Below are 144179 nucleotides of genomic sequence, written 5' to 3' on the forward strand. Positions count from 1 at the left end.
TAGGACAAGAAAGTACTCAACCTCTCATCCGCATACAGTGGCTTTGAACGCCTGCATTGCCAAACTGATCTCATTAGAGATGATGTCCTTCCGTTTGGTTGAAAGCGAAGCTTTCTGAGAGCTCATGGCCTATGCTGTCCCACGCTATGACCTACCCTCTCCTCACTTCTTTTCTCGAAAAGCCATCCCATCCCTCCACCGGCATGTGAAAAACCGCATTGTCCATGCACTAAAACAATCAGTGAGTGGAAATGTGCACCTCAGAACAGATGCATGGGCCAATAGTCATGGCCAGGGCTGTTATGTGTCCATCACTGCGCACTGGGTTAATGTGGGGGATGCAGGCTTCACAGGGGACAGCGGCGGTGGAAAAGTGCTGCCTAGCCCACGGTATAGGAAACAGTTGGCTTTAGGCGTTCGACCCTCCTCCTCCTTCAGAAGTGAAAGCTCGTCAACAGAGCACAGTCGTATGAGCACTCCATCCACATATGTCAGTGTTGCACATGCAGTGTCCCAGTATCGAACAGCTAGTGGTAAATGGCAGCAGGCTGTTAAAAAATGATGTCTTTGGGCGACAGCAGACACACCGCGGAGGTACTGGCTGACTTCTTGCATCGACAAACTGAGTCATGGCTGGGCAGTCTAAAGTCTTGAGCCAGGCAAGGTAGTCAGTGATAATGGGTGGACTTTTGTGGCAGCCATAGCCCTTGCGAAACTCACACACATACCTTGCCTGGCTCACACCTTGAACCTGGTGGTGCAGTGCTTCCTAAATAATTATCCGGAGTTAACAGCCCTGCTCCATAAGGTGCGAAGACTGTGCTCGCACATCCGTCGCTCGCCCATACACTCCAGTTATATGCAGAAGCTGCAGCGATCACTCCACCTCCCCAAGCACTGCCTAATCATAGACGTTGCTACAAGATGGAACTCCACCATGCACATGGTTGAGAGGCTGTGCAAACAGAGACAGGCTGTAATGCATTTGTGAGAGGATACACGGGCAGGCAGTTTGAGGGCAGGCATGGAGTTGTCGGGTGTGCAGTGGTCAAAGCTGAAAGACCTCTGAAACGCGTTTTGAGGAATGCACATGGCTGGTAAGCGCAGACGATGCCATCATAAGCATGAGCACACCACTTATGCGTCTGCTCATGCAAACTTTGATGCACATTAAGGAGCAGGCGTCTGCAGCTGAGGAGCAACAGGAGGAGGAGGGAAGCCTTGATAACAGTCAGCCATTGTCTGGTCAGGGAACTGTCGTGGATGAGGTGGAGGAAGAAGAGGAAGATGAGGAGGAGGATGAGGGGGATGATTATTTTGGGGACGAGGATGCTTCTCAGAGGGCAAGAGAAAATATGGGCATGCAAAGGTCAGGTACAGGGTTTGTGCGTCACTGGAGGGATGTGGATTTGCCAGAAAGTGCTCCTCCACCCACCACTGGCAGTGCATTATTGACACCTGGAACATTGGCCCACATGTGTAATTATGCCTTGCGGATCCTAAAAAGGGACCCCCACATTGCCAAAATGATGGGGATGACGACTACTGGTTGGCCAGCATACTCGATCCATGCTATAAAGGCAAATTACACAACATCATGCCACAGGAGAACCTAGAACTAACATTGGCTAACAAACAAGCAACTCTGGTAAACCGTTTGTTTGAGGTATTCCCAGCACACAGCAGCGGACCTGGTTCTCCCATGAGCCATAGTGGGCCAAATGGAAGAGGTGTTCATGGTGCACACAGTCGAACTGGCGTTGGAGACAGGGGTTTCCTGACCATGTTGTGGTCTGATTTCTCAAGTACCGCGCACACGACAGCTAATGCAGAATCGATTCCAAGTGACAGGAGACAGCAGATGTTAACTATGGTTACAAACTACTTCTCCTCCCATAACGAGGTTCTCCCACACAGGTCATTCCCCTTTGATTATTGAGCCTCTAAACTGGACACATTGCCTGAATTGGCAAATATGCCTTACAGGAGCTCGCTTGCCCTGCTGGTAGTGTGCTATCTGAAAGAGTCTTCAGTGCTGCTGGATCAATCGTGACAGAAAAATGGACCCATCTGTCGACCCAAAATGTTGATGATCTAACCTTCATTAAAATGAACCATGCATGGGTTTCAAAGGATTTTGTCCTACCTTCCCCTGATAACACAGTTTGCCAGAAAAAAGGCTTGCTTTTGTGCTCCTCTTCCTCGGACTTCTCCAATTCCTCCATTTGCAGCTGCTGAAAGTCCAGCCTACACATCAACTTATGCCATTTTTTAAACCTCCCTAACTGGGCTGCCCCACCCAGGAACGGGGTCACAACCTGGCGCAGCCGGGCAAGTGCTGTTGCCCTGAACAGGTGTGTGGCCCCACCCTTGGGTGACGGCACTGGCATAGGGCCTCTCATAGTGCAAAAAAGAGTCTCTGCCGGTAGGAGGGCCCACTCGCCGTCAGACATAATGTCGTACTATGAGGGGCCCTGTGCCAGTGCCATCACCCACGAGTGGGCCCCCCATGCATGCTCAGGGCCACAGCACTTGCAATACTTACCTCTCCCTGCTCCACCGGCGTGACGTCTTCCGCCTTTCCTGACAGTGACATTCAGGATAGAGAGCGTGATGACATCACGTCTGTATGCCCTCTACCGAAACAGTACAAGTGCAGAGAGCTTGAAGATGGCAATGCTGAGGAGTCCAGAGTAGAGCAGTGCCCAGCGAGGAGAGGTATTTAATTTTTTTAAATGTTGGGAGCATTTTTAGAGGAGCAATATACACTGGAGAATGTTATATGGTGCCCATCATACACTTGAGCATCATCCATTTGGCCTATCATATACTGGAGCATTCTAAATGGGGGACATCGGACACTGGAGCAGCAATTACGGGGCCCATTATACACTGGAGCATTAGAAATGGGGCTCATTATATATGGAGCATTATTTGGGCCCATCATACACTGGAGCATCATCAATGGAGAACATCATATACTGTAGCATTATGTGGAGCTCATCCTATACTGTATGGAACATTATAATGGACCAATTATTCTGTAATGAGAAATATATGGGGCTCATTATTCTGAATTGCGTACTAGGTGGTGGCCATAATAATGTATGGAGTAATATACTGTCCGTTTTTTGAGCTATTGTAGAATTTAAAATAGATATCAGTCATGTCATGTGAGCAGTGAAGTATTTTTCATTGTACTATACCTATATTTCTGTCCCGTATTGGAGCATTATGAATTGTGGTATGTGTTAAAAGGGCACACTGACACTCTTTCGCCCAGGGCACATGAAAACCTGGTGCCAGCCCTACCCCCCTCAACTTTAGCCAAATAACCCCCAGTTTTCAATGCGTAACTATTATTATAAAGTAAATTAAGGTTGACAAGCTTAAGCAATAAGAATTGATGTCATTGGCATTGAAATGGGCACTGTAGGTGTGTTTACTGTCCTCCACTCCCTGCCGACTTTGCTTCCCCATTGACTTGCATTGGGTTTCGTGTTTCAGTCGGACCCCGACTTTTCCATATAGTCGTCCGATTTCGTTCGACCCTACTTTTAAGAAAGTTGGGTTTCATGAAACCCAACTCGACCCGAAAAAAGGCAAAGTCACTCATCTCTAGTTTTAATGTTTTTCTGTGTTTTCACACGGCCTAGATTCATGCACATGTGCTGCTGTATTCTTTCTGTCTATATTGTAGATACATTTTACTATTTGAAAAATGTACATACATTCTAGCAATCAGTATACTAGACATTGCATTTGAAATATTTGAAAAATCTATATGAATTCGGACTATACCATTGATAGAGTATTCATTAGGTGTAAGACCCAATATTGTTTTGCCTAGGGCCCCAATTGCCTAAAATCTTTCATGCAATCTATTATATAAAACATAGATAACATTTGTAAACCTAATTTTCTATGCACATTATTGTTCACTCGTAAACTTCTTTGACAACCCTACCAACAATAAATTTGTTTATTCAAAGCTGATTATATTTTTGCTTTCTTGCTTAATTGGGTATGAAAATCTGAGGTGAAAAAAAATACAACAAGTAAACAGTCGCTATCTCCTGGACAGTACATTGTGACCTTAAGCTTTCTGTTCTTGGCCCAATTCTTCTATTGAACAAATGAAGTAAATCATTCTGGCACCTAGATAATTAAATAATTATCAGCCATTTAATAACAGAGAGTGGGTGTTCAGAATTACCATATTAGACAGTGTCTTTAAGGTCTAATTGTTGCATTACATCAGAGTTACTCATTCATTATTCTTGTCATTTCGGGTGATAATTTGCACTTTAAGAGACAGCGACAATTTTAGCAGGTAATTAGAAACATGTCAGGTTTGGCCTAGTGAGTTACTGTCACAATTACAGCATTTATCCTGGTGTCCTCATTTTGGAAGAAAAAAAAGAGAAAGAAACATAGGAAAATAGAATTTGCATTAGTTCAAGAAATACACTTCATGAAGTTCCTGCTATTATGCACAATTAATATGCATATATGTGGGGAATGCATCTAGCTACAATTTCTACATAATGCAATGAGATTTGCTTAACCCCTTACCTACAATTGACGTAATATTCCGCCCATGTGACCCTGGACCTAATTACCATGGACGGAATATTACGTCATAGCGATCAGCGGCGCCCACGTGGTGAGCGCCGCTGATCGCGGCCGAGTGTCAGCTAATTATCATAGCTGACACCCGGCACAATGTGTCAGGGGCGGTCACGGACCGCCCCGACACGTTAACCCCTTGCACACCACGATCAAACACGATCGCGGTGTACCGGGGGTTAAAGGGAAGCATCGGCAGGGAGGGGACTCCCTCCTTGCTTCCCTGAGCCCCCCACAGCAGCGCAATGTGCAGCGCTGCTGCGGGGGACTCCTTTCCTGCAGGTCCCCGGATCCAAAATGGCGACGGGGACCTCCGGGGGCCTGCAGGAAGCCTGTGCAGTGCCTGTGACAGATCGCTGATCTGTCACAGGACAGTTATGTCCCCCCTGGGACATTGTAATAAAGTAAAAAAAAAAAAAAAAAAAGTGTAAAAATAATTTAAAAAAAAATCGCTAAATAAATTAAAAAAAAAATAAAATATTCCCCAATAAATTCATTTTTTGGAAATAAAAAAAAAACACAATAAAGGTACACATATTTGGTATCACCGCTTCCGTAACGACCCGCCCTATAAAACTGTCCCAATAGTTAGCCCCTTAAGCGAACCCCTTAAAAAATAAAAATAAAAAACGAAGCAAAAAATAATGATTTATTATCATACCGCCGAACAAAAAGTGCAATGACGCGCGATCAAAAAGACGCATATAAATATCCATGGTACCGCTGAAAACGCCATCTTGTCCCGCAAAAAACGAGCCACCATACAGCATCATCAGCGAAAAAATTAAAAAGTTATAGCTCACAGAATAAAGGGATGCAAAAATAATTATTTTTTATATAAAATTGTTTTCATTGCATAAAAGCGCCAAAACATAAAAAAACTACCTAAATGAGGTATCGCTGTAACCGTACTGACCCAAAGAATAAAACCGCCTTATAAATTTTACCGCACCCGGAACGGCGTAAACGCACCACCCAAAAGAAATTCATGAAACGCTGGTTTTTGTAAATTCTGCGTCCCAAAAAACGAAATAAAAAGCGATTAAAAAATGTCACATGCCCGAACATGATACCAATAAAAGCGTCAACTCGTCCCGCAAAAAATAAGTCCTCACATGACTCGGTGGGTCAAAATATGGAAAAATTATAGCTCTCAATATGTGGTGATGCAAAAACTATTTTTACAATAAAAAGCGTCTTTTAGCGTGCGACAGCCGCCAAACATAAAAACCGCCATAAATAGTAAATCAAACCCCCCGTTATCACCCCCTTAGTTAGGGAAAAATAATAAAATTAAAAAAATGTATTTATTTCCATTTTCCCATTAGGGTTAGGGCTAGGGTTAGGGCTTGGGCTAGGGTTAGGGTTAGGGTTAGGGCTAGGGTTAGGGTTAGGGTTAGGGCTAAGGTTAGAATTGGGGGTTTCCACTATTTGTGCACATCAGTTGCTCTCCAAACGCAACATGGCGTCTGATCTCAATTCCAGCCAATTCTGCGTTGAAAAAATCAAATGGTGCTGCTTCCCTTCCAAGCTCTGCCATGCACCCAAACAGTGTTTTACCCCCTCATTTGGGGTATCAGCCTACTCAGGACAATTTGCAAAACAACTTTTGGGGTCCTATTTCTCCTGTTGCCCTTAGGAAAATAAAAATTTGGGGGCAAAAATATCATTTTTGTGGAAAAAAATATTTTTTTATTTTCACGCCTGGGCGTTATAAACTTCTGTGAAGCCCTTGGGGGTTCAAAGTTCTCACCACACATCTAGATAAGTTCCTTAGGGGGTCTAGTTTCCAAAATGGTGTCATTTGTGGGGGGTTTCCACTGTTTTGGTACATCAGGGGTTTTCCAATCGCGACATGATGTCCGATCTCAATTCCAGCCAAAAACGTCAAATGGCGCTGCTTCCCTTCCGAGCTCTGCCATGCGCCCAAATAGTGGTTTACCCCCACATGTGGGGTATCAGCGTACTCAGGACAAATTGCACAATAACTTTTAGGGTCCTGTTACCCTTGGGAAAATAAAAATTGGGGTGAAAAGATCATTTTTGTGGAAAAAATATGATTTTTTAATTGTACCGCTGTACGTTATAAACTTCTGTGAAGCCCTTGTGGGTTCAAAGTTCTCACCACATATCTAGATAAGTTCCTTGGGGGGTCTAGTTTCCAAAATGGGGTCACTTGTAGTGGGTTTCCACTGTTTAGGTACATCAGGGACTCTCCAAACGTGACATGGCGTCCGATCTGAATTCCAGACAATTTTGCATTGAAAAAGTCAAACGGCGCTCCTTCCATACTGAGCTCTGCCATGCACCGAAACAGTCGTTCCCCCCCACATATCAGGTATCAGCGTACTCAGGACAAATTGCACAATAACTTTTGCAGTCCAATTTCTCCTGTTACCCTTGGTAAAATAAAAAAAATTGAACCTGAAGTATTTTTTTTGTGAAAAAAAGTTAGATGTTCATTTTTTTTTAAATATTCAAAAAAATTCCTGTGACGCACCTAAAGGGTTAATAAACTTCTTGAATGTGGTTTTGAGCACCTTAAGGGGTGCAGTTTTTAGAAAGGTGTCACTTTTGAGTATTTTCTATCATATAGACCCCTCAAAGTGGCTTCAAATGTGATGTGGTCCTAAAAATAAAATGGTGTTGTAAAAATGAGAAATCGCTGGTCAACTTTTAACCCTTATAACTTCCTAACAAAAAAAAATTTTGGTTCCAAAATTGTGCTGATGTAAAGTAAACATGTGGGAAATGTTAGTTATCAAGTTTTTTGTGTGCCGTATCTGTGATTTAAGGGCATAAAAATTCAAAGTTGGAAAATTGCGAAATTTTCAAAATTTTCGCCAAATTTCCGTTTTTCTCACAAATAAACGCAAGTTATTTGAATGAAATTTTACCACTAACATGAAGTACAATATGTCACGAGAAAACAATGTCAGAATCACCGGGATCCATGGAAGCGTTTCAGAGTTATTACCTCATAAAGGGACAGTGGTCAGAATTGTAAAAATTGGCCCAGGAATTAACGTGCAAACCACCCTTGGTAGTGAAGGGGTTAAAGTATATTGTATTTTTCTTACTTCTTAAAAGGAATCCAGCAGCTGATACATGCTACCCGAATTTTTGCAGCATGCATCATGCACTTGCTGTATCGCATCAGTCATGATTTCCAGACAGCTGTAACATGTATGTTGCTCTCTGAAACAACATAGCATTAGAGAGTCAAATATACTTGACTAAAATGATGCAGCCAGTGTCTGATACATGCTGCCCTTTGTAAGAGCACCATGTGCCAGATGTCAGGTTCTCTTTAAATTGTTTTGAGGCTTTTGATTGAATGACATTTTAAGTAAATATGAGTTACTTACTTTAACCACTTAGTAGTCAGTTCTTAATGGGTCTTAATAAGAGATAAGAAGATGCATTCAACTTGAATTGAATTTTTCTTCTATTTTGCAAAAATCCACAATGACCAAACAATATGCAGATTTTTTTGTGTGCAATTTGCTTCCTTGTGGATAAAACATTTCACTGAACCTTTCAAAAGATTGAAAATAAAATAATCATACTCCCCCTTACCGCTCACTTTTACTGCCAAACCAGATCCTCACTGTTGTTCATCGCAAGTGCTAAAATATTTGAAGCCCATCAGATGCCTCTTTTATGGTATTACATTGTAAATAATGTCTATAAGTATGTGTTTGTATTTCTCAGCATTGAGGACAACAATAATCTTGAACAAATTCCCAACTTTTCTGAAGTGCAGACCCAAACTTTCAAGCAATCAATACCATGCTTCACTGTTGCTTTAAGGCAGTCATTATTGCACCACTCTCCATCACATTGCAAGCCAAAAGTCTCGCCAAATTTTGGCTATCAAACTTTGACTCCTCAGTCCACAGCACCTCCTGATATTATCTGAACAAAATGTTTGATGTTTTTTATGCTTGGTTAAGTTTCTTGACCTTGTTTCCATGTATAATGTTAAGTTTTTGGCTCTTTTTCTTCTTTGAAGACCACTTTTGACCTTACTTCTCCAAACAGCAAATGGGTGTAACTGGGTCCCACTGGTTGCTGCCAGTTTCAAGCTTATGGCACTGCTGAAGATAAATCAATTATAAAGGAAAGTAAAGGGGGCTACACACATAGCGATATCGCTAGCAATATCGCTAAAGCGTCACCGATTTTGTGACACATGTGACACTTACCTCCGACCGGCTCCCCTGCTGGCTATTGCAGATAGCGCGAGAATGTCCTGGGCCTTTTCTTGTGGGCGGCTTCCTGCTGGCGCACAAATTTTGCACAAAAACTTCACTGAGGCTTGCCAATCTTGCCCATACTGTTGCAACAGTGTTTTTGTCATTGTTCATACATGAGCTTTTGGATAATGCTTTGTCTTTTTTGAGTCTGTATACTATGTCAATTATGTAATAAAATTCTGTGATATTTTTACACTATTTTGGACTTTTACTCCATGGTTTCTGTGTAGGATTCATGCTTGTTGGAGTGTCCAGGTTAATATTTTGTCCTTGGGATAGGCATTCTGCTGTTTATATTTGATTGGTATGTATCAGTGGATTTTGTTCTTAATGCTGATGTTAGCAGCAATTAGGGAATTTTGCTGAAGGGATCGTGTAGGAGAGGATAGGGTGAAATGTATGTCCTTTATACTGCAGCCTGCAATTAATACCAAAATGTCTTTTCAGGGATAATATTTTTTTTTCTTAATAATCCTTCAAATTGTTTTGAGCAGAGAAATATTATGCACCATTTTTACTGCTGCAGTTGTGAATCAAAAGCATACAGCCAGAATTTGTTGAATCTCAATATTATTACTAAATTGGTATTACAGTCTCATACGTCCATCTAAATTGGGCAAATTTGCCTGGCGTTGGAATACTGCAATTTTTTGAGCAGAGAAATTTTATACAGCATTTAGCATGATACTATTCAGTCTCAAAATGCCTCAAAAAATAAATTGTTACAAAAATCGCAATGCTATATTTATACTGCCGTCTGATACATCTATTTGAGGTGTGCAAATTTGCCTGGCATTGTAATACAGCCTTTATTTGAAGCTGTGCAACTTTTGTGGCTCAAAACCATCTCAAAAAAGAAATTGTTTAAAAAATTGTATTACTTTATTTATATTGCAAACTGATTCATTCGTCTAGGGTCTGCAAATTTGCTCGGCTTCGTAATACACTTATTTTTGAGCTGTGAAATTTCACACAGCATTTAGCCTACTACAGTTGGGCCTCAAAACTCACCAAAAAATAAAAATGTTGTTAAAAAAAAAAAAAAAAAAAAAAAAAAAAAAAAAAAAAAAAAATCGCATTGCTGTTTATAATGCAGTCTTATTAGTCCACTTGAATTTGGCACATTTTGCTGGCATTGTGATACGGCAATTTTTTTCAACAGTGACATTTTATATGGTATTTATCATAAAAGATTTGAGCCTCAAAGCACACACAAAAATATTTGGTTTTAAATTGCATTGCTAAATTGAGACAACAGTGTTATATGTACATCTGTAGTGGGCAATTTTTGCTGGCATTGTAACTAGAAATGAGAGAACTTGTTGGGAAAACATTCACCATTTTCAAATTTGGCCCGAACGTAGCATAAACAGATTTGTGTTCGCTTTCACAAGCATTTTTACTCCAAGTCAGCAAAATTCAGTCACAGTTCGTTAAATCATTGCACTTCTGCTAATGTTTTTGTTTTCACTTTGTCTAGAATAGTGGTATGATGAAAGGGAGGGATGTTGGATATGTTTGATGAGGTGAGGGGGTGTGGTGAGGTTACAGGATATGCAGACTTTTTTTTTATTTTTACTTTTTTCTTAACTTAATGTGTGTGTACATTCCAGCAGCCAATCAGAGCACAGAAATCATCCACAACATGATCACAAGGTCTTCTGTGATTGGCTGCTGATGTTATATGCCCCTGTCCATATAAATAGCGGACATCTTGTTTTGCTATCGCCATTGTACAGTGCAGAGAAGATGCTCCTGCAAGTGCTGCTGAAAGTGAAAGTCAGTTAGCTAGATAGAATCATGTCCTGTGTGAAATCAATCTTACAGCATCTACCTAGATGATGATAAAATTGTGTTTCAGTCTCAGGAGACCCCATTTGCTAATCAAAACCATTTGTGCAAAAATTGCGTTGCAGTGAGGAATCAGAAGGCCAGATTTCCTCTTAAAAATCATTCGGCCTAATATAGGTGTTCAATCAGGAGGTACTCTTTGCTAATCTAAATTGTTTGGGATAAAACTGCTGCAGTGAGGAATAAGAAGGCCAGATTTCCTTTTAAAAATTTAGGCCTAATATAGCAGTTCAGCCAGGAGTTCCAATTTGCTAATCCAAATCTTTTGGGATAAAACTGTGTTGTAGAAAGAAATCAGAAGGCCAGATTTCCTCCTAAAATCATTAGGCCTAAGTGAGGAGTTAAGCCAGGGGGCCCTATTTGCTAATTCAAATCATTTGGAATAAAACTGTGTTGCAGTGAGGAACCAGAAGGCCAGATTTCCTCATCAAAATCATTAGGTATAAGAGTACTGTTCAGGCACAATATCTAAGAATATAGTGATTGTTCATTTAGTTACAGGTGACTGACAGGTGTGGGCCTAAGTTTGTGAAACAGCAAATTAAAAGCGGGGAAGGGTACATACAGCATGAGTGGGAAAAAGCAAGGTCATAGTGGAAGAGGAAATAGGATTGGAGTCTGATGTGTATGTGGGTTAGCTGTTAATGCTAATGAAAGCTCAAGTGAACAAACACTGTCTTGTCCTATCCAAAGACCACTGACAACATCTGTTACTGGATGGGCTACTTGACTCCATTTCTTTGGCAGCCACATAGCGGAACATCATGTAGATGGGGCTCAGAAAGAGTATGTGCTCCAGTGGATGGCAAGTGCTGCATCAAGTAGACTCTCCTCCTCTTCCTCCACCTAAGCATCACACACAGTACAATCCTCAGAAGCGGCAACCCAATCAACCTTGTTTACCCCATCCACAAATTTTCAGACACTAAACTAGCTTTGGTTAAGAATAGATGGTCCATTCTGCAGAGTGGGCAGAGTGGGCATCAGAGTTCTGCTCCAAAGATTCGTAGAATCCAGAGGAGGAAAACATCTACACCAAAGCTGAAAAGATGTTTTTGTTGGACCTTGGGTCTGACTAAGTAGGGTCCAAGCAGAACACAGACCCTCATCACCAGATGTTAACCACCGGTGGTGGAGATGATCCTGATGAGACTCAGATACCAGAGGCACTCATGGACTGTACTGTCATGTGAGGGCAGGAAGAGAATGATTATGAGGTTGTAGATTCCACTTGGTGTGAACCCAGAGGTACACAGCTGAGTATCTCAGTAGAGGAGGTGAGGAGGAGGAAGAAGAGGTGAAATTGTGGATTCTCATGCAGACACAGAGTGATTCAACCATGACAAGCACTGCATCCTCAGCTACAACTCTGGTTGTGGTCAGCACTGGTCATGAATCTGCAGTTCGCAGAGGCTGCAAGGGTTGCCTAGACTGGGACTTTTTTGAGACCACAAAGGATGACTCAACTCATGTTATCTGCCAAATTTGCAAAAAACCTCAGTAGTGGCAAAAATTGCAATAATTTGACAACTACATGCATAAACTGCCACATGTACGATCAACATGCCTTAGCCTGGTAATCACACTGCTGACTAGTGTGCCTCATCAAATACTGGCTGTTCCATCAACCACATATGCTTCCTCTTCCTCCTCGGTCACCATGCCAAGTGTTCTCAAACATATCTCTGGTCACAGAAAATCCAGCTGTGTACCCCATACAGTCTGTGTGAGAGAGAGAGACTGTCAGCTGTTATGGAAGTGGAGATATCTGCTGTTTTTGTTTCATATAGCATAACACATCATTCTCTATCCACCATAACATCTACACCTACACCTCACTCACAGTTCAGCAATTTGTCCTGTTAACCATACTCCACCCTCTCCAGGTACAGCTGCCAACCCTTGGTCCTGCAGTTGTGGTCACACAAAAGAATGTTTCCTCCTACATATTGCCAAAGCTAAGAGATTGAACTCCACCATCTCCAATCTGTTGGCCATGGAAATGCTGCCTTTCCACTTAGTGGATACAGACGGTTTCTAAAAGTTCATGTCTTTCACAGTCCCCCAGGACCAGTTGCCCAGTCATCATTACTTCTCTAAGAAAACTGTGTCTATGCTACACCAGCATGTCACAGATAAAATCAAAATTTCCTTGCAAAAATCCATGTCTGCCAGGGTGCATTTCACCATTGACAGCTGGCCGAGCAAATATGGGCATGGGCATTACATCTCACTCACTGAGCTATGGATGACTATGGTGGCTGTGGGGGCAGGCAATCCAGTGGCTTCTCCACTTATTGAACAAACCTCTGATTCTAACACTTTATCCACTGATTCTGCCTCCTTCACCTATGCCCTCAACCTCTCTCTCAATGAGACATGCGTTTCAACAGTGCATACAGAATCTCCCTCACCTCCGGATTTGAGCATCCAGGGCTCACCACAATCAGGAAATGTTCAAATTAATATGCCTTGGAGATCGCAGTCACACGGTTCAAGAGTTGTGGACAGCTATCCAGACCAAGTGTGAGCGTGGCTGTCTCCACCGAAACTGGTGCCAGGGAAGGCCATGTGCAACAAAGGTGTAAACCTGGTGGTGGCACTACGCCTATGCAGGGGCAACGTCACATAAGTGCCTTGAATGACTCACATCCTGAACTTCGTGGTACAGGCCACTAGCCTGGCATGGATGCACTTGTAGGAGGAGGGGCCCCCGCCGAGTGTCTGGGCCGGAACCAGGGGGACCATCATCTAGGTTCCTAGGGAGTCTGTTTCCAGGGAGTTAGGGGATGGACTGCTGAGACTTCCAGGACAGTTGGGGGAGGAGCCTCTATAAAAGGGGAGGGGAGCACCAGTCAGAGTGAGTAAGCAGAACGGGAGAGAAGGAGCAGGAGACCATGGGAGTACCAGGGAGCCAAAACCACGAGCAGCAACCAGAGAGGAGGACAGCGACAGGAGGGTGACCCTTGGTGGACTGCAAGAAGACGGCGCCAAGCCAACCGTCAGAAGAGCGCTGCCTCGCTCCAGCCTGCAGCCGTTACCGCCTCGCTCCAGCCTGCGGCTGCAGCCTGCCTGCAGTAAACCGCGGCCGTTGCCGCCTCACTCCAGCTCGCGGCCGAGACCTGCCCGCAGCCACCCATGGCCATTGCCGCCCCACTCCAGCTCATGGCTGCAGCCTGCCCGCTACTGCCCGCAGCTGTTGATGCTCCACTCCCGACCGCGGCTTGTACATTGCCGCCCGCAGCCGCCACCGCCCCACTCCAGTCCACAGCAGGGGCTGGGCCATCACCCGCCACAGGTCCCCTAGTGCAGCCGGTGGCCTACCAACTGCCACTCAGTACCGCCGCTGCTTGCCCCTGTCCTGGGGCTCTCCCACTCCCCGGCGGTATCCCGCTGCCTCTGCTGTGGGACACTTCGCCAAAGAATCCTTCTAGGGCCTGTTGTGCCCCTGCTTCGCCTGAGCGTCGGAACTCCCAAAGACTACGCCAGATCCTCAGGGGCTTGGCCCAGCGTCTGCGACGCCGAAGTACTATCGAACAGGATGCTGAGGGATGTCAGGTTGGATAAGTGACACATCATAACTAAGGACCCGTAGTTGGCCATACCGCAGCCCTATAGTGACCGGCCTTTGCCAGAGTAGTCGTGTCCTCATAATCAGTGTTTGCTTGTATTTGGTCCCTGTGAGGACAATTTCTATTATCTTGTTTGGTTGCTTAGGATAGCCCCACAGGCATCTATCTATAAAACTTACTACCTTAAGTTCAATCCATCTCGCGTCTCGTCACTGCATCCCACGTACCTGCCATTACCACACACTGATGCAGAAAGCACGGTCGCTGTTTGCTCACTTTTGCCGTTCAGGCTCTGCAGGTCTTAGACTTGTATCAGTACAAACTTATTTCAGCAAACCAGTTAACCGGTTGATATGTGATGTGCTGACACAGTAGAATTCCATTCTGCACATGTTGCGGCAGCGACCAGCCCTGGTGCAGTATGTCCTTTTGAATAGTCTGGTCCAACACAGTATGGACGTGGTGCAAATCATACTTGTGGAGTGGGCACAGATGAAGTAAAGTTTGGAAAAAAGTATTTAGTCAGCCATCAATTGTGCAAGTTCTCCCACTTAAAAAGATTGACATCATAGGTAGACCACAACTATGAGAGTCAAAATGAGAAAGCAAATCCAGAAAATCACCTCTGATATGGCAAGATTTATTTTTCAAATTATGGTGGAAAACAAGTAATTGGTCACCTAAAACATGCAAGATTTCAGGCTCTCACAGACCTGTAACTTCTTCTTTAAGAGGCTCCTCTGTCCAACACTCATTACCTGTAGCAATGGCACCTGTTTGAACTTGATATCAGTACAAAAGACACCTGTCAACAACCTCAAACAGTCACACTCCAAACTCCACTATGGTGAAGACCACAGAGCTGGTGAAGGACACCAGAAACAAAACAGTAGCCCTGCACCAGGCTGGGAAGACTGAATCTACAATAGGCAAGCACCTTGGTGTGATGAAATCAACTGTGGGAGCAATAATAAGAAAATTGAAGACATACAAGACCACTGATAATCTCCCTCAATCTGGGGTTCCACGCAAGATCTCACCCCGTGGGGTCAAAATGATCACAAGAACGGTGAGCAAAAATCCCAGAACCACACGTGGAGGCCTAGTAAATGACTGCATAGAGCTTGGACCACTATAACAAAGGCTACCATCAGTAGCACACTACACCACCAGGGTCTCAGATCCTGCAATGCCAGACGTGTCCCCCTGCTTAAGCCAGTACATGTCCTGGCCCGTATGAAGTTTGCTAGAGAGGATTTGTATTGTGCAGAAGAGTATTGGGAGAATATCATCTGGTCAGATGAAACCAAAGTAGAACTGTTTGGTAAAAACAAAACTCATCGTGTTTGGAGGAGACAGAATGCTGAGTTGCATGCAAAGAACACCATACCTACTGTAAAGCATGGGAGTGGCAACATCATGCTTTGGGGCTGTTTCTCTGCAAAGGAACCAGGATGACTGATCCGTGTACATGAAAGAAAGAATATGGCCATGTATAGTGAGATTTTGAATGCAAACCTCATTCCATCAGCAAGGGCATTGAAGATGAAATGTGGATGGGTCTTTCAGCATGATAATGATCCCAAGCACACTGCCAGGGCAATGAAGGAGTGGCTTTTTAAGAAGTATATGAAGGTCCTGGAGTGGCCCTCCAGATCTCAACCAAATAGAAAGCCTTTGGATGGATTTGAAAGTCCGTGTTGCCCAGTGACAGGCCCAAAACATCACTGCTCTAGAAGAGATCTCTATTGAGGAATGGGCCAACTTACCACCAACAGTGTGTGCCAACCTTGTGAAGACTTACAGAAAATGTTTGACCTTTGTCATTGCCAACAAAAGATATATAACAAAATATTGAGATGAACTTTTGTTCATGACCAAATACTTATTTTCCATCATAATGTGAAAATTAAATCTTGTCAAATCAAGGTGATTTTCAGGATTTGTTTTCTCATTGTGACTCTCATATTTGTGGTCTAGCTATGATGTCAGTTACAGGCCTTTCATCTTTTTAAGTAGGAGAACTTGCACAATTGGTGGCTGATGAAATACTTTTTTCCCCACTGTACCTCTGCACCTTTCTGCACAGTTTTGAAATGCCTACTAAGATAGTTAGCACTGATGATGCCATCATCATCATCATCATCACTATTACGGTCATCTACATGCTGGACACCCTTTGAGTTGTCTGCGTGAGAAGTTGGTGGTCCCAGAGGAAGAGGTTGAAGCAGAGGAGGATGCTGAAGGGATAACACTATTTCAAATTTCTGGATTCTCGTCACACAGGTGGGTGCCATAGGAGGTTTACTTATAGCGATCAAGGGGGTACTCATGACAAACAGTTAGTGAAGGTGCAGGAGCCAATGAACAAAGTGAGTAGGATGACAAGGAAGAGTTGAAGGACAGGCAACAGTCATGAAATGAAGATGATACTGATTCCCTGTCTGTTGTCCGTAGTTTTTCGGGAGGGGACGGAGGAAGAAACCTTGAGTATTACCCAGCCTTCGACACACCATGATTTGGACTCATGGAAGCACCCAACACATGAGCACCTTTTGCTACACTATCTTCAACATGATGCCCATATTCTTAGGGTTAGAAATAGTGCTGACTACTAGGTTGCAACTCTGTCAAATCCATGGCACAAGAGTAAATTTTGCCAAATGATTCCTCCCTGGAATGAGATGCGCCCATGCTGTAATATCGAAACATTCTTGTAGACAATCTTATGTGTGGTTTTCCTTAAGACAGCATTGAGACACACAGTGTGCATCGCAGGTATAGACTTCCAACCCTAGGCGTCATCGCCAAAACATTAGCCACAGCAGCAGGAGCAGTGTAAATGGCATAAGCAATTTCTGTGAGTCATTTCACACTTTTTTTTTAGACCAGTCTGTGCACTAGTAGAACAGAGTACAAGTCTTACATGTGGCTAACGACTGGGAAGGATGGTGCAGGAATATCTTGAACGCAATATAAATGCCATAGGGGGATTTTTACCTTTTGCATTTTGGTCTTCAAAAATGGAAGAGTGGGCTGAGCTTGCCTTGGAGGTTTTGGCATGCCCGGCAGCCAGCGTTCTCTCAGAACGAGTCTTCAATGCTCCTGGTAGTGTCCTAATGGATAAGCGCATCTGGCTGTGCCCTGAAAGTGTGGACTGCCTAACTTTCATCAAAATGGACTAATCATGGATCTCCAATGCCTTTTATAACCATGTTGCAAACTGGGAAGACAAGGCGATAGTGTCGTTTTTAATGTCATGCATTGATTTTTTGTTATTGCTTTTTGTGCCACCTTTGTTGTGGCTTCTGTGCCTGCTGTTGATCCTGCTGCTAATTTTACACATAATTTATTTAAATGTGAAGACTACAAGTTGTGTCTCCATCTGCTGGGTTGCCTGTAGTGGATGGGGTGCCAGAGGGTCATCTTACTATTTTTACTGTGTGAAAATTGATGCCAGTGGTGTGTGACAATAATTTTTTGAAACTTGGAGAATCCAAGTTGTGCCTTCATCTGGTGGGTTTTCTGTAGTGAAAGGTGTGTTAGAGGACTATTATACTGTTTCTACTCTGTGGAAATTGCCAAGAACAAAGTAAAAAGGTCATGCTATACAGAAATAAGGTTGTATATAGCATGAACTTTTTTTATTCGCTCTTGGCATATTCTTATTGCATGCTATAGGTGATCCTGAATCTGTATACAGTGGTGCCCTGTGTTCCTTTTTTACTCTGTGGAAATTGATGCAACTTTAGTGGTGTTTGTGACAATAATCTTTTGAAATTTGGAAAATCCAAGTTGGGTCTCCATCTGGTGGGTTGTCTGTAGTGGAAAAGGTGTCAGAAGCCTACTATAATGTTTGTATTCTGTGAAAATTGATTCCACTTTAGTGGTGTGTGACAATAATTTTTTAAATGTGGAGAATCCAAGTTTATCCTCTATCTAGTGGGTTTCATGCAGTGGAAGGTGTGTCAGAGGACGATTACACTTTACATCTTTCTACTCTGTTGAAATTGATACCACTTTAGTGGTGTGTGACAATAATATTTTGAAATGTGGAGAATTCAAGTTGGATATCTTTCATGTGTGTTGTCTGTAGAAGTAGGGCTCCCTTACAGGGAGGCCTGCACTTACTTTCACTCCTTAACTACCTGTATTAGTATCCTTACATTTTTATACCAAATGCATTCTATGAAACTGATGTTTGTGCCAGTTTGGCTGGGACCAATGCTGTGACTGGGAAGTTCCACAAAACCACGGACACCTAGACAAGTGCTTGTGGCCAGGGACACTATATTTTGCTGATGGAACACTGGTGTTACGAAACCTAGAGTAGACATACTGGATCGCTGTGATGACCGACCCTGGGCGAGCTGGCCAGGTGGAACCGACCCCTATACAGGGACCATTAGGTGTAGGCCCAGGAGGAACGTATACTGCAATAGCTAGTGCTAGAGGAATGGCTCAAAGACAACAAGAAGAATCAGGGTACTCACCGAGAACAAGACGGAGCAGAGAAGTCACAGAGAGACACGGGTCCTGGACAAGGCAGAGTTCACAGAGGGTGCGAGATCCTGGACAGAGCAGAGTATGCACTGGAAGATGTACAGGGACAGAGCAGAGCATGCACTGGTAGGCATACAGGGATAGAGCAGAGCATGCACTGGAAGCGTACAGGGACAGGGAGGAGCAGCACATGCACTGGAAGCATACAGGGACAGAGCAGAACAGAGCATGCACTGGAAGCATACTGGGACCTGGGAGAGCACCTACACAGGCAAGTGCAAGAAATAATAATCAAGCGCCAAGGAATGGCCGATGCCGTATGATATACCTGACACCGGGTGCCTGGTGAGATCACTTCAGGGTCAGGACTCTGGAAGAAGCCTAGTGCACCCGGCAAGCACACGGCCGAGGCCTAAGAGTGCGCATGCGCGTACAGCAAGGGACCTGGAGGCTGCAAGGCCTAGAGCATAGTGACAGCTCGGCGTGCCCCGATCCCAGCAGCCCATCGGGAGACTAGAGTGTGTGGATCGCGGGTGGACATGGGGGTAATAGTACCCCCCTACGGCCCTCCTTCTTACGTTTGGAGAGGAACCTCTCGAGAATACGGGAGGCATGAATGTTCTCTCGGGGCTCCCAAGATCTCTCCTCAGGACCGAAACCCCTCCAGTCAATCAAAAAGAAGGCTCTCCCTCTAACCCTTTTCGAGGCCAGTATATATTTTACCTCAAAGACATCCTAATGGATGGAGGAGAGTGACTGGATGTGGCATGGAAGCGATTGAAAACCATAGTTTAAGGAGCGATACATGGAAGGCGTTGGGAATACGAAGCAAGGCAGGCAACCTCAGTTTTTAGGTAACATCATTGACTTGCTTCAGAACTTTAAAAGGGCCGATGTAGCGGGGACCCAATTTGTAGGACGAAATCTTGAGCCTGATATACTTGGACGCAAGCCAAACCCTCTCACCTGGATGATACGTAGTAGAATCCAAGCGTCTCTTATCTGCGTATCTCTTCATATTGCCAGAAGCCCTCTCAATCGCATCCTTATTCTCTCTCCAGATCAGAGAAAACTCCTTCAACATGGAGTCAGCTGCTGGCACGCCCAAGACAAGGGAAACCGGGAGAGGCATGATGAGGTGTTGACCAAAAATGATGTAGAACGGAGACTTCGTAGAAGATTCGCTGGGATGATAGTTATAAGCGAACTCAGCCCAGAGAAGAAGACTGACCCAGTTGTCCTGATGGACATTAGTAAAGTGCTGAAGGTAAGACGTCAGGACCTGGTTGACTCATTCTACCTGGCCGTTAGTCTGAGGGTGATAGGCCAAGGAAAAATCCAGAGTTACCTTCATGAGTCTGCAGGGAGCTCTCCAGAAGAGAGAAGTAAATTGGACACCTCTAGCGGATACTATATGTAGAGGGAAACCATGAAACTTGAAAATATGAACAGTGAAGATCTTTGCCAATTCTGGAGCAGATGGTAGAGGAACAAAATGAGCGATTTTCAAAAAAACGATCCACAACCTCCAAAATAACCATACAATCCGAGGAACGTGGCAGATCAGTATAAAATACATAGCAATGTGTTGCCACGGGGCAGAAGGTATTGGAAGGGGATGTAGGAGCCAGAAGGGAAATTGCCTTGGAGTCTTGTTCTTGGCGCAGGACAGGCAAGAGGCTGTAAAATCCTCCACATCTTAACAAAATGAAAGCCACCAGTAATAGCGATAGATGAAAGAGTCTTCTTGATTCCAGCATGGCGAGCCAATTTAGAGGAATGACCCCAGTAAAGTATCTTGATCCTGTTATTCTCTGACACGAACATCTATCCCGGTGGTGGTATGATAACCCTGAGTGGAGCCATGGTGATTACCCTAGAAGGGTCGATGAGGTGAGACGAATCCTCCTCAGTATCCTCCAACCGGAAGGACCTGGAGAGAGCATCTGCCTTAGTGCTCTTGATGCCTGGCCCGAAAGTGGAGTTCGAAGTCAAACCAAGTGACGAACAGGGACCATCTGGTTTGTCAAGGGTTAGCCTATGTGCAGACTGAATGTATGCCAGATTCTTGTGGTCGGTGTAGACAATAAAAGGATGTATGTTTCCTTTGAGAAGATACCGCCATTCCTCCAACATCAACTTAATGGCCAACAACTCCCTGTCCCCGATAGAATAGTTGCATTCTGAAGTGGAGAATGCTTTGGAGAAGAAACCGAAGGTGACTAATCGACCCAAAGAAGTCTTCTGGGAGAGAACAGCACCGACACCTGTGGACGAGGCATCCACCTTGAGAATGAATGGCTTGCTAGCCAAAGGACGATGCAAATATAGGAGCCTCTGCAAACCTCTGCTTCAAGGGTAAGAAAGCCTCTTCAACTTCAGACAACCAGAATTTGGGATTGGGTCCTTTGTGGGGGAGAGAGGAGATCGGCTTAGTCAGTGACGAGAAATGAGAAATTAATTGTCGATAAGAGTTCACAAAGCCAAGAAAGTGTTTAATGGCCTTAATCCCCTGAGGTTGTAGCCAGTTGAGAATGGCAGACACCTTTTCGGGATCCATCATGAGGCCAGAATCGGAGATAACATACCCTAGAAAAGGTAAGGAAGTCTGTTCAAAAATGCGCTTCTCGAAATTGACTCAAAGCTGATTCTCTCGTAGTCGCAGCAATACCTGGCAAACATTTCTTCTGAGGGTGGGCAAATCTGGAGAAAAAAACAGAATGTGATCAAGGTTAACCACCATGCAGGAGTATAACACACCACATGGCCAAATAATGTTGTAAGCTGTTAAAATGACATTTCCCAGTGAATGCATTTGTCTTAGTTGATAGCAATGGTAAAGTTGAAAAACGCATCAAAAAAGCTACGTGTGAATATAGCCAAAGCGATGGAGGAACATTTCTGTTTTGAGTTATTTTTTTTTGCCTTCTATAAAAGTCATTATCCTGGAAAGGATGTTCCTTAACATATTTCCCAGGAAAATCCATTTTGGCTTTGTTTTTGTATGTTTTATTGTGCGCCTGTAAAAATGACGTAAGACTCTGACAACATTGTTCACAGCTGTGACCTGGGAGTCAGAAATGCTTCCAGGGGTCTTCCCCATGATGTTCCAATGTCATTTGAGCACTGTTTCCATCATTTTCAGACGTTTTGATACCCTAAGAGGACCACCAGGGGGTTGCGGTAAAAATACTCGGTTTTCCCATAGACTTACATTGGGCTCTTTGCTCAGGTTGAGCACCCGAGCATTTTAGTGCTCGCTCATCACTAATGGTTACCGTATAGCCCATGGATCTGCATAAGAACATCACAACTAAAAATGCAAACTACTAATGGATCAGGATTGCACAATATGATATTAATACCTATATTTTTTTTTGGAAAATGCCATTTTTTGGGCTATTGTCTCCCCAGTGTTTTGGTGAAGCAAATATTAGACAGTGTAGGACCATTTCAAATGTGTTCACCTTGCCTATGATGGTCCTCTTTTATATATTTTTGATCAAACACAGTGTTACTAAGAACCTTATGTTGTTTAAATGGACTTTTGCTTTGTACTTATTTAGTTACAGCAGGGTTTATGTTCATTTTGCTTATGGTAGGTTTTGTATGCTTGACGGCCAATGTGAACATATGTTTATGTGCTGCATGTATACCAACTTAAACCAAACTTGATTTGTGTGTTTTTACTACAGAAAAAGCAGTTAATTTTTTCTTTTATCAGTCACCCATACAGTATTCCATAGTCTGGGGTACATTTTTGTGATACAAAACACTCCAAAGAAAAAGCGTTTTAAAATTGTGTTGCGTTAAATTTCCCACCTATACAGTATTTTGAGCATTTGGTAGTCAGAGATGCTTCCAGGGTTCTTGCCCATGCTGCTCTCCTTCCATTCAGCACATGTTCCATCCATTTCAACATTTTCACTGACCCCCAGACCTCTTTGTACTGACTGCAGAAAAAAAATTACCATTAACTCCCATTATACTTGTTACTCGAAATGAGCGTTCTGGCATTAGGAATTTCTCGGTTTGAGTAATGAGCATCCAAGCATTTTAATGTTCGCTCATCTATACTGCTAAAGCTATAAAACCTTCTAACGTGCTAACAATACGATGCTTGGAAAATGATGGTGGTGTAAATAAACATGTTCAATATTAGTAGTTAACTAAATTAACTATTTTGTATGAGACATTTTTTAAGGACATAAATTCAAAAATGGCAAATTTTTCTATATTTTTGAAAAATTTTAGATGTTTATATAAAAAAATCATATTGACCTAAATTTACTACTATCATAAAGAATACCAAAAAGAACAACCAAGTATAATCCAAGAAATATATAATTATTTATTCAAAAATATTTTTTTTTAAATTATTACATCACATCAAATAACAGAGGCCACTGAACCACAATAATATGACATCACCACTGGTATATATAAACCGTATATCAAATTATTGCACAATTCCCTTAATACATATGTGCAAAGTCCGCAATAAAGGTAAGTTATATGTGCAAGAAAAAAGTCTACAAGGACCATAAAAAATGGAATTACAAAATGTAAATTGCAATGCAAACGTTGAATGAAAAAATTCTCTTAGGCCTCTTTCACACATCCGGTTTCAGGGTTCCGGCGGCGTGCGGCGAAAAGCTGTGCCGCCGGAACCGGCCTGTAGCGGTGACACCGGATGTGGATGCGTCACCGGATGCGGCCTGGATAAAATTTAAAGGAGCTGCAGCACCAGGCGACGAGAGCCAGCTGTAGAGACGGGAGCTGCAGCGATGAGAGCCATCTGGAGAGAGCAGGGGGGACGAGTGAGTCAGACAAAGAAATTTATGGAGATAGATAGAGACTTGCGCTTGCTGGGCACCTGTGGGGTTAAATCACACAGTGTCCTGGCATGCGCACTTTAAAAAGCCGTGCCGGCGCTGCCAAAAAACGTTGCAGGGAACGATAGATATTTGTAGACGCCGGATGACGCATTTTTGCCGTATCCAGAAAGAACCGGGGATGCCGCATGTACATCCGGCACGATGCCGCGTTCATTACTTTCTATGTGACAAAACCGGATCCAATTCCGGATCCGGTTTTCACACTTTTCGCCGCATCGTGCCGGATTCAAAAAGACGGATGTGTGAAAGTAGCCTTATAATGGAACAAAAAATGACAAGTGCATACTGAAAAAAAATGCATGTATCAATACTTTATTGATACATGCAATTTTTTTTTTCAGTATGCACTTGTCATTTTTTGTTCCATTAAAAGGGAATTTTTTCATTCAACATTTGCATTGCAATTTACATTTTGTAATTCCATTTTTTATGGTCCTTGTAGACTTTTTTCTTGCACATATAACTTACCTTTATTGCGGACTTTGCACATATGTATTAATAAGGGAATTGTGCAATAATTTGATATACCGTTTATATATACCAGTGGTGATGTCATATTATTGTTGTTCAGTGGCCTCTGTTATTTGATGTGATGTAATAATTTAAAAAAAATATTTTTGAATAAATAATTATATATTTCTTGGATTATACTTGGTTGTTCTTTTTGGTATTATTTATTAGTATAAGTTCTCTGTCCAATTTTATTTTGTTTGTGGACAATATTATAACAAGTACTATCATAAAGAACAGCAAAATTTCGAAAAAAAATGGGATTTGTACAACCCCAATTCCAAAAAAGTTGCGATGCTGTGTAAAATGTTAAGTAATCAAGAAGGCAATCATATGAAAATCTCTTATAGCCATATTTTCTTCACAAAAATTTGTTGAAAGTTAGACATCTTTTCGTTTAATTTGAAAAACTAAGTTATTTGGAATTTTTTATCCAAATGTGTAGTTTGAGGCTTCCTTGATGATACTGTCTGACAATGGTTGGTTGAATGAGAGTAGCACCAAGGAAGTAGACAAACAAAAATACTGGACATGCTTATACCATTATTAGGAAAGAGCTGCAGCTATTCAAGTCACCCAAGCATATTGATTTGTGCACTCAGCACAGCTGCAGCAGCTGAGTGCATTACTTTAATCTACAGTTAAGTCCATATATATTTGGACAGAGGCAACATTTTTCTTATATTGGTTCTAGACATTACCACAATGAATTTTAAACAAAAGAATTCAGATGCAGTTGAAGTTCAGACTTTCAGCTTTCATTTGAGGGTATCCACATTAAAATTGGATGAAGGGTTTAGGAGTTTCAGCTTCTTAACATGTGCCACCCTGTATTTAAAGGGACCAAAAGTAATTGGACAGATTAAATAATTGTAAATAAAATGTTCATTTCTAGTACTTGGTTGAAAACCCTTTGTTGGCAATGACTGCCTGAACTCTTCAACTCATGGACATCACCAGACGCTGTGTTTCCTCCTTTTTGATGCTCTGCCAGGCCTTCACTGTGGTGGTTTTCAGTTGCTGTTTGTTTGTGGGCCTTTCTGTCTGAAGTTTAGTCTTTAACAAGTGAAATGCATGCTCAATTGGGTTGAGATCAGGTGACTGACTTGGCCATTCAAGAATATTCCACTTCTTTGCTTTAATAAACTCCTGGGTTGCTTTGGCTTTATGTTTTGTCTCATTGTCCATCTGTAGCATGAAACGACGACTAGAGTTGAGCGACTTTTGTGTTTTTAGGGTCGAGTTTCGTTTCGTGAAACCCGACTTTTCCAAAAGTCGGGTCGAGCAAGATCGGCCGATTATAGGGAAAAGTCGGGGTCGTCCCGAAACACGATACCCAATGAAAGTCAATGGGGAATAAAAGTCGGCAGTGAGAGGAGGACAGGAAACACACATACAGTGCCCATTTGAATGCCAAAAGCATCAATTCTTCTTACTTAAGCTTGTCAACCTTAATTAACTTCATAATACAAGTTACGCACTGAAAAATGGGGGTTATTTGGCTAAAGTTGTGGGGAGGTAGGGCTGGCTCCAGGTTTTCATGTGCCCTGGGCCAAAGAGCACCCCTTTAACACATACCACAACTCATCATGCTCCGATACGGCAGAGAAATAGCGGTATAGTACAATGAAAAATACCTCACTTTTTACATCTCATGACGAGGCCCATCTATTTCTCCATACAGAATCATTGGTCCCATATAATGTTTGAAACAGTATATGATGAGCTCCACATAATGCTACAGTATATGTTGGTCCCCATGGATGAAGCTCCACTGTCTTATTGGCCCAATTAATGCTCCAAACATAATGGGCCCCATTTCTAATGCTCTAGTGTATAATGGGCCCTGTAAATGCTGCTCCAGTGTCTGATGTCCACCTTTGGAATGTTCCAGTGTATGGTGGGCCCCATCTATCATTCTCCAGAGTATAGTGCTCCCCAAAAATTGCTGTCCCAACATTGAAAACAATCAAATAAGTCTCCTCACTAGGGAATCCCTGTACTAGTCTGAACTCCTTGTCGTCCCCATCTTCCATCTCACTGCACAGTATTTCAACCTTGCAAGTGCTGTGATCCTGAGCAAGCGGGGGGGCCCACTCGTTGGCAACGGCACTGGCACAGGTCCCCTGATAGTACGGTGGTGTGTCTGATGGCGGGTGGGCCGAACCTGCACTTTCATCTGCAGCTTCCTCTTTGTCACCATGTAAGATGGAACTGTATATGGGAAGGGTAACCTGAGTTTCATCAGGGTCAGATTCAGGCCGTGTAGCGTGCAAGGGGAATGTAGTGGTCTGGGTCAATGTACCAGCAGATTCATCGAGCAGTGGCTGGGCATCAGTGCACTTGTGTCGCCCCCAGGAGTCCGGTCGCCACAGTGGCATTACCTTCCTCCTAGAGAGTGTGATGTCATGCTTGGGAGCAACGAAGGATCTCTCTAGCAGGTTAACTGATTGGGCGGCGTTATTCCCACGAGTCATGACCCTCCAAACAGCGTTCATGAAGGCAAAGTGTTTGTTTTACGTGGGCAGTATGGTTGCAAAGCTGAACCTTAAAGGAATGTCCAGAAGGGCACCACCAGGAAAAGAGCCTACGGTTAAATTCGACTCCACCTGGGAAACCTCAACCATGCCAGCTACAGAAAAGATGCACACATTGCAAGCTTAATTCCGTTAACAAACGAGACTCTGTCATGCCCCGCGGTCCGAGCCCGGCTTACTAGAGGGACACGTGAGGCTCTGGCACATGAGATTGGCCAAAAACTGGTGTGTCATGCCCTTACATGTCCGTGGCTGCATGTGCGCTACACTGAAAAGGCCAGCGTTTGTCGCTTACAGGTGCAGATAACCCGCTGAACAACGTTAGTGATGGGGATCACTGATTACAATTATTACCCGCGAACGATGATTTCCCAGTAAGTGCAGGTCAACCGCAGTTCCGGAATTAGGCCTAACCGTCATTCCTGAAAAAATGAAAAACTTACGTGTGCAAACCACAGGTGCTGTAGCTTGCTTAACAGCTCGCCAGCCGTTCTCACGCCCAGTATGGATTACACGTGATTGCACAAAGGTGAGAAAGGGTACCGTATCCCCGGATAACATGTATGGATAGCGTACACATTCAAAATATATGTCTATACATCAGGAGGCAGGCTCAGACGGTGTTAGGCCCAGTATGGCTTGCACAAAGGTGAGAAAGGGTACCGTATCCCCGGATAACATGTATGGATAGCGTACACATTCAAAATATATGTCTATACATCAGGAGGCAGGCTCAGACTGTGTCAGGCACAGTATGGATTTGACGGCCCAGACTACACAGCGGAGGAGCAGGGAGAGGTAAAGATTGCAAATGCTGGGGCCCTGCCCAAGCAAGGGGGGCCCACTCGTGGGCGTCGGTACTGGCACTGGGCCCCTCATAGTACGGCGGTGTGTCTGACGGCGGGTGTGCACCACCACCGTCAGAGACACTTGATTGCACTATGAGGGACCCTGTGCCAGTGCCCGCGCCCAAGAGTCGGCCTACCCACCTGTCCAGGGCAACGGCACTCGCACGGTGTCGTGCGCTAGGTGGTGACCCCGGCCATGGGGGGGGGAGGCAGCACAGTTAGGGAGTTTTAGAAAGTGGCATATGTTGATGTTGGACATTCAGCTGATGCAAAAGGCGAAATAGGTCAAGTCCCAGGAAGAGGTGGACCAAAGCAAGCCATTTTTCTGTCACCCTATGTGTCATCAGGGGAAGGTGGGACAAAATCTTTGGAAACCCATGCATGGTTCATTTTAATGAAGGTTAGATCATCCACATTTTGGGTTGACAGACGGGTCCTTTTTTCTGTCAGGATTGATCCAGCTGCACTGAAGACTCTTTCCGATAGCACACTTGCAGCTGGGCAAGCGAGCTCCTGTAAGGCATATTGGGCCAATTCAGGCCAGGGGTCCAGTTTAGCGGCCCAATAGTCAAAGGGGAATGACCTGTGTGGGAGAACATCGATATGGGAGGAAAAGTAGTTTGTAACCATAGTTGACAACTGCTGTCTCCTGTCACTTTCCATCGATGCAGTATTACCAGTTGTGTGAGCGGTACTTGAAAAATCAGTCCACAACATTGTCATGAAACCCCTGTCTCCAACGCCACTTCTGCTGTGTGCACCACGAACACCTCTGCCAAGCTGCCCCCGGCCCGTACGGCTCGTGTGAGAACCATCACCGCTGCTGTGTGCTGGGAATGCCTCAAGCAACCGATTTACCAGAGTTGCTTGTTTATTAGCCAATATTAGGTCAAGGTTCTCCTGTGGCATGATGTTTTGTAATTTGCCTTTATAGCGTGGATTCAGGATGCTGGCCAACCAGTAGTCGTCATCGTTCATCATTTTGGCAATGCGGGGGTCCCTTTTTAGGATCTGCAAGGCATAATCTGACATGTGGGCCAATGTTCCCGGTGTCAATGATGCACTGCGAGTGCTGGTTGGAGGAGCACTTTCTGGCAAATCCACATCCCACCAGTCACGCACAAACCCTGTACCAGACCTTGCCACGCCAACATTTTCACTTGCCCCACGAGATGCATCCTCCTCCCCTAAGTAATCATCCCCATCATCCTCCTGCTCCTCCTCTTCTTCCTCCACCTCGTCCAGGAGAGGTACCTGAGCAGACAATGGCTGAATGTCATCAAGGATTCCCTCCTCCTCTTCCTCCTCATCAACATTGGCTGCAGATGCCTGCTCCTTAAGGTGCGTCAAAGTTTGCATGAGCAGACGCATAAGTGGGATGCTCATGCTTTGGATGGCGTCGTCTGCGCTTACCAGCCGTGTGCATTCCTCAAAACACTGAAGGACTTTACAGAGGTCTTTCAGCTTCTACCACTGCACACCTGTCAACTCCATGTCTGCTCTCAAAGTGCCTGGCCGTGTATCCTCCCACAAATGCATTATGGCCTGCCTCTGCTCGCACAGCCGCTCCTCCATGTGCAGGGTGGAATTCCACCTTGTTGCAATGTCGATAATGAGGCGGTGGTTGGGAAGGTGGAGCAATCGCTGCAGCTTCTGCATACGAACGGAGTGTACAGGCGACCGGCGGATGTGCGCGCACAGTCTTCGCACCTTCTGGAGCAGGGCTGTTAACTCCGGATAATTTTTGAGGAAGCACTGCACCACCAGGTTCAAGGTGTGAGCCAAGCAAGGTATGTGGCTGAGTTTTGAAAGGGCTATGGCTGCCACAAAATTACGGCCGTTATCACTAACTACCTTGCCTGCCTCAAGATGTACACTGCCCAGCCATGACTCAGTTTGTCGCTTCAAGTATTCGGCCAGCACCTCGGCGGTGTGTCTGTCGCCCAAACACATCATCTGCAACACAGCCTGCTGACGCTTTCCACTAGCTGCTCGATAGGGGGACAGCTCGTGTGCAACAGTGGCAGCTGCAGATGGAGTGCTCATACGACTGCGCTCTGTGGACAAGTTTTCACTTCTGGAGGAGGAGGAGGAGGGTCGAACGCCTACAGCCAACTGTTTCCTATACCGTGGGCTATACAGCACTGTCCCTCCACCGCTATCCCCTGTGGACCCTGCATCCACCACATTAACCCAGTGCGCAGTGATGGACACGTAACGGACCTGGCCATGCCGACTGGACCATGCATCAGTTGTGAGGTGCACCTTTCCACTCACTGACTGCTTGAGTGCATGGACAATGCGGTCTTTCACATGATGGTGGAGGGCTGGGATGGCTTTGCGAGAGAAGAAGTGGCGACTGGGTAGGTCATAGCGTGGTACTGCATAGGCCATGAGTTCGCAGAAAGCTGCGCTTTCCACCAACCGATAGGGCATCATCTCAAACGAGATTAGTTTGGCAATGTGGGCGTTCAAACCCAGTGTACGCAGATGAGAGACTGAGTACTTTCTTGACCTACTCATAGTGTCTGGGAGGGTGAGCTGGACTTGAGAGCTGCATATGGTGGAAGTAGCGGTGGACAGGGCGGACTGAGAGAGGGTTGATGATGGTGATGGAGTTGGTGTTCTTTCTGATGGCCTAGATTCAGTCTTTCGTTGATATAACAGTGGGATTCCCTGACTGCTGAGGCCTTGCAATGACACCTCAACATTTGCTGCTGTGCTAACCGGTGGGCTTACAGTGGGGGAAACAATGTAGCGTTGCTGACTACCTTCTTTGTGATCAGTTGCACATGTGGCACTTGAGGTTTGGTGTTGTGTCCACGCTTGCAAGTGCATGGTGGTTAAATGTCTAAACATGCAACTGGTATTCAAATTTTTCAGATTTTTCCCTCGGCTAAAGGTCTTTGCGCACTTCTTACAGATAACCTTGGCCTGATCATGAGGATTTTGTTCAAAAAAGTGCCACACTGCACTCTTCCTACTTTGGCAGACATTTTGCGGCCTAGCATGCTGTGATCTTTTGACCCTCTGGACAAGCTGTCCAGCAACTCTTTTGATGTTTGGAACCTGTCTTTGGAGTGCTCCGGGCCTGCCAGATAACAGCTGTTGCGATGTCGATGTCTGCTGTGGATGCTCCTCATCTGAGCTATTGGAAGCAGCACCCTCTTCCCCCAATGGATGCCAATCTGGGTCAACAACTGTGTCATCCATCACCTCCTCTTCCATGTCATGTGCACCTTCCTCTGTGTCACTGTGTATGGTGGTATAGTGTGCGGGAAGGGGCACCTGAGTCTCATCAGGGTCAGAATCTGGCTCTGTACACTGCGAGGACAATGTAGTGCTCTTAGTGAATGTACCAGCAGAATCATCTATCAGCGGCTGTGCATCAGTGCACTCCATGTCAGATTCATCTTGGCCTGGGTAATTCACCATTTCACTTGATAATCCAGGCAAGGTATGTGAAAACAGCTCCATGGAGTAATCAGTAGTATGGCCTGCGTCATCCTTCAATCTTGGTTGGGGTGAAGGACACAAGGAAAGGTGTGGTTCATGAACATGAGCCTCCAATGACGACTCAGTGCTTTTACTTTTTACAACTTCAGAAGAGGAGGCGATAGAGCTGGAGGCTGAGTCAGCAATGTAATACAAAACTTTTCCCTGATGCTCTGGCTTTAAAAGCGGTTTGCCAACTCCTAGAAAACTAAGCCTTTGAAGCCTTATGGAGCCAGACGATGACGCAGGCTCAACACCTCCTGCATTCGGTCCTATTTTGCTCTTGCCACTATCATCAGATCCACCACCAACACCATCATTACCAGCTGCCAACCCCCGCCCAATTCCACGGCCTCTTCCACCAGGCTTCCTCATTTTTTGTAGAAATGTAGACAAAATCCAACAAACTATATAGTAATGTAAAACAAGGTACAAGGTGTCTATAGGACAGGGGAGATTTTGAATTTCTGCACACACTTGTGGACACTGGACACTTATGGATTGTGTGAGGCCCACTGAATATCACAGCGCTATGTCACAGGCTCGATGGCACAGGTGTGAAAAAAGTGACTACAGGATAAGGGAGATTTTGAATTTCTGCACACACTAGTGGACACTGGACACTTTTGGATTGTGTGAGGCCCACTGAATATCAGAGCGCTATGTCACAGGCTCGATGGCACAGGTGTGAAAAAAGTGACTACAGGATAAGGGAGATTTTGAATTTCTGCACACACTAGTGGACACTGGACACTTTTGGATTGTGTGAGGCCCACTGAATATCAGAGCGCTATGGCACAGGCTCGATGGCACAGGTGTGAAAAAAGTGACTACAGGATAAGGGAGATTTTGAATTTCTGCACACACTAGTGGACACTGGACACTTTTGGATTGTGTGAGGCCCACTGAATATCAGAGCGCTATGGCACAGGCTCGATGGCACAGGTGTGAAAAAAGTGACTACAGGATAAGGGAGATTTTGAATTTCTGCACACACTAGTGGACACTTTTGGATTGTGTGAGGCCCACTGAATATCAGAGCGCTATTGTCATGATCACGTGTGTCAGGACGCAGATGATGTCGCAAGGCGAACCCATAACACACGTGACCCTGGATACACCGCCTCCAGTAGGGCGAATTTAAATAATAAAGCGTGCAGGTGGATACGCCGCCTCCACCTGGCGGATTTAAGTATTACACGCTATGCAAACATATCTGGAAACACCGCCTCCAGTAAGGCGCATTTAAATAATAAGGGGGGAACCTGGGTAACTATAACAATGGTGGGCCCTGCAATAGGGAAAAGGGAATTGGAGACCTCCTGAGCTCCCCTGAGCCAGTGTCCCTGCACTCCTAACGTTCCCTATGCCGGTTTCGCACCGGGCGCCGCACGCGTACCTCAACGCCCTAGCTCGCCCTGACCCTAAACCCTCACTAGGGAATAGGTCGGTGCGGAAACTAATCCCACCACTGCACTAATAAGACACATGAGGAAAGAGACAATACAGGGGAAACACCACTTATCTTTGCTCTGTTGCGTGCGCTCCTAGCAACAGAGCCCACCACCTGTGTGCATCTTCTCCTCCACCCTGATCCATCACATAACTGGATCCGTCACCATCGTGCAGCCTGGGAGCAGAGTCCATCACCACTTGCAGCAGTCCAGTACACAGAGTCCCAAGATGAGTCCAGCCTCTGCCAAGAATCCAAGCATGCTCGAGTCCAGTTCTCAGCAACCAAGTAGAGCATGCTGAGTGCAACTCTCTTCCAAGTCGCCACTCCTCCAAGCCATGCCCGCACTTCCCGCCGACACCACAAACTGCGACTCCACCAAGCCATGCCAGTCCTTCCTGCAGACACCATTAGCTGGCACTCATCCTCTCTGGCTGACTGCGCAGGACTCCTATCCCGCTCCATTCTTCCACCAGGCTCTCCAACAACTCAGAAAGAAATATCACCAGCCGTGAGTGAACCCCCCAAGCACACCTTTATAGGGAGTCACACCTGATCCCTAATTAAGTGAACATTAACCTAAACCTATGGTGCGATACCGCTAACCACCACCGGGGACAGTCAAAACACCTTTGAACTCAACCAAAGTAAAAAAAGTTCACTTTGTGCTTTTAATACCGCCAGATCCAACACTGGATCATGACAGTACCCCCTCCTTAATGAGGGGCCTCTGGACCCTCAAGACCACCCCTCATTAGGGAAACACCTACAGCGGGGACGCCCAGACCCTGAGTTCACCCCACCATTCCCTGACACTTCAGGTTTATGACAAACACCGCTGATATTGGCAATATATGTTCCTTTTGGAGGCACCACTCATCTCCACAGCGCCGACCAGGGGAACGAGTTAATGTATGTGTAGGTTTGCTCAGAGCTGATCAGACTCCATAACACATTTCCACAAGATGTTTTTTAGTGGCACCCATACATGCTCGTTCACACACAGGTCCGGACCTGAACGTTTATTGCACACATTCATTTGTCATTTTTTGGTGAACTCACTCTGGACTCAACAGAGGCGTCCCCCTGTGTCACCACACTCACACCCCCACTATTTACCAAGGGACACCACCCTCCAACCCTTTCACCATGAGGACTGCGCCTCTTAGGGTTGGTTAATGGCGAGGGTAGAGATTTGTCCCTACTCCCCCGCAGCACACCTGCTGCACACACCAGGAGGAGAAGGGGACCGGGAAATGGAGGAAATATACTCTCGCTGGTCGCCTCCACACGACCAGGAGGGCGGCTTCTTCGATGGTATGAAGATTTGGCGTAAAACCCCGCGGACTCTCACACCAGTCAGTTCACCACAGGGGCGTACCCCTTCACCTCGGGGAATACCAGGCAGCTCCGTGGGGCACCATTCCTCCCACCTGCCTGGGTGCGCCCGCCTGCATGAACCAGTCCTGCTCCCCAGCAGCGACTCTAGGGGGTTTTAGTACCATAGCCGCAGGAATATGGAGGAAAATATACTCTCGCTGGTCGCCTCCACACGACCAGGAGGGGCGGCATCGAAGATTTGGCATAAGCCCCGCGGACTATTCACCAATCTGCTCACTACAGGGACGTACCCCTTCACCTCGGGGAATACCAGGCAGCTCCGTGGCGCACCATTCCTCCCACCTGCCTGGGTGCGTCCCCTGTAAGAGCAAGTCCCGCTCCCCAGCAGCGACTCTAGGGGCTTTTGCCAGACCGCAGCCGCCATTTTTGTTTCTCTGGTTATCTGAGCAGAGGCCCCAGACCCTGATAACTGCTGCTGCAGCGGCTTAAACACACCTTGCCGCTCCCCACTGCACCTCAGTGAGGACCGGCAGCAATTACCACAGGTCTCCACATGGCCAAAGCTCACCAGAAAAAAAAAGTAAGGGCTGGTGATAATGTCATGGTCACGTATGTCAGGACGCAGATGTTGTCGCAAGGCGAACCCATAACACACGTGACCCTGGATACACCGCCTCCAGTGGGGCGAATTTAAATAATAAAGCGTGCAGGTGGAAACACCGCCTCCACCTGGCGGATTTCGGTATTACACGCTATGCAAACATATCTGGAAACACCGCTTCCAGTAAGGCGCATTTAAATAATAAGGGGGGAACCTGGGTAACTATAACAATGGTGGGCCCTGCAATAGGGAAAAGGGAATTGGAGACCTCCTGAGCTCCCCTGAGCCAGTGTCCCTGCACTCCTAACGTTCCCTATGCCGGTTTCGCACCGGGCGCCGCACGCGTACCTCAACGCCCTAGCTCGCCCTGACCCTAAACCCTCACTAGGGAATAGGTCGGTGCGGAAACTAATCCCACCACTGCACTAATAAGACACATGAGGAAAGAGACAATACAGGGGAAACACCACTTATCTTTGCTCTGTTGCGTGCGCTCCTAGCAACAGAGCCCACCACCTGTGTGCATCTTCTCCTCCACCCTGATCCATCACATAACTGGATCCGTCACCATCGTGCAGCCTGGGAGCAGAGTCCATCACCACTTGCAGAAGTCCAGTACACAGAGTCCCAAGATGAGTCCAGCCTCTGCCAAGAATCCAAGCATGCTCGAGTCCAGTTCTCAGCAACCAAGTAGAGCATGCTGAGTGCAACTCTCTTCCAAGTCGCCACTCCTCCAAGCCATGCCTGCACTTCCCGCCGACACCACAAACTGCGACTTCACCAAGCCATGCCAGTCCTTCCTGCAGACACCATTAGCTGGCACTCATCCTCTCTGGCTGACTGCGCAGGACTCCTATCCCGCTCCATTCTTCCACCAGGCTCTCCAACAACTCAGAAAGAAATATCACCAGCCGTGAGTGAACCCCCTAAGCACACCTTTATAGGGAGTCACACCTGATCCCTAATTAAGTGAACATTAACCTAAACCTATGGTGCGATACCGCTAACCACCACCGGGGACAGTCAAAACACCTTTGAACTCAATCAAAGTAAAAAAAGTTCACTTTGTGCTTTTAATACCGCCAGATCCAACACTGGATCATGACAGCTATGTCACAGGCTCGATGGCACAGGTGTGAAAAAAGTGACTACAAGATCACAGAGATTTTTAATTTCTGCACACACTTGTGGACACTGGACACTTATGGATTGTGTGAGGCCCACTGAATATCACAGCGCTATGTCACAGGCTCGATGGCACAGGTGTGAAAAAAGTGACTACAGGATAAGGGAGATTTTGAATTTCTGCACACACTAGTGGACACTGGACACTTTTGGATTGTGTGAGGCCCACTGAATATCACAGCGCTATGTCACAGGCTCGATGGCACAGGTGTGAAAAAAGTGACTACAGGATCACAGAGATTTTGAATTTCTGCACACACTAGTGGACACTGGACACTTTTGGATTGTGTGAGGCCCACTGAATATCAGAGCGCTATGTCACAGGCTCGATGGCACAGATGTGAAAAAAGTGACTACAGGATAAGGGAGATTTTGAATTTCTGCACACACTAGTGGACACTGGACACTTTTGGATTGTGTGAGGCACACTGAATATCAGAGCGCTATGTCACAGGCTCGATGGCACAGGTGTGAAAAAAGTGACTACAGGATAAGGGAGATTTTGAATTTCTGCACACACTAGTGGACACTGGACACTTTTGGATTGTGTGAGGCCCACTGAATGTCAGTGCGCTATGTCACAGGCTCGATGGCACAGGTGTGAAAAAAGTGACTACAGGATTACAGAGATTTTGAATTTCTGCCCACACTAGTTGACACTGGACACTTTTGGATTGTGTGAGGCCCATTGAATATCAGAGCGCTATGTCACAGGCAGAAATTGGCTAGTGTATCACAAACTACAAGGTGTATGTAGAATTGGGCAGAATAGGAATCACCCTAGAGTGTAGGTCTGTAAGAACGGAACAAGTCCTTCACTTATCCTTCCACAGTGACACACAGATAGCTTCACTGTGGCCGTGATAACAGCCGTTACACGGTACTGAGAGGAGCGTGCACGTACACGGCTGTCCGGTGTACGTAAAATTGTCAAGCTCCGTGTTTTTTAAGTATACGGACTGACACACGCTGTCTCTCTATAGTTTTGAATGTGATCAAACAGCAAATATATTTAACTGTTTGAAAGCTAGACAAAGCTAGTAGGTGCAGGTCTGTAAGAACGGAATATGTCCTCGACTTATTCTCACAGAGTGACACACAGATAGCTTCACTGTGGCTGTGATAACAGCCGTTACACGGTACTGTGTGAGGAGCGTACACCGCTGTATGGTGTGAAAAAATGCACACCTCAGCAGGACAAAAAAAAAATTGGGATTGCTTTTAAAAAAGCAGTTTGCAGAGCAGTGGGTAAACAGCAATGCAGCTGTCAGGAAGCCTTAGAAGGCAGCCTAACAACCAACACCGCTGATCCACCACAATATAGCCTCCCCTTGCACTGCACACACAGTGACTGGTGTGTTGTACAGGCAAAATCGCTAGCAGCAGAAGCAGTTTTTTTTTTCTTCTTCCCTGCCTAACGCTCTCCCTACAGAATCAGCAGCAGCAACCTCTCCCTATGCTAAGATCGGCAGAAGTAAGATGGCGGTCGGCGTGCACGCCCTTTTATAACCCCTGTGACGCCCACCAAAGCAAGCCAATCACTTGCATGCCCTTCTGAAAGATGGTGGTGACCCCTGCCTATGTCATCACGTTGCCCACAGTGTCCGTGGATCCTGATTGGCTGAAAAAGAGCGCAAAACAAACTTTTGAAACGCGACTTTGGCGCGTAAGTCGCCGACCTCGTGGCCGACCTCAACCTAGGGTCGGGTTTCGTTTCATGAAACCCGACTTTGCCAAAAGTCGGCGACTTTTGAAATTTTTTGACCCGTTTCGCTCAACTCTAACGACGACCAATCAGTTTGGCTGCATTTGGCTGGATCTGAGCACACAGTATGATTCTGAATACCTCAGAATTCACTCGGCTTCTTCTGTCCTGTGTCACATCATCAATAAACACTAGTGACCCAGTGCCACTGGCAGCCATGCATGCCCAAGCCATCACATTGCCTCCGCCGTGTTTTACAGATGATGTGGTATGCTTTGGATCATGAGCTGTACCACTCCTTCGCCATACTTTTCTCTTTCCATCATTCTGGTAGATGTTGATCTTGGTTTCATCTGTCCAAAGAATTTTCTTCCAGAACTGTGCTGGCTTTTTTATATTTTTTTTAGCAAAGTCTAGTCTAGCCTTTTGACTCTTGATGCTTATGAGTGGCTTGCACCATGAAGTGAACCCTCTGTATTTATTTTCATGCAGTCTTCTATTTATGGTAGATTTGGATATTGATACGCCTACCTTCTGGAGAGTGTTGTTCACTTGGTTGGCTGTTGTGAAGGGGTTTCTCAATTTAAAAAATCACCGACTATCGCCAAAGTAGGGTTTCATGAAGCGAAACCCAACCATAGCATGAGGTCGGCCATGATGTCGGTGACCCAAGCGCCAAAGTCGCGTTTCAAATGATGCTTCCAGTGCCTTTTTTCAGCCAATGATGGAGGACGCACACTGTGGGCAACACGATGACATAGGCAGCAGCCAGCACCATCTTAGGGAAGGGCATTGAAGTGATTGGCTGGCTTTGTGTGGTGTCACAGGGGGTATAAAAGGCTGTGAACGCCGACCGCCATCTTACTTCTGCCGATCTTACAATAGGGAGAGGTGCTGCTGCTGATTCTGAGCAGGGAGAGCGTTAGGCAGGGAAGAAGAAAAAAAACTGCTTCTGCTGATAGCGCTTTTCACTGTACAGTTAGTGTGCAGTGAAAGGGGAGGAATTTTGTTGTGTGCAGTAGCGCTGGGGTGATTAGGCTGCCTTTTAAGGCTACCTGCTAGCTGCATTGCTGTGTGCACACTGCTGTTCAAACTTTTTTCAAAGCACTCCAAATTTTATTATTTTGTCTTGGTGAGATACTGAGCGTTCATTTTTTCAGACATCGTCTAATGATGTATGCTCCTCACACACTACCGTGTATTCAGGCTGGTATCACGGACAAAGAGAAGCTATCTGGGTGTGACTCTGTAAGAAAAAGCTGAGGAGTTTGTCGGTTTTTCCAGACCTACACCTTAGAGTTGTGTCCGCTTTTCAAACAGTTTTGTATATCTGCTGTTTGATTGCAGTCAAAACTAGACAGAGACAGCGTGTGTCAGTCCATATACAAACACACGAAGCTTGACAATTTTCCATACAGACACCGTCTAGCTGTGTACGCTACTCACACACTACCGAGTATTCCGGCTGGTATCACGGACAAATAGAAGCTACCTGTGTGTGACTCTGGAAAAGAAAACGAGGAGTTTGTCCATTTTTCCACACCTACACCTTAGAGTCATGTCCGTTTTTCAAACAGTTTCGTATATCTGCTGTTTGATTATGGTAAAAGCTAGACAGAAACAGCGTGTGTCAGTCTGTATACAAATACACGGAGCGTGACAATTTTACATACACACCTTACAGCAGGGTACGCTCCTCACACACTACGGTGTACCGCCTTCTAGCACAGACAAATAGAAACTACCTGTGTGTGACTCTGGAAAAAAAAAACGAGGTGTTTGTCCGTTTTTACAAACCTACACCTTAGAGTCGTGTCCGTTTTCAAACAGTTTCGTATATCTGCTGTTTGATTACGGTAAAAACTAGACATAGACAGCGTGTCAGTCCGTATACAAATACACAGAGCTTGACAATTTTACATACACACACTGTACAGCGGTGCACGCTCCTCACACACTACCATGTATTCCGGCTGGTATCACGGACAAATAGAAGCTACCTGTGTGTGACTCTGGAAAAAGAAAACGAGGAGTTTTTCTGTTTTTCCAGACCTACACCTTAGAGTTATGTCAATTTTTCAAACAGTTTCGTATATCTGCTGTTTGATTACAGTAAAAACTAGACAGAGACAGCGTGTGTCAGTCTGTATACAAATACACGGAGCTTGACAATTTTACATACACACCGTACAACGGTGTACGCTCCTCACACACTACCGTATACTGCCTTCTAGCATGGACAAATAGAAGCTACCTGTGTGTGACTGTGGAAAAAAAAAATGAGGAGTTTGTTAGTTTTTCCACACCTACACCTTAGAGTCGTGTCCGTTTTTCAAACAGTTTCGCATATCTACTGTTTGATTATGGTAAAAACTAGACAGAGACAGCGTGTGTCAGTCTGTATACAAATACACGGAGTTTGACAATTTTACATACACACCTTACAGCGGTGTACGCTCCTCACACACTAACGTAACGCCTTCTAGCACGGACAAATAGAAGCTACCTGTGTGACTCTGGAAAAAAAAATTGAGGAGTTTGTCCGTTTTTCCACACCTACACCTTAGAGTCATGTCAGTTTTTCAAACAGTTCCGTATATCTGCTTGTTGGATTACGGTCCAATACATACTGTGAGAGCGTCTGTGACTAACATAATATATACGTTGATTTAATTTGTTTAATACACCTTACACAGCTGGACGCTCCTCATACAGTACATCTCTCTGCTGGTATTTTGGTTACATTTTCTCAAACATGAGGAAGTATGGTGGAACAGGACGCAGACGGGGCAGGGGGCGCGACTGGTAATGATGGTGATGGTGCATCGGCTGGTTCTGGCAAAAGCACAATAGCAACTAAGGCAGGAGGTGTTGAGCCTGAGTCATCCTCTGGCCCAAGAAGGCCTGTAAAGTTGCCTTTACTTGGAGTGGGAAAACCGCTTTTAAAGCCGGAGCATCAGGAACAGGTTTTGACGTACATTGCCGAAACAGCCACCAGCTCTATTGCCTCCTCTTCTGAATGGTCGAAACCTGCAAGCACATTGTCGTCAGTGCAGGGTTCTGGTCATAAAATACCCCTTTCCTTGTGTCCTTCACTCCCACCAAAAGTTAAGGATGTGGCAGCCCACACTGCAGATTACTCTATGGTAGAGTTGAGCGAAACGGGTCGAAAAATTTCAAAAGTCGCCGACTTTTGGCAAAGTCGGGTTTCATGAAACGAAACCCGACCCTAGGATGAGGTCGGCCACGAGGTCGGCGACTTACGCGCCAAAGTCGCGTTTCAAAAGTTTGTTTTGCGCTCTTTTTCAGCCAATCAGGATCCACGGACACTGTGGGCAACGTGATGACATAGGCACGGGTCACCACCATCTTTCAGAAACTCATGCAAGTGATTGGCTTGCTTTGGTGGGCGTCACAGGGGGTATAAAAGGGCGTGCACGCCGACCGCCATCTTACTTCTGCTGATCTTAGCATAGGGAGAGGTTGCTGCTGATTCTGTAGGGAGAGCGTTAGGCAGGGAAGAAGAAAAAAAAACTGCTTCTGCTGCTCGCGATTTTGCCTGTACAACACCAGTCACTGTGTGTGCAGTGCAAGGGGAGGCTATATTGTGGTGTATCAGTGGTGTTGGTTGTTGGGCTGCCTTCTAAGGCTTCCTGACCGCTGCATTGCTGTTTACCCACTGCTCTGCAAACTGCTTTTTTAAAAGCAATCCAATCTCCCTTATCCTCTAGTCACTTTTGTCACAGCTGTGCCATTGAGCCTGTGACATAGCGCTCAGATATCAGTGGGCCTCACACAATCCAAAAGTGTCCAGTGTCCACAAGTGTCTGCAGAAATTCAAAATCTCCCTTATCCTCTCGTCACTTTTGTCACAGCTGTGCCATCGAGCCTGTAACATAGCGCTCAGATATCAGTGGGCCTCACACAATCCAAAAGTGTCCAGTGTCCACAAGTGTCTGCAGAAATTCAAAATCTCCCTTATCCTCTAGTCACTTTTGTCACAGCTGTGCCATCGAGCCTGTGACATAGCGCTCAGATATCAGTGGGCCTCACACAATCCAAAAGTGTCCAGTGTCCACAAGTGTCTGCAGAAATTCAAAATCTCCCTTATCCTCTAGTCACTTTTGTCACAGCTGTGCAATCGAGCCTGTGACATAGCGCTAAGATATCAGTGGGCCTCACACAATCCAAAAGTGTCCAGTGTCCACAAGTGTCTGCAGAAATTCAAAATCTCCCTTATCCTCTCGTCACTTTTGTCACAGCTTTGCCATTGAGCCTGTGACATAGCTCTCAGATATCAGTGGGCCTCACACAATCCAAAAGTGTCCAGTGTCCACAAGTGTCTGCAGAAATTCAAAATCTTCCTTATCCTCTTGTAACTTTTGTCACAGCTGTGCCATCGAGCCTGTGACATAGCGCTCAGATATCAGTGGGCCTCACACAATCCAAAAGTGTCCAGTGTCCAGTGCAGACAAGTGTCTGCAGAAATTCAAAATCTCTCTTATCCTCTCGTTACTTTTGTCACAGCTGTGCCATCGAGCCTGTGACATAGCGCTCAGATATCAGTGGGCCTCACACAATCCAAAAGTGTCCAGTGTCCACAAGTGTCTGCAGAAATTCAAAATCTCCCTTATCCTCTCGTCACTTTTGTCACAGATGTGCCATCGAGCCTGTGACATAGCGCTCAGATATCAGTGGGCCTCACACAATCCAAAAGTGTCCAGTGTCCACAAGTGTCTGCAGAAATTCAAAATCTCCCTTATCCTCTCGTCACTTTTATCACAGCTGTGCAATCGAGCCTGTGACATAGCGCTCAGATATCAGTGGGCCTCACACAATCCAAAAGTGTCCAGTGTCCACAAGTGTCTGCAGAAATTCAAAATCTCCCTTATCCTCTCGTCACTTTTGTCACAGCTGTGCCATCGAGCCTGTGACATAGCGCTCAGATATCAGTGGGCCTCACACAATCCAAAAGTGTCCAGTGTCCAAAAGTGTCTGCAGAAATTCAAAATCTCCCTTATCCTCTCGTCACTTTTGTCACAGCTGTGCCATCGAGCCTGTGACATAGCGCTCAGATATCAGTGGGCCTCACACAATCCAAAAGTGTCCAGTGTCCACAAGTGTCTGCAGAATTTCAAAATCTCCCTTATCCTCTAGTCACTTTTGCCACAGCTGTGCCATCGAGCCTGTGACAAAGCGCTCAGATATCAGTGGGCCTCACACAATCCAAAAGTGTCCAGTGTCCACAAGTGTCTGCAGAAATTCAAAATCTCCCTTATCCTCTCGTCACTTTTGTCACAGCTGTGCCATCGAGCCTGTGACATAGCGCTCAGATATCAGTGGGCCTCACACAATCCAAAAGTGTCCAGTGTCCACAAGTGTCTGCAGAAATTCAAAATCTCCCTTATCCTCTCGTTACTTTTGTCACAGCTGTGCCATCGAGCCTGTGACATAGCGCTCAGATATCAGTGGGCCTCACACAATCCAAAAGTGTCCAGTGTCCACAAGTGTTTGCAGAAATTCAAAATCTCCCTTATCCTCTCGTCACTTTTGTCACAGCTGTGCAATCGAGCCTGTGACATAGCGCTCAGATATCAGTGGGCCTCACACAATCCAAAAGTGTCCAGTGTCCACAAGTGTCTGCAGAAATTCAAAATCTCCCTTATCCTCTCGTTACTTTTGTCACAGCTGTGCCATCGAGCCTGTGACATAGCGCTCAGATATCAGTGGGCCTCACACAATCCAAAAGTGTCCAGTGTCCACAAGTGTCTGCAGAAATTCAAAATCTCCCTTATCCTCTCGTCACTTTTGTCACAGCTGTGCAATCGAGCCTGTGACATAGCGCTCAGATATCAGTGGGCCTCACACAATCCAAAAGTGTCCAGTGTCCACAAGTGTCTGCAGAAATTCAAAATCTCCCTTATCCTCTAGTCACTTTTGTCACAGCTGTGCCATCGAGCCTGTGACATAGCGCTCAGATATCAGTGGGCCTCACACAATCCAAAAGTGTCCAGTGTCCACAAGTGTCTGCAGAAATTCAAAATCTCCCTTATCCTCTCGTCACTTTTGTCACAGCTGTGCCATCGAGCCTGTCACATAGCGCTCAGATATCAGTGGGCCTCACACAATCCAAAAGTGTCCAGTGTCCACAAGCGTCTGCAGAAATTCAAAATCTTCCTTATCCTCTCGTCACTTTTGTCACAGCTGTGCCATCGAGCCTGTGACATAGCGCTCAGATATCAGTGGGCCTCACACAATCCAAAAGTGTCCAGTGTCCACAAGTGTCTGCAGAAATTCAAAATCTCCCTTATCCTCTAGTCACTTTTGTCACAGCTGTGCCATCGAGCCTGTGACATAGCGCTCAGATATCAGTGGGCCTCACACAATCCAAAAGTGTCCAGTGTCCACAAGTGTCTGCAGAAATTCAAAATCTCCCTTATCCTCTAGTCACTTTTGTCACTGCTGTGCCATCGAGCCTGTGACATAGCGCTCAGATATTCAGTGGGCCTCACAATCCAAAAGTGTCCAGTGTCCACTAGTGTGTGCAGAAATTCAAAATCTCCCTTATCCTCTAGTCACTTTTGTCACAGCTGTGCCATCGAGCCTGTGACATAGCGCTCAGATATTCAGTGGGCCTCACACAATCCAAAAGTGTCCAGTGTCCACTAGTGTGTGCAGAAATTCAAAATCTCCCCTGTCCTATAGACACCTTGTACCTTGTTTTACATTACTATATAGTTTGTTGGATTTTGTCTACATTTCTACAAATAATGAGGAAGTCTGGTGGAAGAGGCCGTGGAATTTTGGCGGGGGTTGGCAGCTGGTAATGATAGTGTTGGTGGTGGATCTGATGGTAGTGGCAAGAGAAAAATAGGACCGAATGCAGGAGTTGTTGAGCCTGCGTCATCGTCTGGCTCCATAAGGCTTTGAAGGCTTAGTTTTCTAGGAGTTGGCAAACCGCTTTTAAAGCCAGAGCATCAGGAAAAAGTTTTGTCTTACATTGCTGACTCAGCCTCCAGCTCTATCGCCTCCTCTTCTTCAGTTGTAAAAAGTAAAAGCACTGAGTCGTCATTGGAGGCTCATGTTCATGAACCACACCTTTCCTTGTGTCCTTCACCCCAACCAAGATTGAAGGATGACGAATGCCATACTACTGATTACTCCATGGAGCTGTTTTCACATACCATGCCTGGATTATCAAGTGAAATGGTGAATTACCCAGGCCAAGATGAATCTGACATGGAGTGCACTGATGCACAGCCGCTGATGGATGATTCTGCTGGTACATTCACTCAGAGCACTACATTGTCCTCGCAATGTACAGAGCCAGATTCTGACCCTGATGAGACTCAGGTGCCCCTTCCCGCACACTATACCACCATACACGGTGACACAGAGGAAGGTGCACATGACATTGAAGAGGAGGTAATGGATGACCCAGTTGTTGACCAAGATTGGCATCCATTGGGGGAAGAGGGTGCTGCTTACAATAGCTCAGATGAGGAGCATCCACAGCAGACATCGACATCGCAACAACTGTTATCTGGCAGGCCTGGAGCACTCCAAAGACAGGTTCCAAAAATCAAAAGAGTTGCTGGACAGCTTGTCCAGAGGGTCAAAAGATCACAGCATGCTAGGCCGCAAAATGTCTGCCAAAGTAGGAAGAGTGCAGTGTGGCACTTTTTTGAACAAAATCCTCATGATCAGGCCAAGGTTATCTGTAAGAAGTGCGCAAAGACCTTTAGCCGAGGGAAAAATCTGAAAAATTTGAATACCAGTTGCATGCTTAGACATTTAACCACCATGCACTTGCAAGCGTGGACAAAACACCAAACCTCATGTGCAACTGATCGCAACGAAGGTAGTCAGCAACGCTACATTGTTTCCCCCACTGTAAGCCCACCGGTTAGCACAGCAGCAAATGTTGAGGTGTCGTTGCAAGGCCACAGCAGTCAGGGAATCCCACTGTTATATCAACGAAAGACTGATTCTAGGCCATCAGAAAGAACACCAACTCCATCACCATCATCAACCCTCTCTCAGTCCGCCCTGTCCACCGCTACTTCCACCATATGCAGCTCTCAAGTCCAGCTCACCCTCCCAGACACTATGAGTAGGTCAAGAAAGTACTCAGTCTCTCATCCGCGTACACTGAGTTTGAACGCCCACATTGCCACACTAATCTCGTTTGAGATGATGCCCTTTCGGTTGGTGGAAAGCGCAGCTTTCCGCGAACTCATGGCCTATGCAGTACCACGCTATGACCTACCCAGTCGCCACTTCTTCTCTCGCAAAGCCATCCCAGCCCTCCACCATCATGTGAAAGACCGCATTGTCCATGCACTCAAGCAGTCAGTGAGCGGAAAGGTGCACCTCACAACTGATGCATGGTCCAGTCGGCATGGCCAGGGCCGTTACGTGTCCATCACTGCGCACTGGTTTAATGTGGTGGATGCAGGGTCCACAGGGGACAGTGGTGGTGGGACAGTGCTGCCTAGCCCACGGTATAGGAAACAGTTGGCTGTAGGCGTTCGACCCTCCTCCTCCTCCAGAAGCGAAAGCTCGTCCACAGAGCGCAGTTGTACGAGCACTCCATCTGCAGCTGCCACTGTTGCACACGAGGTGTCCCCCTATCAAGCAGCTAGTGGAAAGCGTCAGCAGGCTGTGTTGCAGATGATGTGTTTGGGCGACAGACACACCGCCGAGGTACTGGCCGAGTACTTGAAGCGACAAACTGAGTCATGGCTGGGCAGTGTACATTTTGAGGCAGGCAAGGTAGTTAGTGATAACAGCCGTAATTTTGTGGCAGCCATAGCCCTTTCAAAACTCAGCCACATACCTTGCTTGGCTCACACCTTGAACCTGGTGGTGCAGTGCTTCCTCAAAAATTATCCGGAGTTAACAGCCCTGCTCCAGAAAGTGCGAAGACTGTGCGCGCACATCCGCCGGTCGCCTGTACACTCCGTTCGTATGCAGAAGCTGCAGCGATTGCTCCACCTTCCCAACCACCGCCTCATTATCGACATTGCAACAAGGTGGAACTCCACCCTGCACATGGTGGAGCGGCTGTGCGAGCATAGGCAGGCCATAATGCATTTGTGGGAGGATACACGGCCAGGCACTTTGAGAGCAGACATGGAGTTGACAGGTGTGCAGTGGTCGAAGCTGAAAGACCTCTGTAAAGTCCTTCAGTGTTTTGAGGAATGCACACGGCTGGTAAGCGCAGACGACGCCATCCTAAGCATGAGCATCCCACTTATGCGTCTGCTCATGCAAACTTTGACGCACCTTAAGGATCAGGCTTCTGCAGCCAATGTTGATGAGGAGGAAGAGGAGGAGGGAATCCTTGATGACATTCAGCCATTGTCTGCTCAGGGACCTCTCCTGGACGAGGTGGAGGAAGAAGAGGAGGAGGAGGATGATGGGGATGATTACTTAGGGGAGGAGGATGCATCTCGTGGGGCAAGTGAAAATGTTGGCGTGCCAAGGTCTGGTACAGGGTTTGTGCGTGACTAGAGGGATGTGGATTTTCCAGAAAGTGCTCCTCCACCCAGCACTCGCAGTGCATCATTGACACCGGGAACATTGGCCCACATGTCAGATTATGCCTTGCAGATCCTAAAAAGGGACCCCCGCATTGCCAAAATGATGAACGATGACGACTACTGCTTGGCCAGCATCCTGGATCCACGCTATAAAGGCAGATTACAAAACATCATGCCACAGGACAACCTTGACCTAATATTGGCTAATAAACAAGCAACTCTGGTAAATCGGTTGCTTGAGGCATTCCCAGCACACAGCAGCGGTGATGGTTCTCACACGAGCCGTACGGGCCGGAGGCAGCTTGGCAGAGGTGTTCGTGGTGCACACAGCAGAAGTGGCGTTGGAGACAGGGGTTTCATGACAATGTTGTGGACTGATTTTTCAAGTACCGCTCACACAACTGGTAATACTGCATCGATGGAAAGTGACAGGAGACAGCAGTTGTCAACTATGGTTACAAACTACTTTTCCTCCCATATCGATGTTCTCCCACACAGGTCATTCCCCTTTGATTATTAGGCCGCTAAACTGGACACCTGGCCTGAATTGGCACAATATGCCTTACAGGAGCTCGCTTGCCCAGCTGCAAGTGTGCTATCGGAAAGAGTCTTCAGTGCAGCTGGATCAATCCTGACAGAAAAAAGGACCCGTCTGTCAACCCAAAATGTGGATGATCTAACCTTAATTAAAATGATCCACGCATGGGTTTCCAAGGATTTTGTCCCACCTTCCCCTGATGACACATAGGGTGACAGAAAAATGGCTTGCTTTGGTCCACCTCTTCCTGGGACTTGACCTATTTCACCTTTTGCTTCAGCTGAATGTCCAACATCAACATATGCCACTTTCTAAAACTCCCTAACTGTGCTGCCTCCCCCCCTCCCATGGCCGGGGTCACCACCTAGCGCACGACACCGTGCGAGTGCCGTTGCCCTGGACAGGTGGGTAGGCCGACTCTTGGGCGCGGGCACTGGCACAGGGTCCCTCATAGTGCAATCAAGTGTCTCTGACGGTGGTGCACACCCGCCATCAGACACACCGCCGTACTATGAGGGGCCCAGTGCCAGTACCGACGCCCATGAGTGGGCCCCCCTTGCTTGGGCAGGGCCCCAGCATTTGCAATCTTTAAATCTTTACCTCTCCCTGCTCCTCCGCTGTGTAGTCTGGGCCGTCAAATCCATACTGTGCCTGACACCATCTGAGCCTGCCTCCTGATGTATAGACATATATTTTGAATGTGTACGCTATCCATACATGTTATCCGGGGATACGGTACCCTTTCTAACCTTTGTGCATCACGTGCAATCCATACTATGCCTAACACCGTCTGAGCCTGCCTCCTGATGTATAGACATATATTTTGAATGTGTACGCTATCCATACATGTTATCCGGGGATACGGTACCCTTTCTAACCTTTGTGCAATCACGTGCAATCCATACTGGGCCTAGCACCGTCTGTGCCTGCCTCCTGATGTATAGACATATATTTTGAATGTGTACGCTATCCATACATGTTATCCGGGGATACGGTACCCTTTCTAACCTTTGTGCAATCACGTGCAATCCATACTGGGCCTAGCACCGTCTGTGCCTGCCTCCTGATGTATAGACATATATTTTGAATGTGTACGCTATCCATACATGTTATCCGGGGATACGGTACCCTTTCTAACCTTTGTGCAATCACGTGCAATCCATACTGGGCCTAGCACCGTCTGTGCCTGCCTCCTGATGTATAGACATATATTTTGAATGTGTACGCTATCCATACATGTTATCCGGGGATACGGTACCCTTTCTAACCTTTGTGCAATCACGTGCAATCCATACTATGCCTAACACCGTCTGAGCCTGCCTCCTGATGTATAGACATATATTTTGAATGTGTACGCTATCCATACATGTTATCCGGGGATACGGTACCCTTTCTAACCTTTGTGCAATCACGTGCAATCCGTACTGGGCCTAACACCGTCTGAGCCTGCCTCCTGATGTATAGACATATATTTTGAATGTGTACGCTATCCATACATGTTATCTGGGGATACGGTACCCTTTCTAACCTTTGTGCAATCACGTGCAATCCATACTGGGTCTAGCACCGTCTGTGCCTGCCTCCTGATGTATAGACATATATTTTGAATGTGTACGCTATCCATACATGTTATCCGGGGATACGGTACCCTTTCTAACCTTTGTGCAATCACGTGCAATCCATACTGGGCCTAGCACCGTCTGTGCCTGCCTCCTGATGTATAGACATATATTTTGAATGTGTACGCTATCCATACATGTTATCCGGGGATACGGTACCCTTTCTCACCTTTGTGCAATCACGTGTAATCCATACTGGGCATGAGAACGGCTGGCGAGCTGTTAAGCAAGCTACAGCACCTGTGGTTTGCACACGTAAGTTTTTCATTTTTTCAGGAATGACGGTTAGGCCTAATTCCGGAACTGCGGTTGACCTGCACTTACTGGGAAATCATCGTTCGCGGGTAATAATTGTAATCACAGATCCCCATCATTAACGTTGTTCAGCGGGTTATCTGCACCTGTAAGCGACAAACGCTGGCCTTTTCAGTGTAGCGCACATGCAGCCACGGACATGTAAGGGCATGACACACCAGTTATTGGCCAATCTCATGTGCCAGAGCCTCACGTGTCCCTCAAGTAAGCCGGACTCGGACCGCGGGGCATGACGGAGTCTCGTTCGTTAACGGAATTAAGCTTGCAATGTGTGCATCTTTTCTGTAGCTGGCATGGTTGAGGTTTCCCAGGTGGAGTCGAATTTAACCGTAGGCTCCACTCCTGGTGGTGCCCTTCTGGACATTCCTTTAAGGTTCAGCTTTGCAACCATACTGCCCACGTTAAACAAACACTTTGCCTTCATGAACGCTGTTTGGAGGGTCATGACTCGTGGGAATAACGCCACCCAATCAGTTAACCTGCTAGAGAGATTCTTCATTGCTCCCAAGCATGACATCACACTCCCTAGGAGGAAGGTAATGCCACTGTGGCGACCGTACTCCTGGGGGCAACACAAGTGCACTGATGCCCAGCCACTGCTCGATGAATCTGCTGGTACATTGACCCAGACCACTACATTCCCCTCGCACGCTACCCAGCCTGAATCTGACCCTGATGAAACACAGGTTACCCTTCCCATATACAGTTCCATCTTACACGGTGACAAAGAGGAAGCTGCAGATGAAAGTGCAGGTTCGGCCCACCCGCCATCAGATACACCACCGTACTATCAGGGGCCCTGTGCCAGTGCCGTCGCCAACGAGTGGGCCCCCCCTGCTTGCTCAGGATAACAGCACTTGCAAGGTTGAAATACTGTGCAGTGAGATGGAAGATGGGGACGACGAGGAGTCCAGACTAGTACAGGGATTCCCTAGCGAGGAGACTTATTTGATTGTTTTCAATGTTGGGACAGCAATTTTTGGGGAGCACTATACTCTGGAGAATGATAGATGGGGCCCACCATACACTGGAACATTCCAAAGGTGGACATCAGACACTGGAGCAGCATTTACAGGGCCCATTATACACTAGAGCATTAGAAATGGGGCCCATTATGTTTGTAGCATTATTTGGGCCCATAAGACAGTGGAGCTTCATCCATGGGGACCAACATATACTGTAGCATTATGTGGAGCTCATCATATACTGTTTCAAACATTATATGGGACCAATGATTCTGTATGGAGAAATAGATGGGCCTCGTCATGAGATGTAAAAAGTGAAGTATTTTTCATTGTACTATACCGCTATTTCTCTGCCGTATCGGAGCATCATGAGTTGTGGTATGTGTTAAAGGGGCGCTCTTTCGCCCAGGGCACATGAAAATCTGGAGCCAGCCCTACCCCCCCACAACTTTAGCCAAATAACCCCCTTTTTTCAGTGCGTAACTAGTATTATGAAGTAAATTAAGGTTGACAAGCTTAAGTAATAAGAATTCATGCTTTTGGCATTCAAATGGGCACTGTAGGTGTGTTTCCTGTCCTCCTCTCACTGCCGACTTTTATTCCCCATTGACTTACATTGGGTTTCGTGTTTCGGGATGACCCCGACTTTTCCCTATAATCGGCCGATCTTGCTCGACCCGACTTTTGGAAAAGTCGGGTTTCACGAAACGAAACTCGACCCTAAAAAACCAAATGTCGCTCAACTCTACTCTATGGAGCTCTTTTCACATACCATGCCTGGGTTATCCAGTCAAATCCTGAATTCCCCAGTCCAAGATGAATCTTACATGGTCTGCATTGATGCACAGCAACTGCTAGATGATTCTGCTGGTATATTGACCCACAGCTCTACATTGCCCTCGCAGTCTATTAAGCCAGAATCTGACCCTGATGAAACCTAGGTGCCCCTTCCCGCATACCATACCACCTTACACGGTGACACAAAGGAAGGTAAAGAGGAAGGTACAAATGACTTTGAAGAGGAGGTGATGGATGACCCCTTTCTGAACCCGGATTGGCATCCATTGGAGGAGGAGGGTGGCGCTGGCAATAGTTCAGATAAGGAGAAGGATCCGCAGCAGGCATTGACATCGAAGCAGCGGTTATCTAGCAGGCCCATAGCTGTCCTAAAACGTGGAACAAAAACTAAAAGAGTTGCAGGACAGCTTGACCAGACGGTCAACTTAGCACAGCGTGCAAGACCAGAAAATGTTTACCATAGTAGGAAGAGTGCAGTGTGGCACTTCTTTGTCCAAAATCCTACTGATGAGGCAAAGGTTACCTGTAAGAAGTGCGGAAGGACCTTTAGCTGAGGTAAACAACTCAGAAATTTGAATACCAGTTGCATGTTTAGACATTTAATCAACATGCAGTTGCAAGCGTGGACGCACTACAAAACCTGAGGATGCACATGTGCACCTGCTCCGACTGAAGGTAGCCAACAACGCTCCATCGCTACCCCCACTGTAAGACCACCACCACCATTAAGTACACCTCCTCTTCCTCGGACTTGCCCAATTACGCCCTTTGCAGCAGCTGAATGTCCAGCCAACAAATCTACATATGCCAATTTTTAAACCTCCCTAACTGGGCTGCCCACCCCTCCCCCAACAGCTGGGGTCAAGACCTGGCACACCCGGCAAGTGCCGTTGCTCTGAAAAGGTGGATGGGCCCACTGATGGCAGCCGGCAATGGCACAGGGCCCCTCATAGTACAATACAGTGTCTCAGAGGGTGGGAGGGCCCACTCGCCGTCAGACACACCAGCGTACTATGAGGGGCCCTGTGCCAGTACCGTCGACCACGATTGTGCCCCCCTGCTTGGTCATGGCAACAGCACTTGCAAGTTGCAATTCATACCTCTCCCTGCTCCACCGCTGTTAAGTCTGGGCAGTTAAATCCTTCACAGGAACGGCCACTTGAAATTTGGTGTATTGATCAATGATGGTTAAGATGTAGCTATGGCCTGTCCTGCTGGCCTCTACCTTCAGATGATCAATGGCTACCATTTGAAATGGACGTCAACTTACAAGCGGATGCAGTGGTGGTTTATGATCACCTTTCACAGTTGTGATAGTCACAGACGTGTGACATTCCTGCCACCATTTTTCAATGTCTTCTCTCATGCCAATGCAATAGAATCGCCTACGGCCTGTGGCTTCTGTGTTTTGCACTCCAAAATGGCCAGACACATCATGATAGGCAGTGAGGACCATGGGTACATCTCTCCCTGTAATCACAATTTGATGGAGACGAGTAACAGTGATGTGATCCACGCTACTGCGATAACGCAATCCTTTCTAAACAAAGAACCTCTTTCGCTTTCTCCACAGACACAGTAATTGAGGGTCTGCATCGCCTCTGCAACATATACCGGGAGGTTTCCCCGCGATGAGTAATTCCAAAATTTCTGCTTACACTCGACTTTGCGTCTATACTTGTATCCATGTAGTTTCCAGTAGCGGTGATTCTGGACTGGCTTACTGAGACTGAAATATAAACGAAGATTTAAAAGTACCACAACACTGTATACTGGTGTACGCTATGAATGCTTTTCCCTTTTTCTACTTTTTTAATTCTGGTGTAATACATAGTGAGCCTTTGAGAGTCTGTGTCTGACTTCGGAAGTATAGACGGAAATTTTGCCCTAGACTGGACACACCTGGTATGCGCTGATACTGTACCTTGTTTCAAAAATTTGTATTAAGGCATCATCTGTAGGATAACCAACTGTGGGGGGACCCTCTTCTTGCCGCAGACAAACACAAGACTGAGACAGAGTTTGTATTGAACAGGTCCGTTTTTAGTGCCCATCCTTCTGTCAACAACAGCAATTCACCACAGCCGATTCACATTTCTCTGTACACAGGCCCTGGTACCTTCACTTCCTTTGTGACTATTATCGTGGTGTCCTCTGTGGCTCTTCCACTGTGGCTGGCCTAGGCCCAACCACCACAGCGCTGCATCAGTCTGACCACACCGCCGTATGATAGCCCCAGGCCATCTCGTCTGCGGCTACCGTCCTCTGGCCCACCCCCCCGTGACCGCCTCAACTGTCAGTCCTCTCTGGAGCCTTTCCACTGTCTCTATTTTCTCAGCAGATCTTCCTCTTTACTCTGTTCCCTTCGCTGACTGGCTCTTCCAGAACCTTCCCTCAGCCTTTTATACTTCCAGTTCTGGTAACTCCGCCCACCATCACCTAACAGTTTCTCTGATGAATGGCAGTTATTCAGTCCAACTCCTACACTCTCCACTGCCCTCCAATGGGCAAGCTAAAACACTGCACCCTTTCTCTTTATCTTAGCAGTTTCACACCTACACTGCGCTACACCTCTGCTTCTCACTACAGGCTGATTTGTCTGTCAGTTCACCTTCCCTACATCATCCATAGTGAGTGAGCGTGTGTGGGTTATGCCTTCTATATATTCGGTGAATCAGAGAAACAAATTTTTACACTATACTCGATACAGATTGTATCTTATTATACTGTACCTTTGTTTGACATTTAGCATTACGGGCAAATCCATACTGTGTAAGCGTCTGAGAGTGACTACGGGACTATTTATACGGAGATTTCAATTGTACCCTAAAAAATATATACTTGCTATCTTGTTATCCAGGACCATTTTTACAACATTTTTTATTATGGTCAAAACAAAAATGAGTGAGCGTCTGAGGGTGACTACGGAAATATATACCGATAGTTTCAATTTGGCCATCACTGTATACAGCAGAACGCTTCTGATACAGTAACCTTTTTAGCTATTTAGATTCTGGTGTAATCCATAATGAGCCTGTAAACATCTGTCTGTTACTCCGGCAATATATTTGGAACTTTAAGATTACCCCAACACTGTATACAGCTGTACGCTTGTGTTACATAACCCATTTACAGCTTTTCATATTCTTATGTAATCCATACTGGGCCTGAGAGAGTTTGTGTCTGCCTCCTGAAATGTATATGGAGAATTAGAATGTTTACACTATACTATATATACCTTTTATCTGGTGACATTGTACCCTTTTTCAATTTGTTATTTTATTGCTTAATCCATACTGAGTCTGTGAGCGTCTGTGTATGCCTCATGAAATATATACGGAGATTTACTGTTATCCCTAGACTGTATAGAGCTGTACGCTTCTGATACAGTACCATATATCTGCTGGTATTTTGGGTCCATTTTCAAAAACATGAGGAAGTATGGTGGAAGAGGACACAGATGTGGGCGTCGAGGGCCACCTGGTACTGATGGTGGTGGTAGTGCATCTGCTGGTAGTGCCAAAAACACAATAGCAGCTAAGGCAGGAGGTGTTGAGCCAGCGTCATGGTGTAGCTCTGGAAGGCCTGTAAGGCTCCCTTTTCTGGGAGTAGGTAGACTGCTTTTATAGCCGGAGTATCAGGAACTGTTTGTGGCTTACATTGCGGAAACAGCCTCCAGCTCTATTGCCTCCTATTCTGAAGTTGTTAAAAATGCAAGCACTGAGTCGTAACTGCAGGCTTTTGGTCAGGAGCAACTCCTTTCCTTGTGTCCTTCACCCACACCAAAAGTGAAGGATGTGGAAGCACACACCTCAGATTACTCCATGGAGCTCTTTTCACATACCATGCCTGGGTTAATTAAAAATAGGGCTTGTCATGTACTGGAGCAATGTAAATGGGGCAGATCACACACTGGAGCAGCATCAAAGGGTCACATTATACACTGGAGCATTACAAATGGGGCCCATTATATATGGAGCATTATTGGAGCCCATCAGACACTGGAGCATCATCCATGAATCCATGAGACCCATCATGTACTGGAGGAATGTAAATGGGGCAGATCAGACACTGGAGCAGCATCTAAGGGGCACATTATACACTGGAGCATTACAAATGGGGCCCATTGTATATGGAGCATTATTAGAGTCCATCATACACTGGAGCATCATCCATGAGGCCCATCATGTACTGGAGCACTGTAAATGGGACAGAACAGACACTGGAGCAGCATCTAAGGGGCACATTATGCACTGAAGCATTACAAATGGGGACCATTATATATGGAGCATTATTGGAGCCCATCATACACTGGAGCATCATCCATGAGGCCTATGATGTACTGGAGCAATGTAAATGGGGCAGATCAGACACTGGAGCAGCATCTAAGGGGCACATTATACACTGGAGCATTACAAATGGGGCCCATTATATATGGAGCATTACTAGGGCCCACGATACACTGGAGCATCATCCTTGAGGCCCATCATGTACTGGAGCAATGTAAATGGAGCAGATCAGACACTGGAGCAGCATCTAAGGGGCACATTATACACTGGAGCATTACAAATGGGGCCCATTATATATGGAGCATTACTAGGGCCCATGATACACTGGAGCATCATCCATGAGGCCCATTATGTACTGGAGCATTGTAAATGGGGCAGATCAGACACTGGAGCAGCATCTAAGGGGCACATTATACACTGGAGCATTACAAATGGGGCCCATTATATATGGAGCATTATGTGGAGCTCATCAGATACTGTATGGAACATTATATGTGACTAATTATTTGGTATGGAGAAATATATGGGGCTCATTATTCTGCATGGCGCACAATGTGGTGGCCATAACACTATATGGAGTAATATACTGTCCTGTTTTTCAGCTATTGTACAATTTAAAATAGATCAGTCATGTCATGTAAGCAGTGAAGTTTGTGTCATTCTACTATACTTATATTTCTGTGGCGTATCGGAGCATCATGAGTTGTGGTATGTGTTAAAGGGGCACGCTGACACTCTTTGGCCCAAGGCACAAGAAAATCTGGAGCCAGCCCACCCCCCCCACAACTTTAGCCAAATAACCCCCAGTTTTCAATGCATAACTATTATTAGGAAGTAAATTAAGGTTGGCAAGCTTCAGTTATAAGAATTGATGTTTTTGGCATTGAAATGGGCACTGTAGGTGTGTTTACTGTCCTCCACTCCCTCCCGACTTTGCTTCCCCATTGACTTGCATTGGCTTTCGTGTTTCAGTCGGCCTCCAACTTTTCCCTATAGTCGGCCGATTTCGTTTGACCCGACTTTTGTGAAAGTCGGGTTTCATGAAACCCGACTCAACCCGAAAAAAGGCAAAGTCGCTCATCTCTACTCGTCACCATGGAGATTATTCTGCGATCATCCACCACTGTTGTCTTCCGTGGGCGCCCAGGTCTTTTTGCATTGATGAGTTCACCAGTGCTTTCTTTCTTTCTCAGGATGTGCCAAACTGTAGATTTTGCCACTCCTAATGTTGTAGCAATTTCTCGGATGGTTTTTTCTGTTTTTGCAGCTTAAGGATGGCTTGTTTCAGCTGCATGGAGAGCTCCTTTGACCACTTGTTTCCTTCACAGCAAAACCTTCCAAATGCAAGCACCACACCTCAAATCAACTCCAGGCCTTTTATCTGCTTAATTGAGAATGACATAACGAAGGGATTGCCCACACCTGTCCATGAAATAGCCTTGGAGTCAATTGTCCAATTACTTTTGTTCCCTTTAAAAACAGGGTGACACATGTTAAGGAGCTGAAACTCCTAAACCATTCATCCAATTTTAATGTGGATATCCTGAAATGAAAGCTGAAAGTCTGAACTTCAACTGCATCTGAATTGTTTTGTTTAAAATTCATTGTGGTAATGTCTAGAACCAAAATTAGAAAAATGTTGTCTCTGTCCAAATATATATGGACCTAACTGTATAAATCCCACATCATCTCCAGGTGATGACCTATATGTGTGTGAGTTACTTTTTGTCTTCTCAACTGAATATTTTGAAATTGATGGTAGCAACACATCTCAAAATGTTGGTACAGGGTTAAAAAAACTAACAGGAAAGTATGTGCTACTAATGAGAAACTGCTGGAGGATCATTTATCAACTAAGCCACATGACGAAGTATAAAACAGTATATTTGAGGGGTTGAGTCTCTCAGAAGCTGAAATAGTCAGAAGTTCACCAATTCGTGTACAACTGCATCTAAAAATTGTGGAACAATTTCAGAAAAATGTCCTCAGTGTAAAATGCAAAGACTTTGAATATCCCATCATCTGCAGTACATAATATCATCAAAAGATTCAGAGAATGTGGAGAAATCCGTGTTCAAAAGGGACAAGGCTGACAATCAATATTAAATGACCATGATCTACGGGCCCCTACGGGCATGATTTGGTCATGCAAATTAATTGTCCAGCTCAAGTATAACTCCAGAAAACACAGTTGGCTGTGCAATCCACAAATACAAGTTAAAGATATATCATGCAAAGAACAGGTCATATATCAACACAATACAGATATGAAGCTGTCTTCTCAGGAATAAAACTCATTTTCAACTGGCTAAAGAAAAATGGAAAACTTTTCTGAGGTCAGATGTATCAAAATTTGAAATTCTTTACTGTATCTCTGATGGCATGAGGTTACACTAGTACCTATGGGATGGGAGTTAGCTAACACATCTTTATAATGTTGAGCAATTTATAGAGCTTTTAGAACAACATACATTGCATTACAATCCAAACAACATCTATTTCAGGGAAGGCTTTGCATATTTAAACAAGACAATGCCAAACCACATCCATAGGTTTGTAGAAGAATTTGAATGATAAACTGTCGGCCAGCAGTTCAAAACTTTCACTATTAAAAATTTTTGGCGCATTACAAAATGAAAAATCTTGACTGTTGAATAGCTAGAGTCCTATATCAGACAAGAATTGGACAATTGGCCTTCTCACTTCTTACACATTGACAGACTGTTGCCAAAAGAGGAGGAGGTGCTGCACAATGGTAGACATGGCCATATGCCTATTTTATTAAGATGTGTTGCCAGCATAAATTTTATTTTTCAAATGAAATATTTTAAATTTCTGATCCATATTCTATGGTCTTTAGTGATTAAAATATGGCTCTAAGAAGATCAAAATCATTGCATTCTTGTTTTCTTCACAGTTTAAACAATGTCCCAACTTTTTGGAATTAGAGTTGATGCAAAAACTTGACAGATTTGAAAAATCAGGAAGGTGAAAACTGGCTTCGTAAAAGGGTTTTATCCAGGTGAGGTTGATTCAGATTAATTAAATAGTCACAGATATTTCTGGAAAATGAACGTCAATGCATGAACTTACTTTAATTGACAAACGTTTCTAACAACATTAAACTTTTGAGATAGCTGTCTACAAATATCTCAAGGGCTGTCACATTGTAGAAGGATCAACTTTATTCTCATTTGCACAAGAAAAGACTAGAAGCAATGGGATGAAACTGAATGGGAGGAGACACAGATTAGATATTCGAAAAAACTTTTTGATATTTAGGGTGATCAAAGAGTGGAACAGGCTCCCACAAGAGGTGGTGAGTTCTCCTTCAATAGAAGTCTTCAAGCAAAGGCTGGACAGACATCTGTCTGGGATGATTTAGTGAATCCTACTTTGAGCAGGAGGTTGGACCAGATGGCCCAGGAGGTCCCTTCCAACTCTAAGATGATGTTTTGGTAATTGTTTTGTATTATTATTGGACTATTAGAGATAAGTGGGTGTGCTTAAATTCAAAATCAACAAATCACATGGATTTTACAGGGACATTTAAAACACAGAAACAGAGCAAAGTTATATAATGTAAATGTAATGTTTCTTATTATGTTCTTAGGTCTCTGCAGACCTCAGGACTTAATAATTGTAAGATGTAAAAAAGGAAAAAATCACCTTGTCACTCCTCTGTCCTGCTGACTCTAGAGGGAGTTATCCTGTACTCCATGTATCTCTTCTTTTCCCATTTACCCATTCCCGGTGGCACATATCCTCTTCGGCCTCTTCACTCCGGGTCATGACTTCTTTAATGGGGGGCACTTGTACATCTAGTGTCTCGACTTGGATACTAAAAATGTAGCAGTGACACCTGAAAAAGACAATCATTGAAGTAGTGGAGACAGGTAAGCATGTGATATCTATGAATTTTGACATAAGTTTTAACCAGTTTTTTTAATGCAATGTGCTACCATATTAGAAAAGAATTTGGCACACTTCATTTAGTACCACAAACATTTTTTTCTCTTAAAATCTCTTTATAAATGCTTTTATGTCAAAAATTACGGTAGAGATTTGTGATGAGTTTGGTAGATGTTAGCAAATGTTCAGGTTTGGAAGGTTAGATGAATATATAGTTTATAGTTTGGTTCAGGTCTGAACTTAACTGAGAGCCCAATACAAGTCAATGAGGATCGAATTTTGGTGCTGTAAAATGGTCATTTTAAGGGCTAGGGGGCTGCAAAAGGAAGCAAAATGGTGGTAAGAACAGGACAATTGCCTTGCAAACAAATGTGGCTAGGTAAATGACTTAAATCTCTTAAATTAGTCAGTAAACATTAAGTTAATTAATTTGGATAGAAACAATAGAATTATGTGAGGTTTGACAACACACAGTCCAAAAACACAGTCAAAATAGACTATTCTTATAAATGTCATGTGTAAATATCTATCCATTCACTGAAACTCACGCAAACTTAAATCACATTGGTAAGAATATAAGACAGTTGTGAGCTGGTGTTATTGTTCTGGGAAAGATCCAAATCCATGGATGTTCCTAATTCATTAAAATCAGCTCAAAGCTGCTTGCATAGCCTTTACTGGTTATTAAAAGTGGGAGTCCAAAAAAATTATGTGGGGTCCCCACTATTTTTAATAACCAGCTGAACAAAAGCAGTAAGCTGGGTGGTGCGTTAGCTACCGGGGTCATGGTTTTGGGTTTAATTTCAGTTGTTTTATGTTCACTGATATAAAGCACAGGAGCTAGTAATGGAGAGGCGTCGCTCATTAGTCCGACACTCGCGCTGAACTCATGATAACTGGTAACTGTGAACTTAGGTGACCTCAGTAAGGTTACTGCAGTTCATTGCCTGTGAAATGCGATAACTTTTGTGATGACAACTCTAGTCGAAGCAACCAGATTCACATGCTACTTTCAGTGTGTTCCAGCTGCTCGTGCTCAATACTGCATCTGGATGGAGCAGAGTCGGGGATTATCGTGGGACCGCATCATTATGGATTATCGGCAGGCAGGTGAGGATTACTTTTATTTTTTAGTTCATTTTAATAAATGGGTAAAAGAGTGGATTTGTCTGCTGATCGATTGTGTCCTTCAATATTCAAACAGAGCAAATGTCTTATAGTGCACAACCCCATTAAGTATCACTTTGTCTTATGTCTTTGTTTTTACATAAATACTAGTAAAATACCAGTATTATGCATAAACTTTCTTACAAAATAATTATAAATATCTCATTCGGCAGGCTTTCCTGTGGTTATAAATATACTGCTCAAAAAAATAAAGGGAACATTAGACACTCTTACTGAGCAGACACATGGATGTAAGTGACCTTCCTATCATTTCTACCTGTTGTTTATTCCATTGGTACAATAGCAGAAGAAACTGAATCACAATCAGTGTTGATTTCACAGAAGTATGACTGACTTGGAGTTACATTTTGCTGTTTAAGCGTTCCCTTTATCTTTTTAAGCAGTATATATGCAGTGGGGGAAATAAGTATTTGATCTCTTGCTGATTTTGTAAGTTTGCCCACAGACAATGACATGAACAGTCTATAATTTTAAGGGTAGGTTAATTTTAACATTGATAGATAAAATATAAAAAATAAAATCCAAAAAATCACATTGTATAAATTATATAAAATTGCATTTTGCAGTGAGAAATAAGTATTTGATCCCTCTGGCAAACAAGACTTAATACTTGGTGGCAAACCCTTGTTGGCAAGCACAGCAGTCAGACGTTATTTGTAGTTGATGATGAGGTTTGTGCACATGTCAGGAGGAATTTTGGTCCACTCCTCTTTGCAGATCATCTCTAAGTCATTAAGATTTTTAGGTTGTCACTTGGCAACTCGGAGCTTCAACTCTCTCCATAAGTTTTCTATGAGATTAAGGTCTGGAGACTAGCTAGGCCACTTCGTGACCTTAATATGCTTCATTTTCAGCCACTCCTTTGTTGCCTTGTCTGTATGTTTTGGGTCATTGTCTTGCTGGATGACCCAGCCATGACCCATTTTTAATGTAATGGCGGAGGGAAGGAGATTGTCAATCAGGATTTTATGGTACATGGCTCCGTCTATTCTCCCATTGATGTGGTGAAGAACTCCCATTCTCCTACATCAGCCAAGTGAATGGTGACCTCGTACCACCTTTACATATCTAAGTGAGCAAGTTGTCAAAACAAAATTATACCATACATCAAACATATAAATGTCAATTAAAAAGCAACAATATTACAGTTAGAAATAAAACAGACATATCGATTTTGGTTTTATTTTGTTGCACAATGCTTTCAAATTTTTGGATACTTGGCACATGCAATGGGTGGGTACTGCAATGGGTACACCCATTGCATGTATATTTGCTAAGCTCTAGCGGTTTTTGAAGAGAGACATGTCTATTCTGCAAGGAACTCCTTTCTTAAGCACAGTAGGTTATACCTTAGATTTGTCGATGATATATTCATGGTGTGGGACGGGTCACAGGACACATTCTGGAATTTTGTGGATTACCTGAATTCGTCAAACTCCATGAATAGAAGTTTCACCTCCATGTTTGGGAGTACTGAGTTGGAGTTTTTAGATGTAAAGTTGAGAATAAGTGAAGGATTCATTAAGACAAAAGTTTTTGGAAGCTCACTTCTACAAACTCAATATTACACTTTGAAAGTGATCACCCCTTGCACGTGAAAAAATCTGTACCCTACAGCCAGTTTCTGAGGCTAAAAAGGATTAATAATGACCTGGAACATTTTAAAGCACAATTCTTAGATTTGTACAGTAGATTGTCGATGAGAGGTTACCCTAAGAAGATTTTGGGCATGGCCCTGGAAATGGCAATTGCCCAATCCTGATTTGTCCCCTGTAAGTCATTTACCTCTAACACAGACTACGCCTTCAATAAGCAAGGACACTCAATTAGAGAAAAATAAAAAACGTAAGAGATTTAATTTCAATTTCAAATTTTGCTCTATGGATAGGCACATTAGAACAGCAATCAATAAGAATTGGCATATTTTAGAAAAAGAGGAGGATATCTCTGAAATAGTAGCCAGGGGTTCGTTAGTAACTAATAGGTGGACAAAAAACTTAAAAGATATATTCATGCAGAACCAGATTGTAGCAGAGTCCAGAAACTTGTAATTTTAATTGCAGTCATTGTTCTTTTTGATCATTTCATTTGACCACAAAGTACATGAACAAAAGAGGAATAATGCACGAGGTACGGGATTTTATCTCGTGCAGCACACATTTCGTTGTATATGTTTTATTTTGCCCTTGATATTTCCATTATATTGGGAAAAGCATCCATCCCCTATTTATACGGTTCAGAGAACATTTTGATTCGATATTATCCAGCAAAAGAGTCGCTAGGTCAATCAAACATATAAGGGAAAACAAGAGTGCAACCCAGAAGCATTGTGGTTTACCAATGTTAGTTTACCTGTAAAGGAGTGGATCTCCACAAGATGTTACTCAGAAAAGAAGTGTTAGGCATCGGGTTCCTGCATTGGCACAGCAGGAATCCAGATCCTTGCATTCAGCGGTCTCCCATTCTCCATCGACCGCAGAGGAGCTTGCTCAGCAGCCCCGTCGTTCCCGACGCTCTGTTCAGACCTGCTCTGTGGGTCTGGCTGTTGCTGCCACCTCTGGGCCAGCAATAGCAATGCAGGCTGCTCAGCAGCAAGCCACTCCAGAGGCTAAGTCCTTCCGTCGCTCCACTGAGCATGCTCACGAGACGATCTCCCATTGGAGATCGGGATTCACATGCACAGGTCCGTCTCCAGATCTGATTGTTCCATCTCAGGGATCTGGAAGCTTCTGGAAGGTCCTGGCTATAAAAGATTTGCATGGCCACTCGGCCATGTGCTAGTATAGACTCTAGTTGCTACCTGTGTGAAGGATGACGGATGCATGGACTTACAAATGACTCATTAAGATTCCCCTCCCTTTAATATTATGTGTGTGGATAGGTAACTAGTGTTAGAGTCAGTGTGCCAGTCAGTGGAAAGCTACAGGTCACAGTGCTCATCTTCCATGGTACTAGCATCCGACAGTGTGCCAGCTACCGGGCATTGTCATATAGCGGCAGCGTCTGTCGCTGCGTGCATTCCGCTGAGTCCTGTGAAGTCAACAGGCTCGGTCTTTGTATTTAATGCCTCGGCGTCTCTGTGAAGTAACAGAGACCACCAGCGCACTCCGGGTGACGTTCAACCCGCGTGCGTTATACCGCCATATAGTCCATCTGCCATTACATAACAGCAGCGTAACACCTTCTGCACAGTGGACCCAGGGCGGCAAACGCACTTATTATTATTTATTATTTAGTGCGTTCCTCCATCCCTAACAAGAAGCCAGGTAGATTCTGCGCACTCGAGCGCAAAGTTCAGCAGGATTCAATGACAAAATCGATACTTCTGTTTTTTTAAAACTCTAATATTGTCGTTTTTTAATTGGCATTTACAGCTCTGGCAACAATTAAGAGACCAAGGCACAGTTTTATAAAAATCAGCTTCTATACATGTCTGACAGACATTCCATTCCAGTGTCAGTTGAATTCCAACCAGAGTACACCTCATTCTACTTAAGGTGCTTCTTATTAGGTGATCACCTGAATCAAATCTTACTTAACGAAGGAAATTATAAAAAATCCTGCTGTGGTGATCCCAATCCTCTTGCAATAGGACAAGCTAGATGGCAAAACAAGTGCTAGTAATATCCCAAAAGTAATAGGAATGAAAAATTAACTTTTAACCATGCCAAAAGAGTTGAAAAGAAAAGTTCTGAGTGAGGAAAAGAAGGGCTCAATTCTGGCTTTACTAGCAGAGGGATGCAGTGAGCATCATGTTGCCTCCATCCTTAAAATTTCTAAGATGGCAGTCCATTACAACAAAGTCAAGCAGCAGACATTGGGGACAACAAAGCTACAGAACAGCAAAGGGCGAAAACGACTCTTCACTGACCAGGATGATCGTCATCTTATTCAAATGTCACTCAGCAACCTCAGGGTAACATAAAGATACCTACAAAAGGAATGGCAAATGGCATCTTGGGTTAAGTGCACGGCAAGAACAGTTCATAACAAGCACCTAGAGGCAAGGCTCAAGTCATGTAAAGCTTGAAAAAAGCCTTTCATTAATGAGAAACAAAGGAGAGCCAAGCTGAAGTTTGCCAATGACCATAAGGATTGGACCATAGAGGACTGGAGTAAGGTAATCTTCTCTGATGAGTCTAATTTTCAGCTTTGCCCAACACCTGGTTGTCTAATGGCTAGTCGGAGACCTGGGTAGGCGTACAAGCCACAGTGTCTTGCACCCACTGTGAAATTTGGTGGAGGATCGGTGATGATCTGGGGATTCTTCAGCAAGGCTGGAATTGGGCAGGTTAATCTTTGTGAAGGATGTATGAATCAAGCTGCATACAAAGTTATCCTAGAAAAACAGTTGATTCCTTCTGCTCAGGCAATGTTCCCCAACTCTGAGGACTGATTTTTCCAGCAGGACAATGCACCATGCCACACAGCTAGGTCAATCAATGTGTGGATGAAGGACCACCACATCAAATCCATGTCATAGCCAGCTCAATCTCCAGACCTGAACTCCATTGAAAACCTATGGAATGTAATCAAGAGGAAGATGGAAAGTCACAGGCCATCAAACAAAGAAGAACTGCTTAAATTTTTGTACCAGGAGTGGCATAAGGTCACCCAAAAGCAGTATGTAAGACTCGTGGAAATTATGCCAAGACGCATGAAAGCTGTGATTAAAAATCGTGGTTATTTCACAAAAAAATTGATTTTTGAACTCTTCCTGAATGATTATGAACTTGTTTTCTTAGCATTATTTGATGTCTGCAAGCACTGCATTTTTTTGTTATTTTGATCATTTCTAATTTTCTGAAAATAAATACAAAATGAGACATGTTGTGAGACAAAGACAAGCTACATGATGTGAGTAGTTTATTGAACAAAAAAGCAATTTATATTTCACTCAAAAATATACCTATAAATAGAAAAATCAGACAAACTGAAAATTTTACAGTGGTCTCTTAATTTTTGAAAGAGCATGTTTGGTGCATGGTATAATTTTGTTTTGATAAGTTGTTCAGTTTGATTTGAAAATGTGATACGATGTCACCATTCACTTGGCTGATGTCAGAGAAGGAGAGGTCTTGTGCCTCTATATGGGGCCCGTCACTTCCTCTCCACCTAGGACCCGTAGAAGCACATACCAACGCAAAATGTCTCCACTTCACACTTTCCTGCCATTGTTTTTATATGATATCCAAATAAAGGACATTTATGGGATTATGGGATGGTGAGTGCTATTCGTCACTTCATTTCTGGATCTGGACATTTGCTCTGTTATCTTTAGGCTATGTGCCCACGATGCGATTTTTAAGCGTTTTTGCCTCGATTTTCGGCGCGAAAACGTTTAAAGATCGTGTACAAAACGCCCCCCATGCATTCCTATGGCATTCCGCACATGCTGTGCTAATGCTGCGCTTTTTTCCGCGGCGGAAACGCATTGCGGAAAAAATCGCAGCATGCTCATTCTTTTGTGCGGAATCGCAAAGAATTACCGCGATTCCGCACCCATAGGAATGCATGAGAATTGCTTACTTCCCTCATGTGGCTATGCCCACCATGCGGGAAGTTAAGCATCTCATGTGCGGTTGGTACCCATGGTGTGGAGGAGAGGAGACTGTCCTCCAGGCCCTGGGTACCATACCCCTGTAAAAAAAAGAATAAAAAATAAAAAATCGGGGTATATTTACCTTCCGACGTCTCGCGCTGCATTCCCGGCCTAAGCGCTCCCAGTAATGCCTTGTGGCAAGGTCCTGTGATGACGTGGTCTCGCAAGATCGCTATAGTAACGCGAGACCAACGTCATCACAGGTCTCGCAAGACATCGCTGGGAACAGGAGCGTCCATGAGACTGCTCGGGACGTCGGAAGGTAAATATACCCCGATTTTTTATTTTTTTATCATTTTAAACATTTTATCTTTTACTATTGAGGCCGCATAGGCGGCCTCAATAGTAAAAAGCTGCTCACACTTGTCAAACACTATGTTTGATGAGTGTGACCAACCTATCAATCACTTTCCAAGCGATGCTTCAAATCGCTTGGAAAGTGCTTGAGAAAATCGCGGCAAAATTGCGAACAGAATCGCGGTAAAATCGCGGTGAAATCGCGCGGAAAAAACCGCGCGATTTCTGGGAAGGAGTCCGGTTTTTAGCGTGCGTTTTAAAACGCTACGTGGGCCCATAGCCTTAGACTGTGTGGCACCAGAGATCCTTAAGTCGGTATCCATTTGAAGTCCTTGAGCGGTGCAGCTGTGCCGGGCCTTTCTGTTCATTTCCGTTTGTCAATATATACATATATGTTTGATCAGCTAATCATTGTAACCAATATTCAATGCAGATTAAAGAATAAAAATCAAGCTAACATTTCAAATTCACTCACTGTCTGGCTGGGATGACTGGTTCATTCCAGGACAGTGAGTCTTGGAGTCCATCAGTCAACTTCAAATGGTTTACACTGGTACTGAAGAGATTGTATGCATAATAGTGCATTAAAATTGTATAGCTTTTCAAAACTTCACTGCTAGCTTCATAAGGGTCTCTTTTAAAACGCAAATAGGTGTGAAAAAGTCTGGTGAGCATGCTCATTGTTCTAAAAATCAAATGCCTGAATAGTCGTTAATGAGGCAGACAAACAGTCTCACTCATCCTCTAAGGATTTGAAGGGCAGAGAGAAGCAGAAAGAGGGAAGATTCTCTCTACATTATTCATAACATCTTGTTTGATTTTTAAGCCATTTGAAGTAGCAAGGTGGGTGTTTATTATTCTGCTGACCTGCACTGCTGTAAGTAGATGAGTATAAAAGTCCTGTCACCTAATTGACAATAGCTCATTTGAAATTCAGTTGCATGACTGTTCTGGTGAAATGTAAAGGCCATGTGTTTTTAATACATAAACAATCAAAATATATCATGCATGCATAAATATAACAGATATTTTTTGAACAGTTTAGTGGAGTTTTTTAATTTATGCTTAATAAAACCAAAAAACTTCCATCTCACCCACCCAATGGGGGTGGTTAAACTGTATCAAACATATTTCCTTCACATAAAGTAATTTTCTAGAATAATTTTGCTAATATATCCAAAAGACAGCTCATCAATAACAGATCGCTGGTCATCCAGCTCCTAGCATTATAGATGATTAAACCTATTGAAACTCAAATTTGTAAAGGTACTGTCACACTAAGCGATATCGCTAGCAATATCGCTATAACTTGTGACGTTATAGTGATATTGCTAGCGATCTTGCTGTGTCTGATACTTATCTACAACCCGCTCCCCCGCTGGTTATCGCTGATCTCGCGAGAACGTCCAGGACCGTTTCTCGTCGTCAGCTTCCTGCGGCGCTTCCTGTGGAGAGACGAGCGACGAGCGTGGAGCTGGGCTGGAGGACGCAGGATCGCCTAGTGTGACAGGTAAGTAGCGACCCCCGCCCCCAGCAATGTCGCTGGTGAGATCTGCCTGTGTGGCAGCTCACTAGCGACCACTTAGCGATGTACCAGCGATCCTTACCGCGTCATATCGCTGGTCGGAATCGTTGGTACATCGCTAAGTGTGACAGTACCTTAAGATTGGCCAAATTAAAAAAAAAATATTATTTGCATCTAATCCATTTGCTGCAAATAACACTACTTCAAAGTGTTCAATTGTTCTGAACACATGTGCAATATTGTGAAGTCTCCGAGGACTGCATCCAACCGATTTCAAACTCTTTAAAACAAACAGTGCTTTACTAATGTCAAAGTTACTTCACAATAGAAGATGGTAACCCTGTAGTAATGGACAGCTTATTTAATAGCACAGCCCCCTAGCAGGCTTTTCATGTGTAAGGCTGATCTAGTGAGGTAGTTTCACTAAGGCCAGCGTCACACTAGAGAGAAATATGGACGAGTGAGAAGCGTTAAAAACATGCATTGCACACAGACCAATGATTCTCTATGGAGTAGCTCCCATAAGCTGTATATTTCTGGCATATATTTTACGGGCCATGCCAATCGCAGCATGCTGTGATTCTCAGCATAGTACGCCCATAGTATACCAATGCAAGTCTATGGGTGCGCAAAAATTACACTGACCACGTGTGACTTGCGAGAAATATGCATCCGATGTCTCTTAAAAAAGCCGGTAAAATCACACTGACAGGTTCAATAAAGAAATGAAACAATAGATATATACACATAGAATACACATATATATATATATATATATATATATATATATATATACTAGCTGAAGAGCCCGGCATTGCCTGGGCATAGTAACCGACTGTGGTTAGTTATAACAAATTATAATGATTATATTGCACATAAAAAGGTGTATCTAATCCTATCATGAGTGATACTGACCGCTGGGCCGTGTATCTAATCCTATTCTGTGTGATACTGTGTGCTGAGCTGCATATCTAATCCTATCCTGTGTGATACTGTCTGCTGAGCTGTGTATCTAATCCTATCCTGTGTGATACTGACTGCTGAGCCATATGTCTAATCCTCTCCTGTGTGATACTGACTGCTGAGCTGTGTATCTAATCCTATCCTGTGTGATTCTGACTGCTGAGCCATGCATCTAATCCTACGCTGTGTGATAATGGGCTTCCCCTGCAGTCTGTGTCAGAGGGTGGTCTGTGTTGGCACGGTAATAAATTGTGTTATTACCAGCTATACAGAAGGACGATAACACCATGGAAATGATAAGAATAATAGGCCTCAGTTATCACAACTGTCTACAAAGAAAACTGTTGCTGATAGCAACCAATCACAGCTCATTTTTCATCTTTTAAACAGCTCTGGGACAGCATGGCGAGTTTTGAGTGGTGACTTTTGTGCTTCGACTTTTATGTGGCGAGGTTGGTGTATGTGTGGTAAAATGTGTGCTGAGGGTTGTATATGTGTTGAAGCACGTGGTAGTGTGTGGCGCATTTTGTGTGTGTGTTCATATCCCCGTGTGTGGTGAGTATCCCATGTCAGGGCCCCACCTTAGCAACTGTACGGTATATACTCTTTGCCACCATCGCTCTCATTCTTTAAGTCCCCCTTGTTCACATCTGGCAGCTGTCAATTTGCCTCCAACACTTTTCCTTTCACTTTTTCCCCATTATGTAGATAGGGGCAAAATTGTTTGGTGAATTGGAATGCGCGGGGTTAAAATTTTGCCTCACAACATAGCCTATGATGCTCTCGGGGTCCAGACGTGTGACTGTGCCAAATTTTGTGGCTGTAGCTGCGACGGTGTGCATGCCAGTCCCGGACATACACACCCGCACACAGTGAGCTTTATATATTATATATATATATATATATACATACACACTGTATATATACATGTCATTGAGACTTCTATATATATTTATATATATATTTACAGTCATATGTTAAAGTTTGGGCACCCCTATTAATGTTAACCTTTTTTCTTTATAACAATTTTGGTTTTTGCAACAGCTATTTCAGTTTCATATATCTAATAACTGATGGACTCAGTTATATTTCTGGATTCAAATTAGGTTTATTGTACTAACAGAAAATGTGCAATCTGCATTTTAACAAAATTTGACCGGTGCAAAAGTATGGGCACCTCAACATAAACGTGACATTAATATTTCGTAGATCCTCCTTTTGCAAAAATAACAGCCTCTAGTCGCTTCCTGTAGCTATTAATGCGTTCCTGGATCCTGGATGAAGGTATTTGTGACCATTCCTGTTTACAAAACAATTCCAGTTCAGTTAAGTTTGATGGTCGCCGAGCATGGACAGCCCGCTTCAAATCATCCCACAGATGTTCAATGATATTCAGGTCTGGGGACTGGGATGGCCATTCCAGAACATTGTAATTGTTCCTCTGCATGAATGCCTGAGTAGATTTGGAGCGGTGTTTTGGATCATTGTCTTGCTGAAATATCCATCCCCTGCGTAACTTCAACTTCGTCACTGATTCTTGCACATTATTGTCAAGAATCTGCTGATACTGAGTTGAATCCATGTGACCCTCAACTTTAACAAGATTCCCGCTGCCGGCATTGGCCACACAGCCCCAAAGCATGATGGAACCTCCACCAAATTTTACTGTGGGTAGCAAGTGTTTTTCTTGGAATGCTGTGTTTTTTAGCCTCCATGCATAACGCCTTTTTGTATGACCAAACAACTCAATCTTTGTTTCATCAGTCCACAGGACCTTCTTCCAAAATGTAACTGGCTTGTCCAAATGTGCTTTTGCATACCTCAGGCGACTCTGTTTGTGGCGTGCTTGCAGAAGCGGCTTCTTTCGCATCACTCTCCCATACAGCTTCTCCTTGTGCAAAGTGCGCTGTATTGTTGACCGATGCACAGTGACACCATCTGCAGCAAGATGATGCTGCAGGTCTTTGGAGGTGGTCTGTGGATTGTCCTTGACTGTTCTCAACATTCTTCTTCTCTGCCTTTCTGATATTTTTCTTGGCCTGCCACTTCTGGGCTTAACAAGAACTGTACCTGTGTTCTTCCATTTCCTTACTATGTTCCTCACAGTGGAAACTGACAGGTTAAATCTCTGAGACAACTTTTTGTATCCTTCCCCTGAAAAGCTATGTTGAATAATCTTTGTTTTCAAATCATTTGAGAGTTGTTTTGAGGAGCCCATGATGTCACTCTTCATAGGAGAATCAAATAGGAGAACTACTTGCAAGTGGCCACCTTAAATACCTTTTCTCTTGATTTGATACACCTGGCTATGAAGTTCAAAGCTCAATGAGGTTACAAAACCAATTTAGTGCTTCAGGAAGTCAGTAAAAAGTAGTTAGGAGTGTTCAAATCAAGAAAATGATAAGGGTGCCCATACTTTTGCACGGTCAAATTTTGTTTAATTGCAGATTGCACATTTTCTGTTAGTACAATAAACCTCATTTGAATCCAGAAATATAATTGAGTCCATCAGTTATTAGATATATGAAACTGAAATAGCTGTTGCAAAAACCAAAATTGTTATAAAGAAAAAAGGTTAACATTAATAGGGGTGCCCAAACTTTAACATATGACTGTATATTTCATAGAGTTCTACATAGCAGAATAGCCGCAAAATCAATTGCCGGCTTTTGTAAAATTATTCCCCAACCCAACATGAAATGACACATGGTTTACATACAGTAAACCATTTCATTTCATGTTTTTTTATATGTCTTTCACTAGTAATTAGATGAGGGTTTATGTATAAAACTTGGGAGGTGTAGGTGTTAATTTAAGGGGTTAATTCGTTGTCAAAAATTGCGTGGGCTCCCGTGGAAATTTGTCAACCCGAGAGGTAAAGCAGGTGAGTGAGGGCAGATTTTAATAGCGTTGAGTGGGACCATTGTTTTTGCCCCCCCGGCTACAAAAATCTGCACCCAGACACCCGAGAAAAGGCGCATCTATAAGATGTGCCTTTTCTGGCACTTATCCTCTCTATTTCCATTGCCATGTAGCGGTGGTGAATGGGTTAATAACAAAGGGTTAATGTTACCTTGTGATTGTAAGGTGACATTAAGCAGATTAATAATGGAGAGGTGTCAATAAGACGCCGATCCATTATTAACCCTAGACTATGAAAGGGTTAAAAACCACACACAGACATTAATTAAAAAGTATTTTAATGAAATAAAGACACCAAGATTTTGACCAATTTTTATTACTCTGCTATTCCAAAATTAAACCATGATCTGCAAAAAAATCATAAAAAAATTAACAATATCCTTACCTCTCCGCCATTCAGTCATGTCCCACGCTGTAATCCTTCACAAGGGGTTAAATAGTTTACAATGAGGACCGGTGCTAATGTGACCAGCCCCACTGTAAACTACTTCAGAATGAATTAATTCAGCTCCGCGCAGCCTCACTGGCTGCCTGGAGATGAACTAATTAGCGTGGGAAAGATTCTGACTTTCTTCCCATGCGAATCAGTTCACCGCAGGTCAGCCAGGGACTCCCACTGACATCACTGAGGCTGCGGGGAGTCCTCGTTATTTAGATAACCGTCATTGGTTCTGCGGAAAGATATAATGTATTTTAATTGTGTTTTTTTAGAAAGAGGCTAGTAAGTCACTGCCAGAGTTGTCAGTTCTACCTTTCTAACCAAGAAAAAACAAGAAAGATTAGGCCATTAAAATTAAACTTCCCTATACTTATCTTATCTCCCCAAAAATCTGATATCAGGAAAATAGTAAAGAGACACTGAACAAATTACTTGTTCAGCTGGTTTTACCAAATTTGTTTGGTTTGGCCAATATATAATTAATGCATATGATTGATTCAAGTTTATAATCTCCAGTAAAAATAATATTGTTCTATGATGAAGATGGATGTTTTCTAAAATAAACCACCTTAAATGATACAAGTTTTTTCCAAATTATTATTTAAAACACCTCTACTGTTAAAAAACCTGTTAAATAACCTCACCCCCTGCTGCAACTTGTCAACTGAGCCAGGGTCTGTTCTTCACAAGTACCCAGGTTGCAAAAGAACTGGATAAGATCAAAGTTTTGAAGGCTTCAGGTCCTGATGGCATCAGTGCAAGGCTAATCAGAACCTGCGGGCACCAGCTGAGTGAGATCATTACATATCTGTTCAATATGAGCCTGAGAATAGGTATAGTACCACAACTGTGGAAATTATCATGTGTGGTACCAGTTCTGAAGAAACCTTATCTGAAAGACCTTAATGACTATAGACCTGCAGCATTGACATCACACCTGATGAAGGTACTAGAGAGATTGGTTCTCACACGTCTCTGTCCTCTAGTGAGCTCGGATATGGACCCTCTCCAATTTGCCTACAGGCCGGGCATTGGTGTGGATGATGCCATTATCCACCTTCTAGATAGGACTCTCTCTCACCTGGAGAAACCTGGGAACACTGTGAGAATAATGTTCTTCGATTTCTCTAGTGCTTTTAATACCATATAGCCAGGTCTACTGAGAGACAAGCTGGGCCTTGCTGGCGTGGACCTCCAACTCTCCACCTGGATCCTTAACTACCTCACGAACCGACCTCAGTTTGTAAAAGTTCGGGACAGTGTGTCAGACACGGTGATCTGCAATACAGGGGCACCTCAAGGTACAGTTCTGGCCCCTTTTCTCTTCACACTGTACACTGTGGATTTTAAGTGCAACTCATCTAGCTGCTACTTGCAGAAGTATTCTGATGACTCTGCAATAGTAGGCCTCATCACAGGAGGAGATGAAAGAGAGTACAGAGATACTAACCAAGCTTTTGTGGAGTGGTGTCAGAGGAACCACCTTAGGAATAATTCCGGGAAGACCAAGGAATTGGTGGTGGACTTTCGCAAGGGAAAAAATCCACCAGTAGTGGTGAACATTCAGGGAAATGACATTGAGATAGTCGACACCTATAAGGACCTTGGTGTGATCCTCAATAATAAGCTTGACTGGGCCTATCACTTGGATGCAGTGTACAGGAAGGGCCACAGTAGGCTTTATCTGCCCAGAAGGCTGAGAGCCTTCGGAGTTAGGGGGGCACTCCTTGCATCCTTCTTCAACTCTGTTGTGGCATCAGTCATCTTCTTTGGTGTGGCGTGCTGGGGTAGTGGCATATCAACCAGGGACAGGAATAGGCTGGACAAACTGATTAGAAGGGCCAGCTCTGTCCTGGGATGCCCCCTTGATCCAGTTCAGGAAGTAGGTGACAGGAGGATACTGGCCAAGGTGAGCAACATGGTGTAGAATGATTCCCATCCCATGCATGAGACCGTGACAAAGATGTGCAGTACTGTCAGTGACCGGCTACTTCATCCTAAATGTGAGAGGGAGCGCTATCGAAAGTCCTTCCTTCCTGCTGCAGTTAGGCTGTATAACCAGCACTGTCCAAAACGGAGAACGGCCCAAACAGTGATCTGATAGATCAAAAGTTGTGATAGTCCGGTTATATCTTTTTTTTTTTTTCGTATATGTACCTACCTACTGTCAATGTAATGCCTTTATGCATCTGTACTTGTTCCTGCCTTGCTGCTGTAATGCTCTGAATTTCCCCATGGTGGGACGATTAAAGGATTATCTTATCTTAAAATACTATCTTACCCTGTTCATTCTTGTGGGCAATCAATGAATAATGTTATCTGACTTCTTTTTATGTCAAGTCATTCTTCAGCAGACCCCTACCAAACCAAAACCCTTTGCACTATGCCTGTCTCTAATTCTCTATCCCACACTTAGTTCACATCTTACATGTTAGATAGCTGTTAGCCGAATTATAGTTTCACTGACATCAGTTTCTGCTGACTCCTTATACTGGAACCCTCGACTCAAGTTTTCCTAAATTCTTTATTAGACAGATATTCCCCAAAACATCTGGCAGGTAAGGTATCTTATATTCCACATGAACAAAGGTAATGAATTTCAACCAACCAATCCTTTTGTCATATGATAAAATCATAGCTATAGGGCAGGCTGGAGGCCCCCATACACATTACATGGTCACCTGATTTCTCCCAAATCAGCCCATGAAATTAATTTAATGAGTACAGGGTCCTTTAAGACACTTTAAAGCTGCAATCACAATCTATGTAGGAACCTAAAGGCCCCATTATATTTAGCGATGCACCAGCGATCCCGACCACGATAAGACCTGGTCAGGATCGCTGGTGCATCGCTAAATGGTCGCTAGTGAGTTGCCAAACAGGCAGATCTCACTAGCGATGTAGTGACGTAGTAGCGGTCGTTATTTACCTTTCACACGCAGCGATGCTGACGTTCTCCCTCCGGTGTCCACGCGTCACACGTCGGTGCCAGCAGGAAGCGCCCAACGAGAAATGGACCCGGCCGATCTCCCGCAATCAGCGACAGACAGAGGGGGAGCCGGTCGGAGGTAAGTATCACACATAGCGATATCGCTAGCAATATCGCTGCTGCGTCACAAAATCGGTGACGCTTTAGCCCCCTTAAAACCCTCTTAAGGAAGCTCTACCACATCCTTCCTTAAGAGGTCAGTTCTGATCAGATTATGAAAATCAAAAATGGAATGAAAGAACCAGTGGTCCAACTGTAATTTCTGTACACACAGTGATGTGAAAGTCTTTGGCAAGCTTGTAATTTTGTAATCTTTAGTTTATTTTAATCATTTTAGGAAATGCAAAGTGAATTAATAAGTGAGAATTCAAAATCAGAAGGAAAACAATATACCCTCGCTGTAGGACAAAATGCATTGATTAAACACTGAAGAAAATATGTATTAAATACCTGTTAAATGGGGGTGATGCTCTGAGTCAAAGATATATAAGATCAGAGTAAAATAAGGAAAAAAAGGGAATATTTAGTATAATCACAGTGTGTTGGGGCACTATATTTAATTTTCAGCATATTAGTTGTTCCTTTAACATTAAAATAATCAAGTGCTACCAGGAGGTACTACTAGGTATAGCTTAATATCTGTTAGGTAAAAACATATACTATAAAAAACACTTAGGAACCCTTCTGGTTGTGACTTATTCACATAGGGGAGGTACTACAGGTGGCAGAATTATTTGATTGAAAACTCGGTACCTTCAGCAGAGGTACGGACGTGGCTGGAGTATTCAAAACTTTTCAATCAACACTTGACGATAGCAGTAAAAAAGGTTTTACTTAGCTTTCAGTCCTTATTTGTTAGCTTGCAGGTGGGTTCTGCGAGTGCTGTCCCGGCCAGTGACAAGCGCTCGTTTAGCCTGGGATGCAGAGATCCTTGCACAATGCTCAGCAGGACCTTCATGACGTTTGGGTCATGTGACTTGTGCAGTCACGTGGTGCCCCCAGAGGAAGTACGGATTCCAGTAGGAGCCAAAAGATCAACACGTTTTGGAGTGACTCCTGATTCCTTCATCAGGGTTGCCTCCTCCTGTGTCAGGTGGCTTTAAATACCCTGGGCTCGTCTTGCATGATTTAATCAAATGCGAGCAGTTCAACTTCATTATTTAGACCCTTTGGTATCAAAGTGCCCAGTTCAAAAACAAATCGGGTTTCTTTTCGGGACATCTGTTTTATGTAGTCCCCATTATGCCAGTCTTTATGGACCGCCTTAATGCCTGTTACTTTCATTCTCTGTAAGTAACCCCCGTATTTAGACAAAGGGTGTTCATCATGTTTGACTCTTATGTTACGTAGGTGTTCATTGATCCTTTTACATAAGGGGCTCTTGATTCAACCCACATACAGCTTTCTACATGGGCATTCGATAGCATAGATGGCTCCCTGTGTGGTGCATGTAATAAAGTCTGTAATATGAATTTGTGTGTCATTTTGAGATAACACAAATTTCTGCTTTGTCAGATGTAGTGATTTGCACATTTTAAATTTTTGACACAGGAAGAAACCTTTCAGTACTTGTTTAAAAAGTGCTATGGGATTGTTTGGTGGGCCGGGGGTCTGTTCTGTAGGGGCAGTTATCTAACCCAAGTACCGCGCTTTCCTAAAAACAAAATTTGGGTATTCAGATGATTTGTCCCCAACCACTTTATCTTCCTTTACTAAGTCCCAGTGTTTGTTAACGATTTTTCTCAATAGGTGAGTGTTTGAATTATACTGTGTGAAAATTGGGATAGATATCTGATCACCCTTCTTTGAAGGGCACTCCTCATCATTTTTATGGTCACAGAGAAGTTCCTCCCTAGGGTCCCCCTTACACTATATTTTGCCTCCAGTAGATATTTATGATCATAGCCCTTATCTAGAATTTTTTTAATCACGGTGTCGGACACCCTATTATAATCTAAAGTGCTTGAGCAGTTGCAATTTGATCTCATAAATTGACAGAAAGGGACATTGAGCAGCCATCTTGGTAGGTGACAGCTGCTCATAGAAATAAAACTATTTGAGTCCATGGGTTTGATGTACGTGCAAGTCTGAATCTTACCCTCATTGATAAAAATATTTAAGTCTAAAAAGTATATATTCTCTTTACTGGTAGTAGCGGAAAAATGCAGATAAAACTCATTTTTATTTAGGTCAATTAAAAACGGATTCAATCAATATGAATGTAATCAATAAAATGCAACCATGGGACCAGATTCGCATGCAGTGAGTCTCCCTGGTAGATGTGGAGATCCTCTCACCTACCCAGATTTGCATAACTGGGCGCGAATCTGGTCCCCATGGCTGTATCCCACTGCTGGGTGTAGTAGTCCTCCTTATATTTAAAAAGGTTGTGGGTAAGAATAAAAAATGTGCATTCCTTAATAAAATTCACCTTTTCCGGGGAAAATTCTTTTGCTGTATTCAAAAAATGACTCATTGCTTCCGTTCCCTTGTCATGTTGGATTACTGTGTACAACGTTGTGATATCAAGTGTACCCAGAATATAATGATCTTGCCATTGTAAATTCCCCAGAATTTGTAGGATGTGTTTATTGTCTTTAAGGTAAGCTGGCAAAAATGGAATTATTCTTTGTAAAAAACAATCTACATAGTGGGATAAATTAGAAGCTAGATTCCCTATTCCCGAGATGATAGGATGACCGGGTGCGTTAATTAAGTCCTTATTGATCTTGGAAAGATGATAAAATACAGCCAAATCTAGGATGTGGTGTACAGATACAGTATATTCAAATTCCTGTTTATTTATTAGCCCATCATCTAGGCCTTTTACCCATTATCTACCAATGTCCTTTTTTTGGGACGCCTAATCTTTTGCTTCTAGCAACTAAGATTTTATAATTAGGTCCAATTTTTTGTGTTGTGTTTGTAAAATGAATGTTTTCAAAACAGGAAATCATGTCATTGTCATTTTTACTTGAATATTCTTCCACCCAAAGAGCTTTCAAAGCACCTATTTTTGAGGTTTCTTCAAAATTAGGATCATAAGCTGAAATTATTGTTTAAAATCACAGTTCTGTGATCACAAAGTTCTTAGAACTATTGTTTATACTTGAAGGAAGGTATATAATGCAATGGCATTGATGTAGATTTACCAAGGCCAGAGTTATATTCAAGTGAAATTGCCGTCCCATTTTTGGGACATTGGAAGGATGCACTATCTATTTTCGATGTTTTTTTTACATGGAAATTTTTGTTTGATTCACTAGTTTTTATACATAACCCTAAATCATTTACAACTGATAAGGCAGGCAGAGGTCTTTTAGTTTCATTTCTTCCTTCTTACCAGATAGTCTGGAAATCCCTCACCCCTACACCCCTCTTCCCCAGTACCTTTCTGACTATATATGATTTGTGAAACCTGATATCTCAGCTGTACTGGAGACACTCAGGAGAACAGACCCTGTAACTTGCTGGCTTGTCAGACATTGTTTACGATCACATCACAGTATATAAGGTTGGTATTTTATGTTTTTATTCATCACAATTGTTTATTTAGCTTGATTTATGAATGGATAGTGAAATGTGAAATATATTTATATATATTTAAAATAATAATATATATTTTTATCTATAGTTTTCTAAATGTTACTATACTAATTTTTGGTTTTGCTGTATCAGCAGTAAGAACATGGCATATCAATATAAAAAAGAACTTACTGTTGATGAAATACTAGGTTATCTTGAGGAATTAGATCACCAAGAAGAGGAAGTTTCTGATGTTGAAGTAGTGATTGTGCCCCCTGACCCTGATGAGGCAACTGATGAGGAAGATTTTCAAGAAAATGAGCTTCTTGCTCATGAATTGAATGATGTAGCAGGAACTTTGGAGGTATTGCACACTTCAACAGAAATTGAAGAGGCTCCTGTGGTGGCATCAGCTGAGAATTTACCATCCACCTCAGCAGGAACTTCAAGTACCAGTAGCAGAAAACGACCAAGAATCAAACTTCAAAACCAGTTGTGAGCAAGAAAAAAAAATGCAACAGAAATATTACAATGTGCAGCAACTCCAAAATGGAAAAAATGTCAGCCAACATATGAAAGCAGTGCGGACCAGGAAACGTCCGAAATAAGCATCATTTGTGACCTTTTAGAAAATAAAAATGAAGTTTAAGTATTTGAAGAGTTTTTTTCCCATGATGTTATGGATATTATTTTGACCCAAATTATGCTATATGCAAACCAAAAAAATAAACCCTCCTTTTCCATCAGCGAGGAAGAATTACAAGTTTTCTTAGGCATATTATTACTGTCTGGATATCATTCTCTCCCCCAAGAGGACATGTACTGGGAACAAGCTCAAGATGTGAGAGTTCCATTGGTGTACAAAGCAATGTCAAAGAACCGTTTTAGGGAAATTAAAAAATATATACACCTAAATGACAATTCTAAAATTGACAAGTCTGACAAGATGTACAAAGTTAGCTTATTCTTTGAAGTACTGGGGAAAGAATTCCTGAAATTTGGTGTATTCCACCAGGAACTTTCCTTAGATGAAATGATGGTCCGCTACTATGGCAAACACCCTACAAAAATGTACATGCGAGGTAAGCCAATAAAATTTGGCTACAAAATTTGGTATCTGTGCAGTTCCAACGGCTACCTCTATAAATTTGTGCCATACTGTGGTAAGTCTGACAAAGAGGAAGGACCGTTAGGCTTGAGAGTAATTTCACAACTTACAAATGTAATTCCTAATTCCTAGTCATTCAGTTACAAGTTATTTTTTGACAATTTCTTTACAAGTATTGATGCTCTGGTGATGTTGAAAAACAAAAACATCAAAGCTACTGGCACTATGAGAGAAAATCGCACAAAACAGTGTCCTCTTATGCCAAGCAAGGAGATTGAAAAACAAATGGAAAGAGGATTTTGTGATTACCGGTTTGATAAAGCAAATAACATTCTTGTGGTGAAATGGAAGGATAATAAGGTTTTCACGTTTGGCACGAACTTCAGCACAATAGAGCCTTTGTCAACAGCTCGTAGGTACTCTCAAAAACAGAAAAAAACATGTCCAAATCTCAATGCCGCTGATGGCTCAGGAATATAATTCCCACATGGGGGGAGTTGATTTATTGGACAAACAAATCTCCCTGTACCGTGTCAGAATCCGTTCCAAAAAGTGGTGGTGGCCCCTTTTCAAAGCGATGTGGACCTCAACGGAGTAAACTATTAGGTGGCCGAGTTAGTGATGATGTCAGATTTGATCCTGGTAATCATTTGATAGAGCCAATTGCTACACAAAGAAGTTGTGCTTTATGTAAGAAAAAACAACCAGAATTTACAAACGGTGTGATGTTCCCCTTCATGCTAAGTGTTTTGCTGTAGTCCATTTCCTGAACTTAGTTATTTGGAGAATTTTGTAATATAATATTTTGAAAAAAAGTGCATAAACATATTGTTTGCATAATAGTTTGTAAGCAAAAAATGCAAAAAAATAAAGTTGAATAAGTTCTATCTTTTCTGAGTTTTTGCTATCACTTTCAGACAATGTCCCAAAATTGGGACGCCCTTTTCTGAAAAATCCGTACCTGTAAAAATTTGGCAAATTATGTTTCTGATTCATTAGGACCCAAATCATTAAAAATCTGTCATTTAAAAAAAAAAATGAAAATTGCTAATTTGGCAAGTAATGGGTTAATAGTTTTTTTTTAATTTGTTAGTAAACTTTACGGAGGGGTCACCGGACAACTTATTATACATCCTTGTGTCACCCAAGAGACGTTGTGATTCCTTTTCATATTGGGACTGATCTAAAATAACGATACCCTCCCCTGTTTCTCGGCCAAGCGAAAAACAATATCTCCTCTTTGTTGTATTTCCCGGATAGCATTTCTTTCTTTCCTAGAGAGATTATATCTCAACTATGAACATTTTTTTTCACTAATTTTCTTTAGGTCATGAATAAAATTTTTTTGGAATACTTCAAAGGCCTCTGAATACTCGTTCAGTGGGTTAAATTTTGATTTGGTCCATAAATTGGTGAATTCAAGTGGCTGTACTTCATTATATTGTGTTGGTGACCTTATGTTGGTTAGAGATTTTTTAAGGAAATATTTTTTATTGCCAGCTTCTGCATAAACTGTTTAATGCCTATAAAGGCTTGAAATTTAATAAACATAGCTGCTGGAGCAAATTTTAACCCTTTTTTCAACAGGGACACCTCATTAGCCTTAAGTGAATACTTGCTTAAATAAAATATTTTCTGATTTTCGTTGTTTAATTCATGACATTTTTCTTTTTTTGGGAAAGTTTCCCCCAACCTGCAGCCCCTGTGGTATTTTTTCTTTGGCCTAATTGAAAAAATGGGTTCATTCCTTTTCGGCCACCCAAAGATTGTTGGTTATTTGTATTGGTCCTTGTTTGTTTCCACACAGCTGTACTGATTTGTGTTTCTGGAATATCACTACTAGTGAGTGGTGATTCTACTATCGTATCTAGGACCTCAAAAGGGTTTGGGGTTGGGGTTGTAATTTAAGGGTTGGTTTGGGGAATATTAGTAGTCTCTACTTCTATAATGTTTCTCCGATGGCCAGATTGTACCGGTTCATCATTGTTATCTGGTGAGAGATGTACAGATAAATCTTCTTCAGATACATTAGTAGATGAATAACTCCCATCTATTTGATCAATTATTTCAAACTGCTGTTCGTTGCTTTGTTGCTGGTTTTTAAAAGCATGAATTGCGCCTCGACCAAACTTATATTTCTTTTTTTTCAATTCTTTCTTTCTCTTTATTATTTACACAATTTTAATACTATTTGAGAGGTTTCTAATCTCTGGATGGTTTCTGTATGGCTCATTCTCTTTAAATAACCTGGATATGTCATTTTTACTAGCCATTAATTGGTCTTTTCGTTTATTAATAATAAAAGATAAAGCCTGTTTGGAGAATGTTTTTAGTAAAGTGTCCCATTCTCTTAGGGTACTTTCATCCCCTATGTCCCCTGATAGGGGCTTTTGGATTAGTCGACCCTTTGGGACACAATTAAAGACCAAATACATCTCCAGAGTGAGTACTTCCCATAAATCTCTAATTTCTTTGAGCAATAGCTGTTCTAATCATTTTAATGAGAAATCAAAATCAAATTAAAATTCTTACAGGTACAATTACACGCAGTAGTTGATGAAACTCATCAGTTAATTTGTTCTAAACATCTTAGAGAATAAACCACAGATCTTCTGGCATTGTAGGCTTACACAAACACCTCTGTCTCTTCATGTAATCATGTATTCAATAATTTTGAGATCTGTGCTCTGTAGGAACCATATGATCACTTTCATTCCTCCTGGTTCTTCTTTATTCTGAAAATAGTTCTAAATGACGTTAGTTGTGTGTTTTGGATTGTTGTGGTGCTGCAGAATAAATCATGAGTCAGTCATATGAATCCCTGATAGTATTACATGATGAATAATTATTAGTGATGAGCGAATATGCTCACCAGTACTCGGTACTCGCCCAAGTATCACTATAACCGCGATCCTCCTATAATTTCCGGGATTATTTGGCAAGATCTCGGGTCTCCACCCTGCATTTTTGTCACTCTTTAAAGCACGAATCAACATGCAGGGATTGTCTGCCATGCACTGTAATGCCGCAGCCATCTTTGTTGTGGTATTACAGTGATTGGCTGGCCACACAGTGTGATCAGGTCTATAAGAGACCTGCTGCCGCCCTATTCGTGACAGTCACCTCCAGAATCAGACAGTGTAGGGAGAGCTGCTGCTGAGATAGGGACAGATTTGTGCTTTCATTAGTTAGTGTGGGTATACCATCATACAATCCACAAATTCAGCTAAACCAATAGTCCTTCTAAAGACTAATTATGGGGTATATAGATTGCAGTGCTAGGTAGGCAGGGAGTGTATGTGCGTATATAAACATCAGTGCAAGGCATTCAGGCACTGTATGTTGGTATATAGATATTATTGCATGCATCAAAAGGGTGCATTACTGTCTGCTGCTGCCTATTAAATATATACCTAGCTCCAGGTATCAGTGGCTAGGAATAATTTTTTTTGTCACCTTAATTCTGATTATTTTATTCCAACGCAATCCAGACCCCCTTTTTTTCTCCAGTTGCTTGTTGACACTGGAGACCACAGCCATATCCTTTTAATATTACAGCGTGAAAATCCAGAAATTTTAAACAGCTTTGCCCGTCCCAGGAATCACATCTGAGTGTGCAGAAAATTCTGGCATTTTTTTGTGGCGCTGTAGTATTTTTTGGTGTATTTTATAAAAAATGTTGACACCATTTTGCTGACAAAAAAATATTTAGGTGCCAAAAAAAAAGTGTATCTGCTAAAAAATGTATCTGCCCAAAAAATATTTAGTTGCCCAAAAAATATTTCGCTACAGTTCATATATTTAATACTGTGTTTTGTCTGCCACATGCATTGCATATCATTGTGCTAAATATTTTACAATTTTAGTCCTCCAAAGAATTATTTTGTAGGGTCATAGCCTACTTATTGACACAATTTTGGTGGCCAAAAAAAAAAACCAGGCCACATATTTAACAGTGTGCGATCTCAGTCAGATGCCTTATCTATCTGCAGCCTTCAAATTGTGGCATTTCAGGGCTACATTCCATTTCATTTGCTGTCTGTTACCCTATTTCTAAACACTATTTAGGAGTACAAAATTGAAAAATACAGGCCACATATTGAACAGTCTGGTATCTCCGTCATACGCCAGATCTATCTGTGGCCTACAAATTGTGGCATTGCAGGGCTACATTCCACTGTATTTCCTTAAATCAACCAATCTGTTTCATATATATGCCAAAAAAAACAAAACAGAAACTGGCACAATTTTAAATCCAAGTATAAAATTGTTTTATTAATCCACATGGAAAATTATTAAAATTCTCACAAACAAATAAAGAAAAATTATACAAGCCAAATAACCTCTATGGCGGGACAAAAAATGGCTATAGATCACTAAAAATATGTAATTTGTGTGAGTCCAAATATATACAAAAATCAGTACTGGCCCTTTAAATTATTACCATGAGGGGTTAATAGTGAATAAATATTTAGACAATCTTATTCAAAGCCCAGTATATCATAGAAAGTGCACATAGGCAATGTATAAAGCGCTATCAATATATTAACACCATTACAGGAACTCAGTCACCGCATTAAGTTATACTAATAACTCACATACTGTATATAGTGTCTTGTGCCACGTCCCTCACCCCGATGCGCGCTTCGTCCTCTTCATCGCCCCCTGATGAAGAGGACGAAACGCACGTCGGGGTGAGGGACATGGTACAAGACACTATATATGTGAGTTATTAGTATAACTTAATGCGGTGACTGAGTTCCTGTAACGGGGTTAATATATTGATAGCGCTTTATACATTGCCTATGTGCACTTTCTATGATATACTGGGCTGGGTACCATGCCTGGATCATGTGCTTAACCTCATTGTTCAACATTTTCTCAAAAGCTACCCAGAGCTGCCGGATCTGCTTGTCAAAGTACGACGCCTGTGTGCCCATTTTCGAAAGGTAGCTCCAGCTTCTGCCGCCCTTGTCGTGCTTCAGCAGCGTTTTCAACTTCACCGACTGGAGTGTGATGTCCGCACGCATTGGAACTCTACACTGCATAAGTTGTAAAGGATTTGTGAGCAGAAGAGGGCAGTTGCTGACTACCAGCATCAACTAGACTGTTGTTATTCAGGTCAGACTACACACATAAGACCTCAAGAGTAGGCATGGATGTCATACATATCTGCCATCCTCCAAAACTTTGAGGAATCCACAAAGATGGTGAGAGGCGATAACTCCATAATTATTGTCACATCCCGCTTCTCTGCATTCTGAAAAGCTGTCTGCTCACAATGAAAGTGGAAGCATTGCAATCAGAGAAAAAGGACATGTAAAAAGGAAGCATACAGGGTAATTACACACAGCCCAGCCTCATGTCATCTCAACATGGAATGAATGACAATGAGGAAAAGGAGGAGGAGGAAGAACAGGAGCTACTTTCATGCGCTATAGATGGTACTTCAAGCACAACTGTAATACCGTCTGTTCAGCGTGGATGGCCTGAGGACAGGAAGGAGGAGGAGGACACAGAAGGCTTGTCTGTTACCAGTCTGGCCCTCATGGCTGACTTTATGTTGGGCTGCATTTCCCGTGACCCTCACATTATGAAAATTTACAGCGACACACATTACTGGTTGGTGACACTTCTAGACCCATGCTTCAAGGAGAACTTTCAATCTCTTCTTCCAGAGGCAGACAGGACCCTTGTTGTGGAATTATTAAAAAAAGTCCCATCTGAAAATGCTGGCGGCAGATGTCACAGTTCGTTAGACAACCAAGGTGTACAGGCGAGAGAGACAAAACTCCAATCCAGCAGAGGCAGGGGAACACTGGCTAAGTTCAGGGACAGTTTTTTCAGACCCTCCCATCGCCCTGGCCCTGAGACGTGGAGTAATGTCACAAGGAACGGAATGCTTTGGAAGATGCTGAGGGAGTACCTTGCTGACCATAGCAATGTCCTCCGTGATTCCTCTGTGCCTTTTAATTATTGGGTATCCAAGCTGGGCATGTGGCATGAACTGGCTCTTTACTCCTTGGAGATCCTGGCCTGCCCGGCCGCTAGCATTTTGTCAGAGTGGGTTTTTAGTGCTGCTGTTAGAATTATAACTGATAAGCGCATTTGCCTGTCAACGGAAATGCAGACAGGCTGACTCTTATAAAAATGGACAAGCGCTGGATTGGGCGAGACTTCTCTACACCCCTGAATGATAACAGCGAAACATAACCTCCAATATAGTGTCTTTTATTTGGGAAGCATATTCCCATGCACCGCTTCACAACCACACATGGGTATAAGCTTCCTGATTTTGCTTATTTGGTGTCATTCTCCTCCTTCTCCTCATCCTCATAATCCACCAGACCACCACCACTAGAACACGAGGGTGACCGTGTTCTGTGCTGCTACAGCCACTCTAGCTTTTTGAAATGGTATTTATGATGCCCGTCAAAAAATTTAAAAAAATATGTACCCCACAAGCGGAAATGTTTGTCCTCCCATACACTTAGTGTGCGGTGTTATGAGCTCATTTTCTCCTTCACCTTTGATGTCCGATGAACTCCCTCTGCTGGTGAAAGGAGCTAGTGAAATTGATTTGGATGGGAAAGACCTGTCATCTGAACAGGTGGAGTGTGATTGGACATCCGGAATCTCTGAGTGGATATAAGGCCGCCGACGCCCTGCTGGGTTGCTGGTGATCCTCTCTGCTCTGAGCTCTTGCCTCCAGTTTAGTCCTGTCTACTAAAGCTAAGTTTTTGCTCTGCTATTGTTCCATGAGATTTTGTCTGGTTTACTTAGTGCTTGTGTTCAGCCAGCCCTGGTTAGGACTGGCTGAACTCCATTTTTGTCTCTGATCAGTTGATCTCTTTGTTCTGTTTTCAGAATATACCTGAGTGCTGATATAGTGATTTTGAAGTCTAGTGACTTCAGGGCCTTTTCTATCAGACGTGTTGGACATTATTTTTGGCAGTGTTTTTGCATGATTGCAGACAGTTGCTTTACTTTCCTGTCCTATCTAGTTAGTGAGGGCCCCATCGTTTGCTCAGCCTGTCTTTCTGTCTGTGTTTGTGTTTTCATCTGTTTTCACCGTCAATACATGTTGGGGGCTGTCTATTGCTTTGGGGTCTGCTTTAGATTTCCCCTTTCTTTCGGTTTATTTAGTTCTCCGGCTGTGAACAAGGTGTCTAGAACCACCGTAGGAACACCCCACGGCTACTGTTAGTTGTTGTGAATAGGATAAGGGGTCTGCAATCTGCTAGCTACCAACGTCTCCGGTTTTCTGGACTTAGCTTGTATTTTTGTTTTTTCCTCCTCTGGTGACTCATTCATAACAGAATCACCAGCCATACCGCAGATTCTAGGGTACTCAATAGCAGGAAAGAATTGTAAAAAAAAAAAAGTGTGTCACAATTTTTTTGTGTATATTTTTTCCTCTTTTTCTCTGGGGCCGTAGGAGGAATTTTTTTAATGGAGATTAAGCAATTGTCTGATCGTGTAGAGCAGCTGGCTGCTGAAGTGCGGGGAATTTCCGCCTATCTTGCTCATTCACATGCTGCTGATCCAAAGATTCCTACTCCTGATGTGTTTTTTGGGGATCGGTCTAAATTTTTGAATTTTAAGAATAATTGTAAATTATTTCTTGCCTTGAAGCCTAACTCATCGGGGAGCTCTGCGCAGCAGGTTAAAATTGTCATATCTTTGTTGCGCGGCGATCCCAGGGATTGGGCGTTTTCTTTGACACCTGATGATCCTATTCTAACTAATGTGGATGCATTTTTTCAAGCCTTGGGGTTGTTGTATGATGAACCTAATGCTATTGATCAAGCTGAGAAAGCCCTGTTGGCATTGAGCCAGGGTCAGGATTCTGCAGAGTTATACTGTCAAAAATTCCGAAAGTGGGCGGTCCTTACTACCTGGAATGATGGTGCCTTGGCAGCTCTCTTTCAGAAGGGTTTGTCAGAAACAATAAAGATACTATGGTGCGATTTCCTGTTCCCTCTGGTCTTGACGATTCTATGTCATTAGCCATTCAGGTTGATCGGCGTTTACGTGAACGTAAAAGTACACGAGAAATGTTGCCACCTATTGAGCAAATGTCTGAACCTATGCAATGTGATAGAGGGTGCAACATCAGGAGTTCAGAAGGCGTAATAAGCTGTGTTTTTTTTGTGGAGATGCCTCTCATATGATTTCTGTCTGCCCTAAACAAGAGAAACGTTTTTCACACACATTTGCTGTGGGTGGTGTTCAACCTAAGTTTCTTCTGGCAATTACTCTGATCTGCTCCCTGTCCACATTTTCCGCTAAGGCTTTTGTGGATTCGGGAGCGGCTCTGAACCTGATTGACTTGGATTTTGCTAAACGTTGTGGGTTTCCTATGACACCTCTGTGGACGCCTATCCCTTTGAGGGGTATTGATGCTACTCCTTTGGCGAAGAATAAACCTCAGTTTTGGACCCAGGTGGTAATGCTTGTCGCCCCAGACCATCAAGAAAATTGCAGATTTTTGGTGTTGCATAATTTGCATGATACCATTGTTCTGGGATTTCCCTGGTTGCAAATTCATATTCCAGTTTTGGATTGGAAATCTGTGTCTGTGGTGAGTTGGGGTTGTCGGTGTGCTCTTGGTGACGCTCCTGTTTTCTCCACCTCTCCCCAGTCGCATGATGTTCCTGACTATTTGGCTAATTTTTATGATGTATTTAGTGAGAATAAGTCTGCATCTTTGCCTCCTCATAGGAGTTATGACTGTGCAATTGAGTTAGCCCTGGGTGTAAATTTCCCAAGGGTCGACTTTTCAATTTATCTGTACCCGAGCACGAAGCTATGCGATCTTATATTAAGGAGTCGTTGGAGAAGGGTCATATTAGACCATCCTCTTCACCCTTGGGTGCTGGGTTTTTTTTCGTGGCCAAGAAAGATGGTTCATTAAGGCCTTGTGTTGACTATCGCTCCCTCAACAAAATTACTGTTAAATATCAGTATCCGTTACCCCTGATTTTTGATCTATTCTCCAGAGTTAAAGGTGCTTGCTGGTTTACCAAGCTTGACCTCAGGGGTGCGTATAATCTTATTCGCATTAAGCATGGGGATGAATGGAAGATGGCGTTTAATACTCCGGAGGGACATTTTGAGTACCTGGTGATGCCTTTTGGGCTCACTAATGCCCCTTCTGTCTTCCAGTGCTTCATGAATGATATTTTCCGGGACTTTGTGGATACATTTTTGATCATCTATCTGGATGATATTTTGATCTTTTCCAGGGATTGGGACTCTCATGTGGAACATGTTCGGACTGTGTTCCGGATTTTGAGGGAGAATTCCCTGTATGTTAAGGGATCAAAATGCCTTTTTGGTGTACAGAGGATTTTATTTTTGGGATTTATTTTGTCTCCGTCAACTATTGAAATGGACCCGGCCAAGGTACAGGCCATTTATGATTGGGTTCAGCCAACTTCTTTGAAGGCCCTTCAGAAGTTTTTGGGTTTTGCTATTTTTAAATTTATAGCTAATTTATCTGGTATTGCCAAACCATTGACTGATTTGACTAAGGAGGGTGCTGATGTGCCGAGTTGGTCTCCAGAGGCTGTTTCTTCCTTTCAGGAGCTGAAGCGGAGGTTCACTTCTGCTCCGGTTTTGCGGCAACCTGATGTCTCACTCCCGTTTCAGGTAGAGGTGGATGCTTCTGAGATTGGTGCAGGAGCTGTTTTGTCCCAAAAAGATCCGGTAACATCTAAAATGAATCCCTGTGCTTTCTTTTCCCGAAAGTTCTCCCCATACGAACGCAACTATGATGTGGGGAATCAGGAACTGTTTGCCATGAAATGGGCATTTGAGGAGTTGAGACATTGGTTGGAGGGAGCTAAACATCAAGTCGTGGTCCATACTGACCACAAGAATTTGATTTACCTTGAGTCGGCCAAACGCTTGAATCCTAGACAGGCCAGGTGGGCCTTGTTTTTCACACGTTTTGATTTTGTGGTCTATTTTCTTCCTGGCACTAAGAATGTCAAGGCAGACGCCCTCTCTAGGAGTTTCTTTGCTGATTCACCTATTGTGACCAAGCCTGCTACCATCTTAGGTGAGGGGGTAGTTCTTTCTGCCATCTCGCCCGATACCAAAGGTATTTTTGGTACTAGAGATTTGGTGAGTTGGTCTTTTTGGTGGTCCGCCTTGTCTCGTGATGTCAGGAATTTTGTGCAGTCCTGTGGGACTTAGAATCATAGAATCATAGAATGGTAGAGTTGGAAGGGACCTCCTGGGCCATCTGGTCCAACCCCCTGCTCAAAGCAGGATTCGCTAAATCATCCCAGTCAGATGTCTGTCCAGCCTCTGTTTGAAGACTTCCATTGAAGGAGAACTCACCACTTCTCGTGGCAGCTTGTTCCACTCATTGATCACTCTAACTGTCAAAAAGTTTTTTCTAATATCTAATCTGTGTCTCCTCCCATTCAGTCTCATCCCATTGCTTCTAGTCTTTCCGTGTGCAAATGAGAATAAAGTTGATCCTTCTACAATGTGACAGCCATTTAGATATTTGTAGACAGCTATTAAGTCTCCTCTCAGTCTTCTCTTTTGCAAACTAAACATTCCCAAATCCTGCAACCTTTCCTCATAAGACAGGGTTTGCAGACCGGTCACCATTCTGGTCGCTCTTTTCTGAACTTGCTCCAGTTTGTTGATGTCTTTTTTAAAATGTGGTGCCCAAAACTGGACACAATATTCCAGATGAGGTCTGACCAAAGAGGAGTAGAGGGAAATAATGACTTCATGTGATCTAGACTGTATGCTTCTGTTAATACATCCTAGAATTGCATTTGCCTTTTTTGCTGCTGCATCACACTGTTGACTCATATTCAACAGCAACACGTGCTGTTGCTTAGGCCTATTCCTCCCATTCTGTATATGCTTTTTTCATTTTTATTGCCCAGATGTAGTACTTTGCATTTTTCCCTGTCAAAAACCATTCTGTTTGTTGCTGCCCACTTCTCCAGTTTATTTATATCTTTTTGAATCCTCTCTCTCTCTTCTCTAGTATTAGCTATCCCTCCTAGCTTTGTGTCATCAGCAAATTTAATCAGTTTACCCTCAATTCCTTCATCTAAATCATTGATAAAGATGTTGAACAATACAGGGCCCAGGACAGAGCCGTGTGGTACCCCACTTGAGACATTCTTCCAAATGGATGTGCAGCCATTTACGACCACTCTTTGGGTCCGATCACTAAGCCAGTTATGAATCCACCTAACAGTTGCCTTGTCCATTCCATACTTAGTCATTTTTTCTATAAGGATTGTATGAGATACTTTGTCAAATGCTTTGCTGAAGTCAAGATATACTATATCTACAGCATTTCCTTGATCCACCCAATCAGTGATTCCGTCATAGAAGGAAATTAAGTTAGTCTGACATGACTTATTAGTTACAAACCCATGCTGACTCTGTTTAATCACTTCATTCTTATCCAGGTACTGACATACATGTTGTTTAATAATTTGTTCAAAGATCTTTCCTGGTATAGAAGTCAGACTCACCGGCCTATAGTTGCCTGGGTCCACCTTCTTCCCCTTTTTGAAGATAGGAACAACATTTGCTCTTCTCCAGTCTTCTGGGACTTCTCCTGTTCTCCAAGAATTTTCAAAGATTATGGAGAGGGGTTCAAAAATTTCTTCTGCTATCTCCTTCAGTACTCTGGGGTGTCATTCATCTGGACCTGGAGACTTGAATTCATTTAGGTTAGCTAAGTGTTTCCTCACTATCTTTCTGTTGATAGATATCCTGGATTCTTCTATTCCCTTAATAGGACAGTGACGAACAGTTGATGTTACATTTCCTTTCTGAGAGAAAACAGATGCAAAATAGGAATTTAAAAGTTCGGCCTTCTCAACATCCTGTCTTACCATTTCATCATTTTCATCCTGTAAAAATCCTACAGCATCTTTGACTTTTCTTTTACTTTTGACATATCCCCAAAATCCTTTATTATTGCTTTTGACATCTCTTGCAAGCCTCAATTCATTTTCAGCTTTAGATAATCTGATTTGTGCCCTGCAGGTTCTGCAGACAGCATTATATTCTTCTTTAGATATGCCTCCCTCTTTCCATTTTATAAACATTTTTTTCTTCCTTTTTAGCATGTGCTTAAGTTCTGTGTTCATCCATCCTGGTTTCCTTAAATGCTTCCTATTCTTCCCTCTTTTCGGAATTGTTAACAATTGTGCTTTGAGAATTTCATTTTTCAAGATTTCCCATCCTTCCTGGACATTTTTGTCTTTAAGGATATCCAGCCATTGGATCCCTCCAATTCTCTTTCTGAATCCCTTAAAATCTGCCTTTCTGAAATCTAACCTTGACGTCTGAGTCTTCACAGGTCTTCCTCCTCTAGTTATCCAAAATTCTAAAATAGCATGGTTGCTACCTCCTAGGGTCCCAGCCACTTTTACCTCCTCAACCAATTCCTCCCTGTTTATAAGGATTAGATCCAAGGTAGCAGTTCCCCTTGTTTTGTCCCCTACCTTTTGGAAGATAAAGTTGTCAGCAAGAGAGGATAAGAATTTCCTTGACCTGTTAGTTTTGCCTGAGAGAGATTCCCAACAAATGTCTGGATAGTTGAAATCTCCCATGACAACTATGTCATATTTTTTGGAGAACTTGGCCATTTGATGCATAAAGAGTTCATCCATATCTTCAGCTTGCACAGGCGGCCTGTAGTAAATGCCTACAATGGTGTCCTTTCCATTGTTCTGTCCTTGTATTCTTACCCAAACAGTTTCCACAGAACTCCCAGTCTCTGAAGCTTCAATCTCTGTGCAGATATACGCGTTTCTAACATACAATGCGACACCTCCTCCTCGTTTATCAAGTCTGTTTCTTGCAAATAAGTTGTATCCTTCTAGTCTTGTATTCCAATCATGTGTATTGTCCCACCAAGTTTCAGTAATTCCAATGACATCATATTTCTTTTCCTGTGTTAGCAGTTCCAATTCTCCTTGTTTGTTGCCCATGCTTTGTGCATTAGTACAGAAACATTTTAGTTTGTGATTGGTTTCTCTTTCTCCAATATTTTTATTATTTAGATTATTTTGTCTTTGTTCTTCCTTTCCACTTCTAATAGCAGAGTTCTCAATAGCATTTGTCAGGTGTATGGCTTTTTCTGGTCTTTTAATTCCCTTCCCATGTTGTTCTAGTTTAAAGCTCTCCTTACAAGTGTAGTAAGGCGACTTCCAAATACATGTCTTCCAGTCTTCATAAGGTGCATCCCATCTCTAGCAAGTAGTCCATCGTAAAGGTAATTCACTCCGTGATCCATAAATCCAAATCATTGCTGACGGCACCATCGACATAGCCAGTTGTTCACCTGCAGAATCTTATCCCACCTCCTTGTTCCATGGCCATCCACTGGGAGGATGGAAGAGAAGACCACCTGCGCTCCCAGTTCTTTCACTTTCTTGCCTAAGGCTAGTTTCACACTTGCTTTTTTTTGCAGCGCGTTTTTCCCGCAAAAAAACGCATTGAAAAAACGCATACATAAGCATACAACTGCTGCGTTTTTTTCAAGCATTTTTATGAGCATGCATGAAAAAAATGCAGCGTTTTTAAGCGTTTGTACGCGTTTTTAGTGCGTTTTTACCGCGTTTGCGTTTTTTTCCAACATTTTTAGGTGGCCCCTCACACTACCCAAACCATGACTTTACTAACCCTAACCCTGACCCTAACCCTAACCCTGACCCTAACCCTTAACCAAATCATACTTAACCCTAACCCAAACCCTAAACCCTAACTAACCCTAACCCTAACCCTGACCCTAACCCTAACCCTGACCCTAACCCTGACCCTAACCCTAACCCTTAACAAAACCATACTTAACCCTAATCCTGACCCTAACCCTGACCCTAATCCTTAACAAAACCATACTTAACCCTAACCCTGACCCTAACCCTAACCCTGACCCTAACCCTAACCCTAACCCTAACACTGACCCTAACCCTTAACAAAACCATACTTAACCCTAATCCTGACCCTAACCCTGACCCTAATCCTTAACAAAACCATACTTAACCCTAACCCTGACCCTAACCCTAACCCTGACCCTAACCCTAACCCTAACCCTGACCCTAACCCTAACCCTTAACAAAACCATACTTAACCTTAACCCTGACCCTAACCCTGACCCCAACCCTAACCCTAACCCTGACCCTAACCCTAACCCTGACCCTAACCCTTAACAAAACCATACTTAACCCTAATCCTGACCCTAACCCTGACCCTAACCCTTAACCAAACCATACTTAACCCTAACCCTGACCCAAACCCCAACCCTAACCCTGACCCTGACCCTGACCCTAACCCTAAACCCCCTTAACTAACCCTAACTCTAACCCAAACCCCTAAATTCCATGGTTAAAAAAAAAAAAACGCATATGCAAAAAAACGCATACATGAGCATGCCAGTGCGCACATATGCGCATCCATAGGCTATAATGGCCATTTTTAGCGCAAAACGTGCGCATATGTGCGCATGCGCTTTTTTGCAGGGCCAAAAAATGCAACATGCTGCGTCTGGAAAATACCAACGCACACCCCAAAAAAACGCAGCGCATGAAAATCGCATACATGCGCTTACCAGCGTGCAGGTATGCGCACCCATGTTAAATATAGGGGAAAAAACGCATGCGCAGGTATGCGTTTTTTTCCAGCGCTAAAAAACGCAAATGTGAAACCAGCCTAAGTCTTCAAAGTCTCTGCAGATGGTTTCCAGGTCATTTCTTGCGGTGTCATTTGTCCCCACATGTAGTAGCAGGAATGGGTAGTCATCTGTAGGTCTGAAGAGTCCTGATATCTTGTCAGACACATCTTTAATTTTTGCACCTGGAAGACAGCACATTTCTCTTGAAGTTATATCCGGTCTGCAGATAGCAGCCTGTGTTCCTCTCAACAGGGAATCCCCCATGACCACCACTCTCCGTTTCTTCTTCACAACATTTTTCTTTCTCCATCCAGGAGGACTCTGAAGGCGTACAAGGTTGCTGTTTGTTGGCAAAGTCTTATCCTGATGTATTTCTTCATCTTTTTCCTGCGTGAGAGCCTGGTACTGGTTCCTGAGCAGTATGGGTGCTGACTGCCTCCTGATCCTCCTGCTTCTCTGGGTCACATGTCTCCATTCCTCTGTTTCTTCAGCTGCACTTCGAATTTCTTCTCTTTCTGTAACATGAAGAGATAATTCTGCTCTGTCCAAGAACTCTTCACCTTCCTTAATGATCTTCAACGTAGCTAACCTCTCTTCGAGATTTTGCAACTTTTCCTCCAACAGGGATACAAGCTTGCATTTGTGGCATGTGAAGTTTGGCTTTTACACTGGTAAGTCTGTGAACATGTAGCAAGAAATGCAGCTCACCAAATGGCTCCTGGCCTCTTCCATATTGAGATTTCTTAAAAACGATGAAAGATGAGCCAAAATTCGCGCACCATTAGGCCCGCGTTTTTCCGATTTCCTCTTTTCAGCTGCAACGACCAAAACCCAGTGATCGTTGAGCTCGCGGAGACTCTTCACTTATCCCAGAAGGCACTGGGAATATGCAAATGATCTCCTCAAGACTCTTCCCCTGGTTTTCCGATTTCCTCTTTTCAGCTGCAACGGCCAAAACCCAGTGATCGTTGAGCTCGCGGAGACTCTTCACTTATCCCAGAAGGCACTGGGAATATGCAAATGATCTCCTCAAGACTCTTCCCCTGCTCCCGTTCTAAACCTTGTTCTCGCTCCAGTGGGTTTTTGATGCCTTTGCCGGTGCCCAGGAGGCCATGGACCCATATTTCAATGGATTTTATTTCTGATATGCCTGTCTCTCAAAGAATGACTGTTATTTGGGTGATTTGTGATAGATTCTCTAAGATGGTCCATCTTGTACGACTCCCAAAGTTGCCATCTTCCTCAGAGTTGGTGCCCTTGTTTTTGCAACAGGTGGTTCACTTGCATGGGATTCCTGAGAACATTGTGTCTGACAGAGGAGTTCAGTTTGTTTCTAGATTTTGGAGGACTTTTTGTTCCAAGCTGGGAATTCAGTTGTCCTTCTCCTCTGCGTTTCACCCTCAGACCAATGGGCAGACGGAGAGAACAAACCAGACTTTGGAGTCTTATTTGAGATGTTTTATTTCTGCTGATCAGGATGATTGGGTTTCATTTTTGCCCTTTGCCGAATTTGCTTTAAATAATAGAGCTAGTTCTGCCACTTTGATGTCACCTTTTTTTTGTAACTTTGGGTTTCATCCTCGATTCTCTTCAGGGCAGGTGGAGTCTTCTGCCTGCCCAGGTGTTGACACTGTGGTGGAGAGAATGCACCAGATCTGGGACCAAGTAGTGGATAAGTTGTCTCTCTCCCAGGAAAAGGCCCAGCGGTTTTCTAACCAGCATAGGACCATTGGTCCCCGGTTTAAGGTGGGTGATATGGTTTGGTTGTCATCAAAGAATATCTCTATGAAGGTGGCATCTCCAAAGTTTAAGCCTAGATTTATTGGACCTTACCAGATTTTGGAGATTCTTAATCCGGTCTCTTTTCGATTGGCTCTTCCTGTTACATTCAAGATCCATAACGTGTTTAATAAGTCTCTGCTAAAGAGGTTTGTTGAGCCAGTAGTTCCTGTGGTGGCACCTCCTGACCCTGTATTGGTTGAAGGTAATGTGGAATATGAGGTTGAGAAGATACTGGATTCTCGTCTGGCTAGACGGAGACTCCAGTATTTGGTTAAGTGGAAGGGTTATAGCCAGGAGGATAATTCTTGGGTCTCTGCATCCGATATTCATGCCGAAAGATTGGTTCGTGCTTTTCATGGGGCCCATCCTGATCGCCCTGGTGGCGAGGATGAGGGTTCGGTGACCCCTCCTCAAGGGGGAGGTACTGTTATGAACTCATTTTCTCCTTCACTTTTGATGTCCAATGAACTCCCTCTGCTGGTGAAAGGAGGTAGTGAAATTGATTTGGATGAGAAAAACCTTTCATCTGAACAGGTGGAGTGTGATTGGACATCCGGAATCTCTGAGTGGATATAAGGCCGCCGACGCCCTGCTGGGTTGCTGGTGATCCTCTCTGCACTGAGCTCTGGCCTCCAGTTTAGTCCTGTCTACTAAAGCTAAGTTTTTTCTCTGCTATTGTTCCATGAGATTTTGTCTGGTTTACTTAGTGTTTGTGTTCAGGCAGCCCTGGTTGGGACTGGCTGAACTCCATTTTTGTCTCTGATCAGTTGATCTCTTTGTTCTGTTTTCAGAATATACCTGAGTGCTGATATAGTGATTTTGAAGTCTAGTGACTTCAGGGCCTTTTCTATCAGACGTGTTGGACATTATTTTTGGCAGTGTTTTTGCATGATTGCAGACAGTTGCTTTACTTTCCTGTCCTATCTAGTTAGTGAGGGCCCCATCGTTTGCTCAGCCTGTCTTTCTGTCTGTGTTTTCATCTGTTTTCACCATCAATACATGTTGGGGGCTGTCTATTGCTTTGGGTTCTGCTCTGGGGCAGTTTAGATTTCCCCTTTCTTTCTTTAGGTTTATTTAGTTATCCGGCTGTGAACGAGGTGTCTAGGACCACCGTAGGAACACCCCACGGCTACTGTTAGTTGTTGTGAATAGGATCAGGGGTCTGCAATCTGCTAGCTACCAACCTCTCCGGTTTTCTGGACTTAGCTTGTATTTTTGTTTTTTTCTCCTCCGGTGACTCATTCATAACAGTACGGGCATTCCAAGTAAAGGAGACCTGCTCCTTTATAATGGGAACATTTTTTATGAGGCCTTTCTCCACATCTCTTTCAAGGGGCATTGGAGTGCCTCCTAATTTTTGGCAGGCCTTGAATTCAATGCATAGGCAAACACTATGGGAGACCCACCTCCTTATAATGGGAACATTGTTTTCAGGAGGCCCACCTCTACGTCTGTTCCAAGGGTACCTGTGATGCATGTAACTTGGTGCAGGGCAGGACTTGCATTCAATGTATAGGCAAACAATATGTGAGACACACTTTCTTCTAATGGGAACATTTGTGTCATGAGGCCCTCAGGCATGTCTGTCAAAAGGCTTATTGTGGTGCATGTTACTTTGGTGCAGGGCAGGCCTTGCATTCAATGCATAATCAAACAGTATCAAAGTACCAAATAAATAATGTGAAATTGGTTTTCCTGTGACCATGCAGTACTTGTGTTCAAAGGGTTATTGGGGTGCATGTAACTTTGTGGCAAGGGGGGCCTTGCATTCAATGCATAGGCTAACAGTATGGAAGAACCAAATGAATAATGTGAACTTGGTTTTCCTGTGGTCATCCAGTATATCATTTCAAAGGGTTATTGTTGTGTGTAACTTTGTGGCAAGGGGGGCCTTGCATTCTATGCATAGGCTAACAGTATGGAAGAACTAAATGAATAAAGTGAATTTGGTTTTCCTGTGGCCATCCAGTACATGTATTCAAAGGCTTATTGGGTGCACGTGAATTTTGTGCAGAGCAGGCCTTGCATTCAATTCATAGGCTAACAGTATGGCAGTACCAAATGAAAAATAATAGGAACTTTGGTTTCATGTGTCCATCTAGGACGTCTGTTCCAAGGTTATTGGGGTGCGTGTTACTTTGGGGCAAGGTAGCCCTTGCATTCAATGCATAGGCAAACACAATGGAAGACCCACTTTCTTATAATGGGAAAAAAATTTCAGGAGGCTCTCCTGTACGTCTAGTGAAATGGGTATTGGGGTGCATTATAATTTTTGGCAGCTCAGCCACTCAATACAAAGGCAATAACAGTATAGGAGACCCACTGTTTAATAATGGCCCTTTAAGGCTGGTTTCACATTTGCGTTTTTTTGCGCTTGAAAAAAACGCATACGTGCGCATGCGTTTTTTTCCCCTATATTTAACATCAGCGCGCATACGTGCGCGCTGGCATGCGCACGTATGCATTTTTCATGCGCTGCGTTTTTTTGGGGTGTGCGTTTGTATTTTACAGACGCTACATGTTGCATTTTTTGGTCCGCCCAAGCACTGCAAAAAAGCGCATGCGCACGTATGCGCACGTTTTGCGCTAAAAATGGCCATTATGGCCTATGGATGCGCATACGTGGGCACTGGCATGCGCATGTATGCGTTTTTTTAGCGCTGCATTTTTTTGGTGGTGTCCACTAGTTGGACTAGTTATAAAATTCTAAAGTAAAAAAAAAAAAGTCTATATAAAGGAGGTGCCTGCCAAAACTCTGCCACTACTACACTGACAGATTGGAGAGCAGACAGTCACCAAGGAACCCATCTTCTATCAGCGTCAAGAATGTGAGTATTATTACATCATATGCCTGTCCTTTTAAATTATGTATGTACTAATGATTTTTATTATTTTTACATGCAGTATGTCTTCAGAATCAGAATATTCCCCATCGCGGCAGGAATTGGCGCAAGCAGACCGTGAGGTGATTATTTTCGTGCATCTGGTAAGTATATCTGCTGCTACTCCAAATCTCTTACGTTTTTTTCAACTTTTTTAAGACATCATCATCATCTTCTGCGGACGGGACTACTGAGGGCGAAGAGCAGGAGCAGCGAAGCCAAGTCCTGGTGGTGATACCGAATGTATGTATCAAATGATTTGTAATGTTCTTTATTTTTTATCTTCTATTTTTACTCTTTTTTATGTTTCTTTTTTTTGTAACTTTTTATTCAATTTAAATTTGATTATTCTAATGAATGTGTTTTGTCTAGGTTCCTCAACGGGATGAAGACGTCTACCTGGATAATGACCAGCTCATCAGCCTGGTCCAGGAGCGTGCGCCGTTGTGGGACAGCCGTGACCGGCTGTACAAGGACAATGTGGTGACCCGGCGGCTTTGGAATGAGGTGGCCGCAGCGTTGATGGATGGCTGGGACAGCGCCACAGCATCCTCCAAAAAGGCGTTTAGTGAGTATTTCCCTGCTCTGTATTGTGCCGCAGTGACTGTTGTCCTTGACGGCACTGTTGGGTTTCGTGCTAGGTATATTCTAGCAGGAAACCCAACAGTGTCATCGGGCTCTACAGTGACTGCTTTGAGTATTGTATTGCTGTATTGTGCCGCAGTGACTGTTGTCCTTGACGGCACTGTTTTTTTTTCCCAACAGTGGACAAAGTCCGAACACGTTGGCGTTCGATCAAGGACCGCTTCAACAGTGATGTTCGTGCTGAGGGCCAGGTTCGCAGTGGATCTGCGTCAAGGACCAGAACTAGATACCGTCACTATCACGCGTTGCAGTTCCTAAGACCGGTCCTTGCCACGAGATCGTAAGTATTATAAATTTTGGGTTTTTAGTTTAATTAATCTGTGTTTTTCTAATCCACAGCTGATGCTTCTTGTAAAGGCATGGTAGTAATGATTTTCCTTTCTTCCACAGGACCTGGAGCAGCACCCTGCAACCTGGCCCTAGAGCGGTCCTTCCTCGGACGTCCTCTGACCCGTCCCAGCCATCCGACAGCCAGGAAGCACCTTGCAGGTCAGCCACACACACAGCTGGTGACCAGGAAGCTGGGCCATCAGGTGTTCCCCTGTCCCAGGTCTCTGCCACTGGTTATGCGGGCACTACCCGCCAGTGGCAGAGGGCCTTGGACAGGAATGTCTTGCCCGAGTTTATGCATTTGAGCGAGGCCTTTAATTCCAGCCTCAAGTCGCTGTCCGACAGAGTTGAAAGCGGTTTTGCACTCATGGAACGTGGTTTTAACCACTTTGAACACCGCTTCAATTCTGTAGAACAGCGCCTTGACCGTCTGGAGGCCGACCTCAACAGACCAGCACACCATTTTTTTAGTAAGATTGAAAAGGGCATGGAGGAACACCTTACTCCTGAGCAACAGCTGAATGTGCTGCAGGCCTGCAACAATGCTTTCTTGCAGGCTATGCAGCATAATCGGTACGGTCAGCAGTCAGTGGTGTCATTTCCACCTGTGCCACCATTGACTCGCTTCACCTCACTACCGACTTGTGCTGCATACCACTGCACGGACACCTCTATTCAAAGCCAGGACACCCACCGTTACACCACCACAAGTCTGAGTGCAGCTGGTCACTTCACTGACACCACCATGGCAAGCGCTGCTCCTGTCTGGAGCACCACCGCCACTCCCATGCATGCGTGGAGCTCAGCCACCACTAGGCAAACATGGAACAGCCCTGCCGCTACAACAACATGTAGTAGCCCTGCCACCACCACTCCGCAAACCTGGACCATCACTGCCGCCACCAGTCCTCCTGCAAGGACGAGCACTGCCACCTCAGCAGCAGCAGCAGCCACCTCAGCAGCAGCAGCAGCCACCTCAGCAGCAGCCACCTCAGCAGCAGCAGCAGCCACCTCAGCAGCAGCAGCAGCCACCTCAGCAGCAGCAGCAGTCACCTCAGCAGCAGCAGCAGTCACCTCAGCAGCAGCAGCAGCAGCCACCCCAGCAGACGGGGGACCTACACTCAATATTTGCCCCAAGTTCAAGGCGAAATCAATCAAGGCGGGCATTGGGCCAAAGTCGGTCCAGGCACACAAGCCTACGGCGACATGCCATTACAGCAAATGTACCTGAACAGATTTCCTCTCCTCCAAGTGTTCCTAGTTTAATTCCCTTAACTGGACTACCTTCCCCCACAAGTTTTGTTGCCCCTTCCCCTCAAACACCGTCTTCAACTGCAAGTGTTGCATATTCCCTGCACACCCCCAAATTGAAACCATCTGCCCCCAAACGCCGAAAAAAATAATTTTTTTGTTTATTTTTGTGGTTAAAAATAAATTTACATTTGTGGTTCACCATTACAAAGTTTGATTAATGTTGTTTGCGCCGCTCACACACACTGATGGGTAAATACATGTTAAAAACCAACCCAAGGCCTAGTATAGTCATATGTGAAATACCACGGCCTAGTATAGTCATACCAAGGCCTAGTGTAATAATTCGAGTTTTACCAACTAGGATCTGGTTTCATGAAAAACAAACTGTTGAAACTTGTCTAAAAAAATAAGTTTCTTTCTTAAAAAATGTTTCAATTTTTTTACTCAAGTTTCACCAGTTTGTTTTTCGTGAAACAAGATCCTAGTTGGTAAAAATTGAGTTATTACAGTAGGCCTTGGTATGACTATTCTAGGCCGTGGTATTTCACATATGACTATACTAGTAGGCCCAAGGCCTAGTATACTCATATGTGAAATACCACGGCCTAGTATAGTCATACCAAGGCCTAGTGTAATAACTCGAGTTTTACCAACTAGAATCTGGTTTCATGAAAAACAAACTGTTGAAACTTGTCTAAAAAAATAAGTTTCTTTCTTAAAAAATGTTTATTTCTACACTACCACAATTTTAGTTAATGTTAAATAAAAGTTGGAATTGAGCTGATTACATTCATCCACTCAATGCTGACTTGTATTCCCCATTGACTTTCATTGGGGTTGGGTTTTGAAAAAATCACATACTTTTTTTTCAACTAGTTGGACAATTTTCTCTTGAAAAAAATTGGTTTCCTGATTCATGGCCTGGTTAATACACATCAGATTTAACATGCAGCTTTGCTTACGTTCCAATATATTTCACGCAGACTAGCAATGCTGCATTTTAACTCATATGTGTATTTACATGCCCAGGTGTGTGAACATCAAAGACTTCACAGTTATACATGGGAAGTTTTTTATTTAATTGAAGTTTAAAAAATATAGTGCACTCAGTAATGGTATCAAATAAGGTTTTTTATTACCATAAACAAACAAAAACATTCTTACACCATTTCATCTTGCCAGTGCACCCGTCCTACATCAGAAATAAAGTAGGCCGCAAATTGGTCCCTCATTTGGCCAACTTCAACGGATGACCTGAGAGGGTGCTGAGTGAATTCAGGCAATGGGTTAGGAGCATCATTGTCCAGTTCAAAGGTCGGGTGCTCTTTAGCCATCACAAAGTTATGTAGAACCACACAGGCCTTCACCACCTCATCGACTGTTTCAAGTTTAAGATTAATGGCCGTGCCGAGAATTCGCCATCTGGAGACAAGAATCCCAAAAGCACACTCGACAGTTCTTCTGGCCCTGTTCAGCCTGTAATTAAATATTTTTTTGGTGTGGTCCAAGTCCCGGCTGGAGTAGGGTTTCAGTAAGTTTCCGCACATTTGAAAAGCCTCATCGCCAACCATTACAAAGGGCAGTGGCAGAGCTTCGGTGTGAGGAAGAGGCCGTGGCATAGGGAAATTAAATTGGTTGCCATACAACCTCCGGCCCATGTCTGAGTTTTTAAAAGCCTGTGAGTCATTACCACGGCCAAATGCTCCAATGTCCACTGCTACAAACATACATCCGGCATCCGCAATGGCCATGAGTACTATTGAAAAGTACTTTTTGTAATTATAGTACTCAGATCCCTTCCTTTGGGGTTTGATGATCCGTATGTGTTTACCATCAACAGCTCCCAAACAGTTGGGGAAATTGCATACTGTCCAGAATTTGTCAGCAATTTCCATCCACTTTTCAGCGGTGGGAAAGGGCATAAATTCTGGACAAAGAACAATCCAGAGAGCCCGGCAGGTCTCCACAACAATTCCAGACAAGGTAGAGATTCCAATACGGTACTGGAAGTGTAGTTAAGATAGGGTTTCTCCAGTTGCCAGGAATCTGTGAACAGAGAAAGAAGTTAAATTAATATTTATGTATATTATTTTAAAAAACTATAAAATAAAATATTAGTACATTCACGAAAACTAATTACCCAAGGTTTTGAATATTAAATTTTTAAAAAAAAGCAATCAGACCGCACCCCTTGGTTTTTAAATATTACGTACCGTAATGTCACCAGTAGCCGTTCCTCAGGAGGAATCGCACGACGGAGCTGTGTGTCCTGTCTCCGGATGGATTGTTGGACACGAGCAAGCAAATCTCTGAAACTTTCTTGGGACATCCGGATATAATCTGTAAATTTCTCCGGGTTTGCCTGGAGCTCGCTGTAGAGGGTGTGGTATGCCCCACGGCTCTCCCGGAGTTCAACAATCGGATGTATCCACATACGCCGCCGCTGCCTTCTTCGCTGCCTCTCTCTCTTCCTTTGTTCATGGCAAGCAACTGCATACACCTGAGCCATCGCGATGTCCAAATCCAAGTTGAAGTGAAAACTCTTCCAGCGCAGATCCATGGTCACGAGAAGAATCAAGCAAATGTGAAGAATACTGTAGCCAGGGTCTATATATTAACATACCACACCCACAATGAAGTCCCATTGGTCTTGTGTGTTGTTGAATGGTTTTTTTTTCTTTTTTGGGGGGTTGTCCAAAAATCTGTAAAAAAACGCAAACGCACAAAAAACGCATACAAATGCACAAAAACGCTGTGTTTTTTTCCTGCATGCGCATAAAAATGCTTGAAAAAAACGCAGCGTTTGTATGCATTTGTATGCGTTTTTTCTATGCGTTTTTTTGCGCTAAAAACGCGCTGCAAAAAAAAGCTAGTGTGAAAGTAGCCTAAGAATAGTAATGTCAACTGATGCCCTTATAAAAATAGGCTTTGTGACTTTAAGAGTCACTTCTTCATAAATGAGACAAGATGTGTCTGATGACGTGTCGCACATCACATAGTCAGCTAAGGTTGTTAAATGCTACAATGACATTTCCCAGTAAATGCATTTGCATTGGTTGAAAGCCATGGTACAGTTGAAAAACGCAGCAAAAACACTACATGTGAACATAACCAAAGTTGTGGAGGAGAATTTTTTGGGGGGTTATGTCTTTTGCGTATATACAAATTTTCAATCTGGAAAGGAAGTCCCTTACAATATTTCCCTGTAAAATACATTTTGGTTTCGTTTTTGTATGTTTAACTGTGTGCCTGTAAAACTGGTGTCACACTCTGACAACATTGGTCACAGCAATGACCTAGGAGTCAGAAATGCTTCCAGGGGCCTTCCCCATGATGTTCCCATGTCGCTTGTGCACTGTTCTCATACATTTATGATGTTTTGATACCTAGAAAGACCTCCGGGGGGGTCTCGGCAGCCTGTACCCGACGTCGGTTTTGTGCCACTTGCGAGCCACCATCCTTCCCTTAGTGTGACGTCACGCTACACCCCGTCCCCACCACTCGCCGATCTCCTCAGCGTTGCTCATGGCCGGAGCACGCAAGGTAGCGGCGGTTCCCACTGCTTCACAATATAGCAGCAGCGGCTATCACCCTCAAGCCTGCACCACTGATCACCTGCCAGCCAAAGTAAGTGTAACACATTCCTGCACCACAATAGCGGGCACAGGCTGATATTGATAATTATCCACTTTGCAGGTGGTTTACCTCTATGTGCTCTTGCACAGCATTCAGGCTATTCCTGGTCCAACTGAGGACACTTAGTAATTAGCACTCAGCAAGGTTAACGTTCAGCCTCTATTCAATCAACTAATACTTTGTGGTATTTTCCTTTATTTATTATTTATTTTCTGGCTTAGTATTTAAAATCATACCAAGACCTTGAGGCACCTTTCCTTCTGATATCCAAACTTCAGTTGATTCATGGTATGCTGTCCACATAGTCTGGTGCACTATTGTGAGCAAGTTCAGGTCAGTGTTTTAACCCTTAAGGGGTTCACTTTTGGGCTAACATTAGTGGTCATTTATTTATCACTATTTTTATTTTGACAGCTTTTTCATCTAATTAAAAGGCATCACATATATTCAAGTACAGGCAAACAGCCTGAGGACATTCTGTTTTTTCCATTTTTCAAGTGAGTAATCTGATTCACCCTTTAAGTTTCCCAGTGTTGCGCGGTGTTATACCATTTTCTACCGGCTTTGCTAATTAGTTTAGGGTAGGGACTCGTAAGCGTGGGAACCCTTGGTGCGGGTTATAAGCTAACGTATTTTGGCCAAAATATCAACTAATACCTCACTATTTTTGCATTTTTTGCAATCTATTTTTCAGGGTGCAGCAAAGCCCAAACACATCTGATCTCGCATGAGGGGCGTTCACACTGTGATGCATTGAAAGTGTGCTGGCCAGCCCGCCTAATCGAAAAGTAGGGGTGTGACTAATAGGCTGTGAACCAGACACTATGCACTATCCTTGTGTGAACAATGCCCTATGTGGGCATTTATTGTGCAATTGTATACTGGACAGTCACCCCCTCCTGGAATAGGTAGGTAGAGAGTGGCTGTTGATCTGGTATTTTGCATCTGTGTTGCTAACATCTTGCTTTAGGTGTTCGGCAATGAGCCCAAACTCTACTCTTCGGATTCTCCCATCACTGGTAGGGGCCTCACCATCTGACATGGAAATCTATGATAAAACTCAGTTTTACTTTTTAGCTTTCTAAAACTAGTTTAACATGAAAATAAATACAGAATTAGTCAATTATGTTAATAAACCAGAGGTTGCTGCAGACATAGAAAGTAAACTGCTTACTGAGCTCACCGCCACCATCAATTTGGAGGTGCCTCACCATCATCTAGTGGGAGCATCAAAGTTTCATAAGGAATGCAATAGAGGGTTAGGTTGGTTCTGAGTCCTTTAAAATGATGAAAGACTTCACCAGATATTTTGATCGGGGTCTTGCTTCTGTGGCTTTAAGATCAATTCCATACTGTTGTATCTCCAACTTCCAGCTGTTAGCTATGTCTTTCACTCAATACCTCTGCATTTAAAATTTCTCTGTCCCTCTCACTGATGCTTCTCAATGACATAGAGCTACTTAATATCTCTAAAAAAAATTAACAGCAATGGAGAACAAGACTATTAATGTATTCTACTGGACAGGATTAAACAGTGAAAGAGTTAATTCTGATACCTGTAATGAAATGTTTTATTCATGCAATAATCTCTATTCAAATCAGAATCTACAATGAAACATCCGTGCATTAGTTTTGGTAATGTATCATAAATCCAGACTATAAACTGACCTAAAACATTGTATGCCCATCATGCTGTTCCACGGACATAATTGTCTTCCAGAACCAATTAGTTTTCAACCTTTTAAGCAAGATCGCTGACTTCCTCATTATTCTCTATCAATTAATGCATAAAACAATTAGTCCCAAATGGATACTAATCTGAAATGTTAATAACCTTTTTCTTAACAAAATTGTCTTAGCTGAAAACATTTACTCAAGACTGGTTTTTAAAAAAATGTTTTTGTATCTTATGTCTACAGCACTAGGGTATTATATTTATAAATTGAGCTTAGCTAATAATTCCACTTCTTCTATTAACTATTTTTCCTTGTTCATCTTTAACAATATATCTTACTGTGTTCTCACAGCAACACTCAAATGCTGCTTCATAAAGATAGTCTAATTACTTTGGTTAATTAGCTTTTTTTTCTTAGGCAACAGGGTTAAAAAGAATTAACAGAAAAAAAAGAGAATCCACAAGGGTATCTATCTGGCCTTACCCTCCCACGTTCAACAGCACTAATGATGCCCTGTTAGATGACCCTTTTGTTTCTCACCATGGGGTCTCATTTTGCTACCCTGCTTGTTTAATTCACACACCCTTACTTCTAAGTCCCTGCTGAGGACAGCAGGCAATTTAAACCTGAGTGCAGCAACTAATTAAATCAATATGAGATAATGAACAGCAATTAGAGGTCCGGCTAGGCACATCTTCTCTTGTAAATACTGTTGCTCTCCCAACGGGAAGCTCCTTTTTTAATAATCTGTGTATAGTTCATTTCCAGAAGCGCTAATTCCCCAAAGAAGCAATTTGGAAAAGTGATTTGTTTATCTGTAAAACTGCCAAATAATTTACTTTAAATTGACTGTTTTTTTTCTATTTTCTTCCTTTATTTTTATCACTAAAACAAACAATGTCTGAGTTTTCTTAAATTAGGATTTCATGCTTTCTTGACTTCAATGAGTAAATGGATTGTTTTTTGAGTGTCTACATATAATTAAAACTTAATACATATTAGTTCAATTATGCACTTTAAGAATTTGAAGTACACATAATTCAGCTTAGTTTCATAGCTTTTAAGGTTAAAGGTTGATGCAAGATCATCGAGTTCAATCTATAATCTAACATGTTGATCCAGAGGAAGGAAAAACCCCAAGAGGCAGATGCGAGAACTTTTATAGTGAATTCACAATTAATACAACATGTGGTAGAGCGTTCCGAAGTTTCACTGCTCTTCCAGTAATGAATCCCCCTCTGTGATTATGATTAATCCTTGTCTCCTCTGAACTTAGGTGCAGGCCTAGGTATAAAATGATCATTAGCGACATCTCTCTACCTATCCATTCATACTGTATATTTGTACATTGTAATAATATCGTTCCTTAGCATTTGTATTTCTAGCTGAATAACCCCAAGTGTGAAAACCTGGCTTGGTAATGCAGTTCACCCATTCGCTTAATTACCCTGGTTGCTCTTCTCTGCACCTGTTCTATTCTACTTCTTCTTCATTGGAGCCCAAAACTGTGCACAGTATGTATAGAGATAAAGCTATGTTCTTGTCATTGATGCCTCTTTTAATGCACCCCATTATAGTATTTGACTTGGCAGAAGCTGCCTGACACTAATCAATAATTTTTTGCTCAAGAGTTTTATAATGTTAAATTATTAGTGGTAAATTCAAAATAGGCTTCTTCCTTTCAGGTCTTTTACCTAAACAAACATTCTCTTTTGGCTTTGTCTGAGTCCTGGTAGAATCATCCTTCAGATTCCAATAAATGCCTTCAGTTGTTGCAAATTGTGTGTCAATATTCGAATCTAGCAGCTCTTGTGCACCAGGCAGCAGCTCTTCACTCTGAGCTTTTCAGCTCACTGGATAGTTCCTTTCTAAATCATATACTAGGACCTGTGTTGTTCCTGATGGTCTCCACCCTCAATTCCTGATTGGCTCCAAACTGAGTTCTTGATTGGCTCAACCCTGTGATCTCTTGATTGAACACCCTATTTAAATCTGGCACTGCACTTCCTTCCTTGTGAGATTATTGAGCTCCCATCTAGTGATGGGTGAGCACTACAATGCTCGGGTGCTCGTTGCTCTGGTTGAGCAAATTGGAATACTCAGATACTCAGACAGAACAACGAGCCCAATGTAAGTCTATAGGAGACACAAGCATTTTTACCGCAATTCCCCCTGGGGGTTCTTTTAAGGTCTAAAAATGTCTGAAAATGATGGAAACACTGCTCAAATGACACGGAGACATCATGTGGATCGCCCCTGGAAGCATTCCTGACTCCTAGTTCACAGCTTTAAATAATGTTGTCAGAGTTTCATGTCATTTTTACCGGTGCACCAAAAAACATACCAAAATGAAACCAAAACAGATTTTGCTGGGAAATATGTTAAGGTACATTATTTCCTGGTTAATGTCTTGTATATAAGACAAAATAAATAACCCTAGACCAAAATGTTCCTCCACCACTTGGGCCTGTTCAGATACAGCACTTTTGAAGCATTTTTCAACCAAAACAAATGCATTCACTGGGAAATGTCATTGTAACATTTACCAACCCTAGTTGGCCATGTGGTGTGTGACACATAAGCAGACATATCTTGTTTCATTTATGAAGGAGGGACTCTTAAAATCATAGAGCCTATTTTTAACGCGGCATCAGGCAGCATTAATCTGCTTAAAGGGCCAGTATTAAACAGTGGGCCTCCGAAACTGTTATATACTATGCAGTGAGTGGTTGGGCTGCCAAGAATTACAATGCACCCCAATAACCCTTTCACGAGATGTCCAAGAGGGCTTCCATAAAAAATGTTACATTGACTGCAAGGCCTGCCCTGTCATATGCACCCCAATAAGCATTTGAACCCACAAACTGGATGGGCACAGGAAAATCCACTTCACATTATTCATTGTGTTCTTCCATTCTGTTTTCTTATGTATTGACAGCAAGGCCTGCCCTGCTGCCAAGTCATATGCACCCCAATAAGCCTTTGAACCCACATACTGGATGGGCACTGGAAACTCCACTTCACATTATTCATTTTTTACTCCCATTCTGCTTTCCTAAGCATTGACCGCAAGACCAGTCCTGCTCCTAAGTCATATGCACCCCAATAACCCCAATCCCCCTTTAAAGAAACATGTAGGAGAGCCTATTAACAAGTCCCATTAAAACGTATCATGTCTCCTAGACTTTGAATGCCCATACACCAAGTGTGTTGGCTGTGAAACATTTTCCCCTGTGGGGTACACCTCAACCTTTGGCAAAGCAAGTATTTGACACCCAGCAAAACCACCCACCCTTGTCCGGTATTTGACCCTGGTTGTAGCAACACAGAGCATGTTGACTCTGGTGATCTAGTGGCAGCGGATGATGAGACGTGGAGGAAGGCCTGATTTAAAACTATGCCCAATTTAAAGGAGCGGGTCTCCTACACTTGGAATGTCCATACAATTATTGTATGGGCTGGCAAACATTTCCCTTGGGGGGTACACCACAACCTTTGGCAGAACAAGTATTTGATGCCCTGCAAAACCACCCACCCTTGTTTGGAATTCGACCCTGGCTGTAGCAGCACAAAACACGATAATGCTGGCGATCTAGTGGTGGTGGATGATGAGACGTGGAGGAAGGTCTGATTTAAAATTATGCTCAATTTAAAGGAGCTGGTCTCTTACACTTGGAATGCAAACATTTCCCCTTGGGGGTGTAAATATTTTTTAAGTTTTGGTGACGGCCGTCATAACACCCTTGCAAAAACAGAGTGGCAGGAGCATTATTGAATAATGGTGTTCAAGTGGTGGTGGACGGTGAGGATGAGGAGAAGGAGGACACTAAATAGCAAAAAAACAGAAAGCGCATATCCATGTTTGGTTGTGAAGAGGTGCATGTGAATACACCTCACAAAAAAACACTGCATTGGAGTTTATGCCTAACTGTCATCATTTGGTGGTGTTGCAAAGTCAGGCCTAATCCATCCCTTGTTCATTTTTAGAAGAGTCAGCCTGTCTGCATTTTCCGTAGAAAGGCAAATGTGCTTATCTGTGGTAATGCCACCAGCAGCACTAAAAACCCGCTCAGACAAAACACTAGTGGCAGGGCAGGCCAGGACCACCAAGGCATAGAGAGCCAGCTTATGCCATGTGTCCAGTTTGGATACCAAATAATTAAAAGGCACAGAGGAATCATGGAGGACATTGGTACGGTCACTAAGGTACTCCCTCAGCATCTTAGAAAAGATTGCATTCCTTGTGAGATTACCCCGCGCCTCAGTGCACGGGCGATGGGAGGGTCTTAGAAAACTGTCCCAGAACTTTGCCAGTGTTGCCTTGCCTCTGCTGGAGTGGTCTTGTGCCTGTGCCGCCTGTCCTGCTTGGTTGGCTAATGAAATGTTATCTCTGCTGCCTGCGTTTCAAGAAGGGAATTTTTTTAATAACTCTGCAACGATGGCCCTATGGTACTGCACCATTTTGGAACACCTGTCTGCCTCTGGAACAAGAGATACATAGTTATCCTTGTAGCGTGGGTCTAAAAGTGTCACAAGCCAGTAATCACTGTTACCCGATATTTTGACAATGCGAGGGTCACAGGAAAGGCAGCACAACATAAACTCGGCCATGCGTGCCAGACTGGAAACAGGCAAGCCTTCCATGTCCTCACCAACAGGCTGACTGACCAAGGTGTCCTTCTCCTCTTCCTCTTCTTCTCTAACCTCAGGCCATCCAGACTGAATAGACGGTATGACAGTTGTGGTTGTAGTCCCGTCTATAGCGCATGAAAGTAGCTCCTGTTCTTCCTACTCCTCCTCTCCCTCATTGTCAATCAATCCATGTTGGGATGACATGAAGCTGGGCTGTATGTAATCACCCTTTATGGTTCCTTGATCCATGTCCTCATGCTCCGACTGCAATGTATCCTCTTTTATTGTGAGCAGAGTGCTTTTCAGAATGATAGTGACGCTAATTATCGCGTCATCACCGCTCACCATCTTGGTGGGCTCCTCAAAGTTTTGGAAGATGCTACATATGTCTGACATCCATGTCCACTACTGAGGTCTTATGTGTGGTGTGAAACCTGAAACACGACAGCCTTTTTGATGCTGGTATTCAACAACTGCCCACTTCTGCTCACAAATCCTTTCCAACATATGGATTGTAGAGTTCAACGTGTGGGGAAATCACACACCAGTTGGTGAGCCGGAATCTGCAATCGCTGTTGAAGTATGGCAAGGGCGGCTGAAGCTGTAGCTGACTTTCTAAAATGTGCACACAGGCAGAAGATTCTCCTGATAGCTTTTTAGAAAGCATTGAACAACTAAGTTCAGCACATGGGACAGGCATTGTACGTGTGTCAGTCCGCCTCACCTCAGAGCCGCCACCTGGTTCCTGCCATTGTCACACACAACCATGCCTGGCTGGAGATTTAGCGGTGTCAGCCACATATCTGCCTGCTCTTTCAGAGCTGTCAACAACTCTTCAGCATTGTGCGGTTTGTCACCTAAGCAAATTAACTTCAGCACAGCCTGTTGACGCTTTGCTTTGACAGTGCTTCCAGCTTGTGACTGATGTGCTCCTTTCAGACATGGAGGCTGAAGAGGAGGAGGAGGAGGTGCAGGAGCTGTACACAGTGAGGGCAATCCTGATTGATGTTGGGCCTGCAATCCTTGGTGTCAGAAGGACGTGTTACATCCCAAGGTCTGACTTGGTCCCTGCTTCTACTATGTTAAGTCCACAAACACCTGTCCACGTGTCCGTGGTTAGGTGTACTTTCCCAGTAACTGCATTGTTGAGGGCACAGGTATTGTTGTGGGACACGTGCTTGTGTAATGTGGGGGCGGCACAGCGGGAGAAATAGTGGCAGCTGGGGACTGAGTACCTTGAGATGGCCGCTGTCATCAGGTTGCAGAAAGCTTCCATATCCACGAGCCTTAAAGGCAACATTTTAACCACAAGCAGACGAGAAATATGAGAATATTTACGCTTACGTTTCAATGACTGGGGTATGGACAACTGAAGGCTGCGGTGGGACAAGGACGTGGACATGCTTGATGATGCTGATATTTGATTGTGGCCAACGGCAGGTGCAGGGCAGGAGGCATCTTCGCATGCACCGTGTACAGGGGATTTGCTTGTACACACAACAATGGAAGAAGCAGTTGTGTCACCCGCAGACACTGTTCCTGGAGCCTGGGATTGTTCCGACAAAGTCGGGTGCTTTGCTGGCATGTGCCTGATCATGCTGGTGGTGGTAAGGCTGGCAGTTTTGCTACCCCTGCTGATGCTGGCATGGCAGGTGTTGCAAATGGCCTGTTTGGGGTTATTGGCAAAGTCTTTAAAAAATAACCAGACTCAGGAAGACCTAACAGTTGGACTGGCAACTTCCATCAGGTTGGTGTTACGGGGAACAGTTGCACGTCTTCTGTCTGCAGCTACCACACTGCTTCTTCCCACCTGAAGTGGTGCGATGCCTATCTCCCCCTGTGTGCTGCTGTCCTCACTGTGCATGTCCTCCTGACAAGTTGGGTCTGTTACTACATCATCCACTCATCTTCCACTTCCAAACCCTGGGCCTCCTCCTGACTTTCCGGCATTGTGTCTCATCATCATCCACCTCTTTGATCGTGGATGCTCAAAGATTTGTGCATTGTTACATGGAATATCATCTTGCCCTCTTCAAGTGGACCAGGCGAGAGCCGCGAATCTCCAAATGGAAAACTGAACAGCTCTTCGGAGTGTCCGAGTGTGGGATCAGTTGTCTCAGGACACTCAGCATGGTGGGAGGAAGGAGGATCAGGGTAAGGCATATGAGGTCCCGATTCATGGCAACTGTGACTTGACCGTGTTGAAGACAGGTTGCTGTTGGTGGTGGATAAGTAACTGGAAGTATTATCCGCTATAAAACTAACAAACTTTTCACACTGCTTGGTCTTCAATAGTGCTGTCTTGCCACGGTCCCCTAGGACTTTGGACACTACGGTCCAGCTAGAAGATGGGGGTATTTTCGGTGGCCCAATTTCAGCTTGCCCACGTCCGCGGCCTCTGCTTGCACCATCACACCCACTTCCCCATCCCTTGCCATGCGCCTTGCCCATTGTAAATGGACTATAATATTAGACACGTTCAATACAAAAGGGTGATTTGGGAGGCAACTTGTATGTGATACGTGTGCTGGAAAACCACACTTTTACCTATCTGTACATTAGGATAAAATGTCTTTTGCCTTACCAGATTTAATAAGTACTATATAACAGACTGCAAATAAAATACAATGTATAGTCCTAAAATGGCCAAATTTTGGGCAAGGATAAATGAGGCCTGTTAGGGAGATACCACAACCAACAATTTCTGGCCTGTATTTTTTATAATTTTTTTGTGCTAAATACTGCTGTATATAAGTTCAGTGACACCCAGGACCAACAAAGAAACCAGCCTAAACTGGCCAAAATTTGAGCACACACAGATATGAGCTGGCATGCAGATACCACATCGAAAAATGTGTGGCCTGTATTTTTTTTAATAGTTTGCTAAATAATGCTGTATTTAAGTCCAATGACACCCAGGACCAAAAAAGAAATCAGCCGTAAACTGGCCAAACTTTGAGCACGCACAGATATGAACTGGCACGGAGATACCACTACGACAATTTTTTTTGTTTAAAATTTTTGGGGGTAAATACTGCTGTATATAAGTCCATTGACACCCCAGACAAAAAAAGAAAACAGCCATAAACTGGCCAAACTTTGATCACACACAGATATGAGCTGGCACGCAGATACCACACTGAAAAATGTGTGGCCTGTTTTTTAATTTTTTTTGGGCTAAATAGTGCTGTATATAAGAACAGTGCCAGACAGCAAAAAAAAAAAAATGAAATTAGGGCTAAAAGACCAAAATTTTTAGCAGACGGATGGATGAGGCGTGTCACAGATATACCACACTGTAAAATATTTGGCCTGTCTGTATTTTTGGGGGGGTTCAGCAAAATAGTGTAAAGAAAACAAAAAAAACACCCAACTGTACCACATAAAAAATGAATATTTCTCTGCACACTCAAAAGGGATGTTTGGGACCCCTTTAAAATTGCTGGATTTTTACGCTGTGCTAGGAAAAGGATCTGGCTGTGTTGTGCACTGTCAAAAAGCAAATGGAGGGCAAAATAGAGCTCTGGTTTGCTTTGCAATAAAAAAAGCTCTATTAGCTCTGGCCCAAAAAATTTTCAAAGCCAATTACACAGGAGGCTAGGTACCGTATATACGAGCAATATATCCCACAGGTTGCAGCAGCACCAGAACACAGCACCCTCTTGATATATGCAATGATATGTATATACACTGTGTTCCAAATTATTATGAAAATTGGATTTAAGTGTCATAAAGATGTAATTTTTTGCTTTTCAAATAAACTCATAGATGGTATTGTGTATCAGGGCTCTTTGGATCACTGAAATCAATCTCAAATGCCTGTGATAATTAGTTTACCAGGTGAGCCCAATTAAAGGAAAACTACTTAAGAATGATGTTCCACATTATTAAGCAGGGCACAGGTTTCAAGGAATTTAGGAAAGAAAAAGGATCTCTCTGCTGCTGAAAAGCATCAAATAGTGCAATGCCTTGGTTAAGAGATGAAAACATTAGATATTTCCCAAAAATTTAAACGTGATCATCATACTGTTAAGAGATTTGTGGTTGATTCTGAGCACAGACATGTTTGTGCTGATAAAGGCAGAATGAGGAAGGTTTCTGCCAGGCAAGTTCATCAGATTAAGAGAGCGGCTGCTAAAAAGCCATTACAAACCAGCAAACAGATATTTAAAGCTGCTGGTGCCTCTGGAGTCCCTTGAACCTCAAGGTGTAGGATCCTTCAAAGGCTTGCTGTGGTGCATAAACCTACTATTCTGCCACCCCTAAACAGTGCTCACAAGCAGAAACGATTGCAGTGGGCCCAGACATACATGAAAACTAATTTTCATACAGTCTTGTTTACTGATGAGTGTCGAGCAACCCTGGATGGTCCAGATGGTTGGTTGGTGGATGGCCACTATGTCCCAACAAGGCTGCGACATCAGCAAGGAGGTGGAGGAGTCATGTTTTGGGCCGGAATCATGGGGAAACAGCTGGTAGGGCTCTTAAGGTTCCTGAAGGTGTGAAAATGACCTCTGCAAAGTATATTGAGTTTCTGACTGACAGCTGTCTTCCATGGTATAAAAAGCAGAAACGTGCCTTCAGGAGCAAAATCATTTTCATGCATAACAATGCACCATCTCATGCTGCAAAGAATACCTCTGAGTCATTGACTGCTATGGGCATAAAAGGAGATAAACTCTTGGTGTGGCCACCATCTTTCCCTGACCTCAACCCTATAGAGAACCTTTGGAGTATCATCAAGCAAAAGATCTATGAGGGTGGGAGGCAGTTCACATTAAAACAGCAGCTCTGGGAGGTGATTCTGACTTCATGCAACGAAATACAAGCAGAAACTCTCCAAAAACTCACAAGTTCAATGGATGCAAGAATTGTGAAGGTGATATCAAAGAAGGGTTCCTATGATAGCATGTAACTTGGCCTGTTAGGATGTTTTGGAGTTAAATAGCTTTTTTGTTCAGTGAATGTGACCTCCTAATGCTGCAAATTCCACAAATGAACATTTTCAGTTCTTTAAAACATATCAAATGTTTAGAAATTCTAATGTGCCTAATAATTTGGAACAGTGCAATTTGAGTTTTTATTCATTTTGGAGATTATACTGTTATCATTGGGAGGTTTCTTCAATAAAATTTGATGTATACTCTAACCGGTGATGACTTTTATTAGACTGACTGTCATTTGCACTGACCATTTAGGAAAATCAGAGAAAAATATCATTTGCATAATAATTTGGAACACAGTGTATGTGTTCGCGAGTATCGAGTAGTGGCGAACACATTCGCTAATCACTAATAGAATCCACTTACCCAATAAATTTGGAGATGGAATACAACTCTCTCATACAAACATACAGATCTGCACTAGTCTGTGCCCTACTGGACCCACTAATCTTTGATAACCTAGGCACTGATTTAAACTGTACAAGATAGCAAAATCCACTCTAGGAGAGATCAAATGGTGTCCTAGCTGCATTTCTTTATGAGGAACTCCACGACTGTATATTTCAGTTAATGTGACTTAAAATTGATCCTTATCATATTGATCCATTCATCTCCAGTTTACAATTTTCTTGTTCTAGTCCTATGTACCACTGAATGGACCATGTTGCATCTACTTTGAGCTCTATTTTTTTAAATGGTCTCACTTAAATACTATTGATCTCTCTTACAAGTATATTTTAAATACAGGGTTTGTTCATCATCCAAAATTGTGGGACAAATAAAATAACAGACCCAAATGTGCATTTAGCTCTTCTTACCACTCCCTACATTTATGCAAAGCCGCCTACCATCAGCACATATATGGTATATATAGTGGCAAGTAGCAGTGGTATATATAGAGGCAGGTAGCAGTGGTAGGTGGTATATAGAGGCAGGTAGCAGTGGTAGGTGGTATATAGAGGCAGGTAGCAGTGGTAGGTGGTATATAGAGGCAGGTAGCAGTGGTAGATGGTATATATAGAGGCAGGTAGCAGTGGTAGGTGGTATATAGAGGCAGGTAGCAGTGGTAGGTGGTATATAGAGGCAGGTAGCAGTGGTAGGTGGTATATAGAGGCAGGTAGCAGTGGTAGATGGTATATATAGAGGCAGGTAGCAGTGGTAGATGGTATATAGAGGCAGGTAGCAGTGGTAGGTGGTATATAGAGGCAGGTAGCAGTGGTAGATGGTATATATAGAGGCAGGTAGCAGTGGTAGATGGTATATATAGAGGCATGTAGCAGTGGTAGATGGTATATATAGAGGCAGGTAGCAGTGGTAGGTGGTATATATAGATGCAGGTAGCAGTGGTAGGTGGTATATAGAGGCAGGTAGCAGTGGTAGGTGGTATATATTTGTAAATACTAGGATTTTATCAGCTCACCCAACCAGACGTGTTTGAATCCAATTCTCATTAGACATGTGCAGAGCACTGATCACCATCAAGTTCCTGCCAGCCGACTCCCAGGTAAAAATGCAAATCACTTACTTGTCCAGCTCATGCAAATATTAAATGGAGGAGATGAAAATAGAATAAAAGTCTTGTCCTTTATTAGTACATCATAAAGACAAGCTGACAAGTTTCAGGCAATACTGCCCTTAGTCATAGCATAAAAAACATGTTACTGCACAATATATAAAGACACATAATATAAGGCTACAACCAATCACAATACATGTCAATTAACCATATCACAAACACCTGAATACCCAGTGGAAGAAGTCACACTCCCAGCCCAAGCTGAATGTTATAGAAATGTTAAAGCCACTATATCAATACACAATATTGCAAATACAAACAGTCGAAATACAACAATACCCTTCATCAATATATATAAACTAGATGGTGGCCCGATTCTAACGCATTGGGTATTCTAGAATATGAATGTAGTTTCTATATGAAGATTTAATAATAATGCAATAATGCAGCCCCCAATACTGGTATGCATGGTCCTCTCACCCCCAATCCTGATATGCATGCTAACCCTCACCCCCCAATCCTAGTATGCACGGTCCTCTAACCCCCCTTTTGCTGGTATGCATGGTCCCGTCACCCCCCCTTTCCTGGTATGCCTGGTCCCCCTCACCCCCCCTTTCCTGGTATGCATGGTCACACTCACCCCCCTTTCCTGGAATGTATGGTCCCCTCACCCCCCCCTATCCTGGTATGCATGGTCCCCCTCACCCCCCTTTCCTGGTATGCATGGTCCTCTCACCCCCCTTTCCTGTTATGCATGGTCCCACTCACCCCCTTTTCCTGGTATGCATGGTGCCTTCACCCCCTTTTCCTGGTATTCATGGTCCTCTCACCCCCATTTCCTGGTATGCATGGTCCCCCTCACCCCCCCTATTTCCTGGTATGCATGGTCCCCCTTATCCCCCCATCCTGGTATGCATGTTCCTACCCCCCTATCCTGGTATGCATAGTCACCCTCACCCCCCATTCCTGGTATGCATGGTCCCATCACCCCCCTTTTGTGGTATGCATGGTACCGCTCACCCCCCTTTGTGGTATGCATGGTCCCCTCACCCCCCTTTCATGGTATGCATGGTACCACTCACCCCCCTTTCGTGGTATGCATGGTCTCCTCACCCCCTTTTATGGTATGCATGGTGCCCTCACCCCCCTCTCGTGGTATGCATGGTACCCCTCACCCCCCCTTCATGGTATGCATGGTCCTCTCACCATTTCCCGGTATGCATGGTCCCGTCACCCCTCTTTGCTGGTATGCATGGTCCCATCACCCCCTTTTGTGGTATGCATGGTCCCTTCACCCCCCCTTCGTGGTATGCATGGTACCCCTCACCACCCTTTCCTGGTATGCATGGTGCCGTCACCCCCAATTTGCTGGTATGCATGGTCCCGTCTCTCCCCTTTCGTGGTATGCATGGTCCCTTCACCCCCCTTTCCTGGAATGCATGGTCCTCTTACCCCCCTTATCCTTGTATGCATGGTCCCCCTCACTTCCCTTTCCTGGTATGCATGGTCCTCTCACCCCCCTATCCTTTTATGCATGGTCCCCCCACACCCCTTTCCTGATATGCATGGTCCCTTCACCCCCCTTTCCTGGTATGCATGGTCCCCCTCATCCTCCTTTCCTGGTGTGCATGGTCCTGTCACCCCCCTTTGCTGGTATGCATGGTCCCATCCCCCTTATTCTGGTATGCATGATCCCACCAACTCCCCTTTCATGGTATGCATGGTCCTCTCACCCCCCTTTACTGTTAAGTATGGTCCCCCTCACCCCCATTTCCTGGTATGCATGGTCCCTTCACCCCCCTTTCCTGGTATACATGGTCCCCACATCCCCTATTCCTGGTATGCATGGTCCCCCCCTCACCTCCCCTATCCTGGTATGCATGGTCTTCTGAACCCCATTTCCTGGTATGCATAGTCGCCCTCACCCCTCCTATTTCCTGGTATGCATGGTCCCCTTCACCCCCCTTTCCTGATAGGCATGGTCCCCCTCACCCCCTTTGCTGGTATGCATGGTCCCCTCACCCCCGTTTTGTGGTATGCAAGGTTCGCTCAACTCCATTTCGTGGTATGCATGGTACCACTCACCCCCCTTTTGTGGTATGCATGGTCCCCTCAACTACCGTTCGTGGTATACATGTACCCCTCACCCCCCTTTCCTGGTATGCATGGTCCCGTCTACCCCCTTTACTGGTATGCATGGTTCCCTCACCCCCCTTTCATGGTATGTATGGTCCCCTCACCCCCCTTTCGTGGTATGCATGGTACCCCTCACCCCCCTTTCATGGTATGCATGGTCCCCTCACTCCCCTTTCATGGTAGGCATGGTCCCCTCATCCCCTTTTATGGTATGCATGGTCCCCTCACCCCCCTTTTGTGGTATGCATGGTCCCATCAATCACTCCCCTTTTGTGGTATGCATGGTCCCCTCACCCTCCTCTCGTGGTATGTATGGTCCCCTCACCCCCCTTTCATGGTATGCATGGTCCTCTCACCCCCCTTTCATGGTATGCATGGTACCCCTCACCCCCACTTTCCTGGTATGCATGGTCCCGTCACCCCCTCTTTGCTGGTATGCATGGTCCCCTCACCCCCCTTTCATGGTATACATGGTCCTCTCACCCCCTTTCATGGTATGCATGGTACCCCTCACCCCCCTTTCATGGTATGCATGGTCCCCTCACCTCTCTTTCATGCTATGCATGGACCCCTCACTCCCCTTTCGTGGTAGGCATGGTCCCCTCACCCCCTGTCGTGGTATGCATGGTCCCCTCACCTCCCTTTGCTGGTATGCATGGTCCCATCACCCCCCTTTTGTGGTTTACATGGTCCCCTCACCCCCTTTTGTGGTATGCATGGTAGCCCTCACCCCCCTTTCCTGGTATGCATGGTCCCGTCACCCCCTCTTTGCTGGTATGCATGGTCCCCTCACCCCCCTTTCGTGGTATGCATGGCACCCCCAACCCCCCTTTCATGGTATGCATGGTCCCTTCACCCCCCTTTCCTGGTATGCATGGTCTCCTCATCCCCTTTTCCTGGTATGCATGGTCCCCCTCACCTCCCCTATCCTGGTATGCATGGTCCTCTCAACCCCATTTCCTGGTATGCATGGTCGCCCTCACCCCTCCTATTTCCTGGTATGCATGGTCCCCTTCACCCCCCTTTCCTGATAGGCATGGTCCCCCTCACCCCCCTTTGCTGGTATGCATGGTCCCCTCACCCCCATTTTGTGGTATGCATGGTTCGCTCACCCCCATTTCGTGGTTTGCATGGTACTACTCACCCCCCTTTTGTGGAATGCATGGTACCCCTCACCCCCTTTTGCGGGTGTGCATGGTCCCCTCACCCCCTTTTATGGTATGCATGGTCCCCTCAACCCCCGTTCGTGGTATGCATGTACCCCTCACCCCCCTTTCCTGGTATGCATGGTCCCGTCTCCCCCCTTTACTTGTATGCAAGGTCCCCTCACCCCCCTTTCATGGTATGTATGGTCCCCTCACCCCCCTTTCGTGGTATGCATGGTACCCCTCACCCCCCTTTCATGGTATGCATGGTCCCCTCACCTCTCTTTCATGGTATGCATGGTACCCCTCACCCCCCTTTCATGGTATGCATGGTCCCCTCACCTCTCTTTCATGGTATGCATGGACCGCTCACTCCCCTTTCGTGGTAGGCATGGTCCCCTCACCCCCTGTCGTGGTATGCATGATCCCCTCACCTCCCTTTGCTGGTATGCATGGTCCCTTCACCTCCCTTTGCTGGTATGCATGGTCCCATCACCCTCCTTCCGTGGTTTGCATGGTCCCCTCACCCCCCTTTTGCGGTATGCATGGAAGCCCTCACCCCCCTTTCCTGGTATGCATGGTCCCATCACCCCCTCTTTGCTGCTATGCATGGTCACCTCACCCCCCTTTCGTGGTATGCATGGTACCCCCAACCCCCCTTTCATGGTATGCATGGTCCCCTCACCCCTTTTCGTGGTATGCATGGCACCCCTCACCCCCCTATCCTTGTATGCATGGTCCCATCACCCCCCTTTGCTGGTATGCATGGTCCCCTCACCCCCACTTTTGTGGTATGCATGGTCCCCTCACCCCCCTTCCGTGGCATGCATGGTACCCCTCACCCCCCTTTACTGGAATTCATGATCCCATCATGCCCCTTTGCCAGTATGCATGGTCTCCTCAGCCCCCTTTCATGGTATTCATGGTCCCCTCTCCCTCCTTTCCTGGTATGCATGGTCCTGTCTCCTCCCCTTTGCTGGTATGCATTGTCCCCTCACCCCCCTTTCGTGGTATGCATGGTCCCTCACACCCTTTCGTGGTATGCATGGTACCACTCACCCCACTTTCATGGTATGCATGGTCCCCTCACCTCTCTTTCGTGGTAGGAACGGTCCCCTCACCCCCTTTCGTGGTATGCATGGTCCCCTCACCCCCCTTTTGTGGTATGCATGGTCCCCTCACTCCCCTTTTGAGGTATGCATGGTCCCCTCACCCCCCTCTCGTGGCATGTATGGTCCTCTCACCTCCCTTTGCTGGTATGCATGGTCCCATCACCCACCTTTTGTGGTTTGCATGGTCCCCTCAGCCCCCTTTCGTGGTATGCATGGTACCCCTCAACCCCCTTTCCTGGTATGAAAGGTTCCGTCACCCCTTCTTTGCTGGTATGCATGGTCCCCTCACCCCCCTTTCATGGTATGCATGGTCCCCTCACCCCCCTTTCGTGCTATGCATGGTACCCCTAACCCCCCTTTCATGGTATGCATGGTCCCCTCACCTCTCTTTCATGGTATGCATGGTCCCCTTACTCCCCTTTCGTGGTAGGCATGGTCCCCTCACCCCCTTTCGTGGTATGCATGGTCCCTTCACTCCCCTTTCGTGGTATGCATGGTCCTGTCACCCCCCTCTCGTGGTATGTATGGTCCCCTCACCCCTCTTTTATGGTTTGCATGGTCCCCTCACCCCCTTTTGTGGTATGCATGGTACCCCTCACCCCCCTTTCCTGGTATGCATGGTCCCGTCACCCCCTCTTTGCTGATATGCATGGTCCCCTCACCCCCCTTTCGTGGTATGCATGGTCCCCTCACCCCCCTTTCGTGGTATGCATGGTAGCCCTAACCCCCCTTGCATGGTATTCATGGCCCCCTCACCCCCTTTTCGTAATATGCATGGTACCCCTCAACCCCTTTCCTTGCATGCATGGTCCCATCTCCCCCCTTTGCTGGTATGCATGGTCCCCTCACCCCCCTTTCGTGGTATGCATGATCCCATCACCCCCCTTTGCCGGTATGCATGGTCCCCTCAGCCCCCTTTCATGGTATTCATGGTCCCCTCACCCCCCTTTCCTGGTATGCATAGTCCCCTCACCCTCCTTTTGTGTTATGCATGGTCCCCCCACCCCCTTTCGTGGTATGCACGGTACCCCTGACCCCCCTTTCATGGTATGCATGGTCCCCTCACCCCCTTTCGTGGTATGCATGGTCCCCTCTCTCCCCTTTTGTCGTATGCATGTTCCCCTCACCGCCCTTTCGTGGTATGCATGGTCCCCTCACCCCCCTTTTGTGGTATGCATGGTCCCCTCACTCCCCTTTCGTGGTATGCATGGTACCCTCACTCCCCTTTCGTGGTATGCATGGTCCCCTCACCCCCCTCCTGTGGTATGTATGGTCCCCTCACCCCCCTTTCATGGTATGCATGGTCCTCTCACCCCCCATCTTGGTATGCATGGTCCCCTCACCCCCCCTTTGCTGATAGGTGTGGTCCCATCACCCTCCTTTCGTGGTTTGCATGGTTCCCCTCACCCCCTTTCCTGGTATGCATGGTCCTGTCACCCCCCACTTTGCTGGTATGCATGGTCCCCTCACCACCCTTTCGTGGTATGCATGGTCCCCTCACTCCCCTTTTGTGGAATGCATGGTCCCCTCACCCCCCTTTCGTGGTATGCATAGTCCCCTCACCCCCCTTTTGTGGTATGCATGGTCCCCTCACTCCCCTTTCGTGGTATGCATGGTCCCCTCACTCCCCTTTCGTGGTATGCATGGTCCCCTGTTATGATTGAGTCACCGTAGGAGGCAAAAACAGAAATGCTAGCTAAGTCCAGAAAACCAGAGAGGTTGGAAGCTATCGGATTGCAGACCCCTTAACCTATCAACACAACTAGCAGTAGCCGTGGGGGGTTCCTACGATGCCCTAGACCCCTCGATCACAGCCGGAGAATTAAATAGCCTAAAGACAGAAAGGGAAATCTAAACTGCCCCAGAGCAGACCCCAAAGCAAAAGGCAGCCCCCGACATATAATGACGGTGAAGCAAGAAGAAAGAACACAACACAGACAGAAAGATAGACTGAGCAAAGACGGGGCCCAAGCTGACTAGATAGGAAAGGACAGGAAGGCTGATGTCTGCAATCCGTGAAAAACCCTATGAAAATAAGAGCCAACAGACTGACAGTGAAAAAGGCCCTGAAGACGCTAGGCTTCAAAAAGACTATGTCAGTACTCAGGAATATTCTGAAGACAGAGCAACAGGCAAAAGAAGAATCAGCTCACCCCAGCAGGGAATGGCAGAATCCAGAAAAGCAAGGCAAACAAAAACAAAACACAAATGCTAAAAGGCAAAGCAGAAAACTTAGCTTTAGAGGAGCAGGAATCAGACTGGTTTCCTAGAAGTCCACAAAGAAATCACCCGCAGGGCAGAAGGGCGTCGGCAGCCTTATATCCAGTCTGTGACTCCACTCAGCCAGTCATCATCATTAGACTCAGGTGCCTGATAATCAGGCTCATTACCTTCCTTTACCAGAATAGGGAGTTCACCAGACCTCAGTGACGAAGGGGAAAATGAACTCACAGCAGTACCTCCCCTTGAGGAGGGGTCACCGAACCCTCAACCACGCCACCAGGGCGATCAGGGTGAGCCCGATGAAAGGCACGCACCAATCTTTTGGCATGAATGTCAGAGGCAGAGACCCAGGAATTATCCTCCTGACCATAACCCTTCCACTTAACCAGATACTGGAGTCTCCGTCTAGCCAGACGGGAATCCAGTACTTTCTCTACCTCATATTCCATGTTACCTTCAACCAATACAGGGTCTGGAGGTGCAACCCCCAGAACAACAGGTTCAACAAACCTCTTCAACAAAGATTTATGGAACACATTATGGATTTTAAATGTGACAGGAAGAGCCAAACGAAAAGAGACCGGATTAATAATCTCCAAAATCTTGTAAGGTCCAATAAATCTAGGCTTAAACTTAGGAGAAGCCACCTTCATAGCAATATTTTTTGATGATAACCACACCATATCACCAACCTTAAATTGGGGACCATTGGTCCTATGTCGGTTGGAAAACCGCTGGGCCTTTTCCTGGGAGATAACTTATCCACCACTTGGTCCCAGATTTGGTGCATTCTCTCCACCACAGTGTCAACACCTGAGCAAGCAGAAGGCTCCACCTGCCCTGAAGAAAATCAAGGATGAAACCCAAAGTTACAAAAAAAAGTGACATCAAAGTGGCAGAACTAGCTCTATTATTTAAAGCAAATTCGGCCAAGGGCAAAAATGAAACCCAATCATCCTGATCAGCGGAAATAAAACATTTCAAATGCGACTCCAAGATCTGGTTTGTTCTCTCTGTCTGCCCATTGGTCTGAGGGTGAAAAGCAGAGGAGAAGGACAACTGAATTCTCAGCTTGGAACAGAAAGTCCTCCAAAATCTAGACACAAACTGAACTCCTCTGTCAGATACAATGTTCTCAGGAATCCCGTGCAAGCGAACCACCTGTTGCAAAAACAGGGGCACCAACTCAGAGGAAGACGGCAACTTAGGGAGTGGTACAAGATGAACCATCTTAGAGAACCTATCACAAATAACCCAAATAACAGTCATTCTTTTAGAGACCGGCATATCAGTGATGAAATCCATTGAAATATGGGTCCATGGCCTCCTGGGGACCGGCAAAGGCATCAACAACCTACTAGAGCGAGAACAAGATTTAGACCGGGAGCAAGTCCCACAGGACTGCACAAAATTCCTGACATCCTGAGACATGGTGGGCCACCAAAAAGAGCGACTCACCAGATCTCTAGTACCAAAAATACCTGGATGACCAGCCAATGCAGAGCAATGAACTTCAGACATCACTCTCTTCTTCCACTGGTCAGGAACATACAACTTTCCACTGGGACAACGCTCAGGTTTGTCCTCCTGGAACTCTTGCAGAGCAAGTCTCAAATCAGGCGAGATGGCAGAAAGAACTACCCCTTCGCCTAAGATGGTAGCAGGCTTGGTCACCACAGGAGAATCAGCAAAGAAGCTCCTAGAGAGGGCGTCTGCCTTGACATTCTTAGTTCCAGGAAGAAAAGAGACCACAAAATCAAAACGTGTAAAAAACAAGGCCCACCTAACCTGTCTAGGGTTCAAGCGTTTAGCCGACTCTAGGTAAATCAAATTCTTGTGGTCAGTGAGGACCACAACTTGATGTTTAGCTCCCTCCAACCAATGTCTCCACTCCTCAAATGCCCATTTCATGGCCAACAGTTCCCGATTCCCCACATCATAGTTACGTTCAGATGGAGAGAACTTTCGGGAAAAGAAAGCACAGGGATTCATTTTAGATGTTACAGGATCCTTTTGGGACAAAACAGCTCCTGCACCAATCTCAGAAGCATCCACCTCTACCTGGAAAGGGAGTGAGACATCAGGTTGCCGCAAAACCGGGGCAGAGGTAAATCTTCGCTTCAGCTCCTGAAAGGAAGCAACAGCCTCCGGAGACCAATTCAACACATCAGCACCCTTCTTAGTCAGATCAGTCAATGGCTTGGCAATACTAGAAAATTTTGCTATAAATTTCCGATAAAAATTAGCAAAACCCAAAAACTTCTGGAGGGTCTTCAAAGAAGTGGGCTGAACCCAATCATAAATGGCCTGTACCTTGGCCGGGTCCATTTCGATAGTTAATGGAGACAAAATAAATCCCAAAAATGAAATCCTCTGTACTCCAAAAAGGCATTTCAATCCTTTGACATACAGGGAATTCTCCCTCAAGATCTGGAACACAGTCCGAATATGTTCCACATGAGAATCCCAATCCTTGGAGAAGATCAAAATATCATCCAGATAGATAATCAAAAATTTATCGACAAAGTCTCGGAAAATATCATTCATGAAGCACTGGAAGACAGAAGGGGCATTAGTGAGCCCAAAAGGCATCACCAGGTACTCAAAATGTCCCTCCAGACTATTAAACACCGTCTTCCATTCATCCCCCTGCTTAATGCGGATAAGATTATACGCCCCCCTGAGGTCAAGCTTGGTAAACCAGCAAGCACCTCTAACTCTAGAGAATAGATCCGAAATCAGGGGTAACGGATACTGATATTTAATAGTAATTTTGTTGAGGGCACGATAATCAATACAAGGCCTTAAAGAACCATCCTTTTTGGCCACAAAAAAAAACCCGGCACCTAAGGGTGAAGAGGATGGTCTAATATGACCCTTCTCCAACGCCTCCTTAATATAGGACCGCATAGCCTCGTGCTCGGGTACAGATAAATTGAAGAGCCGACCCTTGGGAAATTTACACCCCGGGCTCAGTTCAATTGCACAGTCATAACTCCTATGAGGAGGCAAGGACGCAGACTCATTCTCACTAAATACATCATAAAAGTCCGCCAAATAGTCAGGAACATTATGCGACTGAGGAGAGGTGGAAAAAACCGGAGCCTCACTACAGGCACACCGACAACCCCAACTCACCACAGACACAGATTTCCAATCCAAGACTGGAATATGAATTTGCAACCAGGGAAACCCCAGAACAACGGCATCATGCAGACCATGTAACACCAAAAATCTGCAATTTTCTTGATGGTCTGGGGCGACCCGCATGACCACCTGGGTCCAAAACTGAGATTTATTTTTCGCCAAAGGAGTAGCATCAATCCCCCTCAAAGGGATAGGCGTCTGCAGAGGTGTCATAGGAAATCCACAACGTTTAGCAAAATCCAAGTCCATTAGGTTTAGCGCTGCTCCCGAATCCACAAAAGCCTTGGCGGAAAATGTGGACAGGGAGCAGATCAGAGTAATTGCCAGAAGAAACTTAGGTTGAACACCACCAACAGAAAACGTGTGTGCAAAGTGTTTCTCTCGTTTAGGACAAACAGAAATAATATGCGAGGCATCTCCACAGAAAAAACACAGCTTATTACGCCTTCTGAACTCAAGACGTTGCGCCTTAGACAAAACTCTATCACATTGCATAGGTTCAGACGTCTGTTCTACCGGTGGCAACACCTCTCGTGCAATCCTGCGTTCACGTAAACGCCGATCAACCTGAATGGCTAATGACATAGAATCGTCCAGACCAGAGGGAACAGGAAATCCCACCATAGTATCTTTTACGGCTTCTGACAAACCCTTCCGAAAGAGAGCAGCCAAGGCATTATCATTCCAGGTAGTAAGGACCGCCCACTTTCGGAACTTTTGACAGTACAACTCTGCAGAATCTCGACCCTGGTTGAATGCCAACAGGGTCTTTTCAGCCTGATCAATAGCATTAGGTTCGTCATACAACAACCCCAAGGCTTGAAAGAATGCGTTCACATTAGTCAGAATAGGATCATCTGGTTTCAAAGAAAACGCCCAATCCTCGGGATCGCCACGCAGCAAAGAGATGACAATTTTAACCTGCTGCGCGGAGCTCCCTGACGAGTTAGGCTTCAAGGCAAAAAATAATTTACAATTATTTTTGAAACTCAAAAATTTAGATCGATCCCCAAAAAATACATCAGGTGTAGGGATCTTTGGTTCAACAGCATGCGAACGAGCAAGGTAGGCGGAAATTCCCCTCACTTCCGCAGCGAGCTGCTCCACACGATCAGACAATTGCTTTATCTCCATTGAGAGAAAAAAAAATTCCCCCTATGGCCTCAGAGATATAGAGGAAAAAATATACACACCTTTTTTTTTTTTTTTAACACAATTCTTTCCTGCTATAGAGTACCCTAGGATCTGCAGAATGGCGGGTGATTCTGTTATGATTGAGTCACCGTAGGAGGCAAAAACAGAAATGCTAGCTAAGTCCAGAAAACCAGAGAGGTTGGCAGCTATCGGATTGCAGACCCCTGAACCTATCAACACAACTAGCAGTAGCCGTGGGGGGTTCCTATGATGCCCTAGACCCCTCGATCACAGCCGGAGAATTAAATAGCCTAAAGACAGAAAGGGAAATCTAAACTGCCCCAGAGCAGACCCCAAAGCAAAAGGCAGCCCCCGACATATAATGACGGTGAAGCAAGAAGAAAGAACACACCACAGACAGAAAGATAGACTGAGCAAAGACGGGGCCCAAGCTGACTAGATAGGAAAGGACAGGAAGGCTGCTGTCTGCAATCTGTGAAAAACCCTATGAAAATAAGAGCCAACAGACTGACAGTGAAAAAGGCCCTGAAGACGCTAGGCTTCAAAAAGACTATGTCAGTACTCAGGAATATTCTGAAGACAGAGCAACAGGCAAAAGAAGAATCAGCTCACCCCAGCAGGGAATGGCAGAATCCAGAAAAGCAAGGCAAACAAAAACAAAACACAAATGCTAAAAGGCAAAGCAGAAAACTTAGCTGTAGAGGAGCAGGAATCAGACTGTTTCCTAGAAGTCCACAGAGAAATCACCCGTAGGGCAGAAGGGCGTCGGCAGCCTTATATCCAGTCTGTGACTCCACTCAGCCAGTCATCATCAGACTCAGGTGCCTGATAATCAGGCTCATTACCTTCCTTTACCAGAATAGGGAGTTCACCAGACCTCAGTGACGAAGGGGAAAATGAACTCACAACAGTCCCCTCACTACCCTTTCGTGGTATACATGGTCCCCTCATCCCCCTCTTGTGGTATGTTTGGTCCCCTCACCCCCCCTTTCAAGGTATGCATGGTCCTCTCACCCCCCTTCGTGGTATGCATGGTCCCCTCACCCCCCCTTTGCTGATATGCGTGGTCCCATCACCCCCCTTTCGTGGTATGCATGGTACCCCTGACCCCCCTTTCCTGGTATGCATGGTCCTGTCACCCCCCACTTTGCTGGTATGCATGGTCCCCTCACCCCCCTTTTGGTATGCATGGTCCCCTCACCCCACTTTCATGGTATGCATGGTACCCCTCACTCCCCTTTCGTGGTATGCATGGTGCCCCTCACTTCCCTTTCCTTGTATGTATGGTCCCATCACCCCACTTTGCTGGTATGCATGGTCCCCTCACCCCCCTTTCATGGTATGCATGGTACCCCTCACCCTCTTTCCTGTTATGCATGATCCCATCATCCCCCTTTGCTGGTATGCATGGTCCCCTCACCCCCCTTTTGTGGTATGCATGGTCCCCTCACCCCCCTTTCATGGTATGCATGATACCCCTCACCCCCCTTTCCTGTTATGCATGATCCCATCATCCCCTTTGCTGGTATGCATGGTCCCATCACCCCCCTTTCGTGGTATGCATGGTCCCCTCACCCCCTCTTTCATGGTATGCATGGTCCCCTCACCCCCCTTATCCAGGCATGCATGGGTCCCCCTCACCCACCTTTCCTGGTATGCATGGTCCCATCACCCCCCTTTGCTGGTATGCATGGTCCCCTCACCCCCCTTTCGTGGTATGCATGGTACCACTCACTCCCCTTTCATGGTATGCATGGTCCTCTCACCCCCCTTTCATGGTATGCATGGTCCCCTCACTCCCCTTTCATGGTATGCATGGTCCTCTCACCCCCCTTTCGTGGTATGCATGGTCCCCTCACCCCCCTTTTGTGGTATGCATGGTCCCCTCATCCCCCTCTTGTGGTATGTTTGGTCCCCTCACCACCCCTTTCATGGTATGCATGGTCCTCTCACCTCCCTTCGTGGTATGCATGGTCCCCTCACCCCCCCTTTGCTGATATGCGTGGTCCCATCACCCCCCTTTTGTGGTTTGCATGGTACCCCACACCCCCCTTTCCAAGTATGCATGGTCCTGTCACCTCCCACTTTGCTGGTATGCATGGTCCCCTCACCCCCCTTTCGTGGTATGCATGGTCCCCTCACCCCCCTTTCATGGTATGCATGGTACCCCTCACTCCCCTTTCATGGTATGCATGGTCCCCTCACCCCCCTTTCGTGGTATGCATGATACCCCTCACCCCCCTTTCCTTGTATGCATGGTCCCATGACCCCCCTTTGCTGGTATGCATGGTCCCCTCACCCCGCTTTCGTGGTATGCATGGTACCCCTCACCCCCTTTCCTGTTATGCATGATCCCATCATCCCCCTTTGCTGGTATGCATGGTCCCCTCACCCCCCTTTCGTGGTATGCATGGTCCACTGACCCCCCTTTCGTGGTATGCATGGTACCCCTCACCCCCCTTTCCTGTTATACATGATCCCATCATCCCCCTTTGCTGGTATGCATGGTCCCCTCACCCCCCTTTCGTGGTATGCATGGTCCCCTCACCCCCTCTTTCGTGGTATGCATGGTCCCCTCACCCACCTTTCCTGGTATGCATGGTCCCATCACCCCTTTGCTGGTATGCATGGTCCCCTCACCCCCCTTTCGTGGTATGCATGGTACCCCTCACCCCCTTTCCTGTTATGCATGATCCCATCATCCCCCTTTGCTGGTATGCATGGTCCCCTCACCCCCCTTTCGTGGTATGCATGGTCCACTCACCCCCCTTTCGTGGTATGCATGGTACCCCTCACCCCCCTTTCCTGTTATACATGATCCCATCATCCCCCTTTGCTGGTATGCATGGTCCCCTCACCCCCCTTTCGTGGTATGCATGGTCCCCTCACCCCCTCTTTCGTGGTATGCATGGTCCCCTCACCCACCTTTCCTGGTATGCATGGTCCCATCACCCCCCTTTGCTGGTATGCATGGTCCCCTCACCCCCCTTTCGTGGTATGCATGGTCCACTCACCCCCCTTTCGTGGTATGCATGGTACCACTCACTCCCCTTTCGTGGTATGCATGGTCCCCTCACCCCCCTTTCATGGTATGCATGGTCCCCTTACTCCACTTTCATGGTATGCATGGTCCTCTCACCCCCCTTTCGTGGTATGCATGGTTCCCCTCACCCCCCTTTCCAGGGATGCATGGTCCTGTCACCCCCTTTGCTTATATGCATGGTCCCCTCACCCCCCTTTCTTGGTATTCATGTACCCCTCACCCCCCTTTCCTGGTATGCATGGTCCTGTCACCCTCCCTTTGCTGATGTGCATGGTCCCATCACCCCCCTTTCGTGGTTTGCATGGTCCCCTCACCCCCCTTTTGTGGTATGCATGGTACCCCCCCTTTCCTGGTATACATGGTCCCGTCACCCCTTCTTTGCTGGTATGCACGGTCCCCTCACCCCCCTTTCGTGGTATGCATGGTCCCCTCACCCCCCTTTTGTGGTATGCATGGTTCCCCTAACCCCCCTTTCATGGTATGCATGGTCCCCTCAACCCCTTTTCGCGGTATGCATGGTACCCCTCACCCCCCTTTCCTTGTATGCATGGTCCCATCAGCCCCCCTTTGCTGGTATGCATGGTCCCCTCACCCCCCCTTTCCTGGTATGCATGATCCCATCACCCCCTTTTGCCGGTATGCATGGTCCCCTCAGCCCCCATTCATGGTATTCATGGTCCCCTCACCCCCTCTTTCCTGCTATGCATTGTCCCGTCTCCTCCCCTTTGCTGGTATGCATTGTCCCCTCACCCCCTTTTGTGGTATGCATGGTCCCCTCATCCCCTTTCATGGTATGCATGGTACCCCTCACCCCCCTTTCATGGTATGCATGGTCCCCTCACTCCCTTTTGTGGTATGCATGTTCCCCTCATCCCCCTTTCGTGGTATGCATGGTCCCCACACACCCCTTTTGTGGTATGCATAGTCCCCTCACTCCCCTTTCATGGTATGCATGGTCCCCTCACTGCCCTTTCGTGGTATGCATGGTCCCCTCACCCCCCTCTTGTGGTATGTATGGTCCCCTCACCCCCCCTTTCATGGTATGCATGGTCCTCTCACCCCCCTTTCGTGGTATGCATGGTCCCCTCACCCCCCCTTTGCTGATATGCATGGTCCTATCACCCCTCTTTCGTGGTTTGCATAGTCCCCTCACCCCCCTTTCGTGGTATGCATGGTACCCCTCACCCCCCTTTCCTGTTATACATGATCCCATCATCCCCCTTTGCTGGTATGCATGGTCCCCTCACCCCCCGTTCGTGGTATGCATGGTCCCCTCACCCCCTCTTTCGTGGTATGCATGGTCCCCTCACCCACCTTTCCTGGTATGCATGGTCCCATCACCCCCCTTTGCTGGTATGCATGGTCCCCTCACCCCCCTTTCGTGGTATGCATGGTCCACTCACCCCCCTTTCGTGGTATGCATGGTACCACTCACCCCCCTTTCGTGGTATGCATGGTCCCCTCACCCGCCTTTCATGGTATGCATGGTCTCCTTACTCCCCTTTCATGGTATGCATGGTCCTCTCACCCCCCTTTCGTGGTATGCATGGTTCCCCTCACCCCCCTTTCCAGGGATGCATGGTCCCATCACCCCCTTTGCTTATATGCATGGTCCCCTCACCCCCCTTTCATGGTATTCATGTACCCCTCACCCCCCTTTCCTGGTATGCATGGTCCTGTCACCCTCCCTTTGCTAATGTGCATGGTCCCATCAACCCCCTTTCGTGGTTTGCATGGTCCCCTCACCCCCATTTTGTGGTATGCATGGTACCCCCCCTTTCCTGGTATACATGGTCCCGTCACCCCTTCTTTGCTGGTATGCATGGTCCCCTCACCCCCCTTTCGTGGTATGCATGGTCCCCTCACCCCCCTTTCGTGGTATGCATGGTTCCCCTAACCCCCCTTTCATGGTATGCATGGTCCCCTCAACCCCTTTTCGCGGTATGCATGGTACCCCTCACCCCCCTTTCCTTGTATGCATGGTCCCATCAGCCCCCCTTTGCTGGTATGCATGGTCCCCTCACCCCCCCTTTCCTGGTATGCATGATCCCATCACCCCCTTTTGCCGGTATGCATGGTCCCCTCAGACCCCTTTCATGGTATTCATGGTCCCCTCACCCCCCCTTTCCTGTTATGCATTGTCCTGTCTCCTCCCCTTTGCTGGTATGCATTGTCCCCTCACCCCCTTTTGTGGTATGCATGGTCCCCTCACCCCCTTTCATGGTATGCATGGTACCCCTCACCCCCCTTTCATGGTATGCATGGTCCCCTCACTCCCTTTTGTAGTATGCATGGTCCCCTCATCCCCCTTTCGTGGTATGCATAGTCCCCACACACCCATTTTGTGGTATGCATAGTCCCCTCACTCCCCTTTCATGGTATGCATGGTCCCCTCACTGCCCTTTCGTGGTATGCATGGTCCCCTCACCCCCCTCTTGTGGTATGTATGGTCCCCTCACCCCCCCTTTCATGGTATGCATGGTCCTCTCACCCCCCTTTCGTGGTATGCATGGTCCCCTCACCCCCCTTTGCTGTTATGCATGGTCCTATCACCCCTCTTTCGTGGTTTGCATAGTCCCCTCACCCCCCTTTTGTGGTATGCATGGTACCCCTCACCCCCCTTTCCTGGTATGCATGGTCCTGTCACCCCCCTTTGCAGGTATGCATGGTCCCCTCACCCACCTTTCGTGGTATGCATGGTCCCCTCACCCCCCTTTCGTGGTATGCATGGTACCCCTCACTACCCTTTCATGGCATGCATGGTCCCCTCACCCCCCTTTCGTGGTATGCATGGTACCCCTCACCCCCCTTTCCTTGTATGCATGGTCCCATCACCCCCCTTTGCTGGTATGCATGGTCCCCTCACCCCCCATTTCGTGGTAGGCATGGTACCCCTCACCCCCCTTTCCTGTTATGCATGATCCCATCACCCCCCTTTTCTGGTATGCATGGTCCCCTCACCCCCCTTATCCTGGTATGCATGGTCCCCTCACCCCCCTTATCCTGGTATGCATGGTCCCATCACCCCCCCTTTGCTGGTATGCATGGTCCCCTCACCCTCCTTTCGTGGTATGCATGGTCCGCTCACCCCCCTTTCGTGGTATGCATGGTCCTCTCACCCCCCTTCGTGGTATGCATGGTACCTCTCACCCCCCTTTCCAGGTATGCATGATCCCGTCACCCCCTTTGCTGATATGCATGGTTCCCTCACCCCACTTTCATGGTATTCATGTACCCCTCACCCCCTTTCCTGGTATGCATGGTCCCTTCACCTCCTTTGCTGATATGCATGGTCCACTCACCCCCGTTTCGTGGTATGTATGGTACCCCTCACCCCCCTTTCATGGTATGCATGGTCCCCTCACCCCCCTTTTGTGGAATGCATGGTCCCCTCACTGCCCTTTCGTGGTATGCATGGTCCCCTCACCACCCTCTTGTGGTATGTATGGTCCCCTCACCCCCCCTTTCATGGTATACTTGGTCCTCTCACCCCCCTTTCGTGGTATGCATGGTACTCCTCACCCCCCTTTCATGGTATGCATGGTCCCCTCACACCCCCTTTGCTGATATGCATGGTCCCATCACCCCTCTTTCATGGTTTGCATGGTCCCCTCACCCCCCTTTTGTGGTATGCATGGTACCCCTCACCCCCCTTTCCTGGTATGCATGGTCCTGTCACCCCCCCTTTGCTGGTATGCATGGTCCCCTCACCCCCCCTTCATGGTATGCATGGTCCCCTCACCCCCCTTTCATGGTATGCATGGTACCCTCACTCCCCTTTCATGGTATGCATGGTACCCCTCACTCCCCTTTCATGGTATGCATGGTCCCCTCACCCTCCTTTCGTGGTATGCATGTTACCCCTCACCCCCCTTTCCTGTTATGCATGATCCCATCACCCCCCTTTTCTGGTATGCATGGTCCCCTCACCCCCCTTTCGTGGTATGCATGGTCCCCTCACCCCCCCTTTCTTGGTATGCATGGTCCCCTCACCCCCCTAATCCTGGTATGCATGGTCCCCCTCACCCAACTTTCCTGGTATGCATGGTCCCCTCACCCTCCTTTCATGGTATGCATGGTCCGCTCACCCCCCTTTCGTGGTATGCATGGTCCGCTCACCCCCCTTTCGTGGTATGAATGGTACCACTCACCCCCCTTTCGTGGTATGCATGGTCCCCTCACCCCCCTTTCGTGGTATGCATGGTCCCCTCACTCCCCTTTCATGTGTGCATGGTCCTCTCACCCCCCTTTCCTGGTGTGCATGGTCCCGTCACCCCCCCTTTGCTGATATGCATGGTCCCCTCACCCCCGTTTCGTGGTATGCATGGTACCCCTCACCCCCCTTTTGTCGTATGCATGGTCCCCTCACCCCCCTTATGTGGTATGCATGGTACCCCTCACCCCGCTTTCCTGGTATGCATGGTCCCATCACCCCCCTTTGCTGGTATGCATGGTCCCCTTACCCCACTTTCGTGGTATGCATGGTCCGCTCACCCCCCTTTTGTGGTAAGCATGGTACCACTCACCCCCTTTCGTAGTATGTATGGTCCCCTCACCCCCCTTTCGTGGTATGCATGGTACCCTCACTCCCCTTTCGTGGTATGCATGTTCCTCTCACCCCCCTTTCGTGGTATGAATGGTTCCCCTCACCCCCTTTTCGTCGTATGCATGGTCCCCGCACCCCCCTTTTGTGGTATGCATGATACCCCTCACCCCCCTTTCCTGTTCTGCATGATCCCATCATCCCCTTTGCTGGTATGCATGGTCCCATCACCCCCCTTTCGTGGTATGCATGGTCCCCTCACCCCCTCTTTCATGGTATGCATGGTCCCCTCACCCCCCTTATCCAGGCATGCATGGGTCCCCCTCACCCACCTTTCCTGGTATGCATGGTCCCATCACCCCCCTTTCGTGGTATGCATGGTACCACTCACTCCCCTTTCGTGGTATGCATGGTCCCCTCACCCCCCTTTCATGGTATGCATGGTCCCCTCACTCCCCTTTCATGGTATGCATGGTCCTCTCACCCCCCTTTCGTGGTATGCATGGTCCCCTCACCCCCCTTTTGTGGTTTGCATGGTCCCCTCATCCCCCTCTTGTGGTATGTTTGGTCCCCTCACCACCCCTTTCATGGTATGCATGGTCCTCTCACCTCCCTTCGTGGTATGCATGGTCCCCTCACCCCCCCTTTGCTGATATGCATGGTCCCCTCACCCCCTCTTTCGTGGTATGCATGGTCCCCTCACCCACCTTTCCTGGTATGCATGGTCCCATCACCCCCCTTTGCTGGTATGCATGGTCCCCTCACCCCCCTTTCGTGGTATGCATGGTACCCCTCACCCCCTTTCCTGTTATGCATGATCCCATCATCCCCTTTGCTGGTATGCATGGTCCCCTCACCCCCCTTTCGTGGTATGCATGGTCCACTCACCCCCTTTTCGTGGTATGCATGGTACCCCTCACCCCCCTTTCCTGTTATACATGATCCCATCATCCCCCTTTGCTGGAATGCATGGTCCCCTCACCCCCCTTTCGTGGCATGCATGGTCCCCTCACCCCCTCTTTCGTGGTATGCATGGCACCCCTAACCCCCCTTGCATGGTATTCATGGTCCCCTCACCCCCTTTTCGTAATATGCATGGTACCCCTCAACCCCTTTCCGTGCATGCATGGTCCCATCTCCCCCCTTTGCTGGTATGCATGGTCCCCTCACCCCCCTTTCGTGGTATGCATGATCCCATCACCCCCCTTTGCCGGTATGCATGGTCCCCTCAGCCCCCTTTCATGGTATTCATGGTCCCCTCACCCCCCTTTCCTGGTATGCATAGTCCCCTCACCCTCCTTTTGTGTTATGCATGGTCCCCCCACCCCCTTTCGTGGTATGCACGGTACCCCTGACCCCCCTTTCATGGTATGCATGGTCCCCTCACCCCCTTTCGTGGTATGCATGGTCCCCTCTCTCCCCTTTTGTCGTATGCATGGTCCCCTCACCCCCCTTTCGTGGTATGCATGGTCCCCTCACCCCCCTTTTGTGGTATGCATGGTCCCCTCACTCCCCTTTCGTGGTATGCATGGTACCCTCACTCCCCTTTCATGGTATGCATGGTCCCCTCACCCCCCTCCTGTGGTATGTATGGTCCCCTCACCCCCCTTTCATGGTATGCATGGTCCTCTCACCCCCTTCTTGGTATGCATGGTCCCCTCACCCCCCCTTTGCTGATATGCGTGGTCCCATCACCCTCCTTTCGTGGTTTGCATGGTTCCCCTCACACCCTTTCCTGGTATGCATGGTCCTGTCACCCCCCACTTTGCTGGTATGCATGGTCCCCTCACCGCCCTTTCGTGGTATGCATGGTCCCCTCACTCCCCTTTTGTGGAATGCATGGTCCCCTCACCCCCCTTTCGTGGTATGCATGGTCCCCTCACCCCCCTTTTGTGGTATGCATGGTCCCCTCACTCCCCTTTCGTGGTATGCATGGTCCCCTCACTCCCCTTTCGTGGTATGCATGGTCCCCTGTTATGATTGAGTCACCGTAGGAGGCAAAAACAGAAATGCTAGCTAAGTCCAGAAAACCAGAGAGGTTGGAAGCTATCGGATTGCAGACCCCTTAACCTATCAACACAACTAGCAGTAGCCGTGGGGGGTTCCTACGATGCCCTAGACCCCTCGATCACAGCCGGAGAATTAAATAGCCTAAAGACAGAAAGGGAAATCTAAACTGCCCCAGAGCAGACCCCAAAGCAAAAGGCAGCCCCCGACATATAATGACGGTGAAGCAAGAAGAAAGAACACAACACAGACAGAAAGATAGACTGAGCAAAGACGGGGCCCAAGCTGACTAGATAGGAAAGGACAGGAAGGCTGCTGTCTGCAATCCGTGAAAAACCCTATGAAAATAAGAGCCAACAGACTGACAGTGAAAAAGGCCCTGAAGACGCTAGGCTTCAAAAAGACTATGTCAGTACTCAGGAATATTCTGAAGACAGAGCAACAGGCAAAAGAAGAATCAGCTCACCCCAGCAGGGAATGGCAGAATCCAGAAAAGCAAGGCAAACAAAAACAAAACACAAATGCTAAAAGGCAAAGCAGAAAACTTAGCTTTAGAGGAGCAGGAATCAGACTGGTTTCCTAGAAGTCCACAGAGAAATCACCCGCAGGGCAGAAGGGCGTCGGCAGCCTTATATCCAGTCTGTGACTCCACTCAGCCAGTCATCATCATTAGACTCAGGTGCCTGATAATCAGGCTCATTACCTTCCTTTACCAGAATAGGGAGTTCACCAGACCTCAGTGACGAAGGGGAAAATGAACTCACAACAGTCCCCTCACTACCCTTTCGTGGTATACATGGTCCCCTCATCCCCCTCTTGTGGTATGTTTGGTCCCCTCACCTCCCCTTTCAAGGTATGCATGGTCCTCTCACCCCCCTTCGTGGTATGCATGGTCCCCTCACCCCCCCTTTGCTGATATGCGTGGTCCCATCACCCCCCTTTCATGGTATGCATGATACCCCTGACCCCCCTTTCCTGGTATGCATGGTCCTGTCACCCCCCACTTTGCTGGTATGCATGGTCCCCTCACCCCCCTTTTGGTATGCATGGTCCCCTCACCCCACTTTCATGGTATGCATGGTACCCCTCACTCCCCTTTCGTGGTATGCATGGTGCCCCTCACCCCCCTTTCCTTGTATGTATGGTCCCATCACCCCACTTTTCTGGTATGCATGGTCCCCTCACCCCCCTTTCATGGTATGCATGGTACCCCTCACCCCCTTTCCTGTTATGCATGATCCCATCATCCCCCTTTGCTGGTATGCATGGTCCCCTCACCCCCCTTTTGTGGTATGCATGGTCCCCTCACCCCCCTTTCATGGTATGCATGATACCCCTCACCCCCCTTTCCTGTTATGCATGATCCCATCATCCCCTTTGCTGGTATGCATGGTCCCATCACCCCCCTTTCGTGGTATGCATGGTCCCCTCACCCCCTCTTTCATGGTATGCATGGTCCCCTCACCCCCCTTATCCAGGCATGCATGGGTCCCCCTCACCCACCTTTCCTGGTATGCATGGTCCCATCACCCCCCTTTGCTGGTATGCATGGTCCCCTCACCCCCCTTTCGTGGTATGCATGGTACCACTCACTCCCATTTCGTGGTATGCATGGTCCCCTCACCCCCCTTTCATGGTATGCATGGTCCCCTCACTCCCCTTTCATGGTATGCATGGTCCTCTCACCCCCCTTTCGTGGTATGCATGGTCCCCTCACCCCCCTTTTGTGGTATGCATGGTCCCCTCATCCCCTTCTTGTGGTATGTTTGGTCCCCTCACCACCCCTTTCATGGTATGCATGGTCCTCTCACCTCCCTTCGTGGTATGCATGGTCCCCTCACCCCCCCTTTGCTGATATGCGTGGTCCCATCACCCCCCTTTTGTGGTTTGCATGGTACCCCACACCCCCCTTTCCAGGTATGCATGGTCCTGTCACCCCCCACTTTGCTGGTATGCATGGTCCCCTCACCCCCCTTTCGTGGTATGCATGGTCCCCTCACCCCCCTTTCATGGTATGCATGGTACCCCTCACTCCCCTTTCATGGTATGAATGGTCCCATGACCCCCCTTTGCTGGTATGCATGGTCCCCTCACCCCGCTTTCGTGGTATGCATGGTACCCCTCACCCCCTTTCCTGTTATGCATGATCCCATCATCCCCCTTTGCTGGTATGCATAGTCCCCTCACCCCCCTTTCGTGGTATGCATGGTCCACTCACCCCCCTTTCGTGGTATGCATGGTACCCCTCACCCCCCTTTCCTGTTATACATGATCCCATCATCCCCCTTTGCTGGTATGCATGGTCCCCTCACCCCCCTTTCGTGGTATGCATGGTCCCCTCACCCCCTCTTTCGTGGTATGCATGGTCCCCTCACCCACCTTTCCTGGTATGCATGGTCCCATCACCCCCCTTTGCTGGCATGCATGGTCCCCTCACCCCCCTTTCGTGGTATGCATGGTACCCCTCACCCCCTTTCCTGTTATGCATGATTCCATCATCCCCTTTGCTAGTATGCATGGTCCCCTCACCCCCCTTTCGTGGTATGCATGGTCCACTCACCCCCCTTTCGTGGTATGCATGGTACCCCTCACCCCCCTTTCCTGTTATACATGATCCCATCATCCCCCTTTGCTGGTATGCATGGTCCCCTCACCCCCCTTTCGTGGTATGCATGGTCCCCTCACCCCCTCTTTCGTGGTATGCATGGTCCCCTCACCCACCTTTCCTGGTATGCATGGTCCCATCACCCCCCTTTGCTGGTATGCATGGTCCCCTCACCCCCCTTTCGTGGTATGCATGGTCCACTCACCCCCCTTTCGTGGTATGCATGGTACCACTCACCCCCCTTTCGTGGTATGCATGGTCCCCTCACCCCCTCTTTCGTGGTATGCATGGTCCCCTCACCCACCTTTCCTGGTATGCATGGTCCCATCACCCCCCTTTGCTGGTATGCATGGTCCCCTCACCCCCCTTTCGTGGTATGCATGGTCCACTCACCCCCCTTTCGTGGTATGCATGGTACCACTCACCCCCCTGTCGTGGTATGCATGGTCCCCTCACCCCCCTTTCATGGTATGCATGGTCCCCTTACTCCCCTTTCATGGTAGGCATGGTCCTCTCACCCCCCTTTCGTGGTATGCATGGTTCCCCTCACCCCCCTTTCCAGGGATGCATGGTCCCGTCACCCCCTTTGCTTATATGCATGGTCCCCTCACCCCCCTTTCGTGGTATGCATGATACCCCTCACCCCCCTTTCCTTGTATGCATGGTCCCATGACCCCCCTTTGCTGGTATGCATGGTCCCCTCACCCCGCTTTCGTGGTATGCATGGTACCCCTCACCCCCTTTCCTGTTATGCATGATCCCATCATCCCCCTTTGCTGGTATGCATGGTCCCCTCACCCCCCTTTCGTGGTATGCATGGTCCACTCACCCCCCTTTCGTGGTATGCATGGTACCCCTCACCCCCCTTTCCTGTTATACATGATCCCATCATCCCCCTTTGCTGGTATGCATGGTCCCCTCACCCCCCTTTCGTGGTATGCATGGTCCCCTCACCCCCTCTTTCGTGGTATGCATGGTCCCCTCACCCACCTTTCCTGGTATGCATGGTCCCATCACCCCCCTTTGCTGGTATGCATGGTCCCCTCACGCCCCTTTCGTGGTATGCATGGTACCCCTCACCCCCTTTCCTGTTATGCATGATCCCATCATCCCCCTTTGCTGGTATGCATGGTCCCCTCACCCCCCTTTCGTGGTATGCATGGTCCACTCACCCCCCTTTCGTGGTATGCATGGTACCCCTCACCCCCCTTTCCTGTTATACATGATCCCATCATCCCCCTTTGCTGGTATGCATGGTCCCCTCACCCCCCTTTCGTGGTATGCATGGTCCCCTCACCCCCTCTTTCGTGGTATGCATGGTCCCCTCACCCACCTTTCCTGGTATGCATGGTCCCATCACCCCCCTTTGCTGGTATGCATGGTCCCCTCACCGCCCCTTTCGTGGTATGCATGGTCCACTCACCCCCCTTTCGTGGTATGCATGGTACCACTCACCCCCCTTTCGTGGTATGCATGGTCCCCTCACCCCCCTTTCATGGTATGCATGGTCCCCTTACTCCCCTTTCATGGTATGCATGGTCCTCTCACCCCCCTTTCGTGGTATGCATGGTTCCCCTCACCCCCCTTTCCAGGGATGCATGGTCCCGTCACCCCCTTTGCTTATATGCATGGTCCCCTCACCCCCCTTTCATGGTATTCATGTACCCCTCACCCCCCTTTCCTGGTATGCATGGTCCTGTCACCCTCCCTTTGCTGATGTGCATGGTCCCATCACCCCCCTTTCGTGGTTTGCATGGTCCCCTCACCCCCCTTTTGTGGTATGCATGGTACCCCCCCTTTCCTGGTATACATGGTCCCGTCACCCCTTCTTTGCTGGTATGCACAGTCCCCTCACCCCCCTTTCGTGGTATGCATGGTCCCCTCACCCCCCTTTCGTGGTATGCATGGTTCCCCTAACCCCCCTTTCATGGTATGCATGGTCCCCTCAACCCCTTTTCGCGGTATGCATGGTACCCCTCACCCCCCTTTCCTTGTATGCATGGTCCCATCAGCCCCCCTTTGCTGGTATGCATGGTCCCCTCACCCCCCCTTTCCTGGTATGCATGATCCCATCACCCCCTTTTGCCGGTATGCATGGTCCCCTCAGCCCCCATTCATGGTATTCATGGTCCCCTCACCCCCCCTTTCCTGCTATGCATTGTCCCGTCTCCTCCACTTTGCTGGTATGCATTGTCCCCTCACCCCCTTTTGTGGTATGCATGGTCCCCTCATCCCCTTTCATGGTATGCATGGTACCCCTCACCCCCCTTTCATGGTATGCATGGTCCCCTCACTCCCTTTTGTGGTATGCATGTTCCCCTCATCCCCCTTTCGCGGTATGCATGGTCCCCACACACCCCTTTTGTGGTATGCATAGTCCCCTCACTCCCCTTTCATGGTATGCATGGTCCCCTCACTGCCCTTTCGTGGTATGCATGGTCCCCTCACCCCCCTCTTGTGGTATGTATGGTCCCCTCACCCCCCCTTTCATGGTATGCATGGTCCTCTCACCCCCCTTTCGTGGTATGCATGGTCCCCTCACCCCCCTTTCGTGGTATGCATGGTCCACTCACCCCCCTTTCGTGGTATGCATGGTACCACTCACTCCCCTTTCGTGGTATGCATGGTCCCCTCACCCCCGTTTCATGGTATGCATGGTCCCCTTACTCCCCTTTCATGGTATGCATGGTCCTCTCACCCCCCTTTCGTGGTATGCATGGTTCCCCTCACCCCCCTTTCCAGGGATGCATGGTCCCATCACCCCCTTTGCTTATATGCATGGTCCCCTCACCCCCCTTTCATGGTATTCATGTACCCCTCACCCCCCTTTCCTGGTATGCATGGTCCTGTCACCCTCCCTTTGCTAATGTGCATGGTCCCATCACCCCCCTTTCGTGGTTTGCATGGTCCCCTCACCCCCCTTTTGTGGTATGCATGGTACCCCCCCTTTCCTGGTATACATGGTCCCGTCACCCCTTCTTTGCTGGTATGCATGGTCCCCTCACCCCCCTTTCGTGGTATGCATGGTCCCCTCACCCCCCTTTCGTGGTATGCATGGTTCCCCTAACCCCCCTTTCATGGTATGCATGGTCCCCTCAACCCCTTTTCGCGGTATGCATGGTACCCCTCACCCCCCTTTCCTTGTATGCATGGTCCCATCAGCCCCCCTT

General features: G+C 45.4%; 1 long non-coding RNA gene across 1 annotated transcript; it reads right to left on the reverse strand.

Annotated features, from left to right (window-relative positions):
* Nucleotides 1-21388: 21388 nt before the first annotated feature.
* Nucleotides 21389-118003, reverse strand: LOC141096313 (uncharacterized). The gene is made up of 4 exons (XR_012233647.1): nt 117798-118003; nt 59126-59318; nt 22637-22767; nt 21389-21517 (listed from the first exon to the last, which is right to left on the reverse strand). It is a non-coding gene; the product is annotated as an uncharacterized lncRNA (long non-coding RNA).
* Between the last annotated feature and the right edge of the window lie 26176 nt (nt 118004-144179).

The sequence above is a fragment of the Dendrobates tinctorius genome, unplaced genomic scaffold, assembly GCF_039654945.1.
Source record: "Dendrobates tinctorius isolate UK_male_01 unplaced genomic scaffold, ASM3965494v1 ptg000073l, whole genome shotgun sequence".
Classification (NCBI taxonomy): domain Eukaryota; kingdom Metazoa; phylum Chordata; class Amphibia; order Anura; family Dendrobatidae; genus Dendrobates; species Dendrobates tinctorius.